Source organism: Carassius auratus, chromosome 10, assembly GCF_003368295.1.
Source record: "Carassius auratus strain Wakin chromosome 10, ASM336829v1, whole genome shotgun sequence".
NCBI lineage: Eukaryota > Metazoa > Chordata > Actinopteri > Cypriniformes > Cyprinidae > Carassius > Carassius auratus.
The window spans coordinates 18,347,079-18,475,955 of record NC_039252.1 but is presented as its reverse complement, the minus strand read 5'-3'; the positions used below and the strand labels follow the sequence as shown (position 1 = coordinate 18,475,955).

The 128,877-nt window shown below is 36.0% G+C and overlaps 8 protein-coding genes across 17 annotated transcripts; 3 read left to right on the top strand and 5 right to left on the bottom strand.

Moving 5' to 3' along the window:
* Window positions 1–14,927: 14,927 nt before the first annotated feature.
* Window positions 14,928–37,662, bottom strand: LOC113110166 (zinc finger FYVE domain-containing protein 16-like). Of its 7 annotated transcripts, none has more exons than XM_026274200.1 (18): window positions 37,597–37,662; window positions 35,828–35,941; window positions 32,833–34,775; window positions 31,181–31,277; window positions 26,095–26,271; window positions 24,884–25,023; window positions 24,586–24,799; window positions 22,597–22,719; window positions 22,359–22,514; window positions 20,999–21,223; window positions 20,793–20,875; window positions 20,371–20,475; window positions 20,135–20,285; window positions 19,274–19,354; window positions 19,029–19,191; window positions 18,345–18,450; window positions 18,073–18,249; window positions 14,928–17,025 (listed from the first exon to the last, which is right to left on the bottom strand). In XM_026274200.1, the coding sequence occupies exons 2-18, from the start codon at window positions 35,895–35,897 to the stop codon at window positions 16,867–16,869; spliced, it is 4,170 nt and encodes a 1,389-aa protein (XP_026129985.1). In that variant the 5' UTR covers window positions 35,898–35,941; window positions 37,597–37,662; the 3' UTR covers window positions 14,928–16,866. The 7 variants fall into 7 exon arrangements, with proteins under 7 accessions (XP_026129985.1, XP_026129986.1, XP_026129983.1 ...); XM_026274201.1 differs by lacking the exon at window positions 37,597–37,662 and adding an exon at window positions 37,250–37,512 and having other exon boundaries at window positions 35,828–35,930; XM_026274198.1 differs by lacking the exon at window positions 37,597–37,662 and adding an exon at window positions 37,250–37,511.
* Window positions 37,663–41,129: 3,467 nt separating this feature from the next.
* On the top strand, window positions 41,130–49,197 carry LOC113110161 (MARVEL domain-containing protein 2-like). Of its 3 annotated transcripts, XM_026274193.1 has the most exons (9): window positions 41,131–41,237; window positions 41,915–41,971; window positions 42,074–42,189; window positions 43,940–45,099; window positions 45,733–45,768; window positions 46,362–46,504; window positions 46,610–46,781; window positions 47,200–47,250; window positions 48,538–49,197. In XM_026274193.1, exons 4-9 carry the CDS (start codon window positions 43,990–43,992, stop codon window positions 48,655–48,657), a joined length of 1,632 nt encoding a protein of 543 aa, XP_026129978.1. In that variant the 5' UTR covers window positions 41,131–41,237; window positions 41,915–41,971; window positions 42,074–42,189; window positions 43,940–43,989; the 3' UTR covers window positions 48,658–49,197. The 3 variants fall into 3 exon arrangements, with proteins under 3 accessions (XP_026129977.1, XP_026129978.1, XP_026129976.1); XM_026274192.1 differs by lacking the exon at window positions 42,074–42,189 and having other exon boundaries at window positions 41,130–41,237; window positions 41,915–42,002; XM_026274191.1 differs by lacking the exon at window positions 42,074–42,189.
* A 687-nt stretch (window positions 49,198–49,884) lies between these two features.
* oclna (occludin a) lies at window positions 49,885–57,894 on the top strand. The gene is made up of 9 exons (XM_026274194.1): window positions 49,885–50,005; window positions 50,420–50,479; window positions 51,214–51,865; window positions 51,946–52,113; window positions 54,199–54,326; window positions 55,892–56,074; window positions 56,149–56,320; window positions 57,090–57,131; window positions 57,218–57,894. Exons 2-9 carry the CDS (start codon window positions 50,421–50,423, stop codon window positions 57,314–57,316), a joined length of 1,503 nt encoding a protein of 500 aa, XP_026129979.1. The 5' UTR covers window positions 49,885–50,005; window position 50,420; the 3' UTR covers window positions 57,317–57,894.
* Window positions 57,895–58,530: 636 nt separating this feature from the next.
* Window positions 58,531–68,418, bottom strand: erap1a (endoplasmic reticulum aminopeptidase 1a). Its single transcript, XM_026274190.1, has 18 exons — window positions 67,526–68,418; window positions 67,258–67,396; window positions 66,764–66,898; window positions 66,540–66,660; window positions 66,207–66,361; window positions 65,425–65,538; window positions 65,204–65,335; window positions 64,595–64,726; window positions 64,414–64,497; window positions 64,061–64,218; window positions 63,120–63,208; window positions 62,857–63,040; window positions 61,835–61,991; window positions 60,429–60,613; window positions 60,180–60,341; window positions 59,805–59,945; window positions 59,579–59,660; window positions 58,531–59,000 (listed from the first exon to the last, which is right to left on the bottom strand). Exons 1-18 carry the CDS (start codon window positions 68,011–68,013, stop codon window positions 58,851–58,853), a joined length of 2,808 nt encoding a protein of 935 aa, XP_026129975.1. The 5' UTR covers window positions 68,014–68,418; the 3' UTR covers window positions 58,531–58,850.
* A 13,567-nt stretch (window positions 68,419–81,985) lies between these two features.
* Window positions 81,986–111,446, top strand: LOC113110164 (cell division cycle and apoptosis regulator protein 1-like). Its single transcript, XM_026274195.1, has 8 exons — window positions 81,986–82,111; window positions 82,770–82,943; window positions 83,077–83,287; window positions 86,447–86,575; window positions 86,664–86,786; window positions 88,847–88,936; window positions 89,540–89,613; window positions 111,196–111,446. Exons 1-8 carry the CDS (start codon window positions 82,089–82,091, stop codon window positions 111,212–111,214), a joined length of 843 nt encoding a protein of 280 aa, XP_026129980.1. The 5' UTR covers window positions 81,986–82,088; the 3' UTR covers window positions 111,215–111,446.
* LOC113110165 (synaptobrevin homolog YKT6-like) lies at window positions 91,719–99,220 on the bottom strand. Of its 2 annotated transcripts, XM_026274197.1 has the most exons (9): window positions 98,927–99,168; window positions 98,722–98,725; window positions 96,462–96,579; window positions 96,285–96,367; window positions 95,573–95,673; window positions 94,292–94,396; window positions 94,092–94,157; window positions 93,822–93,923; window positions 91,719–92,529 (listed from the first exon to the last, which is right to left on the bottom strand). In XM_026274197.1, exons 3-9 carry the CDS (start codon window positions 96,563–96,565, stop codon window positions 92,494–92,496), a joined length of 597 nt encoding a protein of 198 aa, XP_026129982.1. In that variant the 5' UTR covers window positions 96,566–96,579; window positions 98,722–98,725; window positions 98,927–99,168; the 3' UTR covers window positions 91,719–92,493. The 2 variants fall into 2 exon arrangements, with proteins under 2 accessions (XP_026129982.1, XP_026129981.1); XM_026274196.1 differs by lacking the exon at window positions 98,722–98,725 and having other exon boundaries at window positions 96,462–96,572; window positions 98,927–99,220.
* On the bottom strand, window positions 99,588–116,700 carry aebp1a (AE binding protein 1a). Its single transcript, XM_026274189.1, has 20 exons — window positions 116,166–116,700; window positions 114,501–114,758; window positions 114,354–114,410; window positions 113,676–113,753; window positions 112,775–112,858; window positions 112,433–112,495; window positions 112,270–112,329; window positions 111,454–111,531; window positions 110,998–111,107; window positions 109,951–110,090; window positions 109,779–109,863; window positions 108,729–108,873; window positions 105,532–105,611; window positions 105,226–105,349; window positions 104,375–104,571; window positions 104,104–104,277; window positions 103,109–103,487; window positions 101,953–102,092; window positions 101,706–101,805; window positions 99,588–100,372 (listed from the first exon to the last, which is right to left on the bottom strand). Exons 1-20 carry the CDS (start codon window positions 116,434–116,436, stop codon window positions 99,870–99,872), a joined length of 3,126 nt encoding a protein of 1,041 aa, XP_026129974.1. The 5' UTR covers window positions 116,437–116,700; the 3' UTR covers window positions 99,588–99,869.
* A 1,342-nt stretch (window positions 116,701–118,042) lies between these two features.
* Window positions 118,043–120,398, bottom strand: pnx (posterior neuron-specific homeobox). The gene is made up of 2 exons (XM_026274662.1): window positions 120,069–120,398; window positions 118,043–119,347 (listed from the first exon to the last, which is right to left on the bottom strand). The coding sequence occupies exons 1-2, from the start codon at window positions 120,226–120,228 to the stop codon at window positions 118,935–118,937; spliced, it is 573 nt and encodes a 190-aa protein (XP_026130447.1). The 5' UTR covers window positions 120,229–120,398; the 3' UTR covers window positions 118,043–118,934.
* Window positions 120,399–128,877: the final 8,479 nt, after the last annotated feature.

The following is a 128,877-nucleotide window of genomic DNA, read 5'->3' as shown; positions in this document are numbered from 1 at the left end:
TGAAATATGCTTTTTAGTATTCCGTTTCTAAAACTTCCATCTATCAAGCAAAATTTCTTTTGATAAATGACTTCTAAACTAATAAAACCACTGTAATTAAAATGCTGCAATATGGAAGGCCTGAAAGGTCCACCAGTCATAAGTTTGGTCAAAATATTAGAGACATTCATTAGACTAATAACTGACATATGCACAGTTATTTCTTATTGCTTAAATAGGACTCATCTGACCACACTTCCAGCTTTTACATATGTAAGATATTAATTCTAGCACTGAAATATTTCTACATTACATAACTCTAGACACCAGAACACCTAATATCATCACAACCAAAACCAATCACGTTAAATAACTCATTTATTATTAATATATTTTTTAATGCAATTATTGAATGGTGGTAAAGTGCAGAGTTAGTCGCTGCAGTAATCAGATGCACTCGGTCGGAGGGAGCCGTAATCTGGAAGTTTGCATCTTTATGGAGCTGGCATTGCTCAAGTGGACTGAAACCACACCGTCTCACCTTTCAATCAACCTGACGACAGTTCTTTCACATATGTAAAGCAGCTATATTTCACATAAACACCATTATTTCAAAGGTGTGATGAAGAAAGACAGTATGACCAGCTGTCCCAAAACAAGGTGCTTTTCTTCAAGAGTCAATTCCTGTTTGGTACAAGCAATGAAACGCATTTTAAAGTGCTGCCATCTGCATGTCATCCTTGAGTTCTGATACAATATACATGCAACAAATGCTGTACAAACCACAGATGAAGGCATCCAGAAGTACAGTTTAATGGTACAGTCAGTGTCCCTGTGAAACCTTAGATCTCTACAGTCATGCAATACTTAAACCAACGACATTAATGATGCCTTACAAGCTGCAAAATGATCCATGGATTAATTGCAATAATTAAGCCTCAAAATCAAAACATAAAATAACTTAGTACATTGCATTAAGTTTACAGTAGTATTACATAAAATCTATCTATCAGTCTATCTATCTATCTATCTATCTGAGATTCTAAATTCTCTGAATATCTGAAGTTCCTGGGAATCAGGGTTATTTTGAGTCTTGATGTTTTCCTGCTTCTCTCTCTTTCTCTCAGTGTGAATAATGATCCTCTCTTTGCCGCTTAGATCTGATCAACGTCATGCCTGCAATGCAAGCACAGTCAAACACATTTACACTACAGACAGACGCGCAGCTGTGATCACTGACTCCAGCCTTCATCCAGATCGGTCTAAATTTCTGATAACACGGTAAGAACAAAATCCATTTTTTTCTCTTCTTTATTCATTTACTTCTGCATTAACACTGCAAGTCTGTAGTGTTTGACATTAAACAATGAAATGAGCAGCTTTTGATAATTTAACCATGTGCAAACTAAAGACTCCCATGTCATGAAGTTGTCTGAATGAGGTTTGCTTAAAGCCTTTATTAGATTAATTTTCTTGTGTCTCAATGGTTAAGTTGACACAAAACAGACAGCACTTTGAACCACAGTACATGGTTTAGGATAGAAACACTTTGCGACCTCTTCAAAATCTCAAGTGCATACTGAATGTGTTTCGTACATCATCTTTCCATGTATATTACAATAGCTTGAAGAATTGAAGAAAATGGCATGGAGTCATTTTTTGATTAGGATAGGACTTTAAGTGCATAAGTGGAGCTTCTCTACCTGCTCCCAATAGAGTTGAGCAGTTCGGCAGAAGATCGTCTACTCGAAGTCTCAGCTACTCAAAAGCAATCATCATTTCCTCCATGGTAAAAGCGCACGCACTGCTAACAACAGATTGTTTAAACCCTTGTTTTCACAGAGGAAATGCAATTGGCCTTTTGGACAGTCAGTACTGATGTTGTTTCATGGCAGTGACTTTGATTTCAACATCTGCAGCATGCAACATGATTAAAGTCCACATGAAATGCATTTCATTGAATGAACAGATTGGCTTTTGATAACACACTACTATCACAACATTGCAGTGTTGATTTGAGTCAAACTCTACGGCAAGGAAGCAACGGTGAAGGTTTAAGACTGGAAGGATCACTATGCCGAAACATATCCTTTGATAGCTTATCATCCCTGCACTCTTTATACCATCCCAATCTTCACTGCAAAAGCAGTGCCGAAGCTTTTCCGGCTGAGAAGGATCCAGACAAATGTCCAGTCTCTGTAATATCATCCAGAGAAGGAAACTAGGAATGGACCACTACAGCTCCTATTCCCAACTATCGGTGAGACTTGCCAATTCAGGAGACCGTAAAGGACGGTTAGAGAAGAAAAAACTTGCTAACTCGTGTTCTCCTATTTTGATGGACTCCAGGGAGTCTCTTGAGAATGCTTTGCTGACACAGTTGCACAGAAGGAATCCTTTCAGCTACGAGCATCGAGGCTCCAGGGCACTTTTGGAGCCCATCTCCCAACCTCGAGCTGGTTTTCTCCATCCGAAGAACCATCATGCACCAATCCCAAACATCACCGGAAGTGGCAACCCAAGCAGCATCAGCTCTAACAAAAAAGCAGTTTGCGGCGTAGCGGCAGTGGCAAAGCCCTGCATTCTCTCAGCTCCTGCAGGTTTTCCAAAGGATCTCAAGATCAGGAGGATGCTGATGAGAAGACACTCCATGCAAACCGAGCAGCTCAAGCGAAATAGCGACTTCACAGTAATTTTTGGACACTGAATTGTTGCCACTGTTATAAACAGTAACAAAGGCATCGATTTGCACTGACACCAAAAGATTGCTGGTCCCTCAAACAGAACAAATATCATCTATACTTTTCAGTCTAATCAAAAACAAACAAATATATAACCATGCATTCTTAACTTTTCATGGACAAAAATCCCTTAATTCCAATATGAATCAACATGTGAGCTTCAAGTGATGGTGGAAGATGTCCCTGAACAGATTTTGCACATTCAAGTTGGTTACATACAGAAAATATGTTTGGTTTGAAAGTGATTTCTGTGTTAAGCAGTGCTTCATGCATTCCTATGCTATTGACAATGGACCTTTTATTTGCCTGTGAAATTTCACAAATTTGACCGCATTTTTAAGGTCAAAGCAGGGGCGGAGCCACCGGCGGCGCCAGGGGGGGTCTTGGGGGGTCTCAAGACCCTGCCAAAAAATGCCTTGACCCCCCATTTGACCCCCCAGCCTCTTCCTGATTAAAAAATATATATATTCGGGATAAAGATCCAAAAATGTTTCTCTTCAAACTACGCAGAACAATAATAAATAATAATTATTTCGACATTTATTCATACACTGAACCGAGAACCGTTTCTGTCGGACGCGTCCGATTCGAGAACCAATGAGCTGATGATAACTGCGCATGTGTGATTCAGCGTGAAGCAGACTGACACAGAGCGCATCTGAACCGAACTGATTCTTTTGGTGATTGATTCTGAACTGATTCTGTGCTAATGTTATAAGCGCGGGTAAACCAAAGGCTTGAATGAAGGGCAATCATCGCCAATGACGGCATTACATCGAGCGCAAAAGAACCGGTGAACCATTTTTTTTTCAGCTGGTTTATTTGATCGAATTGTCCGAAAGAACCGGTTCACTTGAGCACCTGCTCCTTTGCCCCTTAAGTGCCCTTTTGTCAAAGCAAAATTTCCTCAAATTTTTTTTTGTAATAACATACACTTTGTGAATGCCTGCCCACGCCCAATCATAATATTAGTACAATTTATTAATAATAATTTAGCCGTAAATAAAATGACCAACATGATGACCGTTCACCTGACTACGACCTCATCCAACCGGGAAGATTCCTCATGCTGCACGCGCATTTTTTAATTGCTAGAGGATATTTTCAACATCGTGGCAGCTGGTAAGTGGTGTTTCATTCTCAGCGAAGTGATTTTGGTGTTTATTTACTTATTATTATTTTACAAGAACGATGTGATGTGAGAACATGCCGATACGTTGTTTATATTGCAGTGTGTAGCTTGTAGTGTAGAAGTAACAGTAGCGTGCTGTTTGAGGGAGAAAAGTTTCACAGGCATCGAGGGGTCTGGTCTTTTTTATGTTATTTGAATAAACTTTTCTCATTCTCTGAATAATCATTATAAAAATAAAAACAATTCAGAAATGAATTAAAATATAATTATATTTTAAATGTGATGCAAATATTTTTTTCTACAATAGCAACAGTGTTTACAACAGCAAGACCACTTTAGCCTGTAAACTCAATAATATCTATCTGGAAATAAATGTAAAAATATCAATGTCAATAAAAATGCATAATATACCTGACATGAAAGTGCAGTGTGAAGGATATGAATAACAAATGTAGCCTGTCATTTGTTTACATTGCGAAGGTGTTTTTGTCGTTTAGTAGCAGAAATATGCAGTTATTAGCCATGTCCACTGTATTTTTTGTTGGTTTTCATGAGACCCCCCTTGAAAAGACCAGGACCCCCCATTGCCCCCCCAATCAAAATTGTCTGGAGCCGCCACTGGGCGGAGCTAGGGGGTGGCCGTGGCCACAATGGAAATAATCACTGCCACCCCAATCGTAATTGCGATCTATTATAAATAATAATAGTTTCTTAGCTTTTGATCAAAATAACCACCATCGATCATGGCAAAACGATTACGTTCGGACTGCGAAACTATCGCGACAGTTTAATCACTTGTCGCTTACAGGCAAATGCGCTATCGCGAGAGTTTCCGTAGCGCGCATTTCTTTCCCGCATTTGTAAAAAGTCGAGGACTGACAGACGAGGAGTGAAGCTTCGCTTTTGTGCCTGGTTCAACTCGTGTTTGAGCATACAAACACATCTTTTCAGGTGAGTTACGCTGCTTTTTCTTCTGTGTGGGCGTATTCAAGCCGCGCGCTTCAGTTTGAATCTGAATAGCGCGTTCAGCGCTGGGGCAGAGTCACACTAGATATGAGGGGAGACGTGAAAAACGAACATCGCGTAGTTTTCATATGGATTACTTTATCACAGAATATCTGTTTTTGGCAGCACTTGTTTAGTTTAAAAGTAGACATGTCAGGCTTTCTATAGATATCTCTCTCGTGTCACTACGTCGAGTATTCACGGAGTTACAGTTCATTTTAATGACGTGTTTGTAAATGAAGACAGCGCAGCGCAGACAACGACTAGCAACGCAATGCCTTCTGGGACTTTAGGACACGGACGCTGCTGTATGTATTGTATTGTATTGTATTGTATTGATAATAGACTGTTTTGTTTGCTCTCTACAGCTAAAAAATAAGTTACAATGGTAAAACCTTGATGTGTAATTAACTGCCATACTCGTACTCATGACCGGCATGGAAAAATAATTTGAATGGAGTGCGATTTTTCAGATTTCCCGCTCGAAAACCGCACCTTGATCTCAGGTCTCCGAGTTAACAAAGCGGCGTCACATGGCTTGGTTAGCAGCAGTAAGAAGGAAAAGAAGGATCGTCCCTTTGGTCTGATATATACACACGTATGTATATGCATTTATATATATATAAATATACAGAAATGTACGTTATATAAACAACTTTTTTTGGATGTGATTAATCGATTTGACAGACTTAACGTTACATTAAATGTTACTGTGAGATTTATTTTGATTATTTATATTATGTGTAAATTGTTATACAAGTAGGATTATCTGATTGGTTTATGTATGTGACGTGAATGACAGGTTGGCGCGATGACATGCGCAGTGAATTGGCGCGAGGACATGCGCACTAGTTGTCAAGGGAGAACAAGTCTGTAACGCGAGCTGTGAGTTAAAGTTCAATCCTGAGCTCTGTCAAATAAAAGACAGTAGAGTTCCAGTTAATGTGTATGCCTGCATTATTTCGACGGACCCATTCTCAAGAGACGGAAGTTTCCTCCTATGGTCATCAGCCCCTCTTACATTTATGGTGGCAGCGGGTTTGGACGACGTGCATGGCGCGTGAGTGAACTTTCTCTTCGGCGGGTAGTAAATGCGATGGATGTGGCATCACGACGTTGGAGACTGATATCGAGCGCAAGATTTCAGATGTCTGTTATCCGTGACGTCTATTTTGCTTGGTGTTTCAACCGTGGACAGATTTGTGCGTGCATTGTTCGTGCATTTGTCTGATCTCTGGATTACAGCGTTGGTTTGACTGGGAACTTTAAAGAAACAGGACGACGCGAACTTTAAAGGGTAATCATTGTATAATTTAATGGACTTTTTGGGACATTTTATTATCGTGGTATACTGAGACTTCTGAACTGTGAACTATAATGAGTGAAGCAGACTCAGCACGCGATTTGCCTGGCGCTAGCAGTTCACATGCAGTGCAGCGCTTTAATGGACATTTTCCACCTATCTTTTTGGGCGACGGGAAAGAAGATTTTCTCCACTGGTGCAGGCGCTTTGAAGTTACTGTGGAGGCAAGCTCTGATTTTGATAACGCCAGGTTAGCAAAGTTTTTGCCAACTTGTCTTGGTGGTACCGCTTTTAACTATTGGGACAGTTTGCCTAGTGACATTAAGAAAGACTATAAACAAGTGAAAGAAAAAATGAAAGCTGTTTTTGGAAAACGAGTTTATCTCTCCACATTTCAAAGTTATGTCAATGCACGCACACGCCTGCCTGGTGAGGCTCTCCAAGTTTTCGCAGCAGAAATTAGCCATTTGGTGGATGAAGCTTTTCCCACATATGAGGCTAATGCAAAGAATGGAGAAAAATTCAGGCGGTTTGTTGCTGGAATTGAACCTTATCTGCAGCTTCGCATTCATGAACAAGGTGTAGATACACTGGATGCTGCTCTTGCGTTGGCTTTACAGATTGAACAGGCACACCAAGCCAGCAAGGTACTGCTGCCATCTCACCCGCAACAGTGGACTTCTTCGGCAGCAGGAGTTTTTCCTGGATCTACCCTCAACGTTCTTCCACAGACTGTACCTACCTCTCCCTGCTCCATGATGTCTACAGCACTTCCTGCAGTTCATTCAGCTACATCAGGGGACTTCATGAAACTTCAACGGACCTTGGAACGTTTGACAGAGAGAGTGGATCAACTTCAGCTAGAGGTTAACAGAAAGAGGTATGATGGCCGACACATTTCTTCACCGGATCGACAGCATCGCAGTCTTACCCCAGACAATTCACGTGGGCGCACATCTGAACGTCGCAGGTATGACGGACATTCATATACTAACTGTGACTCTCTTTATGAGCGAAGTAGACCATCATATAGAGATACGAGTGGCGACAGGGCCTATTACAAAGCACACAGATATGAGAGCTATCGTGATCAAAGTCCTAGGATGTCACCTGAACGTGGGCAGCGCCTTACAGCTCGGGATTCTCTGGATCATGCTTCTGGTTCAGACAATGGTCGAGGTGTCAGGTCATCGGATGGATACTTAAATCGGCGGAGTCATCGTTCTCCAAGTCCTGCTCATGTGCGTTTCCAGTCTCCTTCACGTGTTCATCAGCGCCAGGGAAACTATCAGTAGTTGACAATGAGGGCCAATTGCCAACTGCTACTGACACCAGGCCCATTGGTAACGTTGTTGAGCATCATGTGACTTCAGACTCTGGTCAGGCCGTGACACAAAATGTGGAACTTGTTATCGAAGACACAGTAGTGCATGCATTTATTGATACGGGTGCTGATGTTTCGCTTATCAGTGAAGATTTCAGAATGTCTACTCCTACCTTGCGTCAAAGACCCTCGGTGAAACAGTTTATACCTCTAACATCCATTTCTGGTGACACTTTAGATTCAGTGGGTACATTGTCAGCGAATGTCACTTTGGGAAAGCATACAGTGTCACATTCATTTCAGGTGATCAGAAATTGCTCCAAAGCACTTGTACTTGGTTGGGACTTTTTGTCTATGCACAAAATTGTGATTAACTTGCAGAACATGTCTTTTCAGCTTGGTGAGGACTCCATATCCTTTATGGGTGTAGATAAGCATCCCCTTAAACTTGTAGATGTGACTGTGTGTACCACTAGGATGGTTCCTGCTCTGTCAGAGGCTGTAATCACTGCAAAACTTGCATCACCCTACACAGGTTTGCAGCCAAATGGCTACACAGGTGTGTTTGAGCCTTACTATCGTGAGGATTCTAAGATAGGGTTTGCATGGACTGTGACAAAAGCAGATAAGGGTTCAGTTTATGTGAAGGTGGTCAATCCCTCTGCAGATGACATTTCTCTGTACTGTGGTACTCCAATTGGTACGTTCCATTTCATTTCTGAGAGCGATCAGGATGGTTTTGTGATTATTGAGAAAAAGGTGAACAATGTAAATGCTGACAATGTGTTTGTGTCAAGTGAAGTGTCAAAGCCCAAGACACATGTACTACCAGATCTTTCTAATACTGAGCTATCTGTGACACAGCATAAGAATCTGACAGATTTGCTAACCTCTTTTTCCGATGTTTTCAGTCAGCATGATCAGGACTACGGTAGAACCAGCTTGGTTACCCACAAAATAAGGACCATAGATGATACTCCAATTTCCCAGCGAGCCTACAGGACTTCTCCTGCTCTCAAGGCAGAAATTCACCGTCAGGTAGAAAAACTCAAAGCACAAGATATACTAGAGGATAGTGATAGTCCTTGGTCAAGTCCTGTAGTAATGGTGAGAAAGAAAGACAATACCTACAGATTTTGCGTTGACTATCGCAAATTGAATTCTGTAACCATTACTGATGCGCACCCGCTACCTCGAATAGACGATAGTCTTGATGCTTTGTCAGGGTCTCAGTATTTTTCTACCATGGACATTAGTGATCGACCGATGTATCTGTTTACCGATATTTTTCCCGATATTGAAGCATTTTTCCATAATCGGGTATCGGTTTTGTAATATCGGATTCGCCGATTTACGGCGCCATCTTGTGGCCGTTTTGAGATTTCCGCCATTGCAGCTCAGTGCACAGGTAAATATATGTTCTACTTGGTTTGCTTTAATTAATCAACTTTATTTAACATAACAGACATGCACAAATGAGATCTGAGACATAAATTCCTGATATAGTTAATTTGTGCAGCTTGTTTCTAAACAATTGAGACGAACTCATTGAGTTACGTAGTGTTCGTCATGTCCTGCTCCGAAAAGACGTATCTTTACATGAATTAAATAAAACAGACATGAATGAGTTCATGTTGAAAATAAAAAAAATGTTTTTTTTTTATTCTTTTATTATGTGTTTTATGTTCTGTCGCTGTCATTCTGTTGTACTGCGGAGCTTCTGTCACGAAAACAAATTCCTCGTAGGCTATGTGTAAACATACCTGGCAATAAAGCTCATTCTGATTCTGATTCTGATTTTGAAAAGCGTTGAATTTAATTCTCTATCTGTTGTATTTGCTCACCATTAGTCTAGAAGAGAAAGTTCGTTCATATTGCTTAGCAACTGACGGATGATCTGGAGGCTTAAGCATGGCCACTGAATTACACTTTTGACAAGATTATCTTGTTTAAACACCCTAGATTATATTTTCATTTACTACATAACAATTATTTCGCTAATACACATATAAATATACCGCTTTGTGGAAATTAATTATTTATTATCTCCATGCGCGATCGCGGTTGATTAAGTTATAGTCAAATAGCACTTTGTCAGTTGGCATTTCATGATTAAACATTAGATTACATTTAGATCATAAAATGCCAACTGACAAGTGCTGTTTAACTTTATATAGTCTCGGGAAAAAAAGTTCGTTCATATTGCTCAGCACCTGGGTTGATGATCAGGAAGCCTCAAGCAATGCCACTGAATGAAACTTTTGACAAGATTATCTTGTTTAAACACACTAGATTATATTTTCATTTACTACATAACAATTATTTCGCTAATACACATATAAATATACCGCTTTGTGGAAATTAATTATTTATTATCTCCATGCGCGATCGCGGTTGATTAAATTATAGTCAAACAGCACTTTGTCAGTTGGCATTTCATGATCTAATGTTAGATTGAATCTAGATCATAAAATGCCAACTGACAAGTGCTGTTTAATTTTATATAGTCTCGGGATAAAAGTTTGTTCATATTGCTCAGCACCTGACTGGGTTGATGATCAGGAAGCCTCAAGCAATGCCACTGAATGAAATTTTTGAAGGAAGCAGGCTTACAGGGCAGGATGCTGAAAGACTCTGTTTTCTACACTAAAACCTAGTTCTGCTTAACTGGGAGTAAATAGCTATGCACTCCTAAATAGCCCTCCCGCCCCCACCAATATGTTAGAATCATTTTTGTGCTTTATTTTTTTACCCGTTTTTATTTTTTTTACCTCATCAAAGCTTTTATTTTAAAACAAAGACACTTAGTAACAGTGCACTTACATTTTTTGGACTCAGACCCCTCTATTTATTTGTGTATAAATATAAAGTTTTTTTTTCTTTTTGTATGCAAGGAGGGAGTGATTGTTATAAATAAAATGTTTTTTTTTTTCAGCTCATTTGTGTTGTAATAATTGTCAGAAACCCAAGTATAACAGTAAATAAATATCGGTTCTGCATATCGGTTATCGGGTACATAAACATGCAAATAATCGGTATCGGTTATAAAAAATCAATATCGGTCGATCACTAATGGACATGTCTTCGGGTTATTGGCAGGTGGAATTAGATCCAAATGACAGGAAAAAGACAGCCTTTACCACAGGAGATGGCTTGTATCATTTTAAAGTGATGCCTATGGGCCTGAAAAATAGTCCGCCCACGTTTCAAAGGCTAATGGAGCTAGTCCTTAGAGGGCTGCATTGGACAAAGTGTGTCATTTATTTGGATGACATCATTTGTATGGGTAAAGATTTTGAGGATCACATGACAAACCTCACAGACATCTTGACCAGGTTCAGGGAAGCAGGTCTCAAACTTAACCCTGCAAAGTGTCATTTTTGCGAGGCATCTGTAACGTACATGGGTCATGTTGTCTCAAAGGATGGGCTGTCTCTTGATCCAGCTCATAGTGAGAAAGTAAGAGATTGGCCAACTCCTAAATCAGCTACTGAGGTGCGAGCATTTTTGGGCTTGTGTAGCTATTATAGGCGTTTCGTGCGAGATTATGCCTTTAAGGCTCAATCTTTACACCGACTAACCCACAAAGATGTGCGTTTTGAGTGGACCGATGAGTGTTCACTAGCCTTTCAGCACCTAAAAGATGCTCTGACATCTCCGCTTGTCATGGCATTCCCTCATTTTGATCAGCCGTTTACATTGAGTACAGATGCGTCTAATCTAGCTATTGGTGCTGTCCTGTCTCAAACTCAAGATGGTAGGGAGCGAGTTGTTGCATACGCTAGTCATGTACTTACCTCGACTGAACGAAAATGGTCCACTTATGACAAAGAACTGTGGGCAATTGTTTGGTCATCCAGACATTTCCGTCATTACTTGAGTAACAGCCCTTTTACAATAGTCACCGATCACAAACCTCTTGTTGGCCTGAGAAAATTGAAATTTGATATTGATCCCACGGGACGTAGAGGTCGGTGGGCTATGGAGCTTGATCCGTATGAATGGGTGATCATCCACAAAGATGGCAAGAGCCACACTAATGCGGATGCTATGTCTCGTATTCCTGTAGATTCATCCACGACTCCAACACCTCTCACACAGACAGTATCTATTCAAACAGATTACTTGCCCCTCACTTCTCAGACTGATGATTTTGTTGGTGTAAATGGTACAGAAATTCAGCCTAAGGTCGAGTCACAAATTTGTCTGACCGAATGTGAAAGCAATGATGGTTTGTCTGAGTCTACTGTGCAGATGCTGTGTACGTCTTTGGGTGAGGAGGACAAGGACATTGAATACTATCAGAAAACAGATGCTTTGCTCTCTCAGGTCTCTAGTTGGGTGGAAAATCATAAGAGGCCCAATCTTAGACAAGTAAAGGGGAAATTGAGACAACTTTGGTGGCAGGTTCCCCGTATGGTGTTGAAGGGTGGAGTCTTGTGTCGTACAGCCTGTAGTGCTCCAGGTAAACCTCAAACTTATCAGGTGGTCATTCCTGATGTTCTTATTCAGGACACATTACACTATTTGCATGGTGATCCCTGTTCTGGACACTACAGTGCTGAACGTACGCTGAAGAGAGCTCAGAGTTTGTGTTTTTGGCCAGGAATGAGAAGTGCCATTGAACAGCATTGTGAGTCGTGTGAAGCTTGTGAATCTCGGAAAAAGCCTGTTCCTCAGCGAAGGGCACCTCTTCAGTCTATTAGTACTGTACGACCTTTTCAGTTTGTGTGTACTGATATCACAGAACTGCCTGTCACTTCCTGCGGTAACAGGTATGTGTTGGTGGTGCAAGATCACTTTACAAAATACGTCAACGCATATCCTATGGTGGACCAAACAGCCAGTACAGTGGCACGGTTGTTGTGTGACCGGTACATACCTGAACACGGTGTTCCAGAGGAATTGTTCTCTGATCAGGGACGTCAGTTTGAGTCTGAGATTTTGCAGGACATCTGTAAGAGATTGAACATTAGTAAAAAGAGAACTACACCTTACCACCCTCGTGGTAACGGAATGGTAGAACGGTTCAATAGAACATTGAAGGATCAGTTAGCAAAGGTTCTTTTTCAGAGTGGTGGTGAATGGGACCAGTACTTATCTGCAGTTGTACTGTCATTTAATGCTACACCTCATTCTAGTACCGGGTACTCGCCGTTCTTCTTGGCCCATGGTCGTGAACCTCGTTTACCAGCACACATGTACCTTGATTCTCCATCAGATGGAGCCGTAAACACTCCGCAGACTTATGGTTCAGCTCTAGTCAAACGTATGGAAACTGTGTTTCGAGAAGTGCTTAACACTAGTGCAGATCAGAGACTTAAGCGTGAGTACTACTTTAATAGGTATGAGAAATTCAGACCCTTTAAAATGGGTGATCTGGTGTGGATGAATGATCCAACCACACAGAGGAAGAAACTTGAGCCAAAATGGACAGGACCATATCGGGTGCTCACGGTGGACATGGCAGGTATTCTTTACACAGTGCTGAATGTGAAAAATGTAAAGGCAGAACCTAAGGTAGTTCACTATGAACGTTTGAAGCCCTACAGGTCTAAGTGGACAGAACCAGCACTTACTGCTGCATGGGATGGTCAAGATAAGGACGAAAGGGTTCAGGAGTTGAAACCATTTTACACAGCTTTATCTGGGTCAATCCCTTTGACTTCAGGAGGGCTGTGGGTTGGTGAAAAGGAGGCTCCTGTACTCTCTTCTGTTCCTCATGTACGTAGGCCTTCAGGTCGCATAGCGCAAGTTCCTCGTGCTGTGCAGCAGCCACCTCAGTTGGTTGAACATACCTCCTCAGTAGGTGGTGAACCTTTGTCAAAATGTGTAGTCACTCGTTCAGGGCGTGTTATTAAAAGGCCTAGGAAGTTTTCTTGTTAAAATAAATGAATGAATAAAAATTGTGCATAAATTGTACTTTTGTTATTGGTTTGAAGTTTGCTGTTTTACAATGTACAAACACTTGCATTTTCATACTAGGTAACTTCTTTGTCTGCTCAAAGAGCTGTGATGGAGAGGAGGTTTAAGAAAAAAAAGGCAGAAATACAAGGTGATAAAAAATTTTGTACAATAGTGGGACTCTGTTTGACATTGTGATATGGCATGTTATATTTCTTATGTTAACTGTGACCTTTCATAATGTGAGATTTATTTTTTGGTATATTTGAAATGAGGACATTTCTTTTGCTAAGGGGGGAAAAATGTGAGATTTATTTTGATTATTTATATTATGTGTAAATTGTTATACAAGTAGGATTATCTGATTGGTTTATGTATGTGACGTGAATGACAGGTTGGCGCGATGACATGCGCAGTGAATTGGCGCGAGGACATGCGCACTAGTTGTCAAGGGAGAACAAGTCTGTAACGCGAGCTGTGAGTTAAAGTTCAATCCTGAGCTCTGTCAAATAAAAGACAGTAGAGTTCCAGTTAATGTGTATGCCTGCATTATTTCGACGGACCCATTCTCAAGAGACGGAAGTTTCCTCCTATGGTCATCAGCCCCTCTTACATTACCTATGCATGAACCACATCTCTTGCATTATCAGTGTTATGCATATTGCATACCACCTGTTAGAGTAATAAACGGCAAAATTGATTAATTCTGTATCTCTTTATTTGTACATCATAACGCACTGAGGTTAATTTGTACAGTTTACAATAACGCATATTAAAAAGTAAAGGGGTCTGTAACTCGCTCGTTGACGCGGAAAATGTGTAGGTTCTGCACCAATCCATTTGTAAATTGCAGGTGAGACTCGAGAGATTTATCATTTTTAAACTGATCAGAGGTGTACGCTCTGACACTACAAACAAGGTTAGAAAACACATTGGGGAAGGTTACGAGCGGCAGCTCTTTAAGATCATCCGACAACTCTTTGTGTTCGTACAGATGGAGTTCGTTGATTGTCTTGATTTTTTTCTAAATACGGCATCTTTGCTTCCTTGTTGAGTTTTTCTTTTTATGTAATCTTACATTTGATCTGTATGTCATGTCACTTTCACTTTTACTGATAAGCGTGTCCTCAAAAATGGCCGCGACTACCCAGAATGCAATGCGCAGTGACGTAGTTCCTCAAGCTCTATTGGAACAATAAATGTGGATAAAGCATCTATAGCTAAGAAAACAGAATGCAAAAACATTTAAAGGACCTGTAGGTTCAATTCAAAGTTAAGACATTACTGGCACAGAAATTCATCTTGCCAACATACAAATTAATTCAAAATACGTTTTGAGTCATTGTGTATGGAACATACCTTTGCTTGTGTGCCATGTTTAATGTTCACAAAGTCTTTACAAAACTAAAACACTTAGAACTATAATGCGAGCAGTAAGTTTGCAGCAAATCCCTTGCCCATTTACAAAACCTCACTTCATCTAAATGGCAAAACAAAAGTCTGTTAGAAACATATCATAAACGAGCACGAGACAAGGCATTTGCATACTTATAAAAGTTTTATTCTACATGAGATACATATTAGAAATGAATGTTGTTTTGAAGAACATCCTTAGGTCCCATACCAGATCATTCATCAAATAAATCTGGTTTTCATGAATAAATAGATATACATTACGCAAACTGGTAAATTTCAACAGCTTTTTGTAAAGCATAAAAATACTGATGATTTAATTGATCAGTAACAGTGAGAAAGTAATTTAACTCCCAAAATATTCCACAAAGCCCAAATAAGGATCTGAGATGTCTATAAAATGCTCAATCCTTCCACAATAATCATGTGTATCTTAAGTACATTTATATTTGGTTTGTGACAGAATTATAGAAGCCTTCAGATTATTTTAATATACCAGTCAATGTATCAAATAAACAGATTCATCACTGCTTATGGTCTGTTTTATCACCATGAAGAAAAACTGAAGAAAAAATAAGAAACAATCACTCGCCCTGTAATTTGCTTTCACGAACCACAATAAAAGTGCATTTGGCAAGTTAATGAATTTAGGTTTTGTTAAGCTGCAGCCTTTAAAAAGTAATGATTTCATAAACTTGACATTAATATAATCAGAATTCATTTGAGGAAAAAAAAAAGCTTTGTTTTGCAGGGTTGAGGTACATTTTAAGCTCAAGGTAAAATTATAGGATCACAGCCTAGAGAAAGAACTCAAGGTTATTGCATTTATAAAATAGCTACTTAATTCAGAAACGCCATCCGGCATATTTCATAATTCTTCAATCTGTCAAACAGTTAAAGATATTTTAATGCCTGGAGTATATTGAGGACATTTGTCAGCCTTGTTGATTCGCATTATTGTGGGTTGACATTTTTATTGATTTATTAAAAATCATTGAAAGTGTTCAGATGTGTTGATATTAGGCCAACATTTAAAGCTCTAAGGATCCTTCAATTCCTGGCTGGACACACCAACAACACATTTATAGTGTTAACAGATGGGGCTTGTCCACTAAAATAAACTAATAATAGTAAAATAAAGCCATTTAAAGATCTCAATAAATGAGCTTTTGTTTAATTAATGCAGTAGTGTGAAAATAATTAAATAAATGTTAAAGCAAAGCATTTCATTGAGATCATCCTATCGTCCTTTACTCTGAACTTTTCCGGTAAATATAATATCTGGTTTGAAACAATGTTTTCACAAGCATTTCATTACGTTTTTTGGGGGTTATAATAGCAGAATGTATAATAATTTGTAATTTCAATACCCTATAAAAATATCACTTTCAATCAACACATGAACTGTCTGCTCCAAAAATAGTATTTAAGCTTAATAAAAGCTTAATCGAATTAGCAGATGATTTCATCTTTATGTTTTAAACAATCAACCCGAGGCGCATTTCATCCTGTGTATTTTACAGATCGAGAAAAATTACTAATCAGAAGACGCAGTACTTAAAAAAAGTACAATAATTAGTACATAAAACGTTCATATGGATTCTTAAGTCCACATGAAGCTACTTCATATGGTAAATTATGATGGATGGGAAAAACAGATTCCAGCACAGAATAAAATAGACTTGAAGAAACAGCACTTCATATGCTCGGTTGCAGTGTGTGTAATCAAGTAACGATTATAATTACCAGTATATCTGACATTGTAGTCATACATAAACAATTCTGTTTGCATTCAAACTAACATTCACTGATCAGCATCAGACCCTGGAAACAAGACTGAAGAAGCAAACTTCAGTGTAGTTCTCACATTTTTATTTTTGTTGCTGATCCAGGACCTTTTTCTTTATTCTAAAGGATCGCTAATACAGGGATCGCCCCCTTTTCCTCTAAAATGCATCAAACTCTCCATACCTTGTCAGAGATCAGATACGGAGTCTGTCTATCTGTCTGTGATTCATTGGTCTGACGGGTGCCTGTGGCTGGAAAGTTTGTAAGTCTCAAGAGTTCAAATGCTCAGTGAGATGAAGAAGAAAAACTCCATGTCCATGGCCTGATGAGGGACGCAGGAGCTTCCTCCGTGGATGACAGGAATTAGAGCCCCGTCCAGATCATTCATGTACTTCTGAGGCAGGAGGCGGCCACCAGAGCCAGCCTGGTACTCAACCTATAAAAATACAATGATTCTGCTAAATATTGGGATTTTAAATGGGATTAAAAAAGGCTCGAAGTGGATCAAAAAACTTGCTGTTCATCAAAATGCATTTCTGGTTTTAGGTTTTAAGACAACTTTGATGAAAGGTTTAGATCCACTTCAAATGTTTCACATTTTTAACATTAGATTAAATATATTGCATGAAATATCAAACAAATTAGAAATATTATAATTGCAAAATTTTATATTTGCAATGCTAAAATGAACAATTACTATATTTTAAAATGTAAAATTTGTAATATTAATATCTTTAGAGCAACTTAAACTAGCCATGAATATTAGTAGTGCAATTTTACAATATTATGTATGGTAACACTTTAGAATAATGGTCCATCAGTTAATGTTAGTTAACTATTTTAGTTGATGTTAATTTCAACATTTACTAATGCATTATTCAAATCATGCACTGTGAATTAACATGAACTAACAATGAAAAACTGTATTTTCATTAACCTTAACAAAGATGAATAAATACAGTAATAAATGTATTGATCATTGTTTGTTCATGTTAATTAATGAATGAACTAATGGACCATTATTCTAAAGTGTTACCCTATACACACACACACACACACACACGTGCATCTCAAAAAAATGTGAATATCTTGGAAAAGTTCTTTATTTTTTATTTTTTTATTTTAAAAAAGCAAACTATCTTATTATAGATTCGCTGCACACAAACGGAAATATTTCAAGAGATTTTTGTTTTAATTCTGATGGTTATGACTTGCAGCTTAGGAAAATGTAAAATTCAGTATAACAAAAAATTTGAATTTCAAAAATTAAGAATTTTTCCCATGATATTCAAATTTTTTTAGATCCACCTGTGTGTGTGTGTATATATATATATATATATATAAAAACATAGAAAAACCAAAGGAAGCCCTTAGAGCTGCTCGTTTGTTGACAATTCTGATCTTATAAAATGAGCAGGTTTTAGCCTGAGGTGATGTTGTTTAGTCAACACTGCTGTGTAAATTAGCAGCCAAAATAATTTACCATGTCTGAGTCGGTGGAGACCCGGAGAGCGAGAGAGTTAAACCCATTGGCCATGAGCACAGAGAGATGCGGACAGAGAGCAGCGCAGCTGGCCGTGGCGATCTCTCTCTGAAACTGAGCCGATGACGTGAGGACGGCAGACAGAGAGACGTCTGAAGACTTCAACAGATAGAAGACCTGATGGGAGTTAGGACATTCATTTGTGAAATCGACGTGGAGCAGAGGTGACATCAGTAAAATCCCTTGTTTGGCAGACGTCATGCTGTACTCACCTCAGTACACCTGATGCTTCGGCCGTCCATCTCAAACTCCGAGTCTTGCTGGATCTTGACACTGGACACTCCTTCTAGAGACTTGCCATCCACCGGACTGGTGACTCTGCAAACATGCAAACACGTTATACGTTATACAGTCTTAGGGGAATTAAATTTGACCTGACACAGCATCTTAACAGTCACAGAATGAATATTAAATGGTGCTTAATTAATGCAGAAAACCTTTTCAAGGTCACTGGCAGCAGCAGCCAAAAAGATCAATAGTGATTTATCATTCAGTACAGTATTGGTCATACAGAACCTCCACAAGCAAGCATCTGGTGAGAACATGCACTACTGGTCAAAAATCTTTTTTAAAGTCTCTTCTGCTCACCTATGCTGCATTTATTTGATAAAAATAGTGAAGTATTATCACAGTTAAAAAGAACTGTTTTCTATTTGTAAATATTGATGAAATCAGCATAACAGAATGATTTCTGAAGGATCACATGACACTGAAAATACAGCTCTGATCACAGGAATAAATTACATTTTAATATAATATTAAAATAGAAACGTTATGTTAAAATAGTACAAATATAACCGCATTTTGATCAGATAAATGCATAAGAGTCCTCTTTCAATAAATCTTAAATACTCCAAACTTTTGACAGTGTTAATGTCGTGATAAATGGCTGGTACCCAGTGTTGACAGGTGCGGTCCAGTCCACCCAGCGTACATTCACGTTTTCCCGTGTCTCTTCCGAATCTGCCTTTCCACACGGGATCTGGAAGTCTGTCTGGTCCCTGAGGGCCTGTCGCAAACCCTCCATGGTCTCCGGAGGGATTTGCACCATTAACCCGTCTAAAGATGAAGACGGACAGCTTGATGATTAAACGTTTTGATCGGAGGAAGTATTTGAAAGCGATTTGTGTGATAGCATTACCTTCCACAATGCTGGATTTGGCAATGAATCCTGATGAGGCTTTCAGAGCACCGTTAAAAACCACAAAACTAGCTCCAGTCACTGCAAATGAAAGACGAGGTCCGGTGAGACATCCACTAATCACATTACATAACAAATGTTACACAACCAACAACTTAAGAGTGGTTTCACACTAAACCATTTGGTGCTGACCAAAGTACATTTGAAAGTTTGGTTTTCCTAAAGATTTTGATAATATTAAATAGTTGCATGTTGCAAGACAAGACTTTCAATTTAATATTAAATTATAATCTAAATATTTTTGTGCATACAAAAGCAATTAAAAACTTTTTTTCATGTTAATTCAATCAAAACATTAGGAAAACATGCCTTTATTATTTTCCACAAATATATATGTAGGTAAAATAATATGTATATTATATATATAAAATTAAATGTATACAGTGCATAAATTATGTAAACAAACTTTGATTTGGGATGCAAATTTATTTATTTGACAGCCCTAGTATTGTGCAAAATTTTTGTGCATATAAATAAATATGATTAAAATAAACGTGTTTTCTTTGCGTTTTTTTAATGTCAAAAACACTGATAAAAAAGCATGGGTTATTTTAAATGTAAATTGGAATAATGCATTTCATGTAAAGTAAAAAAAAAAAAAAAAATTCTATTTGTGTTAATTTAGTCAAAATCACTGGGAAAAACATGCCTTGATTTTCATTTGATATTTAGATTTTGCATAAAATATCTACTGGACTACAATGGCTTAGAAGGATTGAAATGTTGGTCCTTCTGATTGAAAAATAAAACCCTTTTAGGACATTCAAGAGAAAACATATGCTATAGCAGTGACTAACGAACCTCTCCTGGTTTTTCCTAGTTTACTGTTGGCTTGCGTCTGGTAGCTTCCATCCTCGTTCTGCAGGCAAACCAGGTGAGAATCGGCCTCAGTGCTGAAACAGGCGCCGAAACTGATCACGTGCTCATTAGAGGAGTTCACCACCTTCAGCATCTACAACAGCCAGAACAACACAACACCTTCAACAACACAATAACACTGAAGCCTGACTGCTGCACAATTCAAACATAACTCTGACCTCATTAAACCTGGACTTGGGAATGTCGATGTAGCTGTTGCCCATCTCCATGTGCACGCGCAGATTTTCCACCACCGGTAAACTGTACTGGTAGTTCCTCAGATCCTGTGTCAGAATCAGCAAATCACAAGAATGAAGGTGGATAACAATTATTTGGCGTTACAAAGCCTAAATTGACAATTTGCTGAAAACGTACACACCCTCAGAGTTTGTTTCTTCATTAGATTTCGAGAAATGGAGCATTGCATCAGTTTAAATTTCTTGAGAAATCTCTGCTTTGCATTAATGTACAATGCAATAATGTCAAACTTTGAACTTTGTAACAGACCCAAAACTTTTGAACAACAGTGTACATTTTTAAACAATGCATTGCAAACTCACATGACACTCACAATACTTGAGGGATAAATGTGAACACGTACTGTAAGCAGATTCATGATGGTGTGTCCCGTCTCTTTAAAAACTGAGTCACGGAAACGCACGCTCACCAAAGTACAGGGATACACTGTAACAATAAACACCACATCACAAGACTGGAGGAGAGGGTGCTACGAGCTCATATTATATCTCTTATTTGACAATATTTGAATAAAAACAGTGTCTAAAGGATGTTTTAATGAGGGCTCACCATTGTATTGCACCCCCAGAGCGAGCAGCAGTCGGAGGGGAAACACTTTAGCCCAGGGAACCTCTAGTTTCTGGATCAAAACACCGCAGAGGAACGAGACCTGCGGCAGAGCAAGACCATCCAGCGGCTGAAAGGTTGGAGTGAAGAACAGGACGCCCCCGTGATCTTTACTGCCCAGGAAACTGTCAGTGAACGTCACATTTCCCAGGTGCTCGATGAACTTCCCTTTGGTGAGAAAATTAAGAAAAAACAATATAAATATCACTCAATTACATCCTGAATATTTAGTGGTTTTATTAAACAGATAAAATATCATGCAACAAAATAAACATTACAACTAAATATTTCTGCTGGTATAAATATTTTGCTACTAATTTATCAGTACAGCAGTAAAAAAATCTTGATTTCTAAAAGTCAGAAAGAGAATGGAATATGAAAACTAACTATGACTGTTTTTGTCTCCCCTTTAAGGCAAGACACTATGGATGAACAGGGTAGTAATTTCAAAACTAACAGATATCACCAAACATTTTCAGTTGATAACTGATTACACATTAAGAACCGCAAACATGTTTTGGTATGGTATGTTTAAATATGCAAATTATGCATTAATTAATAAAATATGCACTAATTTGCATGCATTTCTAGAAACAGATTTTTATTATCAAAACTTTTGTTTAGGACAAATTCATGAAACTTTAACAATTTAGTCAATACATAAATATATGTGTGTTTGTGTACACACACACACACATATACATATATATATATATATATATATATATATATATATATATACATACAATATATACACTATACAATCCACCCCCCCAAAATGCATTTTTATTTATTTATTTATTTTTTTTCAAAAAGTGCTACAGTACAGAAATGGCACTGTATTAATTAAAACATGGATAAAAAATATTGTAAGAGTTGTAAGTTATTCTTTAATAATAATAATGATATTACTTCTAATGCTAATAAAAAAAATAATTAAAAGTAACAGAAGTTGTATTATCATTATTATTGATATTATTTTTAATTTGAGAAGTACATCATTTAAGAAAAAAACTGCCAGAAAAATAAAAAAAACATGGTTTTAGATATAAAATGTATAAAAACTGTAAAGTTTGGTGTATGTCAGTGCAACTGAAGTCGAGCAAAATGTCATTTTTTAGAAAACAGCTTTTAAAGATATGCATTGTAATTTAAATGTAGAGACCCAAAAGTAAAAAGTTGTATTTCTTTTCTTTAAACTAGTCTGAAACATCACGTCATGAAAAGCCAAAAATCCTAAGATCTCAAAACCAACTAAGCACAATGTGTTTGTCTGTACTGTGAAGTGTTTTGTGTGACGTACCTTTCTGTGCATCCTGGTATAAACTAATGTACAGACTGAATACGTCTCTAGGCAGGCTGTTCTCCTCTGGGAGACACTCGATTATAAACACCAGCTCCTTCTGGCCCACTCCCTGAAGACCATTAGAGCTCAGGCACCAGCACCTCTTCCCAACATCTACAACACAGACATAGAGAAGGCAAATGAACAAGCTGGACATGATCACACATTTTAATCAGATTGAGACACCGTGACATACATGTGACGATCTTGACGTTCACCAGTAAATTGGCATTGAGCACAAAGGTCAGAGGTTGTGGGCCTCCCTCTTCCAACAGCAGGAATATTTGGCAAGCAGCAGGACGTTCCTCAACTAATACATCTAGAATGCAAAGACAGAAAACCAGTTCAACTCCCTCAAGAATCAGCAACAGCAAAATGACTCGTGTGAGGTCACAAAAAAACTACCGAGATGGAAGCAGCTTCAGTTAAAGGTAGTAAGAGACTTTGTCATTTTATACTCAATCAGGATATTAACTGACTTCTGTAAGTAAATAGCATTCTGTTGTCATCTATAAAGCCATACGTGGACACATCTGGCATTGCAATAGAGCCTGAGAGCATGAAATGCAAAATTTCTTATCGAATAGTCTAATGTATGTCTAAAAAACACCTGTTTAGTGGGGTTTGCCAATACTGTCAAAAAATAATATCACAATATTTCATTCAATATTGATTTAATGCAACATTCATTTCATGCCATTCCTGGAGAAGAAAATGAATTCCACATATTTGCTAGACTTCGAGAAGAAATTGGAATATAATTCAATTATTTAGAATTAAACTACAGAATTAGCTGCTTTTTATTCTTTATTTATAAATGTTTTTTTCCCAAATTTTGCATTTCTGTTTCATCAAAAAAGTTGTGTAAAGAGGCAAATTCTTCAAACTTAAACAACAATATAACTACTTATTTCCAGCAAAAAAAAAATGTTATTTTGTGTTAAAGTTTTCTTTTTTTTTGGTCAAATTAAGTGCTGCAGAAATTTTATACCGAATTAAGACATGGATGAAAATAACAATAATAATCCTTAAAATAACAATAATAATATTAATGATGATAATGAAAAGTAAAGTTTTATTGTTGTATTATTATTATTTTTTATTTTTGAGAGGAGAAATATATTATACTGATATATTATTGTAATTATTTACTCAAATTGAACCATATTTTTATTCTGGTTGGTCATTGCGAAGACTTTTGAGTTGAGTGTGTATCTGACACTAGTTTTTTATGAAAGGATGGCAAAAGTGACCGCTTGACTCAGAGATGAAGTACATGAGTTCATGTTCGAGTTTATTTTCGATATCGTGCATATTAGGGCTGTCAAAATGGCTGAAAAACTAAATTTGAATTATAATTCAATTTAAAAGGCATAATTTCAGTTAGGAGGACAAAAGCTTTTGGCTTAGGGCAGATCGAGCAAAACATTATGTTTCTTCAAAGCATAATAAAATAACACGACTATCTTTGAAAAAAGTGCATAATGTTTAAAATAATGTTTATAAACCATATATATAAATAATAAAGTTGCTTAAAATTTTTTTAAAGAAAAACAGCACAATGCATATATGCATTCTTTATTACAAATGACCGGAAACCAATCACAAGAGTAGGCTACTTTCTTAATTTAAAACATGAGATACAGTGGGATGGGGGAAAAAATGCCATAAAGTGTTGAGAAATGTTTTTTTAAAAGTTGAACTTACATTAATTTTCCATGGCTATCTAAACGTGCTGGTCTCTTGAGCGAGACGCGAGTGCAATGCTGATATATCCCCCTCTAGAAAATGTGATAAATATGCATTTGTGTGAATGGCTTAGTTTCAGTTTTGACGTAAACAACATCTTCTCTACACTGATGCTCTCGTTTTCTGCAGTATATTAAATGAACACCGTAGCAGCGCCGCATCTAGTGGGTTCAAACTGGATAGGATAACATAAGCATTCAAATGCAATGACACTTAACATCGTCGTCGCATTTCATGCACCACAGATAAGGGGCAACATTTTTTGCATCCGAATGTGGATTTATTTCATTTTTTTAATTCAACAAATATTCAATTTTTTTTTTTTTTTTTTGGACAACACTAGTGCATTCATTTTTTGGGAATAATATTGATGTTGACTTATCGAGCCCAATCGAAATGAGACTATCCTCTAGTTTAAGCCTTTGAAAGTGCTCACCCCCATCTTCCTCCTCTCCTGTGGTAATGAGCAGAGGAGGCAGACCTTCATCATCCTCTGGCACCAGACTGACCGCTCTCTGCACACAGCTGCCCACCGCACAGAGCAGGCCGTAGTCCCACGGGCCTCTGACGGGTGGACGGCTCGCCTCCACAGCGCTGTCAGAACTTCCTCCTGCGCTCTCATCACACTCACCAGGCAATATAGCATCAGGCTGAAAGACAGCAGATCAGTTAATGACTTCAGCTGCCATTATCAGTTCTCTCCAGCATCAGTTAAGAGGATTTAGCCGTCTCACCCCCGGCGGGTCTGGTGTTACTGGACTCGACTCCTGAGACGATCTCCGGGTCTGTACACAGAGTTTGGTGGTGTCTGCGACCTCACCGTTCGGCAGGATACCATCAGCAAACCACACATGCTTCTGCTCACGTGGAAAACCTACGAGAACACATGGAGCAACACAAACGGCAACTTCAGGATAAGGCTTGAAACAGGGTTATTGTTGTGAACTAAAACTAAAATAATATAACTTAAACCATTTATATATAAGTTTGTTACTTGAAATAAAAGGTTAAACTGAAAATAAAATGTATATAAATATCTAACATTTCAGTTAGTTGCCAATGCATCATTGCATTCTTATTTTATTTCACTTTAAAAAATGCTAAAATAACTACAATTTAAATAAAATGAATAACTATACAGACAACTATGACGAAAATAAAACACATTTACTAAAACTTTTAAATTTAACACTAAGACGGTATATCAATGACACTAAAATAACACTGACTTGAAATAGGTGTATCAAATAAAATATCCATGATATTTGGTGTGATGAAGAGGAAACTATTTTTTCTGTTTTCTATATTTTTTTTACACCAATTACAATACCGTTTAAAAGTTTGCTTTTGGTTTGGGTCAAATGTTTAATCAAAAATACACTAGAATTTGTGAAATATTATTACAATTTAAAATCACCTTTATTTATTTGAATACATTGTAAAATGTAATTTATTCCTGTGATGCACAGCTGTATTTTCAGCATCATTCCTCCAGTCTTCAGTGCCACATGATCTTCAGAAATCATGCTAATTTGCTGCTCAAGAAACATTTCTGATTATTATCACTGTTGAAAACAGTTGTGCTCCTTCATATTTTTGTGGAAACGGAGCTGCTTTTTATTTTTTCAGATTTTTTTATGAACTCAAAGTTAAAAAGAATAGAACTTATTGGAAATCTTTTTTAAAAAACATTTTAAATGTCTACTAATGTGCCACTTTTGATCAATTTAATGCATACTTGCTGAATGGAAATATTTGGTAAAAATCACCCTGACCCAAAACTTTCACATAGTAGTGTACAGTTAACACGCTAACCTAGTCTAGTACACTATATGATACGTAGTGCATGGAAATTTGGGACGCAGACACTCTTTCATTCATGAACTAATTCTATTAAGTGGACGTCACTGAGAGCTATAACTCTGGCTCAGAGTGCAGTGCGTACCGTCATTACCGGGGTGTTTGAGGACAGACACGGGGACCATGACGGTGGGTGGGGGAGAGTTGAGGGTGCCGGCGGCGCGGGCCTGCTGCATGGGTGGTATGGTGGAGCAGTACTCTGATGGGATGTTGGGATTGGGACTGGGCCCAGTAGGGCTCATCATTCTCTCATGGGCTTGAGCTGCACACAAACACACAAAATCAGCCATTCCTAAATCAGTCTGTACAGTGTGGTGAATGAAAGGTCATGCTGGGAGAGAGAATGAGTGAGAGAGAAAGGAACAGTGGGTACATTTTAGGCTTCTCATTAAAGGCTGTGCAGAATTTTAGTTAATCGGACCCCAAAATTTAAGTAATTGCTAATGAATACTTTTGTAAAATACAGTACTTCATATCTTGACTTATGTAATGAAAGAAATCTAATATGTAAGCATCTAATATCTTATACGTATCGATCTTAAATTATTTTAAAATTAATATTCTGTTTTATGCAAACATACATACTCAAACATAAATAAATTCAGCAAAAAATTCAGACATCATTTACTCAAAGTTTTATGACTTTCTTTTTTTATTCTGTTGAACACATAAACAGAGTTTTAGCACAAAAAGTTCCATAAACGTATTTAGAAAATTCTTCCCTCCAGTGCAGCACAGTGAATACGATTCAATCTGTTCCTCACTCATCTAACTTCTGGATGACTTTCAATAGCACACTGGCAAATATGAACTACTTTTATGGTGCTTTTCAGAGATTGATAACCCCTGGTTTATATTTTATGGAAAGAAAAGCGACAATGTTCTGCTTTTTGTATTCGATAAAACAACATGAGACTTATAAGTGCATTACCATCATCTATCTCTCAAATGGACCATTGACACTTCTAACTGAGATTGTAGATAGAGTGTGAATGGTCCATTTGAGAGATAGGTGGCAGTAATGCACTTATAAGTCTGCGATCCGCCGTAAAGCAAGAAGAAGAAGATGCATGACACGCCGGCTGTTGACGCACTCAGGACAGTTCGGACATTGTGTGAATCAGAGGTAAAAAACAATATAAATACTGTTCAGTTTCTTGCACAGACTGATCGTTTTGTGTCTTTACACGCCAATGTATCATCAAGAGCTGCAGAGTTTAATTTTGTTTTGTTTGTGCATTTTTTTTACTTTCAAAGCTTTGATTCCCATGCACTTCCATTATATTACTGACAAACTGCAATGGTTTGAGATAAAAATCTCTGTTTGTGTTCTGATGAAGAAACAAACTTACATTTTGGGTGAACTATCCCTTTAATGATGAAAATTTAAATTTTGGGGTGAAGTGCCATTTTAAATGCAGCGAAAGAGCAGTTCAAATGTCAAATATATTTATAATACACTACCATTCAAAAGAATAAGGGGAGTAAGATTTTGTTTTTTAAAGAAATTAATACCTTTATACAGCATTTAATATCTGTTCAAAAGCGACAGTATGTTTAAAATGTCACAAAAGATCATTTAAAATAAATGCTGTTATTTTGAATGTTCCATTCATCAAATAATCCGGAAAAATAAAATGCATCACTGTTCACAGAAATATTTTCAACATTGCTAATAATCAGAAATGTTTTTTTGAGCAGCATAATATAATGATTTCTGAAGGATCATGAAACACTGAAGACTGGAGCAAATTACATCTAAAAACATATTCACATAAAAAAAAAAGTTATTTTAAATTGCAATAATATTTCACAATTGTACAACTTTTTTATGTTGCTTGATCAAATACATGCAGCCTTGGAGAGCAGTAGACACTTTTTGGAAAAACATCTTAAAGACTCCAAGCTTTTGAATGGTAGTGTATATATAGTAAGTCCACTCAAATATTTTGTTATAATTGTCTATTGTCTAGTATTGTAAACCAAATGATGACTAAAGTCCAAAGTACAAACTTCAATCAGCTGAGTAACATTCTAATAAATCAAACATTTACGAGCAAGAGTGGTTTATGTCAATCACAGTACTGTTGATATTAAAGTGATGGGCACGAGCCACCAAACCAAATTTAAGAAACAGGATGTCCAATGCAGCCACAGTCTCATAGATGCTCATCGACCTGACTACACTGGCACTGCCTGTGACACTCACAAACAAAACAGCTAGAAGCATGGAAGCCGAATATGCTGGCTCCCTGTAAAAACAGCTACAACAAGATGACAGATGGGAACCATGAAGCCAAGAACCAGCAGGACAGAACGTCCTTCAGCATGTGGAAACTCACTAAAGACGGTGCCAAAAAGTTACAAACTTTAAGAGTTAACCAAATAAAACAATCAATTATAGTTTGAGCCTCAAGAGGGCTCGATTTCGATTCAGTTCAGTGAGCTTACCTCATCCTAAATTAACTCTCTTCCAGGTTAATCATGGTTTGCATGCTAGTCTCCTAGGATCGTGTTAGTGAGCGCCGAGCGAAGGAGGAAGTGTCCCCCTTGCTGTTAAGCGAGAGAGAGTCTGCGAGTGAGTGAGATGGAGGGAACATCCTTGAGCCTCTCTCATCCCGGACGGGGCGCAGCTCACTTCTGCAAGCTCACACTGAGTTGTCGTCTATCCTGGAACAAGCAAACGTCTCTGGCTACGAGTGCAAGCTCAGTCAGTCCGTCACACACAAGCACAGAGGTCGTATTAAATGGCTGAGAGTGGTGATAAACCCTCCTCGCCTGAAGACGAGATGTGTGTGTGTGTGTGTGTGTGTGTGTGTGTGTCTCTATTCCTCAACCCAGAGAGTGAATGAGAGAGAGTGTCACGAATACTGCACCAGGTGGGTCCTATACCAAACACACACACACACACACTCAAGGACACGCACCAGAGCCCTGGCTCCACCCAGCCCTGCACCAAACACTGTGAGAACTCATTAATGTCCTTTTTAATGTGCAAATGGACCGCACGCTCTCTGTGCCATAGACCTGCAAAAACAAAACCAAAACCTTGATCTTCTCCATTAATTCAGCCTTTGAAAAATAAAAGAGCTTCAGATGTTTGGTCCACAAAAAAGTTGGACATAAATTAAAAGGATACGGGATCTGTTTGTTTTAAAAGGGACGCAAGTGAGCCAGTGCTATTACTGCTGACTGAAACTAAAAAAATTAAATAAAAACAAAAAAAAAAGAGGTAAAGCTTGAATGAAATAAAATACACTAATGAGATTAAGAACTTAAAAATGCTCCCTTGGCAATTAAACAAAATACTACTAAAATTAATTAAACTGAAATATACATATTTTTTTACTAATAAAAATTACATTAAAAATTACTAAAACATGAACATTCAAAATTAAAAAATAAAAGCTAATTCAAAATATTAATAAATACTATTAGAGTACATAATAATAAATTAAACCTAAACTAAATCTGAGGATACAAAAATAAACACAAACTATTTATTCATATTTACAATAATAATGCTAAAATAGCACCATCATGACAGCATTGCATCAACTAAGGATATCAATGTCATTAAAATAATAAAAGTACATTATTAAACTATTGTATAAAAAAGCCATTAAAACATGTATGAAGGTTAAAAAAACAGTCATAATACTGTTGATTTACACCAAAAAAACATACATACAATAATAGCTCTATCGGCATCCACATTCATAAACAATAACATTATTCTAATTGTAGACTTTACTCCTAGAAAGTTTTGTGAATGTGACGTCAACATGCGATTTAATGTTTTTAGCGTTCATTAGATGAAAAAGAAATCATTGAAAATGATTCCAACTATTTTGTTTCTCAATGTTGTTATCGCTTTATTTTTGTGTGGATGCTACTGTTTTCTTAAAGTTAGAGAGTTTTGTTTTTTTTACTTTATGGCTATAGTTATTGTTTTTTTGTGTAAATGCACCTTTAGTAATCAGAACTCAGAACTAATAAAGACTGATAGATTTTCTAAATTTTTAAAATTGTTCTATATTTAAAAGAACAGAGTTCATATCATATCGTGGTCGACTGATATATCACAAAGGCCGATATATCGGCTGATGTTTGGCATTGTCCTGCCGATACGTTTTTCTGTTTGATCTAATAATCAGATAGAACTGTTACAATAACAAATACAATACAAAAGAACAATACAAAAAGTATTATAAAGATATAATGCTTTTATATTATTAGTAATAGAAAGGCAAACATTATAATACTATCTCGTTTGCATCAGGATTCAGCAAATACGCATTTATTTCATTTAAACAAATCTTTGAATGACTAATGAATATTTAGTTTCACAAACCTTGCAGATTTGGGTTACGGTAAAATGAGTATTACCTTGGCTTAATTTGAAGAAAAGAAATATGATTCCCAATGCACAAAACTTCCCAGAATATTGAGTGCCCTGTTGGTAACAGTGTTTACTATCTTTTTAATTATATTTCAATTTAATATTTATTTTTACAGTACATTTTTCTTTTAACGTTTTCATTACTGTTATCGTTTTACGTGCAAATGGGCCTTTGGAGTCAATTACTTCTCAGACATAACTAATGCATACTATGTGAATCAAACAAAGCTCTTTCAAAGATTTAATGCCAATATCACAATACTAATACAATAAGTGCTTTCAAATAGTTCTCCCTCAAAAACTAATTTTATCAATCTAATTTCTGTTTACCACATAACAGCAGCTAAATATAAACCATCTGTGGCTTTAGTTCATGTAGGCCAAAGTGTATAAATGGGTCAATCAAAATGAATCAGCTTTTGATTCCCCAGATCTTTACTGATGGACTGGAGTGGTGTGGATGACTTGTGGATTATTGTGATGTTTCTATCAGCTGTTTGGAGTCTCAATCTGACGGCACCCATTCACTCCAGAGCATCCATTTCTGAGCAAGTGATGCAATGCTACATTTCTCCAAATCTGTTCCAACGAAGACACAAACTGGTGAGGACATTTTCAGCAAAATGTTGTGTTTGGGTGTACTATCCCTTTAATGTTTGGTTGTTGTAATGGATGTTTTAAAGGTACAGTATATTGAATCCACTGGAACATATTGAATTCATTTTTATCAAGCCAGCTGGGGAGTATATTAAAGTGGTTTAGCACTCACCTTTCTGTATGGTAGCATGGCAGATGACACAAACCCTGGCCTCTTTATCCAGATACTTCAGTCTGCATTTGCGGTTGCAGCAGTTTGCACAGTACACCTGCAAAGCAGACAACATTATTCACTCAGTCACTGAATAAACGCAGTACTTCATCCGACATAAATCTGGAGAAAACCCTCTGGTGTCCTTTAGCACGTTTTATCTATTGGCCCAATATGTCTTGAAAACAGAAACTCAGTGCTGCAATTCAAGCGGGAAACTATATCAACGCTAAAAATACATTCTGCTGACCCAGTAAATCTGCCTCTATATTTAGCACCTCCAGAGAAAAATAAACCACACAATGACGTAATAAAACAAAAGACCTCGCATGAATACATAAAATGAGTACTTCTGCTGTCTAAAGCAGCGGGCTACAGGTTTAAGGCTTTCCTGTGATTATAAATAAACGAGAACACAATGACACAGACCTCAACGCAGCTGACTGCATGTTAATTCATTGATTCACACTGCGGTTATTTGCCTTTCACCTCCAAAAGTCAGGGGACACTCAACTACTACACAAAGTTACAAAGTCACTTTCAGAACTGAAGCAAACACATTACTAAGACTCTAATTATGTTCACGTATACAAAATAAACCCTGACAGGGTTTATTTTGAAATGATGACTGTCTGATTGTACATATATTGCTTATTATGAAGATACTTACTTGAGAAATAATTAATGGACATTAAATATTGATCAGTGTTTAAACAATTTTTTTATGTGAAGAGAAAGAGTACGGAGTAATATAGCAAGTAATTCACCATCCTGGGACAATGGTCAATTATACAAAATTTCATTAAAACTTTGGGGTCATTGAGATTAAAAAAAAAAAAGTACAATATATTTGTTAGACTGTTTTATAATAATATGTAGGTAAAATCGCTCAGTTCAGTTTGTAACATGCAGCTGTGGTCAATAAAAGTAATATGCATGCACTAATTAGCACTAAATCTTGAGTTGTTTTTTTAGAGACTCTTTTACCAGACAATTACAAACATCCATGTTCACATTCATATAGTGCAGTAAAATACACATAAAACCAATGCAGCAAATTATTATTATTACAATGTATTTTATCAAAATATCAAATATATATCTACTACAGTTAAAATTGTATGTTAATGTTAAAGTCAATGTTTTTGAGAGAAGACTCTTCTGCTCAACAAGACATTTATTTGATCAAATTACAGTAAAAACATTGATACTGTGAAATAAATACTACAATTTAAAATATCTATTCGAATTTCAGGGAGAATTTTGAATGCATTTTATAATGTAATTTATTCCTGTAATCAAAGCTGTATTTTCAGCATCATTCCTCCAGTCTTCAGTGTCACATGATCCTTCAGAAACTATTTTAATATGCTGATTTGCTGCTAAATGAACATTTATTATTATTTATTATTTTCTGAAACAGGTGCATCTTATTTCAGTGGAACACTTGATGCATTTTATTTTTCAGGATTCTTTGATGAATAAAACATTTTTAATGCATCCTTTCAAAATAAAAGTATTAATTTCTTTTAAAAAATGAATCGTAAGACTCCATACTATTTAAAATCTTTCAAATAATTGTTGGTACTGACACTGAGGGACAACAAACTCACCTTCCCACATGCTCTGCAATGGTGTCTCCTCTTGGTAAAGGTAAACTTTTGCTCACAGTTCATGCAGTTAGGAGCCTCAGAGTCCGGGACCCACGGAGGCTGCTTTGACCCCAGATCCTCGGCCTCGTGTCCTGGTGGATCAGGACTCTCTCCTGGGTACGGTGGAGGCTCTGAAAGCTCATCGTGGCTGTAACTGGTATCATATTGCTGATAAGAAGGGGGTTCACAGTTATTTTCATCTTGGTAAGGAGAAACCTGTGAGCCATTCTCTGAAGAAAGGCATGACACATCGGGTTCACCATGACCAGTCCGGTGTCTTTCAGATGGAGGCCGTGCGCGTGCGGTTCGGTTGGACAACTGCTTTGGTCTCGCCCCGCCGTAATTTGACTCTTGGTGAGGGGTGCAAACTGACTGAATCTCAACAGGGCTGGTTGCATTTTCATGGCTAATAGTTTGTGTGGCGTCTGTCCTCAGCGGGCTGCTGTCCTGAGATGAGGAAGAAACGTTCGAACCTTCGCTCTCCTCCAGATATTGAAGTGAACCATCGCTCTCAGGAGAAGCAAACGTCTCAACTTTGCAGCTCTGCAGCTCCTCGTCTAAAAAGCCTTCCACGTTTCCGTTCAATTCTGAAAAGCCGTCATCTGCGAATTTTTCTGCGTCGGAGTTGATCTCCACACCCTGACCCATCAGAAAGGCGTCCAGCTCCTCGTCCGTGACCATCATCACAGTCTGGTCGCTTTCAGGAAGGTAATCGTTCACGATACTTAAATCGTAGGAGTAATTTGGACTCTCTGAATAGGGCGGAGAAGGAAACTGTTTTTCTGTCGGTGACAAATTGCGCTTAAAGTTTCTTTCAGGGTAATGGCCCGAGACAGCAGTCGCTCTTTCTGTGTTCGACATGATTTGGACAAGCTCAGGTTCATCTTCAGGTGAGGAATCAGGTGTATTGGAGGAGAACGGTGTTGAGGGTTCTTCTAACGGAAGAATTAACTCTTCAGCCTCTTGAATCGCTGATTTTTTTTCCAGTTCAGCCACATCTTTGGTTTCAATCACTGCTGCCTGTGGATCTAAAGAGGCCACAAGGGATCCACACATAGAGACAGCCATCGGCAAGCAAGATAGTGAAGTTTCCTTCTCCAAGGAGGGACTTCCATCTGGATCCTCTGGAGTTTTAACACTGAGATCTTCAGGTAGTTGTGTATCTGTTAAATCCGGCTGGAGCGACACAGCGTGATCTTTACTGGTTGCTGAAACAGCTTCATCTGTAGCTTGAGGATCTGAATGACTAACTTCCTCGTTTACTGAGACTTCACATGGAGAACTGTTCTGATCATTGGAGTTTGAGTCTTCAGGACTTTCAATTCGACTGCACTCCAAAGGAGTGATGCTACTTAATCCATGAGGGTCACTAACAGTCGGTAATATGACATCTAGCAGGCTGAATGAGTTGTAGTTAACCTCAGAGTCATGTTTTGGTAATTCACCGGCGTTGGAAGCATCTTCTGGACAAGAGACTACAGGACTCTCGAAATCCACTAGCAGCTCCTCGTTAGTTTGTTTCTCAGGAACGTCCAGTTCTTTAAAGTCCTCCTGACTATCAGCTTGCTGGAGGTTTGCAGAACCCGTATCATTCACCAGATCACACACCGGCTTCAAGGAGCGGTCTGGACAAGGAGGAGCCGAACTTTTAATGCCTCTGCTATCAACGGAGGACAGGAGGTCCACACCTGTGAGCGGCCGTTCATTCGAATAAGAATCTTTCTGGTTAAAGGTAATACTTTGTGATGTAGGTCCATAGTGCAGGGCATTGACATCTGGGAGTGTTTGCGAGGCCGTTTGTTGCTCTGGTATGAAGCTCTGAACGTCCAAATGGTGACCAGGAACGATTGTGGCGTCCAGAGAAGGAGGGCTTGTTAAAGTGGTGGTCTTGTTCTCAAGCTCCTCTAAAAATTAAGTAAAACATCATATTAATTTATAATGTAGCTAACACGAAAACATCAGCCATAATTAAACAACCAGAATAAATGTTATGATACCATAAAACTCACATAAAGATAAGACGACATAGGATATATATTGTTGCACATTATATATTATGAATAACACATAATATATGAGATTTCTCCAGTGAAAAGTTTAAAATAAATATTTATTTTTGATGATTTTGAAAGAAGTCTCTTATGCTCACCAAGATGTTTATTTGATTGAAAATACTGAAAATATTGTGTTAATATTTTTGTAATTTAAAATAACTTTTATATTTAAATATATTTTTTAAATGTAATTTATTCCTGTGATACAAAGCTGAATTTTAAACATCACTACTTCAGTTTTTAGTGTCACATGAACCTCAGAAATCAGTCTAATATTCAGATTTCTCAAGAAACATTTATTATTAATATCAATACTAAATGCTTCATATTTTTGTGAAAACCATGACTTAGTAGTGTTCCTAGGTTTGGGGTAAGTACGATAAAAAAAAATGCAATAATAATAATAATAATGTTACTAAAAATGTCTATTTCAAATAAACGCTGTTATTTTGAACTTTCCATTCAAATAATCCTGAAAAATTTAATTAACATCTTTCCATGAAAGTATGAAGCAGCAAAATGCTTTTCAAAATAGATAAAATTAAGAACAACTATTATTAATTGAGTACCAATTAATAATTAATAATAATTTAGCAGCAAATCAGCATATTTCTGAATGATCATGTGACACTCAAGACTAATGATGCTGATAATTCAGCTTTGTCATCAAAAGAATAAAACAGAATTTTAAAATATATTCAAATAAAATGATAATTTTAAAACTACCAACTACATACATAAACTATAGGATGCATGCACATTATACAGAACGTATTATCAATTAAATGAATGGCAAAAGTGGTTGAATTTACATCAATAGAGGAATTGTGTCCTCCTCACCAGTTGAGAAGTGCAAAATTAATATTTATTACTTAAATACCATTAAATCAAAAGCATCAAACCTGCATTGAGTTCAAAGTCATCCAAAAGCTTGTCCAGGTCACAAACAGCAGCCTTAAAATAGCTGTCCATCCTAGGACGGGGTACGATACGCCTCACTTACCCCTGCAGAGAAACTGGAGCAGTTAAGAGAAAGTTAAAAATTACACATTTTTATTAATATAACAAATTTATGTCTCAGGAAGCTAACTAGTGAATACTTGGTAGTTACTGAAAATAATAGACAAAATAATAAAAAAAAAAAAAACAAGCTGTTGTCTCAATGCTTCAGTAAAAATAAGCAAAAAGTGGAGAAAAAATATGTATTCACTCACATTTTTGAACATACTTGAAAGTGCAAGATCCAAACCTCAATTTTTATAATTCATGACTGAAAACATTTTGTAATATGATTTTGAATTTAAAATGGTTTTCAAAGGATTGATTTTTAGATTTATGTTTTTAAGTGATATATAATTTCTGATGATTTCTAAAGTGTGATCGAGAAAAAGGCAACAAAGGTCAGGACTCCTGTTATGATGTAGGTTTTTGAGGTGCCCTTTTGCCATAAATTAAACTATTACTTTTCCTACATCACTTTTAGCAAAAGAGATTGGTAAAATATCTATTTAGGAGTATTAGACCTTTCCAACGATATATAGTTTGTCATGATTAGATTAGGATTTAATTGTAATATAGTGAAGTAAACATAGACGTCCCACCGAGGGGCCAGGTGGCAGTTAACGGGTTAAATCTGAAGATTTGTATAATTGTAATATTTAATATTTTAAACATCTAAATTCACAATAACAGTTTTGGATGTTTACTTTGCTGTGATTTATTGTGAAGTGAAAAGTGGAAGTGTGATTTCATAAGATCTGTAGTGCAAATCAAAGATTTGACAAAAAAAACATTATATATAGCAATACATTTTAACCAGGAAACTATAAATACAAACAAAATATACTGAATTAATTCACTCAGACTATAGTAAATATATAGGATTTCTGTCTTGAGTTTTGTTTCGAAAGAGCTGTTCATTACGTTATTCACCTAACGTTAACGTTAACTGTTTAACGTTTACTTAGTGCTTATTATTTCAATATTAATAACAACATCCTTATTAATCTAAGATAAAGTCTCGAATGATCCATTTGAATATAATGTAACTTACTTGCCTACTGCACTGTCAGAAACTAATAAAGCACAACATTCAAAGCGTTTCAGCACACAATAATAACGCTTTCATAACTCCAAAGTATCAAAAATAAATAGTAACGTTACGTCAACTTACTATTTTTCATAAAGTTGTATTAGCTGTTGAGTTATCCTTAGCGATCTGCTAACTAGCTTCTAGCTGTTAGCGTCTAATCACACACAAACATAAATACAACCCAGGTGACTGGAATATTATTTTTATGACATCTTTCCGCTTCATTAGCTACCTTAATATGTGTCATTTCCAGTCGTCTTCGTTTGTTGGCTGTGTTCGGCTAAAACGTTAGTGTATTTCACTGTTAGCAGCTAGCTAATGTTTTCTTTTTCCTCAGTAAATTCCACAGTCGACTGCGCAAGCGACCATTTCCAGCCGGCGCAAGAGTCGCTGTTTAAAGGGGACGCGCATTATTTTTTGACTGACCCTGTTTAGAGTAACGTCATGTTTAATTTTCAACAGGAATATAAAAAAATATAGTGAGTAAGGGACTGAAGTACCGCGTTTGCAACGGACTGTATTGCTGTTTAACAACTCCGTCTTTTCGAAGAGAAAGAAGAAGATTAAAAAAAAACTTACAGAAGACAAATCCTGCATACTACAGTTTTGAAAGTTGTGACTTCGCTAAAAATCACGTGATCTTACGTGAGCCTTTAAACAGTGCAGTACCATAGTAAAGACCATTAAAGGGTTAGTTCACTCAAGAATGAAAATTCATCCATGTTCTGCTCACTCTCAAGGCATCCTATGTGACTTACCGTTCTCAGAATAATCCAATTTAAGTTATATAAAAAATTGCCCTTGCTCTTCCAAGCCTTTCAATGGGGGTAAGCGGGTGTTGTCAACTGTTTAGAAGATGTTAAATAAAGTGCGCGCATCTGTAATAAAACATCCCTCCCATGGTAGGGGGATAATAAGTGCCCCCTGTAGCGAATCCATGCCTTTTTTGTAGACATAAATATCCACATTTAAAACTCATTAAAGGGGGGGTGAAATGCTCGTTTTCACTCAATATCCTGTTAATCTGGAGTACCTATAGAGTAGTACTGCATCCTTCATAACTCCAAAAAGTCTTTAGTTTTATTATATTCATTAGAGAAAGATAGTCTGTACCGATTTTTTCCAGAAAAACACGAGCGTTTGTAGGCGTGACGTGTGGGCGGAGCTAAAGAATCACGAAAGCCAGTAGGCTTTTGCGCTGATAGCGTTTGGAAGCTGTGACATTACCTGAGGACAAAACCAACCAAAACAAACCATTGCTAACAGTCAGATTCAGCGTATATTTATGATCCAGAGGCTGAAATTTAACAAGAGCAGCAGCAACAACAGCGGCTCTATGTGGTATGTACTGAAACTGTATATATATTTGCTTAGCGGTTTTGGAAAATGATGCAGTTTGATGACAACATCGCATGTTGTTTACTTGATGTGCTTACACGCCGACAGCTAAGTTAACAACACAGAGATATTTGAAGCCGTTTCACTCACCGCATGCGGTTCCAACACACGATTGTGACCCTTTTTCGTTGGGACTGCATCATCCTTAAGAAATAAACTATGTGCAAATCCGTCGTCAAACTGGGCCTTGTTTGTAAAACAAGCATCTTCGAAATACAGGGGAACAAACACAAACACTTGCACAACTCCGTTGATGCTCTGTAAAAATAAACTCCATCCACTGGTCCCTTAATGCTGTTTCTCTTTAGGTAATCTGTGCAGGATTGTCTTGCCCTGGCAACCAAAAACACACTCCTTTTGTGACATTTCGCGACGCTCTCGCTCTGATCAGTGAAGTCTGTTGTGCTCTCAGTGCTCTGCTATACGGGAGCGCAAGCTCTTCCGGCAGACGTGCCTCAGGACCCATATAAGGAAATTCAGCTCCATCTAACGTCACACAGAGCCATACTCGAAAAAAACTTTCCGAAACTTGTGACAAACCGGAAGTAGTATTTTTGGAACAGAAATACTCCTTCAATCATACAACTTAATTTTTGAAACTTTGTTCATGTTTAGCATGGGAATCCAACTCTTTAACAGTGTAAAAAACTCAGTATGCATGAAATAGCATCTCACCCCCCCTTTAAACACTTTTTTTCTCACTTCTGATGACTGTTGGGAACCAGAAGACGTTTGCATCTCTTGTAAAGATCCTTATTTGGTGTTTTTGGTGTAACAGAATATGTTGACATGCTTTAATGTAAAATAAAAAATAAATAAAAACATTATTTTTCAAATACTGTACATTATTGTAGGTCATGTATGCCCCGCCTCTCTCAAACACATTGTTTTCTACAAAGCCCCTCCTTCTGACAAGTGCAGTCTGCTCTGATTGGCCAACTGACCCAGTGCATTGTGATTGGCCGAACACTGCAAGCACTCATCGGAAATGTAACGCCCCTTTCCATAACCGTGAGCTTCATCTTTCAAAATAAATGTAAAGACAATTAATAATGTCCTTAGTTAACCATCAGTTTGAGACTGAAAGGAGAACAGAGTCGCGTGACAGACACAGTGATGAAGCTCGTATGTGTTTGCAGGACACAAGACACGGACGGTTAAGACAATTGACTGCACTGTGTGACCCCCCCACCCCACCCCGCTCTCTCTCTCAAACACACACACACACACACACACAATACGCAAAACTCTGGATTTGCAACCTTACAGATCTTTTTCATGAACCAAGAGCTTGTAACACTCCAAGGAGAAAGAAAAAATTAAAGGAAACATTTCATTTCATAATTTTGCAAACATTAACAGAACATTTCTTTTGAATGTTCTCTATACATTTTTAGAATAATGTCCAACTAAAACATTTCTTTTAAAAAACAACAACAATGAACAATGCATAGGCTAAATGTTTTTGTTACAGTTTTGAGAAGATTATTAAAAACCAGACAACTTTATATGAGCATTTGTTCTCTCTCATTTGGTCTGCTCCCTGGCTGGAATGTTAATATTTTAGTACTTGATTCAGTTGTGTGTGTGTTTATTTCTACTGCAACACAAATACTTTTTAACACAAATAAAAGGTTAAATTAAAAGTTAGTCCTTAGGTTATGCAGCTGTTACTGAAAGAGCTCCTATTCATTAATTTGAACGAGAGGTCGACCATAAAAAGACATAATATTTAGCAAATCAGTTATGCAGCTCAATACCAGTGTGTTTATAGAAGTGTGATGTAAGAAAGGGTGTTTTAAATGTTTATTGCAGATCATATTTATTTAAGAATCCCAATCTTTAATCTAAACTAATCTTTGTCTTCAGCTCGAGAAATAGTTTTATTTTCACCTGAACAACACTACGACTTTGTTTTAAAGCAGGTACTGAGCCTATTTCCACATATTCTTCCTTCAAACGCTTCATTAGTTCCTCAACTTACTGAATCGAAACTGCTTTCCATGTGTCAACTGAAAGTCATTTTTTGTTTGCCTTTTCAAGTTTTATCGAAATATGTTTGAAAATGAATCACACTTACAGCACATGAAGAGATAACTCTTGTTTAAACAGTAAACACAGAAAAATCAGCATGCTGTTTTTCCCAGCAAATAATGTAGAGTAAGCAAGATGTGACTGCACAATACTGATGATTTGCAAATATGTAAATCACAGAAATTTAGGTCAGGAAACACATCACCATTGTAGATTGAAGACTGCATGAGGAACAACATGAAACTCTATATATCCAACTTCTGATTTGAATATAAATTATATCTTTATAGTAAAGAGGAAGCACAAACTCTTCCTGTAGTGAGTCACGTGTGTGATTTATTCAAAATAGGCCTATATCTTATTAAATATTGCTAATATCCCCAATGTGCATTTTTATAACTACTTAAGTTTTAACTACTTCATTAATGCATTATATACTCTATTATGTAAACAAATATATTATTCTTAAAAAAATGTATATACCTATCTGCATGATAAATATCAGGCAAATGATGTCACCTGAGAGTCTGAGCATATTCAGCGTGACGTTAGTCACCAGTTTCAGTCAACGTCAACATTGCTCTTAAAACCTGTGAGAAAAAAATAAGAAATAAGTTTCTAATGAATTAAGACAGCAGCTCGATATTTTATTTCCCTCTTCAGGTAAAGTCTTCACGTCTCTGATGACGTCACACGCAGGGATAGGCTGCGTCACGTGGTACAACTTTCCAAACCTGTGTGTTTTCCGAAAAAGTAGAGGAACAAAAACCTCTTTGATAGTGGAAAAGGTAAGACGAAACCATCCTTAAAGTGTATTATTTTAACCTTTAACTATAATACACTTGTATATGAGAACTAAGCCGCATTTCTAAAGATGTGATCGTTGTTGTTTTATTATAAACACATCTGTCTGTCAGTGCTGCTGCTGTTGTCATGTCGTTTAGTTCCAGTTTACTAAACATTCTTTTGCTTTATATTTGACATATGTTTTAAATTAAGCAGGTATCGTAGTTTTGAGAATAGATGTTCGTACTATTGAGGATAAATAACCATCTTTTAAACTTCGCTGACCTGTTGATCCCGCGGTGTTTTTCTTAACCGCGCTTTGTTTCAGTTAAGCGAGGAATGTATCAATAGATTCGTTATAGTGTAACGTTAGAATTTTAAATGGCGCGAAAATGTTGTATTATTCTTTACTGGTAATTAGTTACATTGTTGCCAGCAACACACAAAAAACGATTAGCTTGTACTATGGTAATTACATATCACATATAGTCAAAAAGCCATAAGCATTACTTTGTATACCTTTTAATACTTTTTATATATATATATATATATATATATATATATATATATATATATATATATATATATATATATATACACAGGTATTTTTTGGCTCTTCGTGAATGTGTTGATTGTATTTATTAAAATATAACTTTCTTATTATTATTTTGTCTTTCAGGGTTTGGATTTACAATATCATATAAATGAGGTTTTACACACTGAACTCAAGGCCAATGTAAGTCTTGCACAGTGTCTGCGTGTGAAAGGTATTCCATAAAAGTGTCTTGTTTTTTTTCTTCCCCTCATCCATAATACTTTTCTCTTGTTGTTTCATCAGGTAAACTATGCTTAAGGAAGAGTGTAACATGGAGATTGTTGTTTTCTTTATTTTATGGTGTTGACGCAGCATTAGTAGTCTGTGATTACCCAATCAGACGTCTAGTTCTTGAACAGGCATGTTCATTTCTGTCTCTGTGGTTGTCTTGATTCTGTCTGTGGTGTAAATGTTTGGGTTGCAGTCGTATCTTCTTGTGGGTTTAGAGTTAACGCTCTTGGTAGTGGATGACAGGTTACTGTTTCAGTCGCTGCTATGTTCAGGTTACAAAGTTGGACCGCCTGACCCAAGGAGCACCTGTGTCTGAGAACATATATTCTACATACAAACCCGATTCCAAAAAAGTTGGGACAATTTAAAAAATGGGGGAAAAAAACAGAATGCAATTATGTGGAAGTTTCAAATTTCTGTATTTTATTCAGAATACAACATACATGACATATCAAACGTTTAAACTGAGAAAATGTATAATTTTAAGGGAAGAAGAAGTTGATTTTAAATGTCATGGCATCAGCACATCTCAAAAAAGTTTGGACAAGGCCATGTTTATTATTCCATTCCTTTTTTACTCACAATTTGTAAAGTGTCCCAACTTTTTAGGAATCGGGTTTGTAGATCAAGAGAAATATTTATCTCGCATGTCTTTGGAATACTTGGTCAACTGTGGCATTACATAGTCAAGTATTTTTGTATAATTATGCTAAAGTGTATAATTTTCCCACATAGCAGTTATAGTTTCTGACTATGCGTTTATTACTTATAAAATTCTCAATATATAATTCCATTTAACAAGTTCACTTCTTCTTGCTTTAAGACACTGTTGCTCCCAAGGGGTTTGTTTCTTGTATCACTTCCTGGTATCCCGAATGGTGGTTATTTGTGTCGATAGCCTCTTATCTGCTTTGGAGAAGGGTTTTTGCATAATATCTTCATGTTTTAGCTTTTTCTTGTGCTCTTTCACTTGTAGAGAGGCATTTCCTGCACTGTTGATGAAATCATTAAGCTTTATCTTGGTATGTTAAAACCAATATACAAGCAGATAATTTTGCATACTTTGTTACAGTAACATGAACTTGTTCTTGCACATAAAATCTTCTCTGTAGGCCTAGTAGTGGTTCTCAATTTGGTGTTTCCTCAATATAAACATGTTTAATAATTAACAGTGTTTGACTGGATGCACTTAGGAGTTCCTCCTATTTAAAAGTTAAGCTACTTATTTGTTATATCTGCAAAGGTTAAATAAAATTCAATTGAAGAAGAAAGTGCAATGCTCACTCTACAAGCTAAGCTTAATTATATGGGTCACAAACTACCAGTTGAGAACCACTACTCTACAAGAACTATAACCAGTTTCTTAGATCTTTTCCTAAACCTCTTTACTTCATGTTCCTTTAAGGGAGGAGACACCATTCGTCATTGTCTCTAATAATGGTTCTTGACTGGTTTTGCTTTCACATCAACTAATGACCCAAAACTGAACCATAATTGATGTAGAAGCAAGCAAAAAATTATTTACTATAAGACCGTGTTTGTAATTCGAATGTTGAGGAAAATGTTATTTTATTTTAATAATTCAACTCAAATTGTGAAACTTATAAAATAAATAAAATGCACACAGACTGAAGTAGTTTAAGTCTTTGGTTCTTTTAATTGTGATGATTTTGGCTCACATTTAACAAAAACCCACCAATTCACTACCTCAACAAATTAGAATAATTGTTAGTTTATTGAGAATCACCTGTAAACGAGTCATTTGCGATGTTCAGAACAGACTTCAGACAACAGACCAGTTGGGAACCACTAATCTACTAGAACTAAAACCAGTTTTCTGTATCTTTTCTAAAGCCTCTTTACTTCATGTTTCTCTAGGGATAATTGCAGATTCTGGAGGAGACTCCATTCGGTGTTGCGTCTGAAACATGCCCCACTACAACGACGTGTCCACAGGCTCGTTCCCGAGTCTTCACAGCTTGACTAACCACAGGACATCTGACTCTTTATACTCCGAACCTCTTCCACCACCTCCCCTACCAAACCAGCCACCAATAGGCCCCGAGTTTGACCCCAGTGGAATCGAGGACAACGGGGACTCAGCCATCGACATCAAACCCGTCCACCGTTTCATCCCAGACTCATGGAAGAACTTCTTGAGGTCCAGCAGCGGAAGCAGCAAGCTGAAGTCAATGTTGGGCTCGAGCAGCAAGAACACGACCACTGACGGCGTTCGTTGTTCTCCGCCGCACTCGCCGTCGGTTTCCGGTTCCTACCGAGACAAGTACGGCGGATCCGGAGGCAGTTATAACTCACGTAAAGAGCGTGAAGCAATGCTATTGGGCAACCCTGGGGAGTCCGTTGACGGGCGAACGGTGCACACTGCTTTGACATACGGCGAAAAAGTCGAGGAATACAACCAGCGCTACGCCTACATGAAGTCTTGGGCTGGACTTTTACGTATTCTTGGTTGCATCGAGCTGCTTCTTGGAGCAGCGATTTTTGCATGCGTTTGTGCTTACATTCATAAAGACAATGAGTGGTATAACATGTTTGGATACTCGCAGCCTGGTGGGGCATATGGAGGTTATGGAGGTTATGGAGGTGGTTATGGAGGCGGTTATGGCAACACCTACTACACCGGACCCAAGACACCGTTCATCCTCGTGGTGGCGGGATTGGCGTGGATAGTGACCATTATCATGCTTGTCTTGGGAATGACCATGTACTATCAAACTATCCTTCTGGACTCCAATTGGTGGCCTTTAACGGAGTTCTTCATAAACCTGGCTCTCGCGCTCTTGTTTTTGGCGGCTGGTTGCGTCTACGTAAATGACACTCTCCGAGGTGGACTCTGCAACCATCAGTACTTCAATAATGGCATCAATGGCGCTTTCTGTCGCACTGAGGCTGGGCAGACGGCCGCAATCTTTTTCCTGTTCATCACCATGATCGTGTACTTGGTCGGAGCCATAGTGTGTCTAAAACTGTGGCGGCACGAAGCAGCTCGACGACTACGAGAACGTAATGGGCAGGAGGTGAGATTTTTATATTTTGGTTTCTATTTCTGTTGCATATTATGTTCTAAAATGGTGCAATTTTAGTATCAAGATGCTATTATAGTATTATTAATTAGTTCTTCTTGTGTTTTATTTTTTATTTTAATTTTTCTTAAAGTTTTAGTAAGTTTTCTTTGTGTTCTTGTAATTTGTATTAGTTTGTTGAATACTGTATGGTTTTACATGAAATTTCAAGATTGAATTTTGTACATCAAGTTAAAATTAAAATATGAAACTTTGCTTTGGCAACTAGCTGGAATTAAAAAAAAGTGTATATTATTTTATTATGAAAATAAATTTTATTTGACTTTTTCTTCATTTAAAGTTTATTCTATTTCAGGTAACTTTTTATGTTTTAGATGTAGTTTTAACTATAATAACATACAAACAAATGTATTTAACAAAAATTTAAATAAAACTAAATATTTTTCAGGTAGGCTGTAATATTGTGACATAGTGCACCATTATTACTGTAGTATTGTTATATCGTACCTGTTCTGTTAATCATGATGTATAATTTCCAGCATCTTCATATCTTCATTTGTTATAATTAAATATAGTTGCAAAAATGAATACAACAATAATTGAATCAACTCTGCTTCTGTTTAATAGATGCAGCCAAGAGATTCTCCTTCTGCTGTGCATTTGGCAAGTATTTTGGCTCTGTCTGTTCTTGTGTTTACCCATGGTGCATTGCCATCTGCTAAAAAAATTGGATGTATAGCAGTTACTTCAAATTAATATTTCTGGTTATGTAATATAAGTCTTTGCTGCTCCAATTAGCAAGCAGACATTTCCATTGCATTTTTCTCTATTAGTTTAATGTTTTGCATAAAGCCTTTAAGGGCAAACTGGAAACCAATTTGGATGACTAATATAACAATCATCCATGTTCGATAGCCAAACAAAGATGAGTTTAGCTGTTCAGACCTCAACAACCTTTGTAGTCCCATTTAGCCGCTTATGAGCCTTTTTCAAGACAAGAAATAGCTTAACAAATCACAAGGGGTACTACTGATGAAACCACAGACCTAATTTCAGACATTTAACCAAAAACCTTCAGGACAATGGAACTAAAAGTGCTAAAATACAACTTGTTTCTTGGTTTTGGCCCACAAAAATACACAATTCCTCCAGCACTCTATTGAAACTAAGGTGGGCGGGGCTTAGCGAAGGGTCAGGATGTGATATAGTCAGAGAATATTGCTGGTTATTTTGTATCCTTCTCTTCATTTTAATAGGTTGTTGATGGCCCAAGGGAGCCGATGGCAATCTCTGCGCCGGTACAACACACATACACTGCTGTCGCCAAGCCCAAAGTTGTGAAAGGGCATATTCCAGCTGGACACGCTCCTAAACCTGTGATCATGCCGGACTACATTGCGTGAGCATTTGCTTCACAATCTAGAAAATGAGAACTCATTTCGTGACCATGAGATGCTTTTTATCTGTGATTGAGCTCATCCTTGTGTTTTGTGTTTCCCTGCAGTAAATATCCCACTATCCGAACAGACGAGCAGCGGGATCAGTATAAAGCCGTGTTTAATGACCAGTATTCAGAGTATAAAGAGCTGCATGTAGAAGTTCAAGCCATACTCAAGAAGTTTGATGAAATGGATGTGATGATGCAGAATTTACCGCAAAATCCCACCAGCCATATGGTCAGTCGAAATTTGCTATTAATTTGCATATTAACTTTAGTCTGTCCTTTGAGACTTGTAATAAAATTTCATCAATTATAAAATGACATGAAGCACGGGATTTTATCTCAAAAGTTATCATGCATAAAAAATAACTTTTCACATTAGGTCACATTAGTTAGCATGAACTAACAGTAAAAATACTCCTAAGCATTTATTAATTTTAGTTAAGTATTATGTTAATTCCAACATTTATGAATACATTGCTTCCTAAATCTAGTTAAATCTGGTCTGATAAACCTGGCATTGCTTGGTGTGAGTATTGTTGGTTCTTTGATAAATTACCGTTGGGATAAAAATGTCTGTTAAATGCATAAAAGTAAATAATGCATTTCAGAAGAATAATTCTAAAAAAATGATCTCTCATTTATGATTGTAGGAGCGTGATCGCATCAACAAAATCCTGCAGGAATATCAGAGGAAGAAAATGGTGAGTTATTGGAATCCATTTAAATAGTTATTTAAAAAAAAAATAATAATAATAATTTACCAGAGGTTTTTTTTTATATGCGATTCTGTCACTTGCAGCATCATACATAAAGCTACATGTGAAAACAATGTGATTTTGATCGTTAAACATTTGTTTTGGGGGATTAATGTAAAAACAATTCCACATTCACAATCATAAGAGTGTAATACTCTCAGCTCAGTTTAATAGATGACTATAGATTTCCCGAGAAAACCAGCACAGATGATGTATATATAAAAAAAAAAGAAGAAAAAGAGGTCCTGAGATTCTGTCTTGGCTTTACAGGCCAGTAGGTTTTGTCTGGCTGATTTATAACGTTGTGAAGCGTGAGTGCTGAAAGAAAGGAAGGAGGATGAGGAAGGGGCGGAGGCTGATTTTCCCACAGGATTTGCCCCATTGTGTCTTTTCAAGAGGAGGAAATAACTCCTCTGTGGCTCCTCTATAAAGTCAGTTTGAGCCATATTTTGAGTGATAGCTCAGGAAAATAAACCGGTCGTGACACAGTCAAGATACACGGATTTGTTTCTGTGAGTTTCTAGAACCTCAGCTGCAATCAAGGAATAGTTCACCAAGAAAATGTATATACTAAAATATCTTCAATCTCAGGTGACCCCAGATGTAGATGAGTTAGTTTCTTCATCAGATTGTGAGAAATGTAGCATTGCATCAGTGTCTCAGCAATGGATGCTCTGCAATGAATGGGTGCCGTCAGAATGAGAGTCAAAACAGCTGATAAAAAACATCACAATAATCCACAGCACTCCAGTCCATCAGTTAATGTCTTATCAAGCCAAAAGCTGCATTATTGTAAGAACCAAATCCATCATTAAGACTTCTGTTCCTCCAAAGAAAAAGTTCTCTCATCTGAATCAGGAAAGAAATCTGCACTACGATTTAAAGTTAAAAACATTTTAATGATGAATTTGTTTCTTATAAACACTACTTTTGGCTTTCTAAGACTTTAACTGATGCACTGGAGTGCTGTGGATTATTATGGTGTTTTTCTCAGCTGTTTGGACTCTCATTCTGACGGCACCCATTCACTGCAGAGCATCCTTTGGTGAGAAAGTGATGCAATGCTACATTTCAGTTCCTATGAAAAAACAAATTTATCTACATCTTGGAGGCCTGATTTTGAGTAAATTGTCATTTTTGGATGAACTATTCCTTTAAAGACTTGGTCTCAGTTTGGTTGTGGAAAGCAGTTTAACCTATTTTAATTACCTGTGATGGTGTTTTTGTCCCAAGGATCCTTCATTTTTGGAGAAGAAGGAAAGGTGTGAGTACTTGAAGAACAAACTCTCGCACATCAAGCAGAGGATTCACGAGTACGACAAAGTCATGGGCTGGAACGATGGTTACGGCTGAGACGGGCAGCACTGGATTCAAACCTGCTGTGACGGTCCTTCATTTTCACGCCAGGACATCGTATTACACTGAACATGTGACCACTGTATCTGGATTATATTACAAACAAACAGTAATCCAATGAGGGATCGATAAATTGCATGCTCTTAATGTACGCGCTGAGTCTTGAGCACTGCCTGAAAATACTTTTTTACATTTTATATTTCACAATGCTGACTAGAAGTGCATGAATGTTTAAAGAAATACTTTGTGTTCAGTTTATGCATGTATGCAGAACTGCTGTTTTATTTTTTACCTTAAGTTTCTTTTATGATTGTATGCACTATTCAATTCATTTTTCTGCTACTGTATATTTGATCTGAACAACAGCTTTGTCCTTATAAATTCATTGTTTTTCTGTATATGCATGACAAGTTAAACAGGTGATTTAAATGCAAACAATGTAAAGAGTGAAAAGTCAAAGCATTTCATGCAAATTTGTTGTAATTGAGGATATGTTTGAATAAAAAAAGTCCAGCCCGGAGGCACTTTCAGACACAACAGAGCAGCTTTTCAACCTCAAAAAAATTATACATATATTTGTATATAATTTCGTTGGTTAAATTAACTTCTCTTCTAAGCATCCCTATTGTTTACTTCCTGACAGTTTTAGTATATGCTTCCATTTCCCTCTGTGGCTGATTGAAACATAAACATAAAAATCTGAACTCAATACAATAACGTTCATACACTATTCTACGACAAAAAGATAATTTTCCTTATAACCCTAAATACTTTTATTTCCACTCTTTTAAAGAAAATATTTAGTAAAATCTATCAGTTCCATCAAATCTCCATTTACACCACAAACCACAGCATCCCTTTATCCCCTCATAGATTTTTGCTTAATCAAGTTTAAAATTAAACATCTCTTCAACATAGAAGTCTCACCACACTTCTGTTAACCTGCGTGTTTATTATCGCAGAGTCACTCTTTTATTTTTAAAGTGTCTGAAAGAGACGAGCTCAATTTATGGCTGTGTTTCAAAATGTACTATGCTACCTATCTAGACTGTATATGATAAGGCATAATAAACGCAGAGAGTTATAAACTCATGGTATAAGTCTTGAACACATGAATTGTTTAGTTAGGAATCTCGTTAGATTTTGTGACACGTGTGTCTCTTTGTATGTCTATGTGTGTGTGTGTGTGTGTGTGTGCGTGCGTGCGTGGGTGTGTCTCTCTGTGTGGGCGGGGCTTAATCATCTTAAGGACAGGCTGTTGTCGCACCTGTTTTTGTACAGTCTATGGTCGCACCTGAACAGTGACGCAGTGAAGGTCAGTGCGCGAGAGCAGCTCCACAAACAGGTGAGAGTGAAACCACAAAATATAGAATATTATGTTTTCCGTACTATAATTAATATCAATTAATATCAGTCTTTATATCAGTGCTTAATATCTGCGTTAATTAGATATGAGATAATTGATGCTTATGCTCACTGATCTGATGATACTAAGGCTACTTCAGAAACAACTCAGTTCCGTGAGTTAGTGAAGAGTCAGAATCTGGCCTTGTCATTGTGTATTAATCTTAAATATTATAATATCATATTTTTTACACCGTTTTTACTGGGTTTTACCCACTAATTGTAAATTTAGATTATTTCCCGCTCCGTCGACTCGTAATGACGACTGACGTTTAGTTGATAATGGTGATCTGATTTATATTAGTTTTACACTTTGTGTATTTATAATAATAATCCTGTTTTTGTCTCTTTTCAGAATGTCTTCGAAGCCGCACGGAAGTCCTCCGCCCTATGATTATCAAACAGAGGATGGATTGTAAGTGTTGAGTTTTACCTTTTCTGGATCGTATTTCATGGGTTTCCATTTTTTTTAACCCATTTTGCCTTTGGTCTTATAGTGAGGAATTGAACTGCACAGTCAGAATGAACTGTGACTGGAAATATTAAATAAATAAAGGACTAAGGATGATTATTGGGCAGTAGGCTGTTGCCTCATTCAATGACCATATTGGTATAAAATATAAAAAAAATTATTATATATTTTTTTTTCGGTTGAGAAGGCTGGCAATGCTCTGAAACCGATAGCTCATAATTGCATATCATGTATGTGTGTGTTTGTTTGTGTGTGTATCTCATGTGTATAAATAAGTACCATGTTTTGCCTGTAAACAGCTTACTATTCACACTAGCACGATTTAAATGAAATTATACCATACAATATTGAATATAAAAAAAAGTCTGAGTGCTTTTAAAATCTGGTATTGTTTGAAATGGAAAAACAGCCAAAGAAAGAGCCAAAGTAAATGATAATTTGAATAAACTCCCTGATATTTTGCATTAGTGTGAATATTTATGTCATGTGAATATTATAAGCTATATTGGTATAAGTCAAAAGTCTATTTCTCTCCAAAAACAAGATACAGATATTCACTAATATCTTTAATCTCTACTCAATTCATCTAAAAGATTTGAGATGTTTGCATATAGTCAGAATGTTTTTTGTCTCTAAAAAGACTGTTTCTAAATTGGTTTTCCCCATTTTCTCTCCAGTATTCCTGGCCCACAGCCTGCGTATTCGTACTTTCCTGACGATGAGTTCCAGCATTTCTACCGCTGGACATCTCCGCCGGGCATCATAAAGATCATGTGCGTCATGTCGATCATCTTCTGCGTGGGCATCTTCGTGTGCGTGGCCTCGACTCTGGCCTGGGACACGGATGCAGGAGCGGCTGGATTCGGCTCTATTGGAGGCTCTTATGGAGGCTCATACGGCAGCTATGGAATGGGTGGAGGTTACGGAGGTTACGGAGGTTACGGAGGATCTGGAGGCTACGGTGGCTACGGTTATGGGATCCTCGGCTCTCAGAACGACCCCAGGCAGGGCAAGGGTTTCATGATCGCCATGGCCATCATCACCTTCATCGTTCTGCTCGTCATCTTCATCATGATCATCTCGCACCAGAGAGTGACTCAGGGAAGGAAGTTCTACCTGTCTGTCATCATCATCAGTGCCATCATGGCTTTCCTCATGTTAGTTGCCACCATAGTCTATCTGGTGACGGTTTACCCAATGGCCCAGTCGTCCGGAACGATGCAGTTCAATCAGGTCTATGCCATGTGCGCCGCTTACCAGCAGCCTCAGATGTCGGGTGCGTTCGTGAACCAGTATCTGTATCACTACTGCGTGGTGGATCCTCAGGAGGTAAATAAACACCGTGTTGTAAATCATGGCTGATTTAAGTCGTTGTGCACTAATAGTGAGCTTTTTCTATCTTCATTCAGGCAATCGCTATTGTTTTGGACTTCATTGTCACCGCGGCCCTCATCATCATCATGGTTTTTGCCATTAAAACCCGTCAAAAGATCAATTATTATGGGAAGGATAACATCCTGTGGCGCCGCGTGAAAGAAATTGATGAACAAAACTTGCCAAAGGATGTAGAGGACTGGGTGAGCATGATATTATTGTTCTTTGCATTGCTAGCTGATGTACAGTCAAACCAACATTTGTTCAGACATTTCTCACATTATCAGTTTATTCGGGTCGCTGGGATTTTGCCAAGTCAGGTCAACATTACTGTCCAAAAATATAGATTTAACCCAATCTCTAACCCTACCCATAATTTATTCCTAAAATCAGTGGGGAATGATAGCTGATTAACAATGGTGTAGAAGCACCTTACCCAAACAGAAAGCCTACAACAGAAACGTATGCTTTAATTCTGATTGGTTGATTGGAATGTTGTTCCAGGGTAAACAAGGGTGTTGATCTAGGAACAGGTTATACTTGGTGAAATCACCAGGAAATATCAGGAATATTGTGATCTCCAGCCCTAGAAATGTCATTGAAATTCTTACAATTAGAATTAATGAAATATAAATAAATACACAATTAGTCAATATAATGAAATTATATATATACAAAATACAATTAAAGTTTTTTTTTTTTTTTTAATATGAATGTCATTTAGTATCAAATGAATATAAAATCTGGTAATGTCCATTTATTTGGCTAGAAAAAGCTTTTTGTGAGTATAATCTAAAAAAAAAAAAAAAAAAAAAGTTAAAAAATCAAGGTTTTAGAAAGAAATGCAGTGTAAAAACGATTTTTTTAAAAGTTATAAATAAGACAAGTTGGAGCACATTTTACAAGAAAGTCCCGTTTTAATCTTCTAAATGTCATGTATAATACAATGTGTAACTTGCCGTTGCTTTGTAATTACAATTTCAATTTTTTTTTCAACTAAATCCTACACAAATGTTTTTCAGCATGGAAGATTTGTCTAAATGTATAGGTCGAGAGAAGGTTTCATTTGCTCTCTATTTAATGGTGCAGGAATGGCAGTTAATATGTTGGAGATTATTTGTGATTTTTAGTAGTCACTCAACTACAAGCCTTTGTACTAGTCATATACTGTGACCTGAAGGACTACAATTTGGTCTTTTCCACAAAGAAGGTATAAATTCTACACCTGTGCTCATTTCTGTTTCCAAACAAAGAGTTATTTGACGTCCCTCCAGCCTCCAAACAACATGAACCTGTTTATCTCTCTCAGGAATCGTCTGTCTGGTTTTGAATGTAGGAGGCCTGTGTGGTTTTCTATAGCTTTTAGCATGCTGAAGGTGGAAAGACTGGTTTGTGCGTGCGCGTGTGTGTGTGTGTGTGTTTGTGTGTGTGAAGGTGGATGGGGGAGGGAAGCGTTTGTCATTGGTTTCTGGGTGTGGTTTGCTGTGACAGTTTCAGTCACATATGTGCCTGGAGCACAAAAACAGTCATAAGGGTAAATTTATAAAAATTGAGATTTATACATCATCTGAAAGCTTAAAAAAATTATATTTCCATTGCTGTATGGTTTTTAGGATCAGACAATATCTGTCTGAGATGCAGCTATTTGAAAATCTGGAATCTGAGGGTGCAAAATATCTAAATCATCATTAAAGTTGTTCAAATGAATTCTTAACAATGCATATTACTAATCAAAAATGAAGTTTGGATATATTTACAGTGGGAAATAAAAAATAATAATGTGTTCTAGACATGTAAATGGTCCTAAAATAGAGCCTTTCTTTATGCAAACATCTGTTTCAAACAGGCATACATATGTATAATGTTTTAAATGTGATATTTTAAGATCGGTTTTTATAAAAAAATGAATGGTGGATCTAAATAGAAAATCGAAACATTTGTGTTTCTAAGCAGAGGCAGATGTTTGTGTGTTATTTAGTTTAATCTTCAAGTCGATCTGGTTCAACCAGAAACTCAGAACTATGTGCAGCTAAAGGGATGTGTTTTTGAGACTGTGCTCATGTTAAATCAGACCGCGATTCTAGAGAAGATGTTTCGAGAAGATTCCTCCTATTGTATTTGTTTACTGCCTCAGGATAGACACGCTGAAACATTTTTGCACCAGAGAATTCATCCTAAAGCAGAAAAGTGAATTTCATATATATTCTTCACATTAAAATAATGAGAATAACTACGAAAACTGTTGATAATGTCCCAATGCAAACACGTCTTGCTGCTGTCTCTCTCAGGTGAATGATGTGAATGAAGTGCCAGAGCCGATGCTGGCAGAGTATCCCATGAAGTTTGGAGGGTCTAGAAGTTATCTAGATGACAACAGCACAAACTACGACAAACCTCCCCCCAGTGAGAGTCCTGTGTGAGTACAGCCATCTGACATCATCCCTGACTATTTCCTGTTTTAAAAATTGTTTTAAAAGTGGCGAAATCAGATCTGTGTTCAGACAATGTAACAAGTGCATCTATATACTGGAAGTGTATTATTATAAAAATTACTACATAATCTATTTTAATAAAAACATTAATATTATTTATTATTATTATTATTAAATACATACATTTATGCATTTAGCATAAGCAACTTACGGTGCATTCAGGCTAACATTTTTTTACCTAACAAATAATAATATAAAATAGTATTCAAATTATTAAAATATAGCTTAACACAAGAAGAAATATGACTGATGTGTCAATTTGAATTTCAAAATATAATTAAATCTTTTTCAAATTTATCTACATTTATTTATTATCCTGTATTGAGGTACAACTATTACTATTATTATTATTATTATTATTAACATTTACATAAATACAGTACAAGAAATGATTATGATGTGTTTTAAAAGTATAAAAATAATGAAAACAATTAAAAAATTGTATTTAAGGGCTGTCAAACCATTAATCACATCCAAAATAAATCCGTTTTTGTTTGCATAACGTGTGTGTGTGTGATGTGTATACTTATGTAAATATAAATACACACACACATGCATTTATACATTTCAGATAAATGTTATTTTTATATAGTTAGATATAAATTATATGAATATAAATATGCATGTAAATGTACATATTTTCAAAATAAACAAACTTTTATTTTGGATGTGATTAATCGTTTGACAGCAATATTCATATAATTATTATTATTTTTTTTTAATCTATCCACATAAAGCATGTGCTGAACTGTATTGTGCTACACTTACTATTATTTTTATTACAATTAGCATTAAGACCGTAGAATAAATTATTATGCTAATCGGAGCAAAAAAAAAAGCTCCACAAAAAAAAGAAAAAAAACTGAAATCATGCATATTTTTGTTATATTTTTTTAATTTATCTACATACCATCTCATAAAAAGTGATTGCAGTGAGCCATTATCACGACTTCAAAATTGAGGTTTCAGTTTAAAGTATGTGTTTGTGCTTGACTTAAAATAAGTTTAGTTTAAGTTAGATCACACTATGATGCCGTTGTTTGCAAATCTATATGACTTCATAACCATTTGCTAGTTCAACATGACACTTGAGACTGTCAACTGAAAAATGCTGTCAGTTGCTTGAAAGAAATGAAACGAATGTGGACTGAGTTACAGAACGGGTCGTACAGAAATGCTAAAAAAAGCCTCGTCAGATGTTGCATGAGATAAAGGAAGTTTTCTCATTCTTTCACTTCACTTCCTAGTTTGTGTGTTGCTCTCGGGTCTGAATCATTTCTGGAAATAATGTGCATTATGGAGACTGACCATCGTGTTTGTTGAAACAGCATGACGAATACCTCAGCTATGTGTACTTTATCTTACATGGTGCTTTCTTAGAAGCAGAAACAAATGACGACACTGTGGATGAATGAAATCCATGTCTTGTGTAATCTGTCCTGTGTTGTGTCTTTATGTGCATTTTAAGTTTGCATGATTGATTGTTCAGGGAGCTGGAGCATGGGTTGCCCATCCGTAGTTCAGTTCCACTGAGCAGCGGATCAGAGATGAACAGCTCTGCAGGGCGGCCCAAGAAACGTCGCGCTGGACGCCCACGAACCGCCGACAGACGGGATCACGACACGGACTACGCCTCCTCTGGAGATGAGCTGGACGACGATGACTTCTCCAGGTGAGCTGACTGCTGAAATCCAGCTCTGAGTTCATGACGTTCAAGATGAGATGGAAGTGCTTTTGTTTTTCCAGTGAATTCCCTCCCATTATTAATAATGAAGAGAGAGAGGATTACAAGCGCCTGTTTGATAAAGACCATCAGGAGTACAAGGAGCTCCAGGCGGAAATGGACCAGATCAACAAGCGTCTGGCTGAAGTGGACCGCGAGCTCGATGATCTGCAGGAGGGCAGTCCTCAGTTCCTGGTATGAAAAGCTGTCAAGATTCGGCGATGAGACTCATTAATTCACAGCACTGAGAATTAATGAGAACTGGAATATTCTCATAATTTTTTTTATATTACTATTATTATTATTATTATTATTATAAAATAATTTGATTATATAAGTTATATTCATTAACAACAGCAAAATAATAAATTTTATCTTTATTATTAACATTATTATTTTTAGTACAAGAAAGTACAAGAAGTTTTTTTTATATTTAATTACAATTTTACTTCCCATTACTGAGAACTAGTAATTACTGAAATACATTTTTATATTATTATTGATTATTTAATAATTTGTTTAATATTGATATAACCTTTAATATTTATTAGTTATTCTTAGTATTAATAATCAATAATCATCTATCAAGATTGTTTTTTTTTTTATATATCGCCCAGCCTTGGTTCTGTGTATATTTTTTATCTATATATAAATACACACATATTTAGTATATATTTAGAAAAATATTTACATGTATTTACAAGTCTATATTTATAATCATAATTTATATTATAAATTAATTTAATATATAAACGTGTGTGTGTGTGTGTGTGTGTGTGTATGTATATATATATATATATATATATGACTTGAGTTTTGTAAGATTTACCCGATGGTGCATGGCTTGTTTGCCTTACAGTGGAACTGTTGGTTACGCTCCATTATCTGTGAATAATAACGTAAGCATGGGAAAGCGTTTGAGTCATTGCGCTTGTTGCTGACTTCAGTCATTCTCTCGTAACAGGATGCCATCGACGAGTACAACGCGCTGAAAGACAAAAAGAGGGTAAGAATGAGCTGAATCCAAGATTTCTCACAGAAAGGAACAATAGGGGAGGATGTTATCTGATGTATTTCCCTCCGTCTCTGCAGAGTGGAGATTACCTGGTGAAGAAGAGGCGCTGCAAGCACCTGAAGGCCAAACTCAGCCACATCAAAAGAATGGTCAGCGATTACGACCGGAGGACCTGAAGATCATTCCCATCACATTCGAGAGGAAACGGCTACTGGACAGTATTCGGAGAGTACAGTTGTTTAGGAGTCTGTCCAGATGTTTGGGTTATTGCCATTTGTGAACTGGGCTGTGTTGCTTTCTGGGCATTTGATTGATAAAGCATGTAAATATGAACCAGTTTTAAAATCTGGTTAACTAATGGCAAAATCCTCATCAGTCCTGTAGTTGTTTTTTGTTGCATATTTCCATTTAGCGGTTACAGATTTAACATGAACTTTTTGGTGTTTCAGAACAGCGTGTTTGTTTTATAGTTATTCAGAGATTTCTTAGTGGATAAGATACTGTGCCAAATCATTTTACCAGGTGGGTGGTTTAAACTCTTGATATCCAGTTATGTCTGTATAAATCAAGCTGTGATCAGTTACAGGTTACATAGCCTTTAATAGTCTTTTAAGCTGCATTTATGCCATCTAAAAAAAAAAAAACTTTTAACTTGCTCCTTTGTAAATATGTGATTTAAATATTTGATTTCTTTTCATTGTTTTTGACAGCTATTCATGAAGTCATTTTTAATGCCATAATAAACATTTACTAGTATATTAAGTGTTTGTGGTTTCTGAAAGGATGTCAGTAAAATCCACAAAACGTTATTAAACCAGTTTCTGTAATTTTAAACAATAACTGGGTGTCACAAAGTTAAGGTTTAGCGATTCATTTAATGAATTACCTGACTTCGGCAACCGGAAATGACCATGTAGGCTATACCATCGAGTTCGATCTTTAAAGTAAATACAATGTTACTTCTGATATGACGCAAAAAAGTCTGAGCTTTAAAATGGTTCGAAAATCGAACATTGAATGCCGTTTTGGCGCGCTTTAATGCGCCTCAGTCCAACGGTTCCCGATGTTCCCGATCTCTTTCTCTTTATTACCATTTCCAAACATCACAAACAATGCTGAAAGAAAAAGACAAACTTTCCGTAAGGTAGCCTATTGTATCTTAATGAAAACACAATCGTGATTCAACCGTGAGAAGACGTAAATAAAACACCGTGTGTAAAGAACAAGTCACTTAACAGTACATTTACCTCATTTAACATTTAAAGGGATATTTTACCTAAAAATTAAAATTCTTTATTTAATGTCATAAAAACATTTATATTTTAACAATTTGAAATAGAAACATATCATTAAAATGCTAATGTAAAACTGCCTTATTAAATACATTTTGTTTTGGTTTAGATTTTTATTTTCTTGATTGAACACATTTTTTGTGTGTGTGTTTCAGTAAAAACTCATTTCAGTGCATTGCTGGTTTCATTGAGTTGACATTTAGCATTGATATTTTCAAACTTATTTAAACACTACTTTTTTTTTTTATTGCAGCCATTTCAAAACTGTTCATGTTCTGTGTGATCATATCAGAGCTGGTTTCTTCCAGTGTTATGGTCCTTGTTAAGTGCCGTACCCAAGGTGAAACTAGGTGCAGTCTTGAGTTGCACACCCTGTTAGACACACTTTCAAGCGTCTCAAGAGTTTGTCAGGACTCAATCACAGACTGTTTCTGTCCAGCCAGGCTTTCAGGAGTGGCACGTTCCTGTCCATCCAGCGGATGTTCTGCTGGATTTTCTGCAGGGCCTGTTGAATGCTGCGGAGCCCAGAGCCCTGATCCTCCGCTAGTGACCCGAAGAAAGACTGAACCTACAGGAACAACACAGTCTTCTTAGATTTCTACTGACACTAGTCAGTGCAAACTCAAGGCTTTTGTTTTCATGATTCATTTAAAGTCATGTAACCTCAGCATGATGGCAGCTTAAAAGCTTAAAACTTGCAAATGCATTGAACTAAGAATGAGCAATATATTTTTAAAGCATTTATTCATCTTCGTTAATGTTAGTAAAAAATATAATTGTCAATTGTTTGGGCATATTAGTATGGAGACTTGTTTATGATATGAAATGTAAAAAATGTAAAAGTTCATATTTTGAGATTTTGAGTTTATGTCCCAATTCTGAGATGTAATCTCAGAGTTGTGGAAAAAAAGAAATAAAAATAGATATTGTGAAATATAAACTAAGCAAGAAAAAAAGTCAGATTTACATTATTATCCAGTGGCAAAAGAAGCTTCCATATGTTAATGTAAAATTAATTATCTAATGCTAGCTAATAACACTAACATTGACTAATATTAATAAATGCTGTAGAAGCACAGTTCCATATTCATGTTAACTAATGTTTGCATTCATACTTTTTAAAAAGACTTTACTTTTAATAAGTACCTCATCGAGCATTTCTCTGGTGGAATACTGATCGGTCACACCGACCGCCATGCGAGATATTGCAGACGAACCGAGATCGAACCTAAAAGGAGGATTTGGATTTAATACACCACTAACATTCACAATCTAACATGCTAGAATGCGTCATAAGCACCATAAAACAAGAATGTGCTTTAATTTGACATATAAGAAGCTCTTAAGAAAGATCTGAAAGCTTGCAACACACTTTTTCACAAGTTTCCCCCAGTTGGATTTCAAGAAGTCCCAGGCGAGTTTGAAACCTTTTGGGTTTTTACTGACAGTGATGACCATTGATGGCAGGTCTTGAGTTTTCATGATCTCTCCTTCAATGCTTCTTTCCAAAAGCCTAGACAGAACGAGAAAGAAACACATCATAGAGCAGGTTTAATGACTCAAGGTCTTTATTACTGGCACGCAGGATTGAAAAGATGAGAACTGAATCATGCTTTTGCATATTAATGATGATGTTTGGACCATATATACGCCAAACAGTTTAATGATACATGCACCATAATCGATGTCAAGTTTAGGTCAACTATGAAATTGTGATGTCTAAGCAGCTTCATGAATCCAGACTCACCACTGAAGCTTGTGAGTCAATGGAGTGTAAGAGAGGGCGGCTTTAATCATCCACTTCTCTGATGGTGAGACGGATCTCTTGTATTTCTCTAACAGGAAGTCCCAGCCTTCATCTGTACGTGCCCCTTCAGTGTAGACCACCAAACTGATGTCAGTAGGCAACCTGAAGCATTCAACACATGTCTGGATGAAGGCAAGTTTAATGCAGTATGTATAATATTGATGATACATGACTCAGATGAACTCTCACCACATTTTGCCATCGGATTCTCTCCACTGCTGGAAGAGGTGAGTGGCGGTGCTGACGCAGGACGGGTAACGACGGACGCAGGCGAACAACAGCAGATAATTCCTCAGCATCCGCTCGGACACAGACCCGTCATCAGACCAGCTCTGGCGGTCAATCAGCGTCTTGAATAACTTCACTAAATGACCCTGTTAAAACAGCAAATCAACAACGGCATGTCTACACCCAAAATGCATAAAAAAAAAAGACCAAATTCTGTTGTAATAGTTTAATTACATTTTAATAATAAATAAGAAAGTCTAATCAAAGGACTTTAACAAATTTCATAAATAATTAATAATAAAAAGGATTTTTAATAACCCGAATTCATAAAGATGGTGATTATCAAATTAATTAATAAAACAATTTAATCAATCTCTAATCCTTTCTTTTTTTGGCAAACAAAGTGCTGCACACAATATGGACTGATAAACTGCTTTAATAAATTGTATTATTATAATTATTATGATTAAAAATACATTCTACTGTACAATAGTAATATATTTGTAATATTTATTGAAATTAAATTATACTTTTATTTGTCAGGTTTCTGTGTGTCTTTGACTGAAGTTAAAAATTTTTTTATTAACGGCTATTTTTCAATCCACGTATTTGTATGCGCATTTTGGATTATCGTATAAAAAATGCATAAAATAAAAAAATGTGCATAAAAAAACATGAGCACAACTGAGTAGAATACATTTTTTATCCGATAAGAAAAAATGCGCATGAACTACGATGGAAACACATTTACTATACATGCCTCCATGCGCATTGAAAAAGTAATGTGACTTTGCGCTATGAGACGGGATAACTTGTCTAACCAGTGGACCGATCTCCTTCACAGCATCTATATGTTGTTTGTCAGGAAAGTCTGTCATCAAAGCATTACGGTATAATCTTACATGACTGCGTTCTCCACCTCTAAAAGATCTGACCGCATTTATTGTGTTACGTCTGCTCGCTATGAAGCGCAAGTCATTTAATAAATATGACAATTATTATATTCAGTGGCTTCTTCTACTCTACTCTCTTCTTAGAGATATTCAGTGCCAGTTTATCAGGAAGTGACTTTTGTTCTCTTTGACTCGTTGGACGGAAACGTTGCTTTATTCGCCAATGTTTAATGCGATATTCCAGTTTTGCAAACAAATTAAATTTGCATCTTTGGATCGAAACCTCCATTATAAAATAACTTCAATTTTTTTTACTGGATTCTCTGATTCAATCTTTGTTTTTTGCACTGTGAAAATCTCAAGTCATGCCATCTACTTTAGAAAAGGTCACCATGAGTTTTTAAACTTATCTAAACTGAGACCCTAGAAAGTCTCAGTTTATCTTAAACTAGACTTCATGTTTGCAACCACAACCTTCAGCTGGTTCTCCAGTTCCTCCATGTTTCTCTTCTCCATGAGTTTGTAGAGCGGCACCAGCTCATTAAAGCCCTGCGTCACCGGCATGATCTCAGACTCTTTACTGAGGTACAAACTCAGATTCAGAGCTTTGTCCAGAGGGAGTTTCTCAATGCTGAAGAACAGACAAATACATTTGAATAAGAACAGAAATAAACTGTTTGCAATGATAGCAACAAGACTTAAATCAAATCAAGTATGGTTTGTGCTCAAATGCTGCTGGATCTTTTGCTTTTCTCCATATTTGAAGTCTTGCTAGCTTTGAATAAGAAGACATTTTGGTGATTTTTTTATTTATTTATGATGTCATAAACATCTTTTTGCCAAATTATTTTCTTTAAAGGTGTTTTCTGCATTTCTCTTTATCATAAATGACACTTGATTTAAATGAGATTTTGTAGATGAGTTTGTTTCTTCATCAGATTTGGAGAAATGTAGCATTGCATCAGTGTCTCATCAATGTATGCTCTGCAGTGAATGGGTGCTGTCAGAATGAGAGTCCAAACAGCTGATAAAAACATCACAATAACCCACTCCACTCCAGTCCATAATGTCTTATCAAGTGAAAACTGCATGTTTGTAGAAAACAAATCCATCAAGACATTTCGACTGTAAACTACTGTTTTCAGCTAAAATATGAGTTATCCATATCCATAACAAAACATAATCCATAAAAATGCTTCCTCCAGTGAAAAAGTCTTTGAAATGTGAACGTCAAGCACTGTTTACAAACCAAAACAGATATGTAAACTGATGGACTGGAGTGCTGTGGATTACTTGTGGATTTTGGACTCTCATTCTGACGGGACCCATTCACTCTCATCCTTTGGTGAGACACTGACGCAATGCTACATATCTCCAAATCTGATGAAGACACAAACTCATCTACATCTTGGATGGCCTGAGGGTGAGCTCATTTTCAGCAAATTTTAATTTCTGGTGAACTATTCCTTTAAGAAGCACCAGCTCAGTCTCCTCACCTGACCAGCTGAAAGATGTCGTGGATCAGACTGGCTCTGTCGTTGCTGCTGAACACACGGTGGTTCTGCTGGAGTTGGTTGATCAAAGCGTCCCAGCCTCCTGACTCATAATGTACAATATAATACCCCCGCAGGTCCACGTTAAATTTAATCCAGTCCACCTTCTCTGGCAGGTACAACACATCTGCAAACAGATGGTCAGATTTCAGTATAACAGAAGGTAAATATGTTGATTTGGTTTAAAACTGTTAGCTCAGACACACCTTTTTCACTTTTCAGCAAGAAACGCTGCACTGCACTACTGTGACTGGTGATGTAAGTCAGAGGGACCTGCCACAGGAAGCTCGATGTCCTGTGAGAAATTACATACAAACAATAAATATCAAAAAAACTATCATTGCTTTGAGTGAATAGCATTAATGCTATATTGAGAGTAGCATACTAGCATACTGTATTTACTATTTCTGCATCATGCAGGCAAACTGTCTGTTTTCATAAAAACGAGTGTTGCTATTGCTAACAAAATCTAAAACTATTAAAAATCGTTTTTGGTGAATTAAATAAAACTTAAATTAAAATGTCAATATTAGGTGAATAACCTAAATCACAATAACAAAAATAAATAAATAATAAAATAAATTAAACCTATACAAAAAAAAAAGATAAAAAAATAACAATTATATATATATATATATATATATATATATATATATATATATATATATATATATATATATATATATATATATATACATACATACATACATATATATATATATATATATATACATACATATATATATATATATATATACATACATATATATATATATATACATACATATATATATATATATATATATACATACATATATATATATATATATATATATATATACTAAGAGGCCTATAAATTGAACTAAAAAAGGAAAAAGAAAATATAAAAAGGTACTGTTATTCAAAATATTACTAAACAATACTAAAGTATATAAATAATACTTAAATATCTTTGTAGGCCGCAATGCAATGCACTGAACTTGACCTTTTCAAGATGAAATATGATTTTCCTTAATTATTTTCTTAGCCGTAACATACAATTTTAAAAGCAAAATACAGTGTGATAAATTTACTTTTGCACATGGTATTTTTCTAATGTATGAATAATACGCATTAAACAGTAGTTTAGGTATTCCATAACCTGTACCTTGAAGTATTTGAAGAGTTTGCTTCTCTAAGGAAGCGCTCCTGTTTGAGGGTGACCTCTTGACCTTTGACCTCCACAGTGATTAAAGGAAAGCCCTCCTGCAGAGTCCAGGTGTCCATAATGGCACGAACATCAACACTGTCCTCCATGAACCATTTCTGTCAGAACAGGTTTTTAATCATTTAACCAGTTATTTAGTTGATTTCTAATATTAATGCCATATTTTTAGTCAAGAAACATAATAGCTTAACTTATTGTAAATATAAACCATTTAATTAAATATTGAAAACCAGTCAAATATAATAATAGATTAACATGTAATTAAATGTAAATGGTTTTATAGCAGCACTCACAGAGGCTGGAGATTCAGCCCTGTTTTTGGAACAGAATCCATCAAGTTTTAGTCTCCCTGAATCCGATTCATCAGAAGTACAGATCTGAAGAGATTGAAAATGCATTTGGCCTCTAGAGCAATCGATTAAATTAATTCAAGGACTGGAGAAACATGCACAGGAGCCGCCTGTGGTAACTTACATTGGTAAGACTTTCCCAGAGGTGAGCGTTCACTGTGTTCTGGTAGCTGTGTGTCTTCAGGTAGTGTATAATACCGTACTTGAAAGCCTCTGGCGTCAGGAAATCCCTCAACATGTTCAGGATACATGCACCCTTCAGAGTAAAACAAATGTAACCCTTCTTTTGTGTTGGGTACTCCATTTGTGTCGGAGGAAACTGACTACCATTGGTTTCCATGCAATTTCCAAAAAAGTCAAAGACTGGTAGTTAGTTTTCTGGATCTCAGAAAATAATTGAAAATTGAAGTCTTAGAAACTTGTAATCTCACAGGGGTTTGAGAACCAGACATAAAAAAGGCAGACAATAAAGGTTTTCAGGATACAAATTGGGTTCAGTTTGAACCCTAACATCACAGAAGTCACCAAAATGTATACAGACTTTCCAAAACACAACTATGTGTGGAATCTTTGCATGCACCTTAATGATCCAAAGTGGGAAAATATCACCACATTTCAAGAAGAAATAAATAGTTTAACCAGTGTTCCCAACCATTTAGATATCTAATGTGTGTCTTGCAACACAACTGTAATAAGGGAAAGTCAACTTTAAGGATTCTAGAGAGAGATAAACCTTCCGGTAGGAAACGTCATCAAACATCTCGCTGATCTCCGCAGGATTCTCCACTGGAGTGGAAATGGGGTGCGAGGAGGTTAAAGAGTCCACCGACATAGCAGTGAAGCACTTCTCCAGGAAATAATCATCCTGAAATAGAGGCCCTCGAAATCAGATCATACCAATTATATTCACATGTGATCACAATCTCAGTCATTAGCTGTATTAATCGGTCTCACCACTTGCAGCTCGGGGTGGGTGATGTTGACAGACACATACTCCATGAACTTGGCAAAGCCCTCGTTTAACCACAGGTCGTTCCACCACTGCATCGTGACCAGGTTTCCAAACCACTAGACATCAGATTCAACACACTTTACATATCTGAGCTGGTTTCATGAAACACATCATTTAGCTCCCTTTCAATAATAGCAAAATCATAGCTATCACAATATACACTATTGTTAACAAATCTGGAGCATATTCAATTCTTAATGACAATTGGGCAAAATCTAGGATGGTTGAAAATAGAATGAGAACTAATTAGTATTTGGGGTGAAAGTAATTAATCTTTTAATATGTCATAAACTAATTTTTGTTGTAAATATGCCTGGCAAGATTATTACACTGAATGACATTTTAGTGGGTCTCTTTTCTAAATCAGAGGGAAATATATATTTATTTTTTGCTTAGAAAAACAAAAACTTAATTAAATTAAACAGAATTATTTTTTTGGGCAGCAAAATGTGTATTTTTGATCAAGTAGATGTAGCTTTAATGAGACTTCTTTAAAAAACCTTTTTTACTGATCCAAAACAGTTGAATGGCAGTGTTTATAAAATGTGTATAACACAATATATATTTTATATGCATTTTACACACATTATATTAATTTGTTTGTTAAGTATTATTTGTTTGTTAAGTATTCTAATGCATAGATGGCCCTAAACAATCTATTTTGTGATAAAGGCCGACTGGCATTATTCATTACTTAGATTGAATTAGTAATAGAAATATCAACCTGATGGGCAAGTTCATGGGCAATGACTTTGGTGATTCCCAGTTTGTCCGAGGAAGAAGATTTCTCAGGGTCAAAGAGCAAACCGGACTCTCTGTATGTCGACAAGCCCCAGTTCTCCATAGCACCTGACTGGAAATCTGGGATCGCTGCAAGATCTGCAAGTGAAAGATAATTACAGATGGAATTAGGTTCTAAAAAGCCAAGAAATATTCAGATTAGTTTACAATTATTTCATGGCAGATAGTGATATAATATCCTATATAGACTGCAACTAAAGCATGCATCTGTGTTCAACAGTAGTAAAGATAGTGAGTGCTGAACTTTCACACGCACCGTGTTTGGGAAGTGGATATGGGATGTCAAAATAATCATCATAAAAGTCCAGCAGTGTGACGGCGGTGTTAAGAGCATATTCTGCCTGACTGATCTTCTCGGGAACAGTATACACCGATATCTATATCAGGATTCAGGTTGTGAAGAGTCAATGGACAGTGTAATAAGATATAGGTGTATTATTATGCGTATTTATAATACTTTTGGTCATGTTATCGACTTGCCTCGACTCCATGTTGGCTTCTTTTACTGATGGACTGGAAATCGGAGACGATGAAGGCTACCAGGTAGGTGCTCATCTTCACCGTCGTGTCAAACTGATCCTCGAGCAGCCCATCGGCAATTTCTACAGTTCTCAGCTATTGGAAGAAATAACCTTGCATTAGTTTACATGCACATGATACGGTCTGTAAAAAAATATATATATATATAATGTGTTTGAAGTTGTTGCATCACACTGAGATTGTGTAATTTATAAACACTGACAGTTATGGCTATCAATTACTCATGCTTTTTTTATTGGTATTTTTTTCTTATGAAGTTTATTTATTTGGAATGTGTCAGAGCCATTAATGTCAAAGATTTCCCAATTTAGTTTTTTTTTCTCATAGTTTGTTTTTTGTTGAATTACACTGATGAAGAATGCAGGTCAATTTCACCTGCACTATAAAGATCAAACCCAGATATTTAACAGAATAAAATGGTTAATTATGTGTACTTTAGGCATGTTGGATATGGAAATGTGCCTGGACTCCCGGCGCACACGGATGGTAAAGTTGGCTTTAAATGCAGGTTCGTCGAAACAAGGGAAGGCAGCTCGGGCATGTGTCGGCTCAAACTGAGTAGACGCCAACATCCTATAGGGAGAAAAATCATCCTTTTGAGGTTTTTCCATATTCAAAGCCACTTCAAATACAGTCTGAGTACAACCTTCCAACAGTTAACCTAGAGTTAAAACTCAAGCACCAATGGTGTGGTTGTCTTACCTGACCTCTCCGCTGTTTGTGGTATATCTGCCTTTATAAAAGCCATGAAAACTGTCTGATAAGTTGGCGTAGAACTCCAAATGCACCACATGGTTGCCCTTCTCAAATGTGAAGCCATCAGAAAAGAGTGCGATCTGTTCATAGGCTTCGAACTCACTGATTTGCAGATCCTGAAGATGTCTGGAGCCCAAGAGCTGAGCTTTGGAGATTTGCAGGTTCTTGCTGTGAAGGATGATGGCTCTGGTGTCTTGCTCCACCTCTATGAGAATCTGGACGACTCCGGTGTAGGTCAGGGAGGTCAAGTTGGGGTGTATCAGGAGGTTATAATGCTGGGGTTTCACTGTTTCTGGCAGTCTTATCTTATCCCAGGGAAAAGGCAAGGCATCTGTGTCTGTGTTGACACTCATTGCATGGCTACCAACAAAAAGAGCGCAGAATAAAACTGCAAATGCAAGGCAGCATAAACACCAAGACTGGGCGAAAGGCATGATGAAAAACAGAAGCTGCAGAGAAAAAGGTATGTTTCTTTTGGATATGAGTCCTTGTCAATTGGATATCATTGCATGAGCACTGTTTATGATATTTAGACGTCACAAGGGAAAAACCCACACTCAAATTTTACTAGATATCGAATGTATCGTTGATTTTAGGCGACAAAAGTTTTGAACGAACCTGCGCACGATATCCGATCGGTAAATGAAAGTGAAAGCAAGCAGCTGTCACTCAAAATATCTAATTTCCTGCTTCATAAACGACTCGTTTTTGCTCTCAGATTGTGTTATTGCATGCTGGCGCTTACAGCATAACACTCGACGTTTTATATTTAAAAAAAACCACTATATTTGTTAATAAAAAGCAAGTGTTAGCGATTAAATTGTGGACGTAGCGATGAAAACTTGCTTCTCATGAATATTAATTACGTAAAGTGACGTTTTTCGTTTTTCCATTCAACGGCTCTGTAGCTGACCAATCTCAGTGCGAAAGAAAGGCGTTTGAATATTAATTAGGTTACGTTGCATGACGATTCACAAAGTTCACCGAGCAACGTCATCAATGACCTTACTGCTGCCTTAAAAAACCGGCCAGATGAAGGCATCTCAGGAGACAGGAAATGAAGCTTATATTGATTTTGGACGTGCCTTGATACTTCCCTACCTTGGAATGCGACCTCCGAAGGCAGCATTTTTCAGTTTTCGGATGCACCCATAAATACCTAGATGCCTCATTGGCCGCACAACCGCACGTCAACGTCGCCGCCATATTGGAGCGGGCAACTCTCATAACTCTCGCATCGACAGATTGGACACCTACAAACCGTCACACGATAATAAAAACAGATCTCGGGGTGTTATCGTTCACAGGTAAGACTCAGCTGTTCTTTCTCGATATTTTTGGTTATTTTTAACATTATGTTGACAGCTTAATTAACCTCCAGTGTCAGACTATTAATAATAGATAGCGATATGGCAAACTGTAGTTAGCAGTGAAAGCGGAGACTATAAGAATTCAAAGTTTAAATGAATTCTTATTACGTTTTAACTTATATTGCCGTTTATATAATAAACTAAATGGTGGTATGAGCACAATATACAGAGTGAGCACTTTGACTGTCTAGATTAATGATGGAGCTAAATCTTCTCTCTTTAATTTCACTACCGTTACTTATTTACAAAGATTAAGTGGTAACACTTTAGAATACTAGTCCTTTAGTTAATGTTAGTTAATTCATTAACGAACATGAACAAACAATGAACAAACTGTGAACTTGTTCTATGGATTCTTTTTTCTTCCCTTTTAGCCATTCACAAACAGGACAAGGAAAGCTGAGGAAAGCTGTTCTCTGCATTTCCAAGAGACAAGACTATACCTCCCTATAGACTAATGTTCTGTTTGTACTAAACCCAGAGCAGCCCTGAATGAATCGACAGAATGACCCAGCTCATATTCTAAAGCGATTAATCGTTTGAAAGCATTAATTTATTCAGAAAACAAGACAGAAATACTAAGGAAGAAAATCTCTGCATTAATCACTTAATCGTTTGATTCTGATTCATTCAGACATTTCTAATAATGTTGATACAAATGCTAATACTAATACTAATGCTAATACTGCACTCATGTTTATAATAAAAGATGACATAATCATTCATAAATAAAACTTAAACCCAGCAAAGAAATAATGGATGTTGCATTAAGTAATTTATTTTCTCATTACATACAGTCAAGTATATTCCAGATCTCTTCATACTCGATATAAAATTAGATTCATTGGCGTATATTTTCAGATTTGAGAGGTTAAAGGGCAGAGAGCATGATCACTATACAGCGGATTCCTCACTGCTTCCTCACATCAGTAATAATCTGGGGAAGAAAAAATTATTACACTCTGTATTCCAGTGCTAATATATGAACATCATGAAACCAAGACATTTGCAGGAGATGCACAATGACCTCAGATATAAATTTTTATTATCTACTCAATATATTTATTTTTAGATTTTTATTGGTTAATTCTTTAAATGGGGAAAAAAATTCTGGCAAAGGTGAAAACTATTGTTTTTCTTAGCCGCTGACAGATATTTGTTCTTGTTTTAAACATGAACTCATTTATATTTCAGTAAATGCTTCTCGATTTAAGGATGTTCAGATATTTGAGCTGGAAAACAAGAGGAAGAGCATCATTCTCTGCGGTGAAGAAGAACACCATGACCTTCATCAGATTAAAATCTCTCGTGTTTGTGTCCGAGTCGAACGGTGGTGGGTAAAAGAAAAGAGTAAAAAATAAACCCTGGACAATCTTCCTAAAACATACGTCTGCAGGAGCTCTCGACGATTATAAATATGCTTTATCTTTATCACAGTATTTCATCTAGCCTTGTGTTCAACTCCATATTTATACTGAAAATAAAAGTAGCTGTGATGTTATTCTAGTTAGCGGCTCTGAAATCGAGTGACAGCTGATTGGTTGATTCACAAATGTCTTCACACACAAAAAGTGCTTCATATTCAAACACCGTTTAGATTAACACTCCTATAACTGTATTGTCTGTGTGAGAGGAATCATATAATCAAATCCTGCGATCGTTTACTCTTCCTCAGCCTGAACAAGTATTGTTTTTTCTGCTGAACACTAAAGAAGATGTTTTTTTGAGTGCGAACAGTTGACGGCACCCATTGACTTCTATAATAGAGGAAGAAATACTATGGAAGTGAATGGGTACCATCAACCGTTTGGTGTTTAAAGCATCATCTTTTTAGCATTCAGCAGAAGACAGAAACTCGTACAAAAAATATATAATTTAAAAATAAATAAATATGTAAAATAAGCACACACACTTTTTTTCCTAACTAGTGATTCCCAAAGCAATCAAATATGTGTCATTGTTGTTAACTTAGACTGAAACTACTAAAAACAGTTTTCTGTAATTGAAATAAAGCTAAAGTAAAATGATACAGATAAATCGTGTAACCTACTACTTAATATTGCAGAAACTTAATTTTCTGTAAAGTTGCTTTGCAATGATTTGTAAAGTAAAAAGCGCTATAAATTAAATGACAACAGTAGTAAAATTAAAGTAGTAACTTTTTACAAAAAAGTTGAAATGTTAAAATTATTAAAACACATAAACATAAAGGCTAAAAAAATAAATAAATAAATAAAACTAATTCCTAAACCTCAAACTGCAACCATGAGGCTAAAAGCTATGCTATGTGTCACTCTGAGTAAGTGCTGTAACAGTTGTAAGACCTTGATGTTGTTTGGACACCAGAACCGTCCTTGTGTGTGTGTGTGTGTGTGTTCCCGTGTTTGGCTCCTGGGATGATCTGAATCCTCTCAAAGTCCCTCCCCAGGATGACGATGTCACAGAGTAGTACGCCTGTCCCACGAGTCCCGGACAAAACAACACACACACAGTCTGACACTGATAATCACAGAGAGTTCTACATATCATCTGAATCTAATGTTTTGCTACATTTTTTTAATTTTTTTTTTTTAAATCGAGGAATCAAAGTTTTAAATGTTTTCATTTACAGTTAATAATCTCTGCTGCTGCTGTTACACTCACAGTCACGAACAGCTTGAATCATCTTAACTTTTTTAGTCAAATATTTTGGCACATTTTTTTAGCATTTTTATTTTATATTATTTCTTAACATATCAGACAATATCTGCCTTCATTTTGCATGCATCTTGTTTATTCTCGCTTATAAACTTTTTGTTGCTCTTTTTGTAATTTTTTTGTTGTGTTGTTTTTTATCCTCATTTGTAAGTCGCTTTGGATAAAAACGTCTGCTAAATGAATAAATATAAATGTAAACTTAACAAATTATGGCTTTGTTTCCTTACATGAATATCGAAATATTCAACTCAAATAAACACTTGTAAGATGCAGTATTAGAATTAGAATTTAATTTGAAATACCCTGAACACTGCACAGAGGTTAAGATGACCATTGCTACAAAAATAAAATAAAAAAAATTAAACTCATCCTATTTTGTTTTAATTTTCCCTTACTAAATTATACAGTTACTGATGCTATGGACTGTGGGATTACTAACAGGCTATTAACAAAAATCTGTCTCTAAACCTCTTTTATCTTTATTAAAAGTTGATCTAGACTAATATATGATAGAATCAAATGTTTTGCAAATCCGTTTGAAAGGCCTGATCTCAAATGATTCGTGAAACTCGCTTCGCAGTCCCGATCTGAATCAAATGTTTTGTGAACTACGAAGCCCCGATCAAATGATTCGCGAGTTCCGATCTGAATCAAATGTTATGTGAACTCCGAAGCCCCGATCAAATGATTCGCGAGTTCCGATCTGAATCAAATGGTATGTGAACTCCGAAGCTCCGATCAAATGATTCGCGAAACGCTCTTCGGAGTCCCGATCTGAATCAAATGTTTTGTGAACTCCGAAGCCCCGATCAAATGATTCGTGAAACGCGCTTCGGAGTCCCGATTTGAATCAAATGTTTTGCGAACTCGCCCCGAATCCCAGATCTCAAGTTATTTTCCAGTGAAAGCGCTATAGCGTTCATTCGCCTGCAGAACAATGGCGGAGACCAAAAGTATTCAGATGTGTATAGTGTGGCTTAGTGTTCTAATAATAAAAAAAAAAACTTATTTAGCATTTCATAGTTTTCCCACCGACGAAAATAAAAAATTGGGCTATAAGGCGAGAGGAGGAGGCGACAATTACTGTGTGGAAAGGTACTTTAGTGTGTGCCAAGTACTTCACGGAGGATGAGGGCCGTGTCCAACCGGAGTATGGTCGATCTCACACCGTGGGCTGTGCCTTCCATGTTTGCGTGGAAAAGTTGCAGAGACGTTAAATCACGCGTCAAAACGGGATGTTTGTGGTGCAGAGCTCTAAATGTCGAGATGGTGCTCGAGCACGATTACAACAGCCTTCCAGTCCCAGGTGATTGTAATGTGTTAACTAAAACAATAACTTATATTAAAAGCTTATCGGCAACTATAGACAGTAATCAAATATAGTATGTTTTGTTTGTATTGTTAGATGTAACGTTATACATTTAATGTAGCACATGGTAGCAGTTATGCTAACAGTCGAGCAGGTTAGTGAAGCTGTGTTTTTATACTTTTGCTATCATTCTTTTTTACTGCTCTCTTTCTGGCTGAAGTCACACAAAATTAATAAAGACATTTAAAGTTATCAATAAAATCTACGACAATGTAGGAAATACGAGCAGTTGAACAAACATTATTTTATAATAGTTTGTAGGTTATTTAACTTTTTTTATTAAAGTGTTATGTTTAACACAAAATAATACATGTATTGTTGTTTGCTTTATGTTAATTAAGTGCTCTTGCTGAGGCATGGGAAAAATAAAGGAGCTGGAAAAAATACCTGCAACTGACATCAGCATCATCTACTCGATTCAATTCAAGTTTATTTGTATAGCGCTTTTTACAATACAAATAGTTACAAAGCAACTTTACAGAAAATTATGTTTCTACAATATTTAGTAGTAGCTTATGTTGGTGACTGTCAGTTTGTGCACATTTGACAGGATTTTTAGAAAAATGAATACAAGGCGTAGTCAGCCAGACGATGAACATTATTAATTAATAATTATTATATGATGCAGTCACACTTGTAGCAATATTTGTTAGTTCTGTTTGTTGATTCAGGGTTAGCATCATCTGGTGTCTTCTGAGGGGTCAGCATCATCTCTTCTCAGGTTTTCTGGATCCAGACTGGAGCTTGTGAAAATCCTAGTCCATGGCAAAACATAGAAACAAAATAGAGACATCATTAGCACAGCTGCTGATCCAACAAAGTAAAATTTGTTTAACCCAAGCTAATGAATAAGAATGCACATTTGATCAGATGAAACTACACTCACAATTTAAGAGATACATTATTCGAATGCTTGGCGAAAGAGATGCGTTACTCACCTGCTAGTGACATCATGCTCCTCCTCACCTGCTAGTGACATCAGCATCATCTACACACCTGCTAGTGACATCAGCATCATCTACACACATGCTAGTGACACCATGCTTCTCTTCACCTGCTAGTGACACCATGCTCCTCCTCACCTGCTAGTGACATCAGCATCATCTACACACCTGCTAGTGACATCAGCATCATCTACACACCTGCTAGTGACACCATGCTTCTCTTCACCTGCTAGTGACACCATGCTCCTCCTCACCTGCTAGTGACATCAGCATCATCTACACACCTGCTAGTGACACCATGCTTCTCTTCACCCTGCTAGTGACATCAGCATCATCTACACACCTGCTAGTGACATAAGCATCATCTACACACCTGCTAGTGACATCAGCATCATCTACACACATGCTAGTGACACCATGCTCCTCCTCACCTGCTAGTGACATCAGCATCATCTACACACCTGCTAGTGACATCAGCATCATCTACACACCTGCTAGTGACACCATGCTTCTCTTCACCTGCTAGTGACACCATGCTCCTCCTCACCTGCTAGTGACATCAGCATCATCTACACACCTGCTAGTGACACCATGCTCCTCCTCACCTGCTAGTGACATCAGCATCATCTACACACCTGCTAGTGACACCATGCTTCTCTTCACCCTGCTAGTGACATCAGCATCATCTACACACCTGCTAGTGACATAAGCATCATCTACACACCTGCTAGTGACACCATGCTTCTCTTCACCCTGCTAGTGACATCAGCATCATCTACACACCTGCTAGTGACATAAGCATCATCTACACACCTGCTAGTGACACCATGCTTCTCTTCACCCTGCTAGTAACTTTTCTGCTTTGTGATAAGCACATTTTGCTATCTATTAGTAAGTTTAAGCTTTTGTTACCTTCTCAGCCAGGGTTTTAACCAACATTATACATATAATCTTTCACATACTTCTCAGTGTGCTTTTTTTTTGCTGAATTTAAAGCTTAGATTTTAGGGGGACAATTTTAGTCAGAAATTTTTTATGAAAATCTAACTCTTTACTTTTACTTATGATCTGCAATGTCGTTTCAGATTCTGAACACATCAGAAATCACCAACCCCTCCTGAGATATCTTTCCAGTTTGGGGTAGGTATGTGGCAACAATATAACATAAATAACAATAAAATATAATTAATTGAAGCATGACTTATTGGGGTAACAGTTTTTTCTTGTAATAGAACACTATAGAACTACATTCACTATAGAACAGGAACATCATTTGTTGGTAAATTCTTCTTGCCTATTTTCTTCCTAGCAAAAAATGAATGTATATGCCAAAGTAGAATTCAACAACTTTAGCCATGATCTCTGTGATCAGCTCATGATCTCTCCATACCCTCTCCACATGGAAGTCACCTCTTGTACTTGTCACAAGATCACACCAGGTTAACTAAGCCAGTAACCATCAGCTGACCGTGGAATGCCAATTGTGTGTTTCTTTCTCAGTTTTGCATGGTCCCCAATAAACTCAACGTGGGATGCCTCTCCAATTTCTTTCACATCAGGGAACTTAACCTCTACCAGGCCACAGGGAGGTTCTTCATTTGGGTCCACCACTTTGCCATCTGCACCAAGGTGTGGAACATCAGGGTGGATGATGAGACCAGATGGAAGAACGTTAACGTCAAAGGTCTCCTCATAGCGGCGAAGAACCTCTGGCTCAAGTTTTAATCCTCTACACATCGCTCTCTAGAGACCCCGACAGATGTTTACACACACTGTTTAATGCAAGATATAACTGCATTTAACCTGCAATTACAAATGCATAATGTTTTGATGTTTTAATCCCAAAATGTTGAATACTGATATTTGCAATGATAAAAGAAAGAAAGTGCTTTAAGAGGTGAAATTAAAAACACCAATATCTAGACAATCATGAATTGTAACATCACTTCCTTTAATGTTTTTACTATACAGTTGATATGGAATTTGTTTAAATATTAAATTTGTAAAAAAAAGTATTACCCGTTTAAATGAAATGCTTATACAAAATAAATATGTAGTTTACTTTAAAGTATATCTACATTTCTTGCTTTCATACATGGTCATATAAAAAAAAATTGCCGTACTTAAGTGGTAGATTTCTGCCATTTACTGGAAACCATTTAAAATTACAATTTTAAACAAAAGCACTATATGAACATTCTGAGTGATTTTATTACACTAATATACAATCAGACATCCCAATTTCTGTTTTGGTAAAGTCATTAAGTGTCATGTCATTTAGATGAATTAGAATTTAATTTGGGGTCCTGAAATACCCTGAACACTACACAGAGGTTAAGATGACCATTGCTACATAAAATAAAAATTGAAACTCATCCTATTTTGTTTTAATTTTCCCTTACTAAATAATACAGTTACTGATGCTATGGACTGAGGGATTACTAACAGGCTATTATTAAAAATTTGTCTCTAAACCTCTTTTCTCTTTATTAAAACTTGATCTGGTAGCCTACATGATAGAATCAAATGCTTTGCAAATCCGCTCGAAAGACCTGATCTCAAATGATTCGTGAATCGCGCTTCGGAGTCCCGATCTGAATCAAATGGTTTGCGAACTCCGAAGCCCCGATCAAATGATTCGTGAATCGCGCTTCGGAGTCCCGATCTGAATCAAATGGTTTGCGAACTGCTCCGATGCCTCAGAATGTATTGTGTTTAATCTTGCAGATCATGACTTATATCTACTCTTCATCTCCCTGAAGTTTGGTAATATAAAGATTCCTCTTTTGAGCTTCCACCTTTTTGAACTTCCAAGGTACATTCCAATTACATTACATGAATATGTTACAGTTATACTAAATTAACAGATTTGTAAACCGAAAAAATCAACGAAATCAACAAGTGAGACAAATGTAAGCTTTCAATTAATAACCAAACCTAAATTTCCAAACCTAACTAAATAACTGGAGGCAAAGTTTTTTTTTTAAATGCACGTAGATCACAAACCTCTGAAATCGGTTGATAAATGTGAACGTTGTCGTGTTTTTATTCAGTAAAAACCGCAGCTCCCCGTTTACTTTCATTTGTTTTAAGGCAGTCTTGCCCTCACCAACATGGCGTTTGCTTTGACGTATCGCGGCAACGGCTCAAAGCGGCCAATGAGGCGTCTAGGTATTTATATGTCTATGTGCGCGTCAGAAACGGAAGTGCTAAAATGGGCTTCACTTGTCTCAATTGAGTTCCAATGCGGTCGCTGTGTCCATTTCTATTACTGTCTTATGGTATTTATATGTCTATTGATAACACGTGTTTTTGTGCAGAGACGAGTGAGACATTAAACCGCGCTGCGCCTCAGCGCCACCCACGGTACCGGAAGAGAAATGCAGGTCAAACCACACGATCTCGCTTTGATACGAGTACGACCGACTATAGAGAATAACAAAGACTTATAAACTATTTAAGAATTTATACATCGCGTTTAATGTTTTTGTACGGTCTCTCGTGTTTTATTTACAGCCAAACGCGGTTAAAAACGTTTCAACTGCAGTTACTCAGTCTGACCGCTTGATGCCGCTGATGAGAAACGCCTTTTTTATGACCTGACAGAAGACAAACAAACGCATTAATGTAGAGGAAAAACAGAGCAAGAACACAAAACACTAGCAAGTTTACATTCTTAAATATCGAAGGACATTAATCAACACCTCTCCTAATAGTGTGTGCGGGAAAACTGCATCAAACTGCCGTCTCTGTAACGCTTATGATGAGGATTTGTTCATTATGTATGAAGATACACTTGTGCATGAAGATACACTTTCTGATTTATGATTGTATTAACACTAAATAAGTGTGTGTTCAGATGAGGCAGCGTGTGTTCACCTGGGTGGTCACACAGATGCAGGAGCATAATGGGATTGTGGATCAGAAGGTTCATTTTCCAGTGAGGTCTGTGTGTTTGCTTTTTTCTGAATCAAATGAATCATAACCTGAGTTGATGTGATTATGTGAGGTGTGTTTGTGGTTTGTTCTGTAGTGTTGTAGTGGGTCGTGTGCCTCTGGTGGGAGAGAAAGTGTTGGTGAAAGCGGTCTAGGACCCCCTGAAGCCCATCAGCTGAGCGGCACAGAAAGTTCAGACGCTGAAGGGACAGGTGCTCAGAAAGGTTTTTGGGTAATATTTCAATAACATCCTCTTAAAAAGGCCGCTATATAATAGAAATGCACATATTTTGTGTGCATCTCAGTGTATTTGCATTAGCAGGGTTTGTGTAGTAACTATTACTTCGAGTTCACATTGACATTTTTTTAAAGCACAGAAATATTAATTTCCTCTAAACATGTACACTGTTAAATATTATTAGCATTTAAAATATTGATCTTATATTTGAATGTGTTTCAAAAATGTAATTCATTCCTGTGATGCCAAAGCTGAATTTCCAGTATATCATTACTCCAGAAACACTTCAGAAATCATTATAATATGCCGATTTGCTGCTCGCGAAACATTACTGATTGTTATCAATGTTAAAAACATTTTTTGTGGATTCTTTTTAATGCATCCTTGCAGAATAAAACTATAATTTTTTTAAATAGAATCTTATTGCTCCTAAATGGTAGTGTGCATGTTTTAATTGTACACGTATGTCGACTATTTTATGAAAATCGGATTTTTAGATTAGATTAGATTAGATTCAACTTTATTGTCACTGCACATGTAGGTACAAGGCAACGAAATGCAGTTAGCATCTAACCAGAAGTGCAATAAGCAGTAAGTACAGAATAAAGGTCTATAATATGTACAATAACTATACAGGTAAGTATTATGGACATAATTTACAGATATTAAATACTATATGCACGATATACAGATAGGTGTACTATGAACATACTATACAGATGGATTATGTAAAAGTGTATGTACACTATAGGCAGAACTATGAACATAATTTACAGTATTGCAATGGACAGTAAAGTGCATAGAAAATATTACAATGTGCAAATGGATTATACAGTGTTCCTGGATGAACAGACAGTAGTGCAGGTAATAAGTTACTGTTTTTGCTTGTTGTGAATAAATAAATAAATCAGTCAGAGTGTTGAAGAGGGGGAGGAGTCTATGTGTGGTGTGGGGGGTGTTGAGGGGTGTCAGAGGGCAGAGTTCAGCAAGGAGACAGCTTTAGGGAAAAAGCTGTTCCTGAATCTTGTGGTCCTTGTCCGGAGGCTCCTGAAACGCCTCCCGGAGGGCAGGGGGTTAAACAGTCCGTGGTCAGGGTGAGAGGAGTCCTTCAGAATGCTGCGAGCTCGACGTAGACAGCGTTTCCTCTGGATGTCCTCAAGAGCAGGAAGTGGTGTCCCTGTGATGCGCTGGGCAGTTTTCACCACCCTCTGCAGTGCCTTGCGGTCAGCCACTGAACAGTTCCCATACCAGACTGTGATGCAACTAGTCAGGATGCTCTCGATCGCACACCGGTAGAAGTTAACCAGGATGGATGAAGACAGCTGGTTCTTCTTCAGTGTCCTGAGGAAGAAAAGGCGCTGGTGAGCCTTCTTGACCAGGCTGGAGGTGTTTGTGGCCCAGGACAGTTCCTCCGAGATGGTGGTTCCCAGGAACTTGAAGCTGGAGACACGTTCAACAGCCAGCCCGTTAATGTGGATGGGGTCATGCGTGCTTCCATTCTTCTTCCTGAAGTCCACAATGAGCTCCTTGGTCTTATTGGTGTTAAGGAGCAGGTTATTGTCAGCGCACCATGTGGCCAGGTGCTGTACCTCTTCCCTGTAGGCAGTCTCATCGTTGTCACTGATGAGGCCAATCACCGTGGTGTCATCTGCAAACTTAATGATGGAGTTGGATCCATGCACAGGCTTGCAGTCGTGGGTGTAAAGGGAGTAGAGGAATGGGCTCAGCACACAGCCCTGTGGTACGCCAGTATTAAGTGTGATGGTGGTGGAGTGGGTGTGACCTGACCGAACATGCTGAGGCCTGTTGGTCAGAAAGTCCATGATCCAGTTGCAGAGGGAGGTGTTGATGTCCAGGTCTCCAAGTTTTGTGGTCAGCTTGGAGGGAATGACGGTGTTAAATGCTGAACTGAAGTCAACAAACAACATCCTAACGTACGTGTTGTTATTGTCCAGGTGTGTGAGTGCAGAGTGCAGCACTGTGCATACTGCATCCTCTGTGCTCCTATTTCTGCGGTAGGCAAATTGGTGTGGGTCCAGTGTGGGTGGGAGGCAGTCTTTGAGGTGTGCTAGGACCAGTCGCTCGAAGCACTTCATAATGATGGGTGTGAGTGCTACGGGGCGATAGTCATTCAGGCACGTTGGGGAGGAGTGTTTCGGTACTGGCACAATGGATGTGGACTTAAAACATGTTGGCACAGTTGCTTGGGTGAGGGACAGGTTGAAAATGTCTGTGAAGACCCCTGCAAGCTGCTCTGCACATGCCCTAAGCACACGTCCAGGAATGCCATCCGGGCCAGCAGCCTTGCGTGCGTTGATCCGGCTCAGTGCAGTGTGGACATCTGTGGAGGTGAGTTTGAGAGGTTGGTGGTCTGAAGAGGCTGAGATTTTGGTGGCGATCTCCTTGCTGTCGCTGTTGAAGCGAGCATAAAAGTCATTTAGCTCGTTAAGGAAGGAGACGTCCGTGACTGTTGGTGTGGAGTTGCTTGACTTGTAGTCACTGATGATCTGGATGCCCTGCCACATGCGTCGGGGGTCAGAGTTGGAAAAGTGTTCCTCTACCTTCAGCTTGTAGCAGTACTTGGCCTTTTTGATGCCCCTTTTCAGGTTAGCCCTGGATTTACTGTAGGCCTGAGCGTCGTCTGACCTGAAAGCAGTGTTGCGGGCTTTCAGCAGAAGTCGCACCTCCTTGTTCATCCATGGCTTCTGATTAGGGTATGTTGTTATCTGTTTTTCTGTTGTTACACTGTCAATGGTGGAGTTGATGTGATCCAGTACAGAGGAGGTGTAGATATCAATGTCCGTGTGAGAGCCACAGGCAGCCTGTGAAGCAAACATACTCCAGTCAGTGTGTTGAAACCTGTCTTGAAGTAAAGAGTCTGCTCCAGTTGGCCACACTTTGATGGTCCTCACTGATGGCTTCACACGGTTGATGAGGGGTGAATACTTAGGGGTGAGAAACAAAGAAAGGTGATCAGACTGTCCGAGGTGGGGGAGGGGGCTCGCGATGTAAGCTCCATTGATGTTTGTATAAACATGATCCAAAGTTTTGTCTCCTCTGGTGTGGCAGGAAACATGCTGGTGAAATTTGGGGAGTACTGTTTTTAATTTGCAGTGATTAAAATCACCCGCGACAATAAAAGCAGCCTCTGGGTGAGCAGTCTGTTGTTTACTAATGGCTGCATGAAGTTCGTTCAAAGCAAGCTTGGCATTAGCATCCGGTGCAATATAGACTGCGGTTATTATGGTGGAAGTGAACTCCCGTGGCAGATAAAAAGGTCTACATTTAACCATGAGAAACTCTAGGTTAGCTGAGCAGTGTCTCCCAACAATGACAGTGTTCGTACACCAAGCTTTGTTGACATAAATGCACAATCCACCACCTCTTGTCTTGCCGGAGTCATCTGCCGTTCTATCTGCCCGGAGCGTGTAGCGTCCTGCTAGCTCAATAGCATTGTTGGGTACGTCGCTGTGTAGCCATGTTTCCGTGAAAACCATGACATTGCAGTCCATAAGTCTCTTACTGTGGGTGATGCGGAGTCGTAACTCATCCATTTTGTTCACCAGTGACCGCACATTAGCGAGGAAAATGCTGGGTAAAGAGAGCCGGAGCGGTGTTAGCTTTAGCTTGGCTCTTAGACCTCCGCGCTTCCCCCGCCTTTGTTTACGATCTCGACGCCGCCTGCGAGCACTTCCGCCCGGCCGGGTAGAGTGCGAAGCCTCGGTTGTTCTAGCGATCTCAGGGATGAGTCGAAGATTGGTGATAAAACTGCTGGTAAAGTCCTCACCGATATCCAAAAGCTCCTGTCGGGTGTATGATGTTAAAGCAAAGCTGTTCAGTACGAACAGACCCGAGATGAGCAGGAATAATACTGCAAAATTGCAAAAACTGGAGAGACGCTGAGCCTCGCGATGTGTTCGCGCCGCCATCTTTTGCATGTAAACATGCGCCAACAATGAATATCTGTAACAATGAAAGGTTAAATTTGCCTTAATTATAAATAATGTTGTTTCTTAACATGATGGTTCTCAGAGGTTAAAATGAAACACAATTTTTAATCTAAAAATGTAAATATTTGGTGTCAAGACGCTCTGCATATACATTATACATTACGCATTTAATGAATTACCATGTTATTTTTCAGAAGTTTTGTCTGTTTCTCTGGTTTCTTTCTGTCAGCCCTTCAAATCTCCTCCTCCTCCGCTGCATTACATTGTGAAAATTGTGAAATACTATTACAATAAAAAAAAAAAAAACATTTTATACTTGAATTAATTCTAAAATGTAATTTATTCCCGTGATGCGCAGGTGAATTTTTCAGCATCATTACTCCAGTCTTCAGAAATCCTTTTAATATGCTGATTTGCTTCTCGAGAAACATTCCTGATTATTATCAATGAGGAAAACTGTTCATGGAAACCGTGATAAATTTTCTTTTTCTGAAATGTCTGATTAATAGAAAGTTCAAATGAACAGAATTAGTTTGTAAATGTCTTTACTCCTCATTTCTGATCGATTTAATCCTCTCTCTCTGAATAAAAGTGTTGAGCGTTACAAGAGCATTACAGATTTATTTCAGCGCATCGTTCTGTAGTTTCTGTGTGACCGTTCTCGAAGACTGTCCTGATTTTAACAGGTCTTTGTGGCGTGACTCAGGGAGGACGGCGGCGGAGGGCCGTGGGGAGGAGACACCAGGCACCAAAAACGAAAAAGATGGAGGGCCGCCTCCGAGGAAGAAGCGCCTAGAAAGAGCAGCGCCACATCCACACACTGCTCTCCGTTGTTCTCCTGTTTCTCCAGGGACACGCAAGTCAGTCAGAAACTCAAGTTGAGCTGTATTGTCACTCTGCTGCATGTGTGGATATATAGTGTCTCACAGGAATATAAGTATAAACATACAAAGATAGAAAAAGCTATGTGAGATTTCCTCTTGATTCTTTCAGCCAGGCCTGTGTTTATCTGGAGCTTCAGCGGCGGTACCCAAACCTGCACCTGCCCTCCGACCTCTTCCACCTCCAGCTGTCCTGGACCAAGAGTTTCCCACTCGAGCATCCTCTTCCTCTGACAGGAATGTGTCGCTTTCACGTGGGATCAAACCAGACGGAGAGTGAAACAGATGTTTGCGAGTCCACAGATGATGCATTCTCCGTTAGGGTACGCCTGTTGCTCTTTTGACAGATCATGTGACCATTAGGGGTGAGCGGTATATTGAGCTTGTATGATATATCGATTTTTCTACCATTCTATACGAGGCAATACCACTTGTATCGATATACAGTAGTTTGTAGGAGTGGGAGAAAAAATAGTTTCTTTGATGCATCATATTCTCTCTTCAACAAATCTGAGCTCGTTTATTTTTCCCGCATATGGCACGTGGGATGTCTTCATTGCACAGAATTTACACTGTGAGACACGTGCACATTGCTTGACAATCTGTGCTTCCACCCGCCGTGTTTTATTGTAGATATGCTTTAATTTCTGCCGTTTGCAATGCAGTACTATAAGATGCACGAAGCTCGTTCACGTGCACTTTGTGTTTGTTGTCCTGAAAATGCACTTGCATTTTCGAATACTTTTATATGAATTTGATGTACACACAGTCAGTTATGTTTTCAGAGCAGCACAAAACATCTGATATGGAAATCGATGTGTGCGTGAATGAAGCCTGTTAAAGCTGTCACCGTCTATGATCTCATCAGAGATAATCAAACGGCAATAATGATGAAATAAAAATCCTCAACGATCGTCTGTAAACTTTCAGACACTTAAAGAACACTTATTATAAATAAGTAATTGTTTTTAAAAAAATAGCCTGCTGTGCTTGTATAATAAAAAAAATAAATAAAGTTAGTTTTGCACAAAATACATTTGTGCAGTAATATTGAAAACCGAGAATGTGACGCAAAGTGATATTGAGTTGATAATGACAATCGTAATTGAATTGAATTGTGATTCAATTCTAGATTCAAGTCTAGATTCAGACCCTATATTTAAGATAGCAGAATAGATTCCAACTATAAAAAAAGCCTATAACTGCAATTTTGTTTAAGATGTAAAGTTGTAAAGATTTATTTGCACAGCAGAAGAATTCATTGGGAAAAAATGTAGATCAAGAATCGTTTTGGAAATGGATCGTGACACCCAGAATCGACTTGGAGCGGATCATGAAGTACCTGAAGATTCCCAACCCTAATAGATATACAGATTGTATGACAACATTGTGATGCATCGTTAATCGAAGCGAATCGTGAGATACCCATAGATTCCTACCCCTAGTATAGCAAGGACACAGACTGAGCTGCTGCAGAAAAAATGCAGAAAAATGCACAATCCAGTTTGTTCTTAACATGTCACAAGCTTCATATTAAGGCATTTAAAATCTGGTAAGACATAGTTTATAGTTTCTTTCACAGTAGTTTAAGCAGCTCGGTCCGTCATATGCTCTGACAGACGCACTGTTTAATGTGTTTGAGATGTGCTGTCTTACTGAAGGCAGAACTTACATTGCACAGGTAAATGTGAGAAAGCCATGGAAATATTTCAATGTTTCTGTCAGAAGTGCATGAGGCTTCTGTTCTGGGATTCTCTGCTAAACGTCAGTGAACAAGCACCAAATTAAAAATTTAAAACCAATTCAAGTTTTTTATTTTATTAAATGATACTCTAAATAAGAAACTAAAACTGTTCTAATGATTGAGTCATTCGTTTATCTGATTCATTCAGACAGCTGATTCATTCAACAAACGAATCTTTAAGAAGAGTCACTGAATCATTGACTTATTCAGTTAGTTCAAAAGCAGCTAATTCATTCAGTATCACTTACTTATTGTAGCAGTAAAGATTTGAAGGTCTGCATTTTTTGCAATTATAATAAAAGGCCCTTTTCTTGCTAGAAAGTCTAAACTATCAATCAGATGACAGAAAGCATGGAGTAGTTTGTGTGTTGATCATTTAGGATGGGTATTATCTGTACTTTTTGTTTTATCTAAATATAAGGTGTGTGTGTGTGTGTGACCCTGGAGCACAAAAGCAGTCTGAAGTCTCTGGGGTATATTTGTAGCAATAGTCAAAAATACATTGTACGAGTCAAAATCATAGATTTTTCTTTTATGCCAAAAATCATTAGGATATTAAGTTAAGATCATGTTCCATTAAGATATTTTGTTAATGTCCTACTGTAAATATATCACAAATTAAGTTTTGTTTAGTAATATGCATTGCTAAGAATTAATTTGAAGAACTTTAAAGATGATTTTCTCTGTATTTAGATTTTTTTGCTCCCTCAGATTCCAGATTTTCAAATAGTTGTATCTTAGCCAAATATTGTCAGATCCTAATAAACCATACAGCAATGGAAAGATTATTTATTCAGCTTTCAGATGATGTATACATTTCACAAAATACCTTTAAGACTGGTTTTGTGCTTCAGGATCACATACACACACACACACACACACACACACACACACACACACACACACACACACACACACACACACACACACACACACACACATATATATATATATATATATATATATATATATATATATATATATGTATGTATGTATGTATGTAAGTATGTATGCATGCATGTATAACTGTGTTCATGTAGCTCCTCAACATGATCTCTCTTTTGCGAGTAGCAAAATGGAATGTTTTTTTAATACTCGTTCATAATCCGTTTGGGTTCCATGAGAGTTTTTTTAAAGAAATTAATATTTTTTATATTTAGCGAGCATGCATTAAATTGATCAAAAGTGACAAACACATTTCTAACCTTACAAACTTTTCTATTTCAAATCAGTGCTGTTCTTTTGAACTTTCTATTGATCGAAGAATCCTGAAAATAAAAATGTTGTTCTCGAGCATGCATTAGAATGATTTATGAAGCAGTTGTGCTGAAAAAATTCAGCTTTGCATAACAGGAATAAATTATATTTTAGCATAACCTCACATATAAGACTAATTGCTAATCTAGGCTGCATTTATTTGATCAAAAATAGAGACTTCTTTCAAAAACATTGACAATTTTACTGAGTCACGTTATGCCTTCTATACATTCATTAGTAATCGGCACACGTCTCTAAATGTCTTTCTCTCCCTGAAGGCACAAGATAGCAAAGCTGAGATATATTTCCGGAGATAAAATCGAGACAGTTGTGGTGTCGTTGCCAGATGTGTGGAATCTAGTGCCAGTAGATGAAGACTGGACAAAATTAGCACAAAAACAGCTGGTACTGACCGACATCAGTGTAGAAATATTATGCATATATATATATATATTATTCAGATTTCTTCCCTGTCATCCAGGATGGTGATTTGTCACTTCCAGAAGGTCCGTCTGTGGTTTTACACCCCTCCGCCGGACTCAATCTGTCTGTCGTGTCTCTGTCCTCACTGCTGGAGCCCCAGACGCCTCAGACGCGGGACAGCTGTGAGGTGGGTACTTATTATATATATCTATATGGCTCAGTCATGATTGAGATGCGTTACTGTGGTGGCTGAGGCTCTGATGTGCTGCTGTCAGGTGAGTTTGATGGCGGAGGTGTTCAGTGAGATGCTTCAGAGGGATTTTGGGCTTGAGCTGGATCAGTGTCTGTGTCGTCTGCCTCATGACCCCAGCGTTAAAGAGGACCGCAGCGCTCTCATGGTACACCAGATTCACACAGGTGTTCCTTTAGCATTACTGAGATACTGGTATTGTTTTAATAAGTAGCTCTCATTTAAATATTATCTGTTTTTATTTCAATTTTAATTAACTGTTTAACTGTGTTTTTCTCATTATTATTACTATTATTCTTATTTTAAAGATCTAGTTTCATATATATATATATATATATATATATATATATATAATATTGTATCCTTTTTTCCAGTTTTAGTTATTTTAGTTCATCAAGTTAAACTAAAATAGATGTGAAATGTTTGCTTGGAATTTCAGTAAAAAAAAAAAGTTATTTCTGGTTTTAGAATTAGTCAACTCTATTGTTTCACTAATATTTTGAACGATTTACTTTTGTATTTTCAGTTTTGACTTTAATTTTAGTTTTGTGCATTTAGTATTTATGTCATTGTTTTTTAATATGTCTATGTGGCTTTTATTAATTTATTTCAGTTTGAGTTATTTTAACCTAAATTGAATGAAAATAGGAAATTTTGCCATCGGCAACTAGCTGCAATAAATACTTTTGTTTTCTTTTTTAATTTTTGTATAAATTTATTTTATTTTTGTTAAAGTTTACTTTAAGTTTGCAGCTAGCTGAAATAAAATACTTTTTTATTTTAAAAATTGTATTCGTTTATTTTAATTTTGTTAGTCTATTTTAAGTTTGCAACTAGCTGAAATAAAATACTTTTTTTTTAATTTATAAGTTTATTTTATTTTTGTTAAAGTCTATTTTAAGTTTGCAGCTAGCTGAAATAAAATACTTTTTATATATTTTTTTATTAGTTTATTTTGTTTTTGTTAAAGTCTATTTTAAGTTTGCAACTAGCTGAAATAAAATACTATTTATTAATAAAATACATATATATCAAATTTTTATTTGGTTTTATTTTTTTAAGTCTATTTTAAGTTTAGGTAATGGAAGTTCTTTTATATAGTTTTAGTTTTAGCACACACTCTCATCTGGATGTCATCTGTATACAAGCTCCTAAACGATTAAAAATGTCTCCTTTACACTTTATTAAATACTTTTGTAGTTTTTTAGCATTGTATAATTTTGTGTAAAGTCCACTTTTAATTAAATTAAATAGACTACTGTAACTTTAAGGTTTCTAAATGTAAATGACCTCTGTTGTGACTGGCTGACTCATAAAAAGGTGTTGAAATGTAAATGTAAGCCACCTAATGTTTTACTTAAAAGAAAAAAAGAAAGAAATCTACAGACTGGAATGATTTGAAGGAAAAGTTCACCCAAATTTGCTGAAAATGTGCTCAGCCTCAGGTCATCCAAGATTAGGATGAGTTTGTTTCTTCATCAGATTTGGAGAAATGTAACATTGCATCAGTGTCTCATCAATGGATGCTCTGCAGTGAATGGGTGCCGTCAGAATGAGAGTCCAAACAGCTGATAAAAACATCACAATAATCCACAAGTAATCTACACCAATCTAGTCCATCAGTTAATGTCTTAAGAAGCCAAAAGCTGTGCGTTTGTAAGGAACAAATCATTCATCAAGACGTTTTTAAACTTTAAGCTATCACTTGTGGCCAAAATACAAGTCTATAATTAATGAAAATAATGCTTCCTCTGGTGAAAAAGCATGTCTTCTGTTGTCTCTCACATCAAAATCAACTCGCATATTGGTTTAGAGCTGTTATGGAGTGTTTTGCTTGATCTGTGCAGATTTCTCTCCTGATTCAGACAAGAAGACTTTTTTACTGGAGAAAACCATTTACTGGATAGAGGACTTGTATTTCAACCAGAAGCTTTTCACTTCACTAGATATTAACTGATGGACTGGAGTGGAGTGGGTTATTGTGATGTGTTTATCAGCTGTTTGGACTCTCATTCTGATGGCACCCATTCACTGCAGAGCACCCATTGATGAGACACTGATGCAATGCTACATTTCTCCAAATTTGATGAAGAAACTAACTCATCTACATCTTGGCTGCACCGAATATGAGCAGATTTTCATATTTTGGGTGAACTACTTTGGAAACCTCTTGTTGCGTAATGCTTTATTTCTGTCATAATGTTCCAGACATTCAACAAAACATACAAGAAGAGTCTGAGAGAAAACAGCAGTCAGAGGATCTCGGTCATCGAGAAGATGCAGAGAATGCTTGAACAGGTGACATCATTAAATGTTTGTTTTATATCCATTCTAGAAATTATATTTTATATGCATTATCTTTTCAATACACTGTTTGTTTTACCATTTAGACAACAGCCCTCACAAATGCAAGATGCAGGAAAGGATGAGAAGGCGTAGAGACTCAAAGCTCATCGGATGGTGATGCAATAGTGTTTGGACCAGCGAGAATAAACAAAAAAAGCCTGCAAAATAATAACAAACTTCCCTTTTAGCTTTTAAATATATGATTCCATGTGTGTATTTATATATAATTAATAAGCACACACATATTATGTAAAAAATGCATGCGATTAATTGCTATTTAAGATACTAAATTATAATATTAATAAAATTAATTATTATACATTACAAGCGAATTCATTTTCCCCCATCTGTTTTCAAACAGCACACATGACAGTGTTTTGAACATAAAAATGCTATGTCTTTAGCTTATTAAGAAAACGTTAAAGTACAAGCCGTACAGGTTTACAATAGAGGAAATCGAGGGATTCAGATACGTTTGTGTCCTCACACAGCACTGAAGCTGTGTTTGTGGTTTGGCTCACCTGACGAGTCTCTCATGTGCTTTAATTTACCCAGAATGCCATGAGATCGGTGATGAAGCAGGCGGTGAAGGAGGCCAGACTGACAGAGATCACACAGAGAAGCTCAAGGTTTGTGATCGCTTCATTTCAAGCAGTTCATCTCTTATGTCCAGTGATTGGATGTCATTGATTTTCTGTGTGACTGATCTACTTCGAAGACAATCCCATCATCATGACCCCCCCCGTCATCAAAAACATGCAAAAACAACTTCAAAGTTCCCTTTAAAAAATGTATGATGTTTTATTTTTGTCTCGATTTTGGACTGAAATATGCCTTGGACATGTTTCATGAGATTTACTATTCATATTAACAGTTCAATAGTTCATCAGCTAATATAATCCTTTTGATAATGCTTTTATAGCTGTATAACATGGAGAAATGGACAGATTCGGCTATTTGATTTCAACACCGACTACTCATTTGATCACGTGACAAGTTATAGCACAGGTTACTGGTTAAAAACTGATGCGAGGCATTTTTTGTTACTGCCAAATATTTATTAGTCAACATATTACGTTTTAGTACAATTAACGAGTATGTGAAGGGGAACAACTAGTCTGAAACATCACTTAGTGATTGTGTTCTTCTAAAATGAGCCGGCAATGGTTTGGCTAACCCAGAAAAAGGCACCTTAAACGGTCTGACACTACATCAGCAGTTGGTTAGTTATTCATACACATGAAGTGTAACCTGTCCATTGCTGAGGGCAGACAGATGCACACAGATTAAACACACACTCATTTAGATCCCAATATAACACTGTCATGTTTCCATTGTCGGAGAACCTCAACTGAACATAAAGATCTACACACACGACACTCTCAGTCCACCTTTACTGACGCATAAAAAGCACAACATTAGTGTTAGAAGAACATGTCCTAGTGATGAACTTAAGATGAGTGAGTCCCACAGAGAGGGCTATATTTCTCCTCAAAAAAGCAAAGGAAAATTTAAGTAAAGCATATTTTAAGACAGTAATTTGAGATTGTTTTCATGACCGTTATGCACATTTTAACCCCAAATTCTCATTACTGTAAGACTTTTAAAAAAAAAACAATTCTTAAAATCCTGTTATTCCTAACTGTGTGATACATTATTATTATTATTATTATTACTTGCATCTAAATAAACTTGAAGGCATTTTATAGTATATTAAGTACTTTACAACATACACATTTTTCCAGTACAATTATGATGACTGGGGGAGAATTATTCCTATTAGTCAAAATGTAATTACTATTATAATTACTGTTATTATTTTATAACCTACTATTTAATTAATGTCAAAACAATGCATTAGAGTTTGCGTAAGAGTGTTCTTACTTTTAGAATAAAACAATATTAATTATGAGATTTTTTAAATCTAAAGAAAATACAACTTCAAACATTCTACTATTTGTTGTTGAAAGAATGATGAGAAAACATCTTTAATATCACGAATTGGGTCAAATTTAGGGAAAACGGTTTTTAATTGTCAGAATGCAGAAAGGTTCTATTTATGACATTTCCAGAATCAAAACAGAATATAATTTAAAAAAAAAATCCTATTATTAGATTATTTTTGAAAGAATGCATTACCTATTTTCTTAATTTATGTATAAAATTTAAAAAATGAGATTTCATTCTCATGATAAATTGTGCAAAAAATGCCAATATCATAAATTGGGGGGTTTTGACAAATTGTCAAAATGCTAAAATATAAATAGAACTTAAAAAGACAGTGTTAAAAGAATGCATTAACATATTATTATTTTTACAGTAAGAACATCCCCATAGCAATTCAGAGAGAAAATGTCATTAATATAACTTAATTGCAATTGCCAAAATGCAAAAACATAAATGGTCTAAAACAAGATTTTCTTCAGATTTTAGGGTGAAATAAGACCTGGACATGATCTTGACAGGTTCACCCAGATACGGCTGGTTTTACCCAAACTTTTGTGCATGTATATTTAATCTTTACAGAAAGAGAAAAAGCACATTAACTTGAAACCAGGACTCAGGAGTCGAGTCTTCAGGCCGTTAGCAGCAAAGCGTCGCTAGATTTGATTCAGCATTTGAGAAGTCCAGCGAGACGAGAGCCATGTGATCAATCACTAACACAGCACAGATTTACACACACAACTGCGTTTACCGTCTCACAAGGGTCAAGGGGGCTGATTTCACACAAAACCACACTTTAAGGCTTTATTAGGACTCTTAAATATCACACGACATGTTCGATATCAGCCACCAAATGTATATATTGCAGGAATGTTTCTTAAGTATTAAAAACCAACTCCTGATGCAAGAAACCAAACCCAATACCATTCAGTAATTTATTTACATTTCCAAGAGAAAAAAAAAAGCATTAGAATTGTGCACAAACAGACTCTGAAACATTTAATTTGGTCAGTCACTTACACACAATATCGAGAATCCGAACGCTATGAACACAGCAATACTTATCACATAATTTACCGTTTTCACATTTAAAAAGAATTCATCGCGCTAAACGTCCACTCTACAAGGCGCTTCAAAACTGCCAAAGCTGAATAATGAGTCGAAATACAGAGATTACAGCATGTTACTTGCATGTCCTCCGGTGAGATAAGGCTAATTCAACACACCTGCATCTAAAGTAAGGCACAGCGGGGACGTTTGACTCGAGCCCCTCTATGCTTTTATCCGGATCCGTTTATGAGCTTGTGCCGGACCCTGAGGAACCGTCAAGAAGAACACCAAGTTCTCACACAACATGAAAACCGATGGCAGAGTGAGTGTGGTGCATCATGGGAAATCAGCCCCCTCTGAGCCCGTTGTTGTTTAGCGTTGGATCGGCCCTCTCGTGTATTCGCTATGACTGCTGCGTGATAAAAGCACCAGCCCACACCAGGACAGAGAGAAAGAGAGGGGGGAAAATAGAAAACCAGAAAGAAGAGGTGGCCGAAGAGTCCAGTTCAGTCCGATCACATGATCTCACAGCACGAGTTCTGCTTGCGTGCCTACAACAGAAAAACACCAACATTACATCTTCTGAAGAAAATGGGAGATCTTGACTATTGACATTAGCAACTTCCTCAGTATTAACCATGTGGTTTTTAAAGAAAGACACTACAGGCACTGGTCAATTTTGAGATTTTGGGATATTTGGCTTTGCATAATGTGTTGTTTCTTTAAAACTTTTAAGAAAATGTAAGTGTTTGTTTTATTGAGCTTTATCTTGCGTCTGTAGATTTTGTTATAATAATACATACTTTAAAGAACGTGTTTTTTTTCTCCACTTCTGTAGGACTTATGAATGCCAAATTTCATTCATATCTATATTCTGAACATTTATATAGAGGTGTTTGTTGATTTAATCATTCACAATAATTTTATTATTAGACTATCTATTTACATCAGTAGATTTAAATTATAACACTTATCTTTAAAGAGTTTTTTCTTCACTTCAGCAGCACTTACATAAACTACATTTTACAGTTTTACTCATATCCATATTCTGAAGATTTCTACGGGAGACATTTTTTTTCACTTTATTTTTTCTTTCTGCCTGTTGACCGTAATTTTTTATTTATGTACTGATAAAAACAGATACCTAAAATCCCCTCTGTAAAAATGCTAATATTTCAACATAATGAAACAATAACTTTAATCCTGACTTTAACTATTTGTGTCTGTAGACAATTACATCTTTAGAGAATTAGTTTTTTCTTCACTTGGGTAGTAGTTACATAATCCAAATTTTACAGTTTTATTCATATCGATATCCTGAATTGTGGTTTTTATTCTACATCCTGAATTGTGGAAATTTTACATTTATATAATATCTAATTCCTAATATTTTTTTCTGGCTGCTGACAGAATTTTCTAAATTGCCGAGTGACGAAAAGAGAAACCCAAAATCTCTTCTGTGAAAAAATAAAACTAACTTTAATATGTCAACAAATTCAAACAAGAATTCTGAACCTGCCTTTTTCCAATATTCACATTTATTTTCTGGAAATATACATTTAATAGATCATAACATTTCAGAAAACATGTAATACATAGTTGATTACATTAAGATTTGTAAACATATTTGTAAGGTAATATATATATATTTGTTTCTTTTAAAGCTATTCATCTCGGGTCTCTTGCCTTAAGGTAGTTGCTAGGTTTAATACTTGGTTTTAGGGATTTGTTCATATCACTAGCCGTAAGCTTGTGCAATAACAAGAGAGAGTTATATAATAATGTATAACATCATAAACTGCATGTTCTGTTGCTGTGTTCCATAAGCATGTAAAGTACTGACCGTTTTATAAAAGGCTTTTGATTGGTTTCCCAGATGCTCAGATTTCTGAACTAAATCATCCAGCTTCTCGCCTCTCTCCAGAAGTGACTCCATTGTGTTGTGCTGGGGAAACACAGATTCAATTAAATACAAATGCCAACGCATTAAAGGCAAACAAACTCTTCTGTGTGTACAGTCACGGCACACTTACACATACAGCAGACTGGATAACAATGTAGGTGAAATAGATGATTGAAACAATCCAAAAAGTGTGAATTAAAGAAAGCTCACCAAAATAATTTTGGTTTCATCCAGTTCTGCTTGCACTTTGGTCATAGCATCAGCCTCACGTGGATTCTGTGAAACGGGAATGCTAAAACTGTTACGGGTGATAAAACGTGTTGTGTTTACTAATAAACTGCCTTTAAACCCCTTGAATAACAATGTGGACATTATCCTACACAGTTTGACTATTAGTGAACAGAACTCACCTGGTATTTAGCCAGATGACTGTCCAGTGCTGTGTAGTGAACGGTGGCTGGAGAACCAGACGGCCAGTCTGTACTGTTGACCTGTCTAGAGAACTCATCCAGCACCTGCAGACAACCACACAACCATTACAGAGAGAAAATTAGCATTCCTAAACATACAAAACAAAATCCTGGAAAATTATTATTTTCAAAATATTATTTTAAATTATATATATATATATATATATATATATATATATATATATATATTTTTTTTTTTTTATTCATTCATTTAAATGTACACATAGTTCATTTAAAAAAAAAACAAATAAATATTGTTTGGACACTTGTATGACAGTCTTTATACTAGTAACACATGGCGTGAAGTTTGATAGATTTAAGTTTAAGATTGAAATAGTTTTAAAAGCCATGGTTTATAGATAGATAGAGAGATAGACAGACAGACGGATAGACAGACAGACAGATAGATAGATAGAGATAGACAGACAGATAGACAGACAGAGAAAGATAGATAGACAGACAGACGGATAGACAGAAAGACAGATAGATAGATAGATAGACACACAGACGGATAGACAGACAGACAGACGGACAGAGAGACAGACGGGACAGACAGAGATAGAAAGATTGATAGATAGACAGACAGAAAGATAGATAGATAGATAGATAGATAGATAGATAGACAGACAGACAGACAGATAGATAGATAGATAGATAGATAGACAGACAGAGAGACAGACAGAAAGACAGACAGAAAGACAGATAGATAGACAGAAAGACAGATAGATAGATAGATAGACACACAGACGGATAGACAGACAGACAGACGGACAGAGAGACAGACGGGACAGACAGAGATAGAAAGATTGATAGATAGACAGACAGAAAGATAGATAGATAGATAGATAGATAGATAGATAGATAGATAGACAGACAGACAGACAGACAGATAGATAGATAGATAGATAGACAGACAGAGAGACAGACAGAAAGACAGATAGATAGACAGAAAGACAGATAGATAGATAGATAGACACACAGACGGATAGACAGACAGACGGACAGAGAGACAGACGGGACAGACAGAGATAGAAAGATTGATAGACAGACAGACAGACAGAAAGATAGATAGATAGATAGATAGATAGATAGACAGACAGACAGACAGACAGACACAGACGGATAGACAGAGAGACAGACAGACGGGACAGACAGAAAAACAGATAGATAGACAGATAGACAGACAGACAGACAGAGAGACAGACAGTCAACATAATGCACCTTATCAAGTAAAGTGAAGCAGACTCTGGAGGGATATTCACTGTCTGCGATCACAACAGCACCGAGACTGTCATTTCGCACGTACACGTGACACAAGTACTCTAACGAGGGAACACACAAACAAACGATTAATTAATCCACTGCAGTTCTGAACAAATTTGTCTAATTGTTCTGAATATGCACTTCTAATCTTAAAAGTTTATTTCTCAAAAACTACACTTGCAGACAATATGATAATGCTAAAATACAATGCAACATAGGTTTACTTAAAGAGACATTAGGAATCATTAAGAATCAAAAATACATTGAAATTCATGACATACAAGTTTGAATAGAAATGCAGTGATGTAAATGCTTGTCAGTTCATTTGAAACTAGAATGAAAACCTTAAAATAAACAGCTGAAATAAACATTAACTGAAATAAAGTATATATATATATTAAAAAGTACATTTTGAAAATATTTTTTTCCAGCTAGATGCCAATGCAATGTTTCTTATTTTAATTTAGTTTAATTAAATATACATACACACACAGTGTATAAAAGCTACTAAAACATTAAAATGGCAATGGAAATGTTTGGTGCTTTAATTACAAAGTGAACCTAATAACTAGTCCTTCATCCTGAACAAGCTATAATTAAACTCAACAGCTAGAATCAGGCCAGGGGCAAACATTTAATGAGACTTCTTCTTGATAATGTTATCACTGACCTTGCTCTTTGATAGTTGCACGTGTTCCTAATGATGAACGCTCAACAATCAGCGCACTGGTGAACGTCATAAACTCCTGTACACTGCGAAACAGAAACCGTTTACAGTCCGCTGCAATGAGAACGGTTTTATTGGCCATCTAAAATAGTTTTGTAGCTTAGAACCTAGATATTGTACCTGGATCTCTGGAAGAAACTGAATGATGACAGATCATACGCCGCCTTCAGCAGGTTGGCCTTCGTCGAGCCTTTATACAAGATGCTCAGACTGTAGAGTTTCATGGTGTTTCTGAACACAACAAAAATGACACATAATCACAGTTTCTATTAAAAATACAGAATATAATGGTTGATTCAGGACTGTTTTTATTGAATGATTATTTATATTTAGATGATTATATCCTTAACGACCAACACTGCTCTTAATATTTTTTGTTATTTTACTTCATTTATTAAAAAAAATTAAAACACTAAGGTTGATTCAGGACTAGTTTAACTGATTGATTATTCATATTTAAATGGTTTATCCTGAGCAACCTACACTGCACTATTTTTTTATTTTACTGAATTAATTTATTTGATAAAAAATATTACAAAATAATAAAACTAAACACTAAGGTTCATTCAGAACTGGTTTTATTGATTGATTACTCCTATTTAGATGATTTATCCTGAGCAACCAACAATGCACTATTTTTTTGTTTGTTTGTTTTGTTATTTTACTTAATTTATTTATTCTATAAAAATATTACAAAATAATAAAATCGAAAATTAAACTACAAGGTTCATTCAGAACTGGTTTTATTGATTGATTATTCATATTTAGCAGGTGTTTTTATTTCCTTAGCAACTTACACAGCACTTATTATTGATTCAGCCATGGTGGATTATAATCAGTGCTTTAAGTGGCCCAAAAGAGGTGCCGGTACTCTATTATAGCCCAAAAAATTATTTTCTGTTTTTTTTTTTTTTTTGATGACTATATAACAACTATATTGGAGGGGTTTTATATACAGCAGTCAACAGACGACCTTAATAATAAATCATTTTATTAGTTTGTGGATTTGCTTGAGCTAGAAAGAACTACTGAACATAAATAAAATGTGCAAAAGGATTTTTAATAACTCCCGAGCTGACTCAAATGATTCGCGAACCCGCTACGAACTCTCGAATTGATTCAAATGATTTGCGATCTACAAACTGACTCAAATAATTCGCGATCCCGTTCCGAACTCTCGAATTGATTCAAATGATCCGCGAAGCCGCTCAGAACTCCCAAACTGACTCAAATGATTCGCGAACCCGCGGAACTCTCGAATTGATTCAAATGATTTGCGATCCCCAAACTTACTCAAATGATTCGCGATCCCGCTCCGAACTCCCAACTGACTCAAATGATTCGCGAACTGCCTCCGATTCCTCGAACTCATTCAAATGATCCGCGAAGCCGCTCCGAACTCCCAAACTGACTCAAATGATTCGCGATCTCCAAATTGACTCAAATGATTCGCGAACCCGCTACGAACTCCCGAACTGACTCAAATGATTCGCCAACCCGCTACGATTCCTCGAACTGATTCAAATGATTCGCGAACCCGCTACGAACTCCCGAACTGACTCAAATGATTCGCGATCCCGCTTCGAACTCCCGAACTGATTCAAATGATTCAGGCTCCAAACTCCGAACCTGGAAGAAGCTCTGAAAAGCGGCAGCGCAGGCAAAGGATTACAACATCTATTAAAACAGATGTCCAAATGAACTTACCAGTACGCTAAAATCAAGTTCTGGGCACATGGAGAGGTGATGGTATGCTCAAGAGCTATATTTGGAAGTGGCGGTACTGAGTACTGGTGCGTACTGGCCCACTTAAAGCACTGATTATAATTATAATTTTTTTTAAAAAAATTTTTTATAGTTAAATCACAAAATAATATAAAATACAACACCATGGTTGATTAAGTACTGTTTTTTATTATTATTGATTATTCATATTTAGCAAATGATTTTATACTGAGCTAATTATTATTGAATCAATCAATTATTTTATTATTATCATTATTTTTTAAATTACTTAATAAAAAATACAACTCTAAGGTTGATCTAACCAATTTATTCATATTTAACATTATCTTAAACTGAGCGACTTACACTTAAAAGTTATTATTGAATTAAACTAAGTGTTTCATTTTTTATTTATTATTTAAAGACAACGTTATTATTCAAATGTGACAAGGTAAACAAACACAAGGCAAGATTGCAGTCAATATAACATCCTAAAACAGATAAACATAAATAATTCTCCTGCAATCTTGATTAAACCTACAACCTTTTAGTTACCAGCCCAGACAGATGTTAAACTACTAAGGTACACCACACCCAAATATCTCAGGTCAGCCCATACAGGCCTCTGAAGAGGGTCACAAAACTTAATAATATTGGATCTGTTTATCGAAACGTTTATAAAGCAGATGGTTCACAATGATTCAATACAGTTCAACAGGCTAGTGATGACTAAACAGCTGCTTAGCAGTCGTGCTAGCTCTACAAATACCCCGAGATCGACGGCATAATCCTTCTTAATCTTTCTTGAACAGACACAGTCATCTGACGTTGTAGATATACATAACGATTGTCATTCTTACCTGCTGTGTGTAAAACAGCCAAGACTGGAGCTAAATCTGCTAACAGCTAATCTAAACAGATCAAAACAACTTTTATTTATTTGTCTAATCTGACAGCGGTGTCTCTGGAACGCTGTTCCGGAATTGAAAAAATAAGTATTATTTATATAATGGATTATAATATCAGTGGCATCCAGAGTAGTTTGCTGAGTGTGTTTAATCAGCTCACACAAGTCTCCGAGGATATATATTTTTTTCTTTCTTTTTTTCAGAAACTTGCTGGCTGGCAGAAAGCGGCATTTCAAAATAAAAGTCCTTCACGCACAAGCTGACGTGCACAAAACAAAAGTCTCTCCGTGAAAGCGGATGGAGAAAAAAAAATAAAAGTCCCTGACATATGTGCGCAAAACAAAAGTCTTTAGATCACAGGTGCCCAAACATTTTTTTGGGAAAGGGCAAACCTTGATTGAGAGCCGTTGCAAAAAAGAAAAGTTTTTTTTTTACATTTATCAGATGCTTTTATCCAAAGCGACTGCATTCAGGCTATATATTATATATATATAATGTGTTCCCTGGGAATCAAACCCATAACCTTTTGCACTGTTAACGCAATGTTCTACCACTGAGCTATATTTGTATATATAAATACTGATTGTGCATAAGTGAGTCAATAACACAATGATAAATTGAGACTTTTTATTAGAAAACATGTGCACATTATAATATTTGTGTACACAAACAAGCATGTTATTTGAAGACAGCTCAGAAAAAGCTAATTTTTTGCCATCATTCAATAGTAATGCTTCATTCTCGTGATCACTCACAAAAGACCCCCTGAATTAAATAAGAATGATATTTCTGTCTTTTTTACTGTGTTCCACAGAGAGCGTGATCTGTAATGTAAGAGCCTGAATGCTTTAAGCTTAAAGGGGCAATATTCCACACATTTCCATACAATCCTTCTCTAATCTTCATCTATTCTGTACTCAAAGTTATAATCCTGAGTTGGTGCGCTTTCCACATCAAACCACTGGTCAAACCAGGTGTCTATAGTTGAGGTTTCTGTTGTGGTGGGTGGAAGTGTGGTTGTCGGAGTCGTCGTTGTTGTGGTCATCTCTGTGGTCGTGCTGGCTTTCATCCTCTCCATACGCAGCTTCCGCATGCGCATCAGTCGCAGACGGCGCAGACGTTCGTTCTGGGGGCCCTCAGCGGCCCCTGTGCTCTCTACGTTGACACGGTTGTTGGGGTTCACAGGGGTGTTGGCAATCAGTCTTGGCCTCTTCCTCCCCTGGGCCATGATTTGTTGAATTCGAGCCCAGTTGGATTTGGTCAGAGTGAAGCTGCAGGGTGTTGCATTAGCATCATATCCCACAATGCAAAGACGAGTCTGAGAAGAATAACCATCAGCTCTTGCAGTAACACGATACTCGCCCGGGTTGAGAAGCCGCCAGTAATCGCCAGTGGCAGCTTTAAAAAAAGAAGAAGTTTGGATTAATATACCATACTAAACAAAAATATGCCACATCAAAGCAGCAATTCCCTACTTATTTGGTCGGGCCGAACCACTGACAAATAATAATACAATACATCAAATAATAAATTTGAAAGTCAATTCTCATACAAACTTGCAATTTAACCTGTTAACTGCCACCTGGCCCCTCTGTGGGTCCCCAACGTTTTCTTCACCATATTACAATTAAATCCTAATCTAATCATGACAAACTATATATCGCTGGAAAGGTCTAAGACTTCTAACTAGATATTTTACCAATCTTTTTTTGTAAAAAAATCATGTAGGAAAAGGAATAGATTAATTTATAGCAAGAACCTACATCATAACAGGAGTTCTGACCTTTGTCAAAAAAGTCTTCTTTGTTGCCTTTTTCTCTATCACACTTAAGAAATCATCAGAAATTATATATCACTTGAAAACTTTAAATCTCAAAATGCATCCTTTGAAACCCATTTTAAGTTTAAACATTGCATTACAATGAAAATGGTACATCAGAATCATCTTACAAAATGTTTTCAGTAATGCATTATAAAAATTTAGGTTTGGATCATGCCTATGTTCAAAAATGTGAGTGACAATTAACAGGTTAAAGAAAAAGTTTTTTGAGAAGGTAATTCAAAATTGTGACAATAAATTTGAAATAGAAATAAAAGTTTGGATATAATTTGTCTAAGTTTTTTGTCGAAATTTAAAAATAAATATATACGAATAATAAAAAGAATAAAAAGAATAAAGAATAAAACGATATGATATAAAATGAAATAATATAATATAAAAAAGTAGTGGTGTGAAATGATTAATCACAATTAATCCAAAATACAAGTTTTTGTTCACATAGTATATAGTGATTATGTTTACTGTATATAAATACACACACATTCATGTACATATTTAATAAAAAAGCTATGCTTATATATTAAAAAAAAAAAAAATATATATATATATATATATATATATATATATATATATATATATATAAATTCTATGAATATAAATATATACATGTAAATATTTTTGAAATATATACTGTATGTGTGTGTTTATATATACATAATATATATGCACAGTACACACAGATATATTATGTAAGTAAAAACTTTTATTTTGGATGCAATTAATTGCGATTAATCGTTTGGCAGCACACAAAAAAGTCAGAATTGTGAGAAATTAAGTCAAGATGCAAACTCGCAAATTCAGAGGGGAAAAAAAAGACAGAATTGCGAAATTGCGAATTGCAATATTTTTTATTTTATGGTGAAAAAACAGGCTTTAATATGAATTGGTTACCTGTTTTGACATCATGTTTGATTCCTTCCACTGACACCGTGGCATTTGCTAGAAGATTCCCATCGACGTCTCTCACAACTCCTTTAATGCCTCGATGCACCTGTGGGTCAAATGATCAACCGTTTTTAAAGCTTTGTCGCTGTTTTAAAATGTACATTTTATCTGGAAATATAAATTCTGCATCCGTCCACCTCATGGCTTCAGCCACTATGCCACAAAGAGATCTGATGTGTATGTGTTTTATAACCTGCTCAATGAAAGCCAGAAGAGCCTCTCGGTTGTTTTCCCACTCCGATGCCAATTCGCTTTCATGAGGAAACTTATCACACCCAAGAAAGATGGAAATCTCAAAGCAGTTGGTGTGAAGATAGCTGAAGTCATTCATGCCTAAAGCAACACAGAAAAGTGAAATTGTGAAAGATGAGAGGATATGTTGTCATTTTATTTATAGAAAAAAATTAGTTTTCTATGTCAATGCAACAAATATTTCTGCAGACCTACAGAGGAATTATAATAGCACAGTGTCTTATAATTAGTGTTGCTATCTACATTTGTAATTGGCTTGTAAAAAGTGTTTTAGTGCATGTTTAATGGACTTTTTTTCGTTGCATTTACACAGTTCTGAGACCTATGATCACATATTTCTAAAAAGATGAAGACTCTCCCCCTTAACTGATCATTACAAAGAGATTTGTGGAGATCTAATTGTGATCACCAGTGTTGATTGGTTTTATATTTATGAATGTTTAGAGTATTGAATTGTATTATTATCTGTGTATTTATTTTAATGCTGTCAAACGATTAATCGCTATTAATTGTAAGTTTTTGTCGACATTATGAGTCTGTACTGTGTTTTTATTATGTGCATTTAAATACAAACACGCTTGTATATATTTAAGAAAAATATGCTACGTTTATATATTAAATGTATTTTATATACTATAAAATATAAATGTATATACATGTAAATATCACTGTATGTTTGTATTTATATGCACATAATAAATAAACACAGTACACATGAGTATAGTACGTACACAAAAAACATTATTTTGGATGCGATTAATCGTTTGACAGCACTAATCTATTTATTATTTATTTTTATTATTTCTACAATGGCATTATCCATCTGTAAATGTGTACAATATTGCAAAGTTTTTCTTTTTTTTATTTGAATTCTTTTAAAATTGTTTATTCTTATTATTGATTTTGTAATTTTTTGCTTGTTTGTTTGTTTAATTATTTTGGCGGTAAGGGTTTTCATGGGTGGAACGGGAAAATTAATATTCTTAATTGTATAAAATGCTCTGTTAAACGGAAAAAAATATATAAATGTATTTTTTGAAGAGGAGAAAAAAAGAAAGAAAGAAAACTATACGGTTAAACTTCTTATCATCACATACTGCCCACAACCGGCTTCCAGCTGGCGCGGTTGATGATGCCCTGGCCTCCCGTGACGTCATCCGTGTGACAGGAGCCGCGCTGGTTTTCCGTCATGGTCAGGTGGCTGTGCGCGTACGTCATCGCGAGCCAGCGGAACAGGTTTTCGTCCGCCGTTTCGCGGAGAGCGCCCTCGTTCTGTCGCTGAATCCTGGCCCAGGTTTCTTCGTTCATGTGCTGGTACTCGTGCACCGACTGACCTCCTCTGTCGTCTGTGGCCCGCGGTGGACGCTGCATGTCGAAGGGGTACGTGACGAGCTTCTCTCCGCCCTGAAGATTAGCGCCCAAAACAAACGGCGTCCTCTCCATCCAACTGATGATTGCCTTAGTTTCAGCAGCGACCTAGAGTTTAGATTTGTTAAGTAAATGAAACTCTGAAACTCAAAAGTACTGACACGCTGCCTCCAGATCATGATTATGAATAATATACTGAGTTCTGTTCAATATTAGTTTTCGTTATGAATAATTGTATCAAGGTTTGGTTTCCAGCTAAAGTATCCAAACATATTTACAGCAATATACATTTGATAATATAGAAAATAATATGCTAAGACAGTTTTTCTTACCCCATTGGCAATTTATTTGTTCTTATCTTTTAGCATAAACTTCACTCTTAAATGTAAATACATCTTGTGTAAGTAAGTTAAAATATTTTGCATGTTTAGATATTGGGACACGGTGAGAAAAAAAATATAAGATTGGGGGGGGGAAATATTTTTATTGCTTTTGCATTCATTTGCAAAATATTATGTTCACTGAAAAGTTTTGCGTTAATTTACAAAACATCTGCTTTAACCTCCAAAACATTTGCGTATCTTACAAAACTATTGTGTTCCAACAAAAACGTTGCATTTGTTGAAGACACATTTTCTTTTGCCTCTAAAACATTTTCGTTCTGTTACAAAACTTAACTCCTTAATACAACATACAACATAACTCCTTAAAACATTTTACTCACAGAGCCATTGAGAAAATTCTCAGGAATGGGAATGTGGTGATTGGGAATGACCCGTGGCACCCATCCCCTGTCCTCCGCACCCCACAGAATACTGTTTAGGTCTGGGAAGTTCTGGAAAATATCATATCCCTCCTCTGTCCAGTGGCCCAAAGCCCAGTTCCCCATCTCAGAGCCCTAGACAAACAAGCATCCGCCCAAATAAATACTCGCATGATAAAGAGAAATGCATGGGTGGAGAACAGGGAATGTTTGTTTGAAAAGTTTGTCTCACCATCTCATAGGCCAGCTCATAAGCATCAGGGTTCAGCGAGGGCACTAGATGGATGCGTGCGCTCTCCACAAGGCGGTGGACTCGTGGATTGTCATCATTGTATTCCTTACAGAGGAACTGCATCAAGAGCAACAAAAGTTCCCTGCCCAGAACTTCGTTCCCATGAAGCCCTGCTGTGTAACGGAATTCGGGCTCACCTTTTAAAAACAAGGTTAGTTTAAATTGAAATAAAACTTAGCAAACTAACATTTTGTAAACAACTGTATTTGTACACAATGAGGTTGAAAAAGGTTGAAACCACATTGAAAACATGGGAACTTTTAACTTGAATTGTTAAACTAAATATATGGCACTAGACCACAAAACCATCATAAGGGTACGTATTTCAATATGCATAATCTGAAAGCTGAATAAATTAAGCTTTCCATTGGTCTATGGTTTGTTAGGCTCTGACAGTATTTTGGTTGAAAAAAAATCACCTTTAAAGTTGTTCAAATGAAGTTCTTAGCAATGCATAAATTAAGTTTTTACATATTTACAGTAGGATATTTACAAATTATCTTAATGGTACATGATCTTTACTTAATATCCTAATGATTTGTCATAAAAGAAAAATCTATTTTGACCCATGCAATGTATTGTTGACTATTGCTACAAATATACCCGAGACTTAAAACTGGTTTTGTGCTCCAGGGACATGGACAAAATGTTTTTATTATTGAATTAGAAAACTGTAAAATAGAAGCATTTTTGCTCTCATTCTAGACTAATAAGAAATTTAAAGGACACTCATTTTATTTAGAGTAACAGTTTTTGGTTTTGTTTATTGATGTAGCCCTCTTGGAAACTACCTGTCTCGTGTTCTCCAGGGTTGTCTGAGATTTCCATTGCGTACATCTTCAGCCCTTGAGAGCTTTTTCCAATGTTGTATATTCTGGTGATGTTGGGACATTCTTCGTTGATCATCTTCATCATCTGTTTATATACATACACATTTACATGAAAACTCTCGCAGGATAGCAGCTTTTCAACAAAACCACAAAAGAGTCACAAGATAGAGTTCAAACTTCACACATGGACATGTTTTGACGTGTTTCTGAACCTCAGCGTTGACCCCAGTGACCTTGAAAATAGCTGTGTGGCTGTAAACGTCTCACCTGTCTCATCTCTTTGTAGTTGTGATGCCTGTAATCAAGATCATCTGTCGGTGGAACATCGTTCTCGGTTGGATAACTAGCTGGAAAGAGAAAATCATTTGAGCTATTAGACTTATGTGACAAAAATATGATTACAAATGTATTTAAAAATGACATATCAATTTTTTTTTTTTATGACTTGATTATAGAGACCCATAGAAAAACTAATACGCTGGAACATCATAATCATGCATGACATTAAAATGTTTTAATTAGAAAATAAAACATAACAATTCTGGCATTTAAAGTATAAAATTATTGTAAATAAATAAATGACATTATTAATAAAATGTCAAAAATTCTGATCATGATGAATCAATATTATGAGATTAAAAGAAATATAAAGTCAATATAATTTTGACAGTATGTCAATTTAGATTTTTTTTGTCTCATGACTTTGTGTGACATTATTTAATTTTCATGTCATGCTTATAAGTATGTCATTTTCCATAAATTGTCAAAATTTAGCTTTTTTTCTCAGAATTATGACTTAGTGTGTCATATCTCATCTGACATACTTTGTCTCAGAATTATGGCTAAGTATGTCATAATACAGATTTGTTTTTAACTACAATTAATATTCATAATTTAGACTTTTGATAATTATGATTTAGTAGGCCTATGTCATTTAAATTTATCTCAGAAAAATTACTCTGTATGCCATAACTTATTTTTACCATAATTATTACTTTTTAAATCATTACATTTTATTTCATAATTTATGACTGACATAATTGTCATGCAAATTTATCTCATAATTATAACCCATAAATACATCTCAAAATTGACAGTTTGGAGCAGGTTTTGGAGCAGGTTGGCGAATCATTTTAGTTAGTGTGTGGTTCGCGAATCAATTAAGTCAGATTGGGAGTTCGGAGTGGGTTCGCGAATCATTTGAGTCTGCTTGGGAGTTCGGATTGTGAATCATTTGAGTCAGTTCGGGAGTTCGGAGCGGGTTCGCGAATCATTTGAGTGAGTTTAGTGTTCGCAAATCATTTGAGTCAATTTTGGAGTTCGTAGCGGGTTTGCGAATCATTTGAGTCAGTTCGGGAGTTCAAAGCGAGTTATATAGAACCCCAATTAACCCTTTTTTCTAAGAGTGTTGTCCAGTGTTGGGCAGTAACGCGTTACTGTAACGCAGTTACTTTGACAGTAACTAATACTGTAACGCATTACTTTTTAAATAAATTAACTCTGTTACCGTTACCATGCATTGTCCGTTACTTTTTTTTTTATTAATTAATTTTGACTGAAGTGCAGCCTAACCTGTTTGCAGCAGCGACGCATTGTAGGATCCAATCAGTGTGCTCAGATTTTGTAAACCGTACCCTCGGTTTTTGAATATGTACCCACAAATTCATAATCTGCGCCACACTTTCGCAATCAGTTCCCATGGATTTGTAAACTGTAGCCTACTCACGGATTCATGCAGCAAGCTCCTACATGTTAACATACAGTTTTAATGAATATCATTATGTTGAATGGGTCTACAGCAAAGTCTCTTAAGTGATTCTCTGTATGTTTTTCTCATACAGGTGAAACATTGTTGAAAACATGCAGCCTGTCTCTACTGTGGAGTCGCCGGCTTTCAGTCAGCTCCTTAGCATGATAACATAGATTTAATTTTGAAACAGCATTTATATATATATATATATATATATATATATATATATGTGTGTGTGTGTGTGTGTGTGTGTGTATATATGTATATTTGTTTCTCGAAATTGATTCTGAATAATTCAGATTGCTTTCATTTATTTATTTCAAAATGTTTGTGTTATGTTGTCCATTGTTGATAGTTTTCATACTTAAGCTGTGAAAGGAACATTTTTCAGGGCTCAGCCCAACAGCTTTTATGATGCAGAAGCCACTTTAGTTTTTTATTCTGAATATATTATTCAGGTGTTTTGTTATTTATTTCAGAAATCCTTGTGATATACAATATTCAGTTTGTGCTGGTCTGCCTCAATCAAAATAATGTTTAAAAATACTTTCTGTTTTACTTTGTGTTTGTATAGACCATAACGCATAAAAGCGCATTAATGGGAAACATTAAAGAAAGTTCTTTAAAAAATTTACTTTTAACAGTAATGCATTACTTTTTGGTGTAAGTAATCAACAAAGTAATTGAGTTACTTTTTGAATTAAGTGACTAGTAGCTGTAACTAGTTACTATTTCTTAGTAACTATCACAACACTGCTCATAATTATGATTTAGTTCGTCAATTTAGACGTTTTTACTCATGAATTAGAATGTCATTATTTAGAACGTTTATCACAATAATGTATTTTTAACTCATAATTTTGGCTTTTATATCAGAATTATAATTTAGTATGTCATTTAAATTTATCTCAGAATTATGATTTAGTATGCCATAATTTAGACTTTGTATTACAGTTATTACTTTTAACTGAGCTTTATTTCATAATCATGATTTAGTATGTAATTTCAGTTTATCTCATAATCATGACTTTTTATCTCAAATTTATGATTTAGTATGTCAGTTTAGACTTTTTGTAATTCATGATTTAGTATTCTATAATTTAGACCTTTTATCTTGTAATTATGACCTTTTTATCTTTTAATTATGACTCATAATCTCATAATTATGATTGTCTCAGAACTTACATTTTATCTCAGAATTATGTCTAAGTATGTCAGTTTAGACTTTTTAATTAATGATAAAGTATTCCATAATTTAGACCTTTTATCTCTTAATTATGATTTTTTTTATCACATAATTATGACTTTTTATCTCATAATTATGACTTTTTATCACATTATTTAGACCTTTTTATCTTGTATGACTTTTTATCTTATAATTATGACTTTTTATCACATAATGTAGACCTTTTATATTGTATGTATGACTTTTTATCTCTTAATTATGACTTTATCACATAATTATGACATTTATCTCATAATTATGACTTTTATTCCATAATTATGACTGTCTCAGAATTTACATTTTATTTCAGAAGTATGTCAGTTCAGACTTTTAAATTCATGATTTAGTATGCCATAATTTAGACCTTTTATCTCGTAATTATGACTTTTTATGTCATAATTTGGACTGATAGCATATAAATGTATTTTGTAGCATTATATCAAACTAATGAGTACTCTGTCAGACTAAGGTGAGAGCTGCAGTGCTTACTGGGTAATGGGCAGCCGAGCACCTCCAGCCTCATACACAGACTGCCGTTCCAGCTCTGCGGGAGGATACGGATGTAACGCGCCACAACTGGATACGAGAACTCGGTCATTACTGGAGTGTCTTTATCCACATTCCCATAAAAGAGCTGTAGAATAAAAACAACAACAGAATTTGGCAAAAACCAAGTATTAAAACAAGTCAAAATCTCAAAATTTAATTTGGATGCATGATGTTTGATTATAATATACAGAGGTGGCCAAAATGATTAGAACACTAGTATTTTCTCCAGCTAAAGCAATAGTGTTAAGTCAGTTTTTATATCTTTTGCTGTAGTGTGTCAGTAGGAAATATCAGATTGCATTTCCAAACATTAATTTTTTCCATTAATTGTAATAATCCAGTGAGATTTTTGTTTGCTTCACTCAGAGATCTGATCTGATCATCATCAATATGTCTGGAATAAGATGAAGAAACAGAACAGACTCAATCCAGAAGAACTGTGGCAACATCTCCAAGATGCTTCAAGAAAACATCCTGAAAAACGATGCGCTAAAAGCTGCTTTAAACGCAAAGGATGCTCACACCAAATGTTAAAATAATTTAGTTAACAGAAGTTAACTGATAAAGAAAATCCATTTATGACATTAGTTTGACAGCATCCTCATCCTACAGCATTTTTACACAAGTGTCTAAACGTTTAACAGCACTGTAGCTTTGCAGGATGGTTTTTTTGAAGCATCTTGGAGATGTTTGCACAGTTCTTCTGGATTGAGTCTCAGTTTGTTTTTCTTCATGTCACTACAGACAGGCTGATGATGATCAGATCAGATCTGTATGTGAAGCAAACTCAAATCTTGCTGTATTATTCCAATTAATGGAAAAATGAATGTTTGGAAATGCAATCTGATATTTCCTACTGACACACTACAGCAAAAGACAGAAATAACTGACATTAAACCATTTTTAACTGCTGGAAATACTAGTGTTCTTATCATTTTGTCCACCTCTGTAGATTTATGCTGTTTTAACATGAAGTATGTGTGAACTGACCCACTCAGCATAACCATCATGAAGCACCGTCCAATCACGACTGTCGTTACTGAAGGCCACGAAATACGACGACACAAAGTCATCACTAAAAGAGAGAATGGTTTGCAAGTTAGGCGTCTCATTTTCTTTCCTGTGATCAGAAAGAGTCCAAATGTTTTAAATGATGTCTTACTGTGTATCCGAGCTCCTGCCCTGCGTGATGACGCCGGTGAACTCAACCTCTCGATGTGCGTTCACCTGAAACCAGTGCTCCTTCTCTTCTGTATCAGCACACCACGCTCCGCCGTAGACATCATCCTCATCAGCTGAACTCTGGAAACGGGATCACTTCAAAATCAATTTATTTTCTTGCATTCATATACAGATATTCCCTCAAGTTATGAAGAGGGGAGATTAGAAAATGATGCAAGCCAGACTTAAGCATGCATTGCTCATATGAGCACCAAAGCTCAATATGTCTTATACTTAGCTGCTCTAGTCAGTTTGGAAGTAATCTGTTTTTGATTTAAAATATTAAATAATCCTGTTTATTATTTTAGTTTGATAAATCATTTTTATTTCTCAGATAAATATATCTTAATTTTAATTATAGGTTGTACTAGAACAAGATAAAGCATTGGAGTATTTTTAAGCATATTTGCTCTTCTTTTTTTAATTGATGAAATTCAATTTTAAATGTAAAACATACAAACTATACAAAATCAATCTTGTAGTTGGTGTAAAATGTTCATAATCTTATTCAATTCATATTGTCTACACTTTTCTTGTCGAATATAATATTTCAGACTAACCCATAGATTTCTGTTGGCGGGAAAAGATCCTCCTTTATGTTCTTTTTGCCACAATTAATTATCTTTGAAGCATATTTTGATGGATTGTAATTGTTTAAATCATCACTATGTAGCTTTTGGTGCTCTAGAATTTTAATAAAATGTATTATTATAAATAAGTTACCATTATAAACATTGTGCTAATTCTGAACACAGAACAAAGTGCTGCTTTACTCTTTATTTTTCGGTTGACTTTATGAAAAGTTTTTTTTATGGCCAGATCTAGTTTTAGAATTTTTATCTAAGAACACATTTAAAAATCTTCGTAGCTCGCATGGCGTTAAATCATAAAGATACAAACAAAACATTTTTTTTTTTGGCACAGCTGTTATCAATATGCAACATCTGGATAATTGTAAAACTATAAGATGGTATGACTGTTTAAGTACCTGCATGTTCAGACGTCCTCTCAGAGCCGAATATCCATGATGAGACATAGAAGATGCCATAATCTGATCATCCTCCACTCGATGAGACTCCATGCCAAGAGGAGGACACTCTGAAAGACAGGAAATAGTCTCATTCTTTCGGTGATTGGAGCACTGACAGCTGTATTTTAGACACTGACTGTCTTTCATTTTTTACAGAGGAAACCAGTTGTGCTGAACAAAGGCTGAAGCTGGAGCCAGCAGTGGTTTTAGTCTGAGTCCAAAAGGCTGAACTCCAGCTGGAAACCTAAACCTTTGCGTGGGAAGAACATGTCGGCTCTGCCTTGGGCTCAGAGTTTGTTCACTGAACTCACAGAATACCAAGTCTGCGCTCACAAAAATCCTCTTCTCTAAAGAGGCCGTGTGTTTCTGCTCTGATTATAATATGTTTTGTGGCTGTTTTCCAGAAATACTCACTCTTTGGCTCTGCATGAGGAACCGTCTGCTTTCTCTTCTCCTCCTCCTCCTCTTCCCACATCTTCCGTAGTTTTTCCGCTGTGTAAAGGAATGGAGAGACTGAGACTCGAAATAGTTGGTCGTTTTTAGCCTCGTTTCATAGTAAATCTATTCAATAAATGCCAGCAAAAAACATGTATTTGTCTCCAGTTTTCCCGTGAAAAAAAAACAAGAAATATCTGTCAAATAACTGCCAATGGGTAAGAAAAACAAGTTTAATTATAAATCAAATAATTTCAGTCAGTTCTAGCACTGTTGCTTTAGAGAGCTAAATATGGTAAAATAAAAAGCAAACTATTTTCTTCAGTGCAAAAAAAAAAACAAACAAAAAAAAAAACACTGAAAATAAAGAAAGGTAAATGTGCATTAAAAAACTGAACTCGATTAGTTTGTAATTTATGATTATTTAATCATTTTCCATCTTTTTATGAATATATCCTGCTTATAATTATCAATGAATTAAGAACATATGGGATTTCGCCAAAAATAAGTGTGTGTGTGTGTGTGTGTGTATATATATATATATATATTGCTTAAAGAAACAAAGTCATGCATTGCTGAATTTATTTATTTATTTATTAATTGTTTTGCCAAAGTAAATCTTTAACAAAAATACTAACCGGACAGCTAAATACTTTCTAATGAATAAATCAAAAGGCATTTTTCACTACTTCTCATTTACTGCAGACCACCCAAAAACAAGCCACAACCTACAGCACACATGCAATAAAAGCAGATTCTCTTTCATTTCAACAAACATTAAACTGATTTACACACCCTTCTCCTCTTTGGCCTTTCTTGCTTTTTCCAGCTCTTCCTCCAGCTTCTTTGCCGCCACTAAATTTTCAGAAAGAAGCAAATTAGGATAAAATATACTAAGCATTCGAAATGACAGATTTAAGCAGATTTCATAGAAAAGATTGAAATGGTGCCAACGTACAGTCAGAATAATCATATTCCTCATACCAAGGGGCAACTGTTCGAGGAGTGCTAGTAGATTCCTCTAGATAGGAAAAAAAATAATTCATTTGACAAATGTGATTGAAAGAGAATACAACATGTTATTTATTTGCATTGCATTTCCTTTTTGCATTTCACCTTAGTGCATAAATTAAATTGCATGTAAAATCAGTTTTAAAATTTTGTCTGAATAAAATGTGAGTGATGTTTGTGGGTGCAGAACTCCACACTGAGTGTTTTGTTACATGGCAGTTTTTTTTTTTTTTTTTCTACAAGTGTCATCTTTCCCAGACTTTTCTGGTGTAAATTGGTGCTTAATTACCTGGGATAGGTAAATATATACTTGGGTCATCAGTGCTAGCCGGCTTCTTGACTTTAGGGATGAGGTCGGGTTCTGGAACTTCATCTGTCAGATGATAATAGTTAATAATTATTGGTATTTTCAGACTTTTAGATTTTTTTTAAACATGTATGTATATGTATAACACTATACCTTGTATTATATCACCTTTGCATCAAAGTAAAAAAAAAAAAAAGTTTACGCTAACAGTGTTTCTAGTGCAGCGTCTAAGAGGGGGACGGTGAATTTGACATCGTTTTCTTTTCTGACTGCTCTCTCAATTGTTTTCCGTGAAAACATGAGTTTTTCTTTTGCTGTTTGAGCAAATGGGAATGCAAAAAATGAGGTACTCTCCAATATACTGCCCTCAAACTTTGACCAACTATGCCGACTACCGCTGCTGAGAAATGTGTAAAAGGTTTATAGTAAGTAAATCCACCTCACCAACTAATTACTATTAAACAGTGAGGCTATATAGAGCTACTGCAAAAATGCAAGTTCAAAGACTAGATTTTTAAAGCACTTTCTCTGATGCTTAAGGATACTCAGCATAGATATATACTCACTGATCTAACCAGAGAAATAAGCTTTTTATTACTCTGTTTGAGCTAAAATTACAACATTTATGGCACAGTTGTTTTCAGATTTCTTTGGTGGTTTCAAACATGAAATTTTATTGTAAGCTTAGTGAAAAGTTTTGGAGAATTTGATGTTTCCCCATTTGAGAGGTGTTTCAAAGATGGCCGCCTAGTGATATGACTTGTCTTAAAGGGACTTTGACATGGTTAAGTACATTGGAAAAGTTCAATGGAATTTCCTCGTGAAGCCAAATTTGCTAGTAAAGAAACTTTTTAGGAGTGTGTGTATGCTGCTGCAAACATACGTCGGGCGTCCCAGTAATCCGGATCGTGCTCTTTGATTGTAGGCGGTGTAAACGCGTCTTTCTTGCTGTGGACGTCTACTGTAGGTTAAATACCAAAGAAACCAGAGACAAAGTGTGAATAGCAGTGTTTTGAACAGAAAAGGCAGCTAAAAGGCTGGAATACAATATTTGTATGTACAGATTTAATTCCATCCAATTGAGAGAGGTCATACGTGTTTTATATTTTGGGGTGATTTTACAACACATTATTTTTAGGGTTTGTTTTTCCTTTGCAAGCATCTACAAAGTGTACACTAAGTGTATACCTAGTGTAAAAGTCATGTAATGTATTCCAGCCTTAATGTGCTCTGTACACAACAACCCAAGACTACTAATTCAATTTTTACATCCTGTCTAATTGAGGCCATATGAAATTAAAGGTAAAGTATGCATTATGCTCATGATTTCTATGTGGTTTCTTCTCCACGCTCAAGATCTGGACTCAAGTCCTTCTTTAATGTAAGTGTGTGGGATTTTTTTTTAATAATGTTTACACTCCTCAGGAAGTCCGTCAGCCAGTGACTTATAATTAGACCCACTCTCATTCTGAGTTTTCAAACAGCTCCAAAGATTTCAAGATCTAAAATTAGCTCAGAAGGTTTTAATTGTAAGTGTGTTGTGTTGTATTTGTTGTCATACCATGATCTGGGCCAATGGGTTTCTCAGTCTCTGTTTCCTTTGGATCTGTTGGAAATACTGAGCACAGAGACTGTATTTAAAGACTTTTAAAGACCACAATAGCATTTACTTTAAAATAATAATGTGTTGAAGGTTGTGCAAACATACACGTGTCCCATCCCAGCTCCCGCATCAGTTTCTCCTCCTCTTCCTCCATGGTTGGCTTTCTGGTTGGTTTAGTTGTTTTAGTCGTTGGTGTTGTGGTGGGCTTTGGTGCTTTTGGCTTTTTGGTGGGTTTTGGAGGCTTGGGTTTCTTGGTGGGCTTTGGTGGCTTGGGTTTCTTTGTTGGTTTTGGGGGTTTGGGTTTTTTGGTGGGCTTCGGTTTCTTAGCTTTGGCTTCCTTCTCAGCCGCCTTCTTTGCCTTGGCTAGACAACAAATGAGGAAATGATAACCACTGTCATGCAAGTTTGGGTTGTTTTTCTATACCCTTAAATCACAACTGTCCAAGAATTAATGAATTACATGCATAAAGGCTCTAACGAAAAGTCCTGCTGACAAACAAAAAGGGTCAATTTTTTTTTGGTTTGGTTTCAGCTATATTTGTCTTTATCTGTGAATGCATGTTAAAAGATATGATGCTTTTCCATAAAACAGATACTCTGATACACTCCCCAAAAATGTAAACAAAAACAACTAAACTCTTACCTGGTGCTTTTCTTTTGTACAGATGGTGTTTTATCTTCACATGAAGAAGTCACACTGACATATTGGAATTATGTCAAACATAGTTGTTCACATTTAACAAATCAAAGCTTTTAGAAAGTTTTACAGTTGTCATAAACTTCTGAAAACACTCTGACGGAGAAAGCAAAGCTTGAAATACTATCTGATTAAATCCAGACCATTGGAAAAATAAATAAATCACTGCTTAGCGTGGATGAATTACTACACAAGCTTATGTTTAAATGCTTACTGTCAGCACAGAGTTGTCGAAAGATCTTTTTACTATATTTAAAATGTTTTTTCTAGACATGCAATGTAATTAAATACTGAAAATTGAGACTTTATGCTTTTTCTTTTGAGGAAAACATGCAGTAATTTGTTAGTGTCTCAATAATGCTCCACATTCATTTTACAGCAAATTGGCTCAGAAAGTTTGGGAGAATCATGTGAGACAAAGTTGATACTTCAATGCAAGATGATTGAGATCTTCCGAGCTATAAAAGAGCAATTATAACTCCCTCAGGATGCTGTGTAACTTCCTTTTGTTGATGATTTTCAGGCCATGCGACTGAAGGAGAGCTGTCACACACACACACACACACACACACTGCTGTCTCAAACAGATCAGATTTAAGCGAGTGTTTCAATTCAAACCAAATGTCGGCTCCGTCTCTCTTCCTGTCTGTGTTTCCCAAACCTCACAGGACAGAGAAGCCTGTAGAAGGTTTGTTTTCGTATTCAAGGCCCGTAATGTTTTCAAAAACCATCTGTGATTCTCATTCAACCCTTTCCTAGCCCAAAACTGTAATTTCTTTCCCACATGCCCCCTTCATCACAGTTTTTTTTCCAGATGAAAGACAAAAAGAAGAAGAAAAAAACAGCAGCATAAAGTATGTCAGTGGACTGACCAGTCATGGTTTCACTAAAAAAATGTTGCATAACCTCAAAGGAGCCAGCGAAGCTTTTGGTTAAGCCAGTTATTTGTCATCATGACAAAGCACAGCCTTCTTCTCCTGCATGAAACTGGGCTGCATCCACCAAAATCCTCACCAAATACAGTCTAAATGTCTTATTCTACTAAATGTTCAGCATTTTATAAAACAACTCACCAGCTAATTGCTCCTCAGGTGTCTTTTTACCCTTCGGTTTTTGTTTTTCAACCATCTCCTCTTCTCCAGGTTCATCCATCTGAGTGTCTTCTGAAAATCCATCCTGTAGATCTTCTCTTTTTGAATGAATCCCACTGTTTTGGCTCAGTTGGATGCTTCTTGTTCTCTGGTTGGGCTTGGCAGCATTAACCAACTCTTCATTGATAACCAATGTCAAAATCCAGCACAGAGCAAATAAAGCTGCACACAGAGGAACCCTCGGTGCCTGCATGCTCCTCTGCAATCTTCTACACCAAATTCTTCTACAGTTTAGAGATGGTGTCTTTTTCAGTACTAAGTGTTTTGGAAAAACAAAAGCTAGTCAGCCGGGACTCGTCAGATTGTCTGTGAAAACTAGTTCATCCAAATGTTTGGAGACTGCTGGAGATGGACTCAGTGGAGCTAGCGTGGAGGTCGCATGTAATGTGGATTGTGGCAGTTTTTCCTCTCTTCTAGTGGAATGGAATTCCGCTGACATCCCCCTCTGAGTGAGTGAGGAGGAGGACAAAACCCACAGAGAAAAAGAGGAGGAGACTGAGAGACAGAGAGAGAGAGAGAGAGAGAGAGAGGGAGGTAAGTACACTCTCAACCCTTCCAAAGATTTTTTGCTCACCAAGGCTGCATATTTTAGATCAAAATTACACATAAAACGATAATATTGTGAAATATTATTACAATTTAGAATAGATGTTTTCTATTATAAAATATTTTATTCAAAGCTGAATTTTCAGCATACTTAGTGACACATGATCCTTCAGAAATCATTGTAATATAATCAAGAAACATATCTGATTATTATCACAATGTTGAAAACAGTTACGCTGCTACATATTTCATGTGGAAAAACTGATACATTTAATTTGTCAGGATTCTTTTTATGAATAAACATTTCAAAAGAACAGCATTTATTTGAAATAGGATCTTTTGTAACATTATATATATATATATCACATTGCAATAATTAGATGTTTTGGATAATGTGTTTGTTAAAACTTAATAATTCTTAAATTTGCCATATATTTTCTTTGAAGAGAGTCTTGTTTGCAGAAATAGCACTCTATCAGTTGTTCCTTCTTTATATATATATATATATATTTTTTTTTTCTCTTAATCTTCAGTGGTTTTCGAGCATGTTTGCCTTGAAGAGCTAATATATATTTTTTAAGACTCCATTCCTGCTTCGACTGGCATGAAGCAAACTGATTCACAATCTGGAAAATAAAAGAAACTACTATATGGTTCTCTTAAAACCATGAAAAGCAACTATTTATTGATGTGCCAGTGGACATCTGATGTTAATCGAATCCATGTGCAAAAATACAGACAGATGTGTTCCTGTTTGACTCATTTGGAGTAATTTTAAACGTTTGCTCATGTTCATCATCTTCTTCCATCATGAGCCAGGAGACTAGCTGTGAGTCACTTCTGTGCTTATCATTTGATTTCCTGTCTGACACATCTTTCTGCTCTCCATATGAAAATCAGTCTGCTTTTTATTCACTCGTTTATGAGTTATGTTCTTTTTTACATTTAAGTAGAAAGACTGATGATTGAATTTAATATATAAAATGTACACATTTTCACACACACACACACATTTGTTTTTGTGAAAAGTGGGAACATCCCATAGGCATAATGGTTTTTATACTGTACAAACTGTATATTCTATGGCCCTACACCAACCCTACACCTAACCCTCACAGGAAACTTTGTGCATTTTTACTTTCTCAAAAAAAAAACCTGTGTCAGAAAACCTGTAATACCTGTGTCATGCCTATGTCATTATACAAAGTTGTGTCCTGATGTCACAAAAACACGCCCACAAAAACTACTAAAAATCAATGTTTAGAGTGTAAATATCAGCGTCGACAGGGATGCACGTGGGCAGGTGCGCATGCGCGAATGAAATAAAACATGCGCTGGAGAAAAATAATTTTGGATCATTTGTTTACCAACACCTGATAATGCCATATCAGCGGTTCATATTGACAAAAATTCCATTCAAACTAAAAGCATACATTTAGGTTACGTGCGGCCGGTTTCAAAACTGTGACACTTTATTCAATGACGCGCTTCACTTTCATCTGTGTTAAAAAAAATAAAAATAAAAAAATAAATTGTGTCTGATTTTAGGTTTTAAAATTATTAAAGTAAATATAAAATCTAATAAAGTAAAAAAAATAAAACCCAAATATTAGTGTTGTATTTTTTTGTGTACTGTAAAAAAATAAATTAAGTGAAGTGAGCCTATGTGTAAGACTTCCGGTTCATTAGCTGCGGGAAATAATGAGAAGAATAACAACGTGCACTAAACGGTAAAACTGTTTGCATTACAAACCAGTGTTTGCTCATAACATAATACATTAAACTGATATGGTAAGACACACGTTTTCAATATTAAACAGCAAAACGATCGGTTTTATACCGCTAAAAAAAGTAGTAAAAAATGCAAAAAAAATATAAACTTTATTGTGCCTCTTACATTCACTTACTTTAAAATGTGGTATAAAATACAAATGTAAATGACATTATACATATTATTACCATAAACAGACATTAAATATTACATTAAATATATTGCTAGTGTTCATTCATTCCTTAAAATAAACTTTCTTCAACGGAAATGCTTCAAGAACATTTATGGGTTCTAATTTACAGATTTAAAAAAATCTTGATTCTTCAGATCAGTCTCTTGGTCTCATCCCAAAAGAAGTAGACAGTAAAATAAGATCAGAACATCACGAGGGTGTGGTGGTGAGGTGGTGTGTAATAATGCACAGGGTTTGCGTGATGTCCAGGCAGCGCATAAATACAAGAGTTTTGCATGAATGCTGGATGTGCGCAGTGTTTCTGCTCCTCTCCTCCATGACCTTCTTGTTCCTTCTTCCATTTGGTGCGTCGGTTCTGGAACCAGATCTTGACCTGTGTTTCGGAGAGACGGAGGGCCGTGGCGATGCAGTGGCGCTCAAACACTGACAGATAGTGGCTGTTCTGGAAGCTTCGCTCCAGGATGCGCAGCTGATCCAGTGTGAACGCGGTGCGGATCCGCTTCGATTTCCCCTTCGCGCCAGAAACACTGTTTGAATCTGCTGGGTTTTCAGATTCCGTCGTCTTTGCACTGTCTTTATTTGCAAGTGAACAAACTGAAATGTAAGAAAATATATAAAAAATATATAATGTTATTTTATATATGTATAATTATTTTAAGTAAAAAAAAGGAAAAAAGATAACATTAAAACATGATAACACAAAGTTTTGAAAAAAAAATGTTTTTTTTTTTAAATAAATGATATAAAGATGATAAATGCTTGATCAAGCCACGTGACTTTCGTCCGTCTGTCCGACTGTTTATTTGCATTGTGATTTATCGTCAAGTTTTTTTCTCTTATTAAAAAAAGGGTTTAAAAAGTTTACATTGCATAAGTTTTGTTTTGATTCTCTTTCCTTTATGATTTATTTTGATTAAGTAAAAAATAATAAAAAAGAAATAGAGCTAACACAATTAAAACGTAATACAAAATATTTGAAAATGTAATATATATTTTGGGATGCATATATAAATATATGCATATATAAAGATGATACATGCTTGATTAAGCCACGTGACTTTCGTCCGTCCCCGAGTGTTTTTTCTTTCCTTTATGATCGATCTCGAAAAAGTCACGTGAGGACGCGCGAGAAAAGTGATTAGACAGAGTCCTCTTCTGTACAATTTTTAATTCGAAGATTAGAAAATTGATTTTTTTTTTGATGCCGTACACAGCTTACTTTCTAAAAGATGTTTTGTTTACAGAACGTACAGTGAAATATGTTGCTCTGCTATGCTATTTAAGTTTTTGAAATGCACGAATGGCTGAGACTCACTTGAGTTTTCCCGCGTGTTGACGTCTCTCTGCGTCTCCTGATGTTTCCCGGTAAATTTGGAGGGATCCAGAATGTCTGCGATGGAAAAAGAGGTTTTTCCCAGCACTGGTGAATTGCCAGTTTCTTCATGCATCCTGACAGTCTCTTCAAGTGTGTCCATAAACTCTGAATCCCGTGATATCTGAGCAGATCGCTTATATACAGCTCAGACAGACGCGTGTAAAATTAACATGTTTAAAGATCTCAAACTCCTCCTTTACACGCTTTAACATCTGAATGTGTCTCAGTGGGTGACACGCTTCCTTTGCCATTTATTGCCCTGCATCTGGTTAAAATGTGCCCTCTTCTGAAGAGTCGTGTCGTTTTTTGTACCAGAGCTTGTCGTTATTTGCAATTGTGTGATTTTACGGCGGTCGAGCGCGTGAGAAGCTGTTGTGATGCTAATTAATCGACTAAAGTCTTCCAGAAGAAAAATACTTTAAAGTTACTTGCTTTGAAGACATGAGAAAACCGTTTTATTTAATAAAATATTTAGGCTACATAATAAATATTGAATAATACAAATTGGGATGCAAAACATAAAATAATTGTGATAAAAATAATATATTTATGTAATATAATATAATAATATTTTAATATATATATATATATATATATATATATATATATATATATATATATTATATTTTATGATTCAGATTCAATAATTCAAGTGACCGAATAAAAAAGCAATACATTTGAATGGAATACAGTAGTAAAATGTTTTTATAAATGAATATCAAAACCAACAGACACATTTTTCTTTAAAAGGACAAAAATGAGCAACAGTTAAATATTTCAAAACAAAATAATTGTATTTACACATTTAAAATAACCTTTAGAAATGCATTCACATTTTTTATATAGGATATATATATATATATATATATATATATATAATCATTTTGTGTATTCATGTGTATTTGTTTTAATTGCCATATAATATTGTATCATTTCATACAATAATTAAAAATACATTTATTTTTTAAATATTGAAATACAGATACAAAATTAAATACACAAATAATTTTATTTAAAATGAAAATATGTTTGCAATACAACTGAATGCAAAATACCTGTATTTTATCATTTATTACGCACTTTTAAAAAAAAGCTTTATATGTAGAAATATATTTTGTCCTTTGGTGTATATTTATGTGTATTTGTTTTAATTGACATAATATTTGCATCATTTAATAATAAAAAAATAAAATAAAATAAAAGATTCTTTATTCAAACCAAAGATAAAACTGATAGAAATAGACAGACTCTGTGCGTCTATCTGCTCTGCACAAAACTGAGCAACAGTTAAGCATTTCAATAAAATATAACTGAATACAAAATGCATGGATTCTCTCATGGAGTGCTTTAGACTGTGTGTAAAAGTATGTGTAATTGTTTTAATAGCCATGTTAAATATACCACTTATGCATGCAAATAAAGTTTTTTGTAGGTTGATTTAATGTTGTAATGGATCTAATGCGGCAGAAAGAGTGCTGGTCTCCTGCAGGATGAGTGTGTGCTCAGTAGGAGCCTCCAGACAAAGGTCTTATGATGCTGTAAATAATGGCTGAAGGCTCCAGAGGTGGCCCTCGGCGGCAGCTGCCAGCCGTCAGCACCATCTATACTGCTGGTATTCACTGCTCGAGGCTTCGCCGGCCCACCGGGACAATTAGCAGATGTCACCCGTGTCTGTGACCCTGCCTGACCTGCGCCTTTGTCCCAGCGGTGAGGATGAGGAGGAGTATCAGCGAGGGGCCTTCAGCTTCATCACACAGCAGAAGATCTCCAGCGCTGCAGCTCAAAACCCATTAACCTCATTAACCTGCGCTGCTTCTGTCTGACACTCTTTTGAAGTTAAACTCGTATCAATTATTGACCACCGCATGGGTCACCAAAGTGGATTTTAATGCAGGCCTATTATTTTGAAAAATGCTTGAAATTACCTTGAAATGCTCTGAAGTATGTTGATTTTATCGTGCTGGATACATAATCTTGAAAGTTTCATACTCTATTTTTTTAAACACTTTGTTATGATTACAAAGTAATCATAACTAAGGTTATGGTTTTATATGGAACCTTTTAGGGGTTCATTCATGATTATTTTTTTGTCCTTTCCGGATTAAATATTTCATATAATTGACAAAAAAGTCACCCATGAATACTGAAAAAAACACACCCAAAGTGCACAGAAGTCATTTATTTATATTAAAAAAAATAATTACTATTACTGAAAGAATGCTACTGTAATTTCAAAAATTCAAGGCTTTTAATATACAAATCAACCTTAAAACACCAACCATTTAAAAAATCTCATAAATAATGTAAAATAAAATTTCACCTACATCTACATATTACAAAATAAGTCCATTTAAAAATTACATTAATCTATCACTAATAAATAATGCAAATATAAAGATTAATCTAAATTCCCATCAGGGTTAGAACAACTCACAATGGAAATATACAGATGTAGAAGTACTTCAAATCTACAAATTCATATTGATATCACTCATAAACAATGTGAATACATAGATTACAATTCAGATCCAGATTTCAGAACATCAAATACTTCAAATCTACAATTTTACATTAATATCACTCAAATTAAAATTCAGATCAGCATTTCAGAATAACATCAAACGCCTCATATTTACAAATTTACATTAGCACTATTCACGAAATATCAAAAACTATTATGATAATTGATTATACATTTTGAGCACTGGGACAGACAGTTTTTTTTTTTTTTTTTGGCTTCTGTAGAGTTTAAACAGGTATTAGAGCTGCACGATTAATCGTTAAAAGATCGCGATCTCGATCTCATTTCTAAAAGACAATGATTCCCTGAGTCTGTTAAACCTTTGACAAAGTCTTACCGGATCATTCAAATCCGTGCGCGCACTGCCGCTGACACAGAGAGAGCTCTTACCATGTTTGGTTAAGAAACATCTTCACAAACAGTCTTTTCAACTACACAGTATTATATCTGTCTTACAGTCATTTATATTATCACAGAAATACTGGGATAAAGTTTATAGTTTAAATATAAACATTGATGTCTACATGGCAGCGATCAAAATATAACAAATCCCCTTTTGAAAGTACTGCGCTTTAAATAACGTTTGTGTCGATTGCATTGTTTCACCAATAGGTGGCGACAAGTGTCTTAATTTATTTGTCAATGAATTAATTTTTCATTCAAGAGAATCGTTCAAAAACCCCGATTCATCCAGAAATGAAACAAGTGTAGTAGGTTTATGAGTGAGTCGTTGAATCAGTGATCTAAACAACTTTTTCATCATTCTAATATTAAAAAAACTGGGGTTTTAAATATATTATATATATACTACCAGTCAAAAGTTTTTGAACCATAAGATGTGTAATGTTTTTTTAAAGTCTCTTCTGCTCACCAAACTATATTTATCTGATCCAAAGTACAGCAAAAACAGTAAAGTTTTGAAATATTTACCATTTAAAATAACTGCTTTCACTTGAATGTATTTTAAAATGCAATTTATTTCTGTGATGTGCAGCTGTATTTGCAGCATCATTACTCCAGTCTTCAGTGTCACATGATCTTCAGAAATCATTCTAATATGCTGTTTTGCCGTTCAAAAAAACATTATTATTATTATTATTATTATTATTATTATTATTATGTTGAAAACAGATGATTAGATTTTTTTCAGGTTTCTTTGATAGAAAGTTCAGAAGAACAATAATTGTGTGTAATAGAAATATTTTGTTATAAATGTCTTTGTCACACTTGATCAATTTAAAGAATCCTTGCAAAATAAAATAATTAATTTATATACTTGTGATAATGATAATGTTAATAGTAATAATAATAATAAAGAATCGAAGGAGAATCGTGATCTCTATATGAGATCAAAAAATCGTGATTCTCAATTTATCCAGAATCGTGCAGCCCTATCAGGTATTGCTCAACAAAATTCATCATGTGAGTGATGTGCTTGGGGTATTCCACAATGAAAATAAAATAATCAGCAAAGAGGAACTCCATTGCCTCCATCACATCCATTTCTGCGCTCACAATGTTGACCCCCTCCATATTGATGCTGGCTCTTTTTGCATGGAGGAGGTTTGAAGCTTCATGAAAAAATGGGAGCTGGCTTTACTGATTCCTGCAAGTTGGAAAAACATATAAATTATTTGTGAAATAACTTAAAATCTTGCATACTTTCTTCCAAACAATTAGGGATGTGACTGACCATGTTTTACCACAGTGGAAAGGCAAATTCACTGGCTCGGTTGCACACACAACTCACAAACAATCATGACCACAGAAACTTCAAGATCAATTATTCATTAATAACATAGCTTGGATAGCATACTGAAAAAAGCAACAATGTATCTGTTTTTGATTTAACTAAACTTGCAGCTTGATTGTTGAAGAGACACTACACAAACATTATTCACACATGCAGTTTCTCACTTTCTCTCTGTTGTTAATTTAAATAAAAATGTTATTCGTTCGAGCTACATCATTTCTGTATCTGATTTAAAGCATGCAGAATGCTCGATCTAAAGGCCGGTTGCTTAAAAAAAATGCATCAGTGATGCTTTGCCTCCACATCTTTCATTTAAATTGTGCAAATGTTTTTGAGAGAAACTGAGCAGCCCTCTCTCAATTTTAACATCTTTGTATTTCTCCTGATATTACAAAACTACTGTCAATAAAAGTAAAACATTCTTTATTAGAACATTATTCTACAAGAGCAAGACATTTTTATTTAATTTTGTTATCACATTAACAGAGCTACATGCAATCAAGTGATTGTGGCTGTCAATTCTTTAAAATGATGGCATCTCAAATATCTGCTCATAACAATGAACGTCATACAGTTTGGAACTCAAGTTCAGATCATTTTCTGAACCCCAAAAATCTAAGTACTTCTGCTGAGATTCTGAAGTATGCTTACATTGGACACTTTATTAGGAGAGGATTTATGAATGGCAGTGAAGCAATGCAGCTGAGGTTGTAAAAATGAAAAAAATTAAATGCAAAATGTCTCAGTTCACATTACTTAAAAGTTAAATCTCCGATCTCCGTGTGCAAGTGTTTTGTTTGCATGTATGTCATTGCAGCAGCTAATTAAACTTTCATTGTAATTAAACTGACTGGAACTACCTGTGAATCAAATTCTTTAATGCACACCTTTAGCCAATCAGAATGCACTATAAGTCACGTCTGCTTAATGCATTAATCAGAACTTGAAGAGCAGTCTCTAGATTAAGATGAAGGTCCTTCCCAAACATCTTCCTATGCATCTTCACTTCATGCAGCAGCTACCAAAAACAGAAAAAAAGAAAAAAGAAAGAAAAATTCATTAAAACAATTTTGACTTTTTATTCATACAAAAAAAAAGGAAAATGCAGTGGACATACTAAACTCAAAGGAAAAAACACTAAAAACAAATACTCACAAGTTGTGGAACCCTTGCAAGAAATGGGAACATGTCCATGACCTCACATGTTGATTTTGTCATTTAATCAACTCTTTTAAAAAGAGCGCATCTCATTAGATTTTTTATATGTTTGTGTAGTCAAGTTGTCTTTTACGTAGTTCGGCATTTATCACAGTAATGTGCTCCTGAAAACTTAATTGATCTTCTCCAATATTTTCCAGGTTTAATATAATCTGAAAAACGTAGTAATTAACACAATTCCTATTGTATATCTACAATCTCCTAGCATTACTGGTCAATAACCAAGCAATTTTAAGACGTTTTAGTGAAGATGGATAAAACAGACAAACCTCCTGGGACTGGGTGGAAACTGGATTATCAATACACAGGAGTACTGGAAAGTTTGCAGTCTTGCATCTTTTTGTTTGCTGAAATGAGCAAAAGACAGTTCATCTAAGGAAAAATATTTAGAAGTAACATAGCACAAATAACTGAAAATCAATCATCAGTAGAATTAAAGCATTCACCCCCCCCCCCCCCCCCCCAAAAAAAAAAAAAATTATGTCACCATTTACTTGTTTACCTTTGTTGTTCCAAACCCACATGACTTTTATTCATGGATGTCATCAAAAACTTGATTTGGCTGTATGTCTCAGATTGTATGGCTGTTCTGTTCTGTATAGGGCTGAGTTTGCATAATCTTAGAGCACTATCTGCAGTTAAAAACTAAGCTTAGGATCAGAAAACACAAAATTTAACAGTTTGTAACAAGCACAACAAAACTTACCAATGTAAGGCAACTTGTGACACTGTTGCAGTTCAGGCTCTTTCATGCTTTAGTGTAAATCCGCTGAAGAAACATTGACAACTTAATTACTAATGAGAGTTCGGAGAGTTCGGAGCGGGTTCGAGAATAATTTGAATCAGTTCGGGAGTTCGTAGCAGGTTCGCGAATCATTTTAGTCAGGGAGTTCGGAGCGTGAATCATTTGAGTCATTTCGGGAGTTCAAAGCGGGTTCGCGAATCATTTGAATCAGTTCGGGAGTTCAAAGCGGGTTAGCGAATCATTTGAATCAGTTCGGGAGTTCAAAGCGGGTTAGCGAATCATTTGAGTCAGGGACTTCGGAGCGTCAATCATTTGAGTCATTTCGGGAGTTTGGAGCGGGTTCGCGAATTATTTGAGTGAGTTCGGGAGTTCGGAGCGGGATCGTGAATCATTTGAATCAGTTCGGGAGTTCGTAGCGGGTTTGCGAATCATTTGAGTCAGTTCGGGAGTTCAAAGCGGGTTCGCGAATCATTTGAGTCAGTTTGGGAGCTTGAATCATTTGAGTCATTTCGGGAGTTCGGAGCTGGTTCGCGAATCATTTGAGTCAGTTTGGGGTTCGCGAATCATAGCTGTATATGGATAGGCATTTTTAACTAATTTAGTAGCTAGTTCTAATTACGTTTTCCATGCGTGTTTAGGTGTGATATGTGTACTCACATTTTTTGTTTTAATGATGTGCTTTTAACCGTATCAAGTGTATTCAAAAACTAAACAAATTGTGCCTAAAAAGTGCAGGCATCTAGGCTAATGTAAAGTTACATGATGAAGTCATAGCTACTAGTGCTGGTGTGGCGTGTGTCTTTCTTGTCATTATATAACCTTTTTAGCATAAAACGTTATTTGGAGTTGAGTAAAGAAATTATTCGACATTTATTCCTTCCTAGTACTATTTATTTAATACAATATTTAATTATATATTTGTTACATTTAACATATATTTTTCTCACTATATATAATTAACAAATATTTATTATAAGTAATTAATTAAATTATAAATATGTAATATTTATTAATTTTTTATTAAATAAATAGGTCTTATATTTTTAAGTGAATTTGTATTAAATTAAATACAATATTATGTGATTAAGAATTATATATTTAATGTGTATATATTATATAAAGTACATTATATACACTATAATAAAATAAAAAATATATACTTACACATTTTAATATTTTAATCCTATATTGTTTACTTTTATCATATATATTTAAATTACACATGGAAAAAAAGTAAAAATAATATAAAATGTGTGTATCTATCTATCTATGCTTTTAATAATAATTGACAAACAATTTACCACACGTCCATTTATTTAACAAAATATCGAATTATGTATTTATATTGCATAATATTTAACTTTTATTTAAAAGTTGCTGTTTTTCTGTATTAAAGACTTGGCATAATGTCACGTGGTACATGTTAGGAAATATGTATTCCATCTGAAAATGATCCTAAACATTTGAATATCTTTGTGCTTGATGCTATACTTTTTGCTTGTATTTTATAATATTTGAAGTGTTTATTGAGAACGTAATGGTCGTCGTGTCTGTACCTCACAGATGGCCAACAATACATCAGCAAGACCAACACAAAACACGACAAGTGTCTGAACAATCCTCCTTCCATTCCATCAGCAGGCCTAACAACAGCATTGTCCTGCACTTTCACACAAACAATGGGCAGCTTTAGTGGTAATGGATGCTTAAAGCATGTTTTACAGGTTTACGATGGAGTTGATTTCCACGGAGAGAAAGGGACAATGTGATTTGTGGGAAGAGTTTGTTTGCATGTCGTTCAAGCATCTGTCCTTACAGGAAGAAACGCTTAAACACTTCTGAGCTGTTTACTACAGACAAACAAATAAATAGCCTTATAAGACAAATAATAAAAAAAATTAAGACTTCTGCACTGACGCATTACAGTGAGATAAAACTGTATTAAAAATGCAGTTAAGTAGTTTTAATAAAATGAATGAACGAGTCAATAAATAAATTATACTTCTCAAAGTAATGGTTTTGTTTAATAAAGTTTAAGTATATGTTTTTTTATTGGTCATTTTTCTTTTTTAAATATATTTCCCTAATAATTTTAATTTACGGATAATTCATAAAACTAATAGGTTTGCCTAAAGTAAACAAACAAACAAATCTGAAATGGTTCAAGGCTGCTTATATATATATATATATATATATATTCAGGCAACACTCAATAGAGTATGATTTTAGTTAGGACTTCGGGGACATAAAATATCCAGCGAATGCTGAATTGTCTCTAGCAATAATTTTGAATCAAACAATTAAATAAATGTGTATGTGCCAAACCACTGTTGTTGTCATTTCCACCGCATTTGAAATAGGTAATACCATTGATATTACCTGAGAAAGTGAAGAAAAAAAAGAAGACAATTCTGTCATAATTTATTTACCCTCATTTGTTGCCACTGACTTCCATAGTAGGGATAAAAATACTATGGAAGTTAATGGAGGTTGTGTTGGAAGTTCTTTTATT

Bases quoted from the DNA above. Each gene is read 5' to 3' on its own strand.
- LOC113110165 (XM_026274196.1), bottom strand. From the start codon at position 96,565: ATGAAACTCTACAGTCTGAGCATCTTGTATAAAGGCTCGACGAAGGCC. The intron at 96,368-96,461 runs GTACAATATCTA...TCTGTTTCGCAG, and splicing joins AGTTTCTTCCAGAGATCCAG to TGTACAGGAGTTTATGACGT. The intron at 95,674-96,284 runs GTCAGTGATAAC...TTCCCTCGTTAG, and splicing joins TGCAACTATCAAAGAGCAAG to AGTACTTGTGTCACGTGTAC.
- LOC113110161 (XM_026274192.1), top strand. From the start codon at position 43,990: ATGCCCCACTACAACGACGTGTCCACAGGCTCGTTCCCGAGTCTTCAC. The intron at 45,769-46,361 runs GCAAGTATTTTG...TCATTTTAATAG, and splicing joins CTCCTTCTGCTGTGCATTTG to GTTGTTGATGGCCCAAGGGA. The intron at 47,251-48,537 runs GTGAGTTATTGG...TTTTGTCCCAAG, and splicing joins AATATCAGAGGAAGAAAATG to GATCCTTCATTTTTGGAGAA.
- pnx (XM_026274662.1), bottom strand. From the start codon at position 120,228: ATGGACACACTTGAAGAGACTGTCAGGATGCATGAAGAAACTGGCAAT. The intron at 119,348-120,068 runs GTGAGTCTCAGC...CTTACATTTCAG, and splicing joins CAACACGCGGGAAAACTCAA to TTTGTTCACTTGCAAATAAA.
- erap1a (XM_026274190.1), bottom strand. From the start codon at position 68,013: ATGCCTTTCGCCCAGTCTTGGTGTTTATGCTGCCTTGCATTTGCAGTT. The intron at 66,661-66,763 runs GCAAGTCGATAA...ATCCTGATATAG, and splicing joins GAAGCCAACATGGAGTCGAG to ATATCGGTGTATACTGTTCC. The intron at 61,992-62,856 runs GTGAGGAGACTG...TCTGTTCTTCAG, and splicing joins GACATCTTTCAGCTGGTCAG to CATTGAGAAACTCCCTCTGG.
- LOC113110164 (XM_026274195.1), top strand. From the start codon at position 82,089: ATGAATATCTGTAACAATGAAAG. The intron at 82,112-82,769 runs GTTAAATTTGCC...TGATTTTAACAG, and splicing joins AATATCTGTAACAATGAAAG to GTCTTTGTGGCGTGACTCAG. The intron at 82,944-83,076 runs GTCAGTCAGAAA...TGATTCTTTCAG, and splicing joins GTTTCTCCAGGGACACGCAA to CCAGGCCTGTGTTTATCTGG.
- LOC113110166 (XM_026274200.1), bottom strand. From the start codon at position 35,897: ATGGACAGCTATTTTAAGGCTGCTGTTTGTGACCTGGACAAGCTTTTG. The intron at 25,024-26,094 runs GTACGCACTGCA...GTGTTCTCGTAG, and splicing joins CAAACACCCCGGTAATGACG to GTTTTCCACGTGAGCAGAAG. The intron at 19,192-19,273 runs GTAATGCTATCA...CTTCATCTTTAG, and splicing joins CAAATCCAGCATTGTGGAAG to ACGGGTTAATGGTGCAAATC.
- aebp1a (XM_026274189.1), bottom strand. From the start codon at position 116,436: ATGCAGGCACCGAGGGTTCCTCTGTGTGCAGCTTTATTTGCTCTGTGC. The intron at 105,612-108,728 runs GTAAGCACTGCA...TTCTCTTTCCAG, and splicing joins GCTCGGCTGCCCATTACCCA to CTAGTTATCCAACCGAGAAC. The intron at 101,806-101,952 runs GTTATAAAACAC...TTTGACCCACAG, and splicing joins TTCTGGCTTTCATTGAGCAG to GTGCATCGAGGCATTAAAGG.
- oclna (XM_026274194.1), top strand. From the start codon at position 50,421: ATGTCTTCGAAGCCGCACGGAAGTCCTCCGCCCTATGATTATCAAACA. The intron at 51,866-51,945 runs GTAAATAAACAC...ATCTTCATTCAG, and splicing joins GCGTGGTGGATCCTCAGGAG to GCAATCGCTATTGTTTTGGA. The intron at 54,327-55,891 runs GTGAGTACAGCC...TTGATTGTTCAG, and splicing joins CCCCCCAGTGAGAGTCCTGT to GGAGCTGGAGCATGGGTTGC.